The 101548-nt window shown below is 32.9% G+C and overlaps 6 protein-coding genes across 13 annotated transcripts; 4 read left to right on the top strand and 2 right to left on the bottom strand.

Moving 5' to 3' along the window:
- Positions 1 to 3374: 3374 nt before the first annotated feature.
- Positions 3375 to 4781, top strand: LOC139489913 (neuronal acetylcholine receptor subunit alpha-5-like). The gene has a single exon (XM_071276759.1). It carries the CDS (start codon positions 3375 to 3377, stop codon positions 4779 to 4781), a length of 1407 nt encoding a protein of 468 aa, XP_071132860.1.
- A 6877-nt stretch (positions 4782 to 11658) lies between these two features.
- Positions 11659 to 13864, top strand: LOC139488093 (acetylcholine receptor subunit beta-type unc-29-like). The gene is made up of 2 exons (XM_071273475.1): positions 11659 to 12274; positions 13081 to 13864. The coding sequence occupies exons 1-2, from the start codon at positions 11726 to 11728 to the stop codon at positions 13807 to 13809; spliced, it is 1278 nt and encodes a 425-aa protein (XP_071129576.1). The 5' UTR covers positions 11659 to 11725; the 3' UTR covers positions 13810 to 13864.
- Positions 13865 to 15060: 1196 nt separating this feature from the next.
- Positions 15061 to 17993, top strand: LOC139488092 (neuronal acetylcholine receptor subunit alpha-7-like). The gene is made up of 2 exons (XM_071273473.1): positions 15061 to 15685; positions 16760 to 17993. Exons 1-2 carry the CDS (start codon positions 15149 to 15151, stop codon positions 17462 to 17464), a joined length of 1242 nt encoding a protein of 413 aa, XP_071129574.1. The 5' UTR covers positions 15061 to 15148; the 3' UTR covers positions 17465 to 17993.
- Positions 17994 to 27584: 9591 nt separating this feature from the next.
- Positions 27585 to 28742, bottom strand: LOC139489912 (acetylcholine receptor subunit beta-type unc-29-like). Its single transcript, XM_071276758.1, has one exon. The coding sequence runs from the start codon at positions 28740 to 28742 to the stop codon at positions 27591 to 27593; it is 1152 nt and encodes a 383-aa protein (XP_071132859.1). The 3' UTR covers positions 27585 to 27590.
- Positions 28743 to 34458: 5716 nt separating this feature from the next.
- Positions 34459 to 83194, bottom strand: LOC139488088 (lethal(2) giant larvae protein homolog 1-like). 8 transcript variants are annotated; one of them, XM_071273454.1, is made up of 26 exons: positions 82848 to 83194; positions 70808 to 70909; positions 68768 to 68865; positions 66046 to 66127; positions 64259 to 64374; positions 62575 to 62721; positions 61495 to 61567; positions 60854 to 60937; positions 59746 to 59872; positions 59217 to 59268; positions 58560 to 58729; positions 57996 to 58213; positions 57522 to 57589; positions 56925 to 57078; positions 56156 to 56484; positions 55813 to 55901; positions 55233 to 55365; positions 54781 to 54959; positions 52849 to 53132; positions 45887 to 45992; positions 44180 to 44300; positions 43489 to 43695; positions 42839 to 42970; positions 40143 to 40261; positions 39349 to 39410; positions 34459 to 36164 (listed from the first exon to the last, which is right to left on the bottom strand). In XM_071273454.1, exons 1-26 carry the CDS (start codon positions 82893 to 82895, stop codon positions 36030 to 36032), a joined length of 3435 nt encoding a protein of 1144 aa, XP_071129555.1. In that variant the 5' UTR covers positions 82896 to 83194; the 3' UTR covers positions 34459 to 36029. The 8 variants fall into 8 exon arrangements, with proteins under 8 accessions (XP_071129555.1, XP_071129556.1, XP_071129558.1 ...); XM_071273455.1 differs by lacking the exon at positions 82848 to 83194 and adding an exon at positions 71042 to 71495; XM_071273457.1 differs by lacking the exon at positions 39349 to 39410.
- A 4925-nt stretch (positions 83195 to 88119) lies between these two features.
- LOC139488087 (serine/threonine-protein phosphatase 6 regulatory ankyrin repeat subunit C-like) lies at positions 88120 to 95440 on the top strand. The gene is made up of 2 exons (XM_071273452.1): positions 88120 to 88217; positions 94269 to 95440. The coding sequence occupies exon 2, from the start codon at positions 94291 to 94293 to the stop codon at positions 95416 to 95418; it is 1128 nt and encodes a 375-aa protein (XP_071129553.1). The 5' UTR covers positions 88120 to 88217; positions 94269 to 94290; the 3' UTR covers positions 95419 to 95440.
- The last annotated feature ends 6108 nt before the right edge of the window (positions 95441 to 101548 follow it).

Here is a 101548-nt window from a genome sequence, read left to right as displayed (position 1 = left end):
TTATTCTTACAACATTTGTATAAACTTCAAGATTATAAAAAAAACGGTTTTTTTCTAAAGTGAACATTGATTGGTTAAATATTTCTCAGTCATGTCCTGTGTTTGAATTTGTTTGTTAGCTTTTTGGTCATGAATGTTTGTCTCTAATATTTAATTAACTGTGCATTTGTATTCAGATATCGCAGATCAAATTTATTCGTTCATTGTTTAATCATACGTTTTTTGATTGAGTTAAGTCTGCCAATTGATATTTTATCGTATGTTTTTCTTTGTTGTGATGTTATGCTATTGTTTCAGAAAAAGGGAGAAGGTTTGGATCCATTAAAACGTTTAATCCCGCTGCAAATGTTTGCACCTGTCCTAAGTCAGGAATCTGATGTACAGTAGTTGTCGTTTGTTTATGTAATATATACGTGTTTCTCGTTTCTCGTTTTGTTTATATAGATTAGACCGTTGGTTTTCCCGTTTGAATGGTTTTACACTAGTAATTTTGGGGCCCTTTATAGCTTGTTGTTCGGTGTGAGCCAAGGCTCCGTGTTGAAGGCCGTACTTTAACCTATAATGGTTTACTTTTTAAATTGTTATTTGTATGGAGAGTTGTCTCATTGGCACTCACACCACATCTTCCTATATCTATTTAATTAAAATTTGTTAAACAAATAATTTAATCACGACAACAATCAGATATTGTTCAGGATGCGTCGATATTCAACCGTTTCCAAGCGAATTTATCCCGATAATCCCGTTTTCATTCCGATTCTAATCCAATTTGTATATTTCGCCTGGTAAAATTCTACCGAGTCTGTCACGACTGCGTCCCGATTCTATCGAATGTAATCCGACAGAGATCCGACAGTGACCAGACAGTGAACCGACGCTGACGGAAGTTATTCGTTTGAAAACTGTCGGCATACTCGGGATGATTAGGTACTGTCAGAACGAAATCCTATCACGGTCCGCTCTATCGCATTGCAAACGGCTTTGTCTGGTCTCAGTCGTATTGTATTCTGTAATTGTCGGGATACTGACGTGGGTATCATTGTCGAATTTCGTATTAATAACGGGGACTGTTCCGGAACGGTTTCGGCAAAAACGGTTTGCAATCGACAAGATCTAAATGCAATCTGGACTCAATCGGCAGAAAACAGCAATGAAAAATTTCACCAGATCATTCCCGTTCCACAGGACACCGTCCAGAATACACAGAACATTATTAGGATTTTGATCCGATACAGCAGAATCTGTCACGGCATAGACGCGATTGTAATCCGACTAGACAAAATCGGCTGAGTTTCCCCGAATGTTACGGGACGCACCTAACTGTCGGGGTGCTTCGCCGAACTATTCGGACCCTTCCCGACCCGTAGGAATCTGTTACGAACTTAAACGACTGCTTTCAGACAATGATAGGACATTTCAGATAATTGAGGATAGTAATCCGACTTTTTCACTTTTGGAGTCGTATCGCTGTCTGATCTCAAACGGGAGCAATAATCGGCAATGTGTGAACCCCGCATTACGATATGGCTATGACTTGTGAGGTAACCTCATTCAAAATTCTCTGTTCATGGGAGGACTACACTAATATGTTTGCAAAGTATTAAAGGTTGTAAACCTTATTTTGACAAAATCATCATTTATTAATTGGTTGGTATCTTCCTTATAAGTTATATCAGACTGGACTATGCTTGTCATTTTCAGTATTAAAAAAACTCAGCGGGAAAATCCGGCACCTAGAGGCAGGCTTCAACTTAAACCTGTGCATCATGTATGAGGGTTTAAAAAAAGACTAGTTTGATTGTTTGCTGATTTGCTTGTTCGTCTGTACACCATTCTATGTTTTTCTTAGATGTCTAGTGGTTTATTTCCCTGCAGCAGTCTATGTAATGCAAAGTTGGCCCTGAAAATTCTTTCTTATTGTGCGCATGGCAATGTTATATTACCTGCTTTTCACTCTCGATACTTTGAAGGATCTTTTATTCATAGAATTAACTTAGATAAAATATGAAATTGATCAAAAGATTTTGCCTTGAATCGCTAAACTAATTAAACATGCAACATTAAAATCATTAGTAACTGTGCCAACAATCTGTAACACACTAAGTGACACTCGCCACAGTGTGGCTAGGTTTGAATCATGCAGATATATCTACCTATTTGTGAATCTTATCTTACTGATCATAAAAGCTGTTTACAATTTCTCTATATCTATTATAGTTTACGATAAAGAGCTTACATCGCTAATATAATTAAATTTAATTTTTCGAGAATCTCATGTAGCTGCTCCGTTTTGCATGACTTTCTTTCTTTCTGCTTTGCTGTCTAAGAGTTCGTTTCTATGGATATTGCATTGTCGTTTGTTTATTTTGCACTTCAGTGTGTCTGTTGTTTCGTTGTTTTCCTCTTATAGTTGATATGTTTCCCTCGGTTTAAGTTTGTAACCCGGGTTTGTTTTCTCAAGTCTTTATGACTTTTGAACAGTGGTATACTACTGTTGCCTTTATTGGAATGAAAATTTCAGATTTATTCGTTGATCTAATTTTTCAGTTTCCCTATTACTGTTTCTCTCGATTGTCAATTTTGATCAAATTAACTTGGTTGTAGATTTATTTTGCTTATCAACTTTTAGGAGTCGACTGAGGATTTTTTTGTAGATATTCATATTTTATATTTATAGTCTACCATTTGCCTCATATAGGATTGAAACGACAAGGTTTATCAGAAGTAAATTACCGCCACTGCGAATTTTGTTGCAGTGTAACTTGTTGTTCTTTTAACAATGTATTTTTTTACTTGAAACAATTGACCCTATAGGATTGTAAGATAATTTGCTACTTGTGCCAGCAACAATCGTAAAATTGTTATCGTCAATAAATCGACTCCAAATTAACTGTTAAGGCTACATTACGTTAATTTCTAGTTGTTTTGGCTCATACCATGAAACAAAACTTGATGCCCATTTGGTAACTTTTGACCTTTCAGTGTGTGAACAACCAAATGTGGATTTTACGCTGCAAGTCATAGAAGGTTTGAGGCACATTGTTTTCCTTCTTTGAAATGACATTTTTACCTTAAAAATTAAGAACAAGATTTTAAAGATTAATAATTTATCTTGAATGTTGAACCATTTCACCTTGTTATGTAGCAAAAAGACACGATCGTGATTTCATTATTTTACGCATCCATTCCTTTTAACAGAATTTTATCACAATCTTTTCAGTTGAATCTTAATTAATCTTCAAGGAGTTAATGTTATATTGACATTTAATAAATGGTTCTATTTAAATGAAGTGTGATTTCTATCAAAATAGTGTATGTTATACATATCATTCTATAAGTACAGTTAATTCAGTTAAGGCTAAAACAAAAACAACATGGCTGCTTTACCGACATGTCTACTTTTACTAGCACTGATACACAGTTCTATCCAGTTAGACTGCACTAACTGTTCTTCACAAACAATACCAACTGCTTCACACGTGAGAAAGTTGATGAGTGCTTTATTTCTAAAATCTTACGACAAAAATGTGCTTCCTATGCTTTGGAATAATGAAACATTGTATGTGGACTTGCAGTTCAGCTTGATACAACTTCCGGAGTTTGACGAAGTGGCGGGAACATTATTATTAATTATGAAAATGAAAGTAAGATGGTTGGACGAGTATATAGTTCTTAATTATCTTCCTAAAACTCATCTTCTGATGGAGATTGATCTTCAGTCAGATGATATATGGCTACCACCGGTCACCGTGTTTAATTCAGTGTCCAGCCTAACACCACTTATAAAAGGAGGGTATGATGCAACATTGACTCTAACTAATGGTCAAGTGGACTTAAATATTGGTATCGTTACCAAAACTGGATGCACGGTTGATACCACTGACTTTCCGTTCGACGAGCAGACGTGCGAAATATTGTTCACACCTTGGGGATATCAGAGTCACGAGATAGAGTTCCTACCGACGACGACATATGCTCGTACGGACCAATTCGTTGAAAATCAGGAATGGGAGCTGTTGTCTTCGACCATAAACACAACAAGTCTATCAAATCGATCCATCCTCTCACTATCTATAACTGTGAAAAGACGGCCTATTTATTTCATGATAAACATGATAATTCCGATTGTACTTCTGGGTGTTCTTAACTCTTTATCATTTGTACTTCCACCGACAGCAGGAGAAAGAATGGGATTTGCAACGAATATTTTTCTCACGTTTGCTGTTTATTTGACAATCGTATCGCAAAGTCTCCCAGAAACATCCAAACCTATGTCTAATATGGTATATTATCTTGTGATTATGCTATCCATCAGCAGTTTAACAACATTCGTAACAATTTTGTCCCTAAGAATTTATGCAAAGGAAGAGGACAATACCCCAGTGCCATGGATTTTAGTTTACATATTTGGTTTGTTGACATGTCGCTTGTGTCGCAAATCAAAGTTCATGCCCCCTAAACGTAGAAAGCGTTCTGAAAGTAAACAGACATTGACCAAAGAAATGACGGAGAACGATATTACGGAGGTCAAACGCGATTTATCTAGTGGCGCTTCTGTCGTCACCGATGATGAGTCGATGGTGCAACCAATGGAATATGTCGATGAAGTATCCGACGACGATGAAGAGGAAGAGGAATGCCGATATGGGATAACATGGTCAGTTGTCGGGAGAACTGTAGATAAAACATTGTTTCTTATTTTCATGTCCGGAACACTTATAATTTCGGGCTATTACATTTTACCCCTCTTGTTGGGAACAACCGGTGTTACAACAGAATAATGATCGGTTACTTGATTTTTAAACATTCTTTCTCTCAGAACAATTATCTTTGGCAAAGCTGATTTCTACTATATATATCTTCTTCTTTTTGTTCATTTTATCAGGAGTCGAAAATTAAAGGAGCATCGTTGGCCCAAAATACGACGGTTTTGTGAATTGTTCAAAAAGGTAAATTTTACAGACAACATATATGTGGAGAGTCGAAAATATCAAAATATGCATTATTTCCAAATTATCAAATCACAATAATATCTTTATATACACTATCAATCATATCATACTAAATGATAAAATATCGAATGTGTTACAATTACTATATTTATCGGTGATAAAATATCGTTCACGGTCCGGAAACTCAAAAATGTCATTTTTGCCACAAATAAAAAAAAAAATTATTGTGTTATTGTGTTCAAATTATCTTACGGTCATTGCTTACTTTGAAAATGCTTTGAACTAGGTTTACACCTTCACAAATTGACGCACCTGTTCTTAGTCAAGAACCTTGTTTGTTGTTGCCATTCCTATCTGTAGAATAGACACTTTTATATTGTTTAGTATAAAAAAGAAGATGTGGTATGATTGCCAATGAGACAACTTTCCACAAGAGACCAAAATGACACAGAAATTAACAACTTAGATAAGATGATTAGATTCAAATTAGAACCATATGGTTACCTCTGATGGCATTTATTTTCATTTTCGTTTTTCTTACTTATCCTTTTATTTACCATTTTTAACACTTAAAGAGGAGCTACGGTAAGAAACTGTTTCACCTTGAAAATTCAAGCTAACAAAAATATTTTGATAAGTGTTTTCTTCTTACTTTAGAGACAATTAATGGTCAATTTGTATTTGGTCCGAGACCACAATTGTCGTCCCTTGATTTTCGTTGTTACAATTGTTGTCCCTTGATTTTAGTCCCTAGTGTTGACAGTGGGTTACTTGCCAATGTTTTTATACCCCTTCCAAATTTATTTCTCCATTTTGTATGCCTCAAATTGCAAGAAGGGGGGTGAAATTACACTGTAAAAAAAATTGTGTCCAGAATTTGAAAGGAAAGGAGTGATTTGGTCCAGATGAAAAAGGCTAAAAATTAGCACTTCGGAAGCTGTCAAAAGATTTCAAGACGCCCTAAACATAAATTTGACCATATTTTGAGTTAGAGCCGATGAAGTTTTCTATAATTTTGATGTAATTTGTCCCAAAAGTAGTATAACACACTGTAAAAAAATCATTGAGAAAGCGCAGGTTGGATTTTTTTTAATTTTCATTTATGTTCTAAAAGAAATGCACTACGAAATAATTGTGGTCTCGGACCATTTGGTACAGTTGAACGTTGTTTTATATTTTACTACTATTATATGGGTTAATTGTTTTAAATAATTGCGGTCAATTCTTTTGACACAAAGCTGTGTTCCATATTTGATCGCTCTGATTATTTTCTCATAATTATTTACTCTTACTTTTGTTTATTAATATAACCTTATGTCAGTTCTCCTTTCAACCAATTATTCTATTTCAAATACTTAAGTAGGTAAGTGTCACATTTTGATTTGTTCAACAGGTTTACTGGCTCAAAAACTGTCTATTGTTTTGACTTTATTATCATTCGCTTGATCGAAACTCTTAATTTAATAAGGGAAAAGAAATATGGCTACGGTTAAAACAGTGTTGATTTTAACTTTGATTTTATACTTTTATCCAGTTGCAGGAGCGCCATCATATCAGGATATTTTAAATTTTTATACAAATGCAATAACTTGTACAACTTGTTTTGTCGATGAAATCTTTCCCAAAAAAGAACAAAGTGACCAGATAACTGTGGATGTGAATTTCACACTTGTGAGTATCGGAGAATTTAATGAAGCAGATGGATATCTAGAGGTAAATGGACTCATGGATATTACATGGGATGATGACTTAATATCCGCTGTGTCCGGTCCGCCTTTTGTTACTGAAATTTCTGTGCCACGAGACGTTGTGTGGGTACCAACCATCAGCATTTTTAATTCACATTCAAATATTTCAATGATTGGAGATGCCAATACAGATGTAAGGATCTCGATGCCAACCAAAGATGAATCTGCAGTAATGAAATGGTCGCCTTCTATTGTATCCAAAACAAACTGTCAAGTAGATTCAACTTATTTCCCCTTTGATACTCAAAAATGTAACATAACTTTTACGCCTTGGGGTTACATGGATTCAGAAGTTAATATTTCAATTACCAACGAAAGTTTAGACACTTCATACTATAACGAGCATGAATTATGGCGCCTTAAATCCCATGATCCTTACACGGAAACCAAAGAGAGCACATCTTTTGCACACTTCGAGCTAACGCTGCAGAGAAATCCAAAATACTTTTTGCTGACTCATTTTTTACCCTTTCTGATGTTAGTATTCTTGAGTAACCTCATATTCCTTGTACCGTCAGGTTCTGGAGAAAGGGTCGGATTCGCCATGTTTGTTTTTCTTTCAATATCAATTCTGATGGCTATGGTCACCGGATCATTGCCAAAGTCGTCGACACAGATGTCTATTTTGTCATTTTATTTTACAACGATGATTCTTGTCGTTTCTGTTCTTACGTACCTAGCCATTTTATCATTGACTATTCACAGTAAAGACCCCCGAAATATGGTTCCGCAAAGAATAGTCCGTTTTATTGCATGTTGTGGTTGCTATGAGAACAAACACAAGGATGATCTTTCGCGCCAAAACAAGGTTACTCCTCTGACTTTATCGGAGTATGACGACAACGACGATAACTTCTTTTCCCATCCGAAATTTCAAACCGAATACGAAGAAGACTTTGCCCCTATTGTTATCCGGAAAGATGATAAAGTATACAAGAACGATTATGAAATTACATGGAAACATGTAGCAAGGACCTTTGATAAAATATGTTTTGTTGTATTTATTATTGTCAATTTCCTTTTGACTATGATTTTCATGACGCCATTGATTGCACATTATTACCAGTAGAATGGCTTAAATAAGTTATGTTTTTATTTTCTTGTTTATTTATACATTTTGTTTCAAGTCAATTATTTGAAAATTATCGGGCATTATCAGTTTCAGTTACTTAGGTCTTTTAATGACCAAAATATATGCAGTTTGTTTGTTAGAATTTCTGTGCCACAATTTGCTTTGAACGGGTGTAAGTAAAAGCTTTTCGTTACGAAAATAGTTTCCACATGTTCCTGTAAATAAAAAAAAAAGTAAAAAAAACTTGTTTCTTAATTACAAAACCATATACATGTACTTGAAGATAAGTAATCTTTGTAAATTTTGTGTAGGTAGGGATATAAGAAACTTTTCAACTATGTTATCTGTATATACTGTTTTATTCATATTAATATTTTGTTCATATTATATGTTTTAAATGATGTTTTATCATTAACAAAAGTTAGTATTAGAAATATTTAGAAAATATGTTCACTTTTTTTTTTATCTTAACGAAAAGTATACCAAAAGAAAAAGTAAGTGTTGTAAATATTACTTGCCCATGTTTGGTTTTATGCAAGGACTTGTGGTCTGAGTATATTTAATATAAAAATAAGAAGATGTGGTATGATTGTCAATAAGTTCAAAAGAAGTGGATATACGAATTAGGGGCCATCGTACGTTCCTTCAACAAAAAATTAAAAAATGTGGCGGGTTAATTATATGTATGTAGGCGCTCAACCCTCCCCAAACCGGGACATTCAACTGAAGGGCAAATCATAAAAATCAGTTCCAATTTTGCTTTACTCACATAATCAGTACGAGGAAAAACAACTAACAAAAAAACAAGACACAAAACACCGATACTCGCAGTCACGGAAAACTTTAAAGCCAATATAAACTAATAAATAAATAATGGTATTCCAGACTAAAATGTTTATATGTACATATCTAACGGAGTTTTTGTAAAAAAGTGTTTTTCAAATATTTGGAGATATTTTATGTCACTCTTTGCCTTTTAAAAAATAATGCCTCAATTTTTTTTTGGTCATTTCTCATTATGATTAAAAAGAGAACAGCGTAACAACAAAAAAATACAAAACGGTATCTTAAATGGGACAGTAATACGGCCTGTTGTAACAACAAAAAAATACAAAACGGTATCTAAAGTGGGACAGTAATACGGCCTGTTGTAACAAAAAAAAAAAAAAACGGTATCTAAAGTGGGACAGTAATACGGCCTGTTGTAACAACAACAAAATACAAAACGGCATCTAAAGTGGGACAGCAATACGGCCTGTTTTAACAACAAAAAAATACAAAACGGTATCTAAAGTGGGACAGTAATATGGCCTGTTGTAACAACAAAAAAATACAAAACGGTATCTAAAGTGGGACAGTAATATGGCCTGTTGTAACAACAAAAAAATACAAAACGGTATCTAAAGTGGGACAGTAATACGGCCTGTTGTAACAACAACAAAATACAAAACGGTATCTAAAGTGGGACAGTGATACGGTCTGTTGTAACAACAAAAACATACAAAACGGTATCTAAAGTGGGACAGTAATACGGCCGCCTGTTGTAACAACAACAAAATACAAAATGGTATCTAAAGTGGGACAGTAAAACGGCCTGTTGTAACAACAAAAAAATACAAAACGGTATCTAAAGTGGGACAGTAATACGGCCTGTTATAACAAGAAAAAAATACAAAACGGTATCTAAAGTGGGATAGTAATACGGCCTGTTGTAACAACAACAAAATACAAAACGGCATCTAAAATGGGACAGTAATACGGCCTGTTGTAACAACAACAAAATACAAAACGGCATCTAAAATGGGACAGTAATACGGCCTGTTGTAACAACAAAAAAATACAAAACGGTATCTAAAGTGGGACAGTAATACGTCCTGTTGTAACAACAACAAAAAACAAAACGGCATCTAAAGTGGGACAGAAATACGGCCTGTTGTAACAACAAAAAAATACAAAACGGCTTCTAAAATGGGACAGTAATACGGCCTGTTGTAACAAAAAAAAATACAAAACGGTATCTAAAGTGGGACAGTAATACGGCCTGTTGTAACAACAACAAAATACAAAACGGTATCTAAAGTGGGGCAGTAATACGGCCTGTTGTAACAACAACAAAATACAAAACGGGATCTAAAGTGGGGCAGTAATACGGCCTGTTGTAACAACAACAAAATACAAAACGTTATCTAAAGTGGGACAGTAATACGGCCTGTTGTAAAATAGACGTATATATAACATAGCCAAACTGTAACTTACACTTTTTGTTAATATGATGGTTAATAACTGTTAACAATTTTTGTTAATATGATGGTTAATAACTGTTAAAACTTTTTGTTAATATGATGGTTAATAACTGTTAACATTTTTTGTTAATATGATGGTATAATAACTGTTAACATTTTTTGTTAATATGATGGTTAATAACTGTTAACAATTTTTGTTAATATGATTGTTAATAACTGTTAACACTTTTTGTTAATATGATGGTTAATAACTGTTAACACTTTTTGAAAGATGCAGTTGTACAAGTGGAAGTAGACAAAAGTTTAAAAAAAAACATCGTCTACCTACCCGTTCAAGAAAATGTGTTTCAATCTTAAGTGACCACTTAAAATTGAGAATGGAAAACTTACTTGTCAGCATATGATAATAAAGAGTGGTTGCTGACTAGAACGTGAACGTCTATTCTTTTTTATTGGAGGAGCAATGAACATGGGAAATTAGGCTCGTATATCATTAGATATATACCTTTGCTGGTAAAATAGCAGTTCTTAATGTTACTGACCGCCCAGCAGCCGATTTTTCCAATAATGGCATGATTTAATTGGTACGTTTTCCAAATTTTTAAAGTAACTGAACTACAGGTACAACTACAAATTCCAGAACCTAGCTTACATTAAATGGTTTTGCCTTGGTTTTATTTTTGTTTGTTTGTTGAGGGTGGAATCAGGCTTTTATATTTTATCATGATGATGATGATTGTGGTTTTAACATTCAGTGACTTTTTTTACCAAAGTTGAATTTGGATATTCCTTGTAGGTCCTTGTTAGTTCTATAACATAAAACATGTCTACGTATTTTAACACACCTTGCTTTCAATTCTTTATGTCTGGACGTTCCTGATGAAGGTAAATCAAGAAAAGTGCTAGGGACCCATCAAATTGAAAAAGTGTAATTTTATAACAGTCGTATCAGAACGAGAATATTTCACAATTATACGAATATGAATCCTGCTTTGACCTTGTCTTGCATACAGTCAACGGGAAGATATGCGCCTACTCGGACATGTTCTGACTACTAGTCAATGAATCGAACGAATGGTGCTCGATGAACTTATCAAACCCTCGGACATTCAAACATTCATAATCATTCAGTATTTGAAGTGTAGTTATAATTTGCCAGTAAGATAAACGAAAATAAACCATTATTTTACATGAGCTATTTCATTGATTCTTTCTTGTTATGACACCCCCTTTTTTTCTTTTAATTGTAAGTTCTAATGTATAAGTGTTCGCAATACTTATTTGAAATTTTGTCATTTTCTAAAAACACTGCCCTTTTGTTACTAGTTCAAGCTGCCAGAAATTTGCTTTTTATCTAAATTGTTCATCATTTAAAAAAACCTCCCAATTTAATCCCTTGATCAACATTGCTTTTTCATTTTCATTTACACGTAAATCTCTTCATGTTCCTTTGATTCTTTATGAAGTTGTCAGTACAACTTAACTATCTGTGTACCAAAACATGGCTTTCAAACCAACAAATGACCATTATTCTTTTTTAAATATTTATTTTGTTTGGTGTTGTTTTCTCGCTATCCTTTATTCAAAATAAATAGCGCGAATCATGAAACAATGACAGTTTACTTTAACCCATCCGCTGAGGCGAAGAATTTATGAATTTTATTTACAAACGTTTTCTTACTTATATTTGTCTATAGTTTTGAAAACCAAATGAACCAAGAAATGAAAATGATTAGAACAATGTATATTGCTGTTATTTTGATAACTACGTTTTCCAGTACAGTACTATGTGCATCACATACAGATTTTCAAGGATTTCTATCAGGAACGGAATTCACAACTTACAATAAAAAGATTTTTCCAAAGGCAACACAATCCGATCAGATGATTGTTTCCATGAAATATTCACTAATTGCTATAAATAAGATGGACGAAGCACATGGACAAATGCATTTAGTTGGATTTATAGAAGCATCTTGGACCAATGATTTGTTGACGGCATGGACAGCCGGTATAGATGAAATGATGATTGCTCAAGACAACGTCTGGTTGCCACCAATTTCAATACACAATACAGTTGAAACACTTCAAACGTTAGGTTACAGGAGTAATAAAATCCGAGTAAATAAGGACGGTACGCACACATGGAAAGTAGGAATAGTATCAAAGACTAGCTGTAAAATTACGATGTCACATTATCCATTCGATACACATACATGCCAACTACAGTTTACACCGTTGGGTTATTTGGAAGATCAGGTAAATATCTTACATTTGCTTGCAACTATTTTTTCTTACTTGTATATAATGGACAGTTATCTGCTTCTAAATAATATAAAGTAGTCTACTTTTATATAATGAACAGTAGCCTTCACACCGTACAAGTGTAGGCAACAACTCACATCGAACAAGTGTAAGCTATAATTCACATTGTAAAACTGTTGTCTACATCTCACATCGTACAAGTGTAAGCCACAATTCACATCGTTACAGTGTAGACTGCAACTCACATCGCACAACTAAAGACCATATATCGCATCGTAAAACTGTAGGCTTCATTTCACAAAGTACAAGTGATGGCCACAATTCACACCGTAAAAATGTAGTCCACAATTCACACCGTACAAGTGTATGACACTATTCACACCGTACAAAGATAGGCCTCGATTCACACACCGTACAAGTGTAGGCGAGTATTTAGATCATACAAGTGAAGACTATATTATAGTTTACATTGCATTATACAGACATCGTACACTTGTAGGCTACACTACATTTTACATCATACAACTGTATAACTTACTACAGTTTACATCATATATACATCGTACAAGAGTAGACTACACTACAGTTTACATCGTACAGACATCGTACAAGTTTAGGATACACTACAGTTTGCATCGTACAGACATCGTACAAGTTTAGGATACACTACAGTTTGCATCGTATATCAACTTTAGATGTACTAAAACTAGTATATTTTTTTTTCTTTTATTGTCGATTGAAAATGGAAACGTTCATTATCATTTAAGCAAGATTACATTTTTTGCTTTTTTGCTTTAAAGGTTAAACTTGAGAACTCTACCTCTGCAATAGAGCTGACCTACTTTGCAGAAAACGTTCAGTGGTGGATTGACCAAACATCTATATCAATGAGTACAATTAATGGAGCATCATATTTAACATTTAATCTACAAATTTCCAGACGTCCCGGAAATGTTCTTATCAATTACGCCTTACCGGTCCTGATATTGTGTATTTTAAGCAGTCTTTCATACATGATGCCAGCAGAATCGGGAGAACGAATTGCCTACTCGGTCGTTACCTTCTTATCACTGGTTATTTATATTACAATGATAGCTGATAACATTCCACGTTCGTCAAGTCCAATCACAATTTTTAGCATATATCTGACATTAATGCTGGTTATGAGCTCTCTGTCGATGGCCATGGCGACCTTGACTTTGAGAGTATATTCTCAAGAAGAGGCTACAGAAATTCCACTTTGGCTGAAACATGTTACATCCTTTCTTAAATGCCAGAAGGGTAAAAATTGTTGTTCTAAAAAGAAACGAAAGAGCAAAATAGGTGACAGTTCTGATGAATGGGGAGATGACGAGTTTGATAAAGAGGAGGACGATGAGAGCGTGACAGAAGAATACACAGACTGGGATGAGATGCAGTGGAAAGATGTAGGGGGTGTTTTAGACTGGACATTTTTCCTTTTATTCCTGATTATGACAATTGTTGTGGCCATTTTCTTCTATTTTCCATTAGCTTTTGCAGAAACGTAAAATTGTGTCTGTTATTTATTTAGATATGACTTATCAGTGATAAATATTGACTCTAGTGTGTTGTTGTTTTTGCTGACTACCTACTAGTTAACCCAATTAAGACTCGTTAAAGTAATTCAAAATTCATTTGGTCTCAAATAACGATATAGTTTTGTACACACTAACTCGAAATCTAAATCATTCTTTTTTTTTCTTCGAAAAAAGCATAACAAAAATACCAAACTCCAAGGCAAATCAAAAAATGGGTAGATCATAAAAACTGACAGAATCAAACGCTATCAATTAAAGAACATATCAGTTGCCAATTAACGTTGAATTAAGTTTTTATTCGTATTAGTTGGTAGATATTCGCTTAATGCAACGTTTAAACATTATGAAATAAATGAAATGAATCTAAATGAAAAGACAAAAAAAAAAGAATCCCAGTAGGAAATGGCGATAACATAGCAACAACAAAAAAGACGTCAAAACAACACCGTAGCTAATAGACGCATGCCGAAAATAGACAAACCACAGAAGAAATTTAAGAAAAGGTCAACAAGACAATCAACAGTACAACATTAATACTAAATAAAAATTGGAAGTGAGCTGAGGTGCTTTGGAGGAAAAAACGGTTTCTGTAAAAATATCAAGGTGTTATTCTGGGTATAAGACACCACTATTCGTACCTAAGGTTTCTTTATATTTAGTTCAGTGGGTTAATATGGCAGATGCTAAAGACATGCACCACATGTGTTCAATAAAAAGGCATCATATCTAGAAGTAATAACTGGTAATGATTACATTAATGGTACCAATTTGAATGAATAAAACGCGCATTAAAAAATACTGACGCGCTGGGATTGATTATTTACGTGATAATGTAGCTATCCTAGCCAACCCGTCCTAGTTCCTATACCTATAAGCATGCGTTTAATGCCAAACTTAAAGACTGGTTCGATCTAGACATGGATTAAACCACATTTGTGTTGCCCTTGTTAGCAGATGGCCAGATTACAGGTTGTTCATAAATTCACATATTTAGTTATCAAATCTGTCATAATTAGTAGCATTTAAATCTCCATGCAGTTGAATGACCAAAGGTAATTCAGAACAAATCTTTCTTATTCGTGACCCTAACAGAAGATGGTGTCAACTTTGAAGTCTAGTGGTTATAACACGATTAATTAAAGTCTTTTATTTAATTCGGGTATCTGTACCTATTATCTTAATTAAACCTACGTCAAATAATTGGCATGCAAAACACGATTTTAAAACAATGATTTATAAAGTGATACTTGTACATCTATAATGTAAAGTAATATGTGTGAAGTTTAACCATTTGGAAAGTATTTCGAAGATGGCAAACAAGTATCTTTTGTTTTTATGTATGTTTTATACTTTCTTAGTGCCAATTTCATCACAGTCTTCAGACGACTTTAAGAATTTTCTTGACAGTTCTACATTCACAAGTTACAACAAAAAAATATTTCCCAAAGAGGCACAGACCGACAAATTAACGGTTTATATGAAGTTTTACCTAATAGCAATTACTAACTTTGACGAGATAGCAGGGCAATTGGAGCTCGTTGGCTTTATAGACGTAAACTGGACAAACGATTTGCTAACCTGGACAGCAGGTACTAACCCTATGACAGAGATTTTGTTACCGCAGGATAATTTTTGGAAACCGTCTCTGGTCTTGTCTAACTCTGTAGAATCTTTGGAAGAATTAGGACATACTAGTTATAAAATGAGGATAACGAGTACTGGTGTGCACTCCTGGACAGTTGGTGTTGTGTCCAAGACGGGATGTCCTGTAGATGTCTCATACTATCCGTTCGACACACAGTCGTGTAAGGTGAAGTTTACGCCATGGGGATATTACGACAATCAAGTACGTTACCATAGCATATAATATTGAAGATGATTTAATGTAAACATATTCCTGTTACCTCGTATCTTGTTCTCCCCCTTTTTTGTATTTTCGTGTGCTTTGGGTTGTTCAAAGGAATGATAATTAACGTAGGGTAAATCGATTTAAATAAATACAGTACAAAAATCACTTTTCATAATATATGATATTGATTTAAACATACTATAAATTGCTCTTTCGTCTTGATACTAATTGTACTGCTCACAGACTAAGTTCCAACAAATAATTGCAAAACTTTACTCAAGACGCTTACATCCACGATTGATGCCATATGAAGAATGCCATGCTCCTTGTGTATTTAAGACGTGAATATCGATGTCCAAAACGGGAGCACCAATTTATGCTACAATGTTTATACTCTTATATGGTTGGTTTGTTGTACTGTTTATGTTGATCCTTTGTTTTCATCTTATATATGATGTGTTTCCCTCGGTTTTGTTTCGTAACCCATATTTGTTTTTTCTCAATCGATTTATGACTTTTTAATACTGTTATACTATTGCGGCTTTTACTTGTAGTTTCAACAAGAAGTCGTTATTTTCCTCGGTGTTCAGTATTTTTGTGATTTTACTTTTTTTTCCAACCCTCTCATGTTCAACCAATTTTATATGTTGTTTATGTTATTAATACATTAATGTTATGCATTTAAAGAATGAAACAAAATTAACAGTTAATAAAAAGACTGGTTAATACATAGATTTCTGGAAAATTGTCGGTGCTTCACAGGTTCGTTTCTTTACTTCCTTCTTTTTTGTAGTCTTCACTGAGTTACCGAAGCTTTGACCACATCATTACCATAAATGTAAATCCGAATTAAACCAAATATGTTAGCATTCCTTAACAGTAACTAGCCTATCCGTCAGCAGTATATCGTCCGATTAAACGAGTTCCTTCTGAATTGTTACAATAGGTTGACACAAAAGAGCACTTCTTACAAAATAATTTTTAATCTAAATCGTGATTATCATTTGTAAAACTCAATATAATATATATACTAATTGTTATCATCAGTTTGTGAATTCTTATTTCTTGTAGGTGTTTCTAGAAAATACAACAAATGTCATAGACCTGACTTACTACCAAACAAATGTAGAATGGGATTTAGCAGCAACTACTGTGGACCAGGAAACATTTAATAGTGCAGCGTACCTAACCTACACATTAACAATGAAACGACGACCTGGTTATTTTCTAATCAATATGGTGATTCCAATCGTTATTCTAGGCCTTTTGAACGGCTTGGTATTTTTGTTACCAGCAGACTCCGGTGAAAGAGTTGGTTATGCCGTCACAGCATTCTTAACTTTTGCAGTTTTCCTCACTATGGTTTCTGAAAATTTACCACAAGCCTCCCAGCCAATGTCTCTTCTTTGTTACTTCCTTACACTAATGTTGGTTATGAGCGCTTTATCAACTATTATAACAATAATGACCCTGCGAGTTTACCATCAAGACGATTCAATAGAGATACCAAAATGGCTGAAACATCTGACATCGTTTCTCACTTGTCGGAAATGTAAAAAATGGCGTAACGATATGGATCCTCCAGAAATAGAACCTGATCCAACAGAAGAAATTGACATCGACACGCCACCTATGTACAATTATGACTATGATTTAGATGATATTCAGTGGAAGACAGTGGGAGAACTTTTGGACTGGTTTTTCTTTATCATGTTTCTCGTAGGAACACTAACTGTGTCAGTCTTTTTCCTAGTTCCCTTGGCGACTGCAGCTTAAAAAAAATCAAATATAAACCAGTCAACAATGATACGATTTGCACAATTCAAAGATTTGTCCTTAATTTCACTATAATTGCATTATAAAATATTGTGAACATCATTATCATTATATTATAAGAAATCGCACACAAACTGCGGTAAGATTAATTCTTCCAAATAAATATATTGATACGGTATCATTTTGATGTGTTGTCGTCTCTTACACATATATCATCTGACTAATTGATGTGTATGAAGGGGGAAAGTTTGTTATACTCATTTGTTCAGTAAATCTTTAAAACAAATAAATATCTATTCAATTATAGATGAGATTGATAACGTGGGTAAATTTGATGTATGTCTTGCATTTCCATAGTTATGCAGTATGCTGTTCCATTTATCAAAACATCCTGGTCACCTTTTTTTAATTAAGTTTTGTATTGTATTAAGTAATGTGTTATTTTGTCAATGTTCATGTATGTAATCAACCCAGTTGGTGTATAATAATGCATTATTTCAATAAACAGTAAATGAATATCCGTACTCACTGATTGCGTACTATCTATTTCTATAAGTCAATATTCTAGCAGCGCCTGCATATGTTGTATGATTGCGGAAGCAAATTTTGTTCTTCCCTCGCCGGGATTCTAACTCATGCTATTGAGATATCGAAACAACACTGCCTACCCTATGTCCGGCTCTCTGGACCACTTGGCCATCTTAACTGAACAAAATTCAGTTTTCTATGGCCTTGTGGTATATTTCTACCTTGTCAGTAGAATCTAGAACGAACGCAGTACATGATATATTAGGCATGAAGATGGAGTTGATTGTAGATTAGCTAAATTGTCTTTCGTAAAGGATCGTGAGATGCAGTCACGTCTAAACATGTGACAACTCTACGACAGATCCATCAATTGGATCACCAGTGAAGGTAATACACGGATGAAAACACATATTATATTCATAATTACTCCAAATATTAGCACAACAATATAGAAACTGAAAATTTGCGGTAGCAACATTTTGCTTTTCCCTATCCGGATTTGAACTCGTGCTATTGATAATCAAGACAACACCACATGTATTGTGTCCAGCTGTCTAGACCAATCGGCAACCTTTGTATACGATTTTCAACGAGAGAACAACGCTGTGGGGAAATGCACATAAAAATTACCAATTTAGTAATAAATAAAGGCGACAGTAGTATACTACTGCTCAAAAGTCATAGATCGATTGAGAGGAAACAAATCTGGGTTACAAACTAAAACCGAGGGAACTTCATCAACTATAAGAAGAAACAAAGGATCAACAGGAACACTTAAGTGCAACAAAAATAAACGCCAACATATATAAATATCAAATATAATTGCCATATTCTTGACTAGGTACAGGACATTTGAATAAAAAAAAATGTTTGATTGAACCTGGTTTTATTGTTAACTATACCTCCTACTTTTATGACAATGTTAAACAATATCGCAAAAAGTGACAACACTACGTGACGAAATACAGCACAAACACACGCAAGGAAAACACTCAGAGAAAAGCACAAACAAATAATATGATAGTCGACACAACATGCAAACCGCAGAACAACAACAAACATATGCCATCAACGACAAACACCACAGGACATCACAAACAGTGACTCACTTACGTAACAAACATGCAATCTCGAATTTTATACAGTTATATTCACAATACCAGTCCAAACAATGTTCATGTCAATGAACAATGGTATTGAAAAGCAATTTTATAATAATTTGGACTACAAACGATTTTACATTATCCAACCGAAACCATAACAGAAACATAAAAAGTAAATACATGAATCTTGGATGTACAAAATACCGAGACATGGGGTATAGCAATGCAAATTCATACTCGGTATAACAGTTAAATTCGAGAATAGGTCACGTTCGGTACCACATAGATGTTTAACCACAATCTAAGACATGGTAAGATGTCATAGTTAGTTTACATATAAATCTGTTGGAGCAGTTTCTGCGTAAGGAGCACACTCCTGTAGATAAAGTCGGTGAAGTGTGAATATGCAAGAGCCCAACGTATCAATTGAGATACATAAACATCATACGACGGAGAAGAGGGAATGTTACTGCTGTGAAATGGCAAATTGACAATTGGGAAGTTGAAACCATCCCATTTGTCATAGATTTTAGTATGGAATCGTCCACCTGTGTCAGTATTGAGGAAAACAATCACGGTATGGAGCAGTCAGTATATTTTCGACCTATCAGTTTGAAAGTCCCTTTGGTATCTTTCTATTTTCTTTTTCAACTGATTCAATCACGGCATATTCATATTTGCCTTTTGCCTATGTGCTTTTTTTCAACCCTGTCAAAGAATGCCTACGTTATATTTCGAACTATTTTCTGCAACTTTTGGTTTTTAATGCATGCTCTTCAACTACGTGTTGAATCCCCCCTCCCTTTTCACTCAAACTATTTTGAGTCGAGCGCCACTAATGAATCTTATGTAGACGAAACACAAGTCTATCATACCAAACTATAAACCTGATAGCTTTTCTGAACTTTTACAACCACCTAGTCGAGGTACAACTGGTGAACGTTTTGTTCCCGATGATAACCAAACATTCACCAGTATTGCATCGTAGTTAGTTATCAAAGGTACCAGGATTATAATTTAGTACGCCTGACGCGCGTTTCGTCTACATAAGAATCATCAGGGAGGCTCATATCGAAATATTTATAAAGCCAAACAAGTACAAAGTTGAAGAGCATTGAGGGAGGATCCAAAATTCCAAAAGGTTGTGCCAAATACGGCTAAGGTAATCTATGCCTGGGATACGAAATTCCTTAGTTTTTCGAAAAATAGTAGTCAGAAAAATGAAGAGGACAAAAGTCAAATACATATCATGGAATGGTATTTACAACCAGTGGCTCATTGCAACTTCTGGTGAATGTTTTGTTCCCGATTGTATCATACTCTCAGTAGTCAATACTTCTGTCATGATATGAAATATCATTGATACGATTTAATGAAAAATTACTGTTATTGAATTTTTAATTATTCACACTTAGCTCTTTTATAAACCAGGCAAAGAATGCTTACGCTACATTTTGAAAAATACTGTCTGTCACCTTTACTTTTTAATGCATGCTTCCATCTTGGTGTTGAATTTAGCCCCTAACCATTTTTATTGAAGCGCCAATAATGAATATTATGTAGACGAAACACACGTTTGTCGTACTAAACTATAAACCTGGTATCTTTGATGAGGTTTTTTTCAACCACTATGTCGAAACACTACTGGTGAACGTTTTGTTCCTATGGGTTTAAGTCAGAAAAAATACAGTAGAAAAGTCAATACATGTAATGATTACTTCTTGTGTCTTGTCTGGTAGATCTTATGTAGATGAAACGCGTGTCTGGCAAACAAACCTATAAACCTCATCTTTCATGAGTTATTACCATATTACATAATTTTTTTACTCTTTTTTACAACTTTTTAACACTATTTTACTATTACAATGTATACCATCAAATCAGCTGCTCAAACTCGGTAGCACTACTCTTTCAATATCTTTGAGCAAAGTGTGGCAAGCAAAAAGCAACTTATTTTTAAATATTACTGTTGATAAATGAACCTGTGAATATGTATTTATTCTCCCCTAAAAACGTGTTAGTTTTGTATCAGAATACTTGATGATTTTTTTACTTGGTATTTTTGTAATAGGTCCATTATCCATTTGATGATTTTATTTCAATTGGTACTTTTTGTAGCGTGGGATATTAAATGTGATCAATAACGAGAGAATACTAGGACAAATGCATTGGCAGTAGTTTATTTGCTTATGTATTATGCAGTGCATTGTTCAGAAATGAAACAAAAATAATGTTATTAATTGCTATAACAATACCCACTAGCATTCATTATAATTGGGCATGTTTTCAAATTTTAGTATTATTCTTTCAAAGCAACGATTTTTATTTTGGAATTAAACCAAGAACTAAACTGATACAATTTGTCACGACCGCTATCAAACAGCTCTAATTACTTTGATCATTGCACAAGTTTGTAAAACATAGCAAGTAAAACAATACATGGCATTTCAAGTTCATGTTCTGTTATAATTTCAATAAACATAAATTAGTCCAATATTGTCATAGTTTACAATTACAACGTGTGATACACACCATTAACACAGAACAATAAAATCGGTCTTACATTAAACCAATTTATTATGACGACTGCACTTCTTATAGTGTTAGATAAAACAATTAAACTTTGATAATAATCTCAAATTGATATAAACTTACAAGCACTAATTTGACTAAAATAATCCGATACATCAGAAAGATTTATTTTACCTTCACCGCATTTTTCACTTTAGTTGACACTTTTTTAAATTCATTGCTTTCAATAGGTGCCAATAGTGATTTGGGTCCTTTGGATTTTGTCCTATCAGAAATGTTTCCGATAGAATTGCGTCGTTGTGTTTGACCTTTGTTGCTGAATTCACCGGATGGGTTACTTATTGACTGACGTCGTTGTAAAGAATTTTGACTATTCTTGCTGAATTCACCGGAGGGGTTACTTACTGACTTGCGTCGTTGTAAAGACTTGCCGAATTCACCGGAAGGGTTACTGATTGACTTGCGTCGTTGTAAAGACTTGCCGAATTCACCGGAAGGGTTACTGATTGACTTGCGTCGTTGTAAAGACTTGCCGAATTCACCGGAAGGGTTACTTATTGACTTGCGTCGTTGTAAAGACTTGCCGAATTCACCGGAAGGGTTACTTATTGACGTGCGTCGTCCAGTTGGCATTTTTGTTGTCTGAGATGAAGGTCTTTTTGCTACATTGATATTTGAAACCGATTTACGTCTTTTATTTCTCACTTGTTTACTGTCTTTATCATATTGTGGCGGGTTAAGTTGTTGCAACCTTTCAAGTGCAATGTTAAGACGTATCTGGTCTTCCAAGTTCTTTTTAACCTCCACATCTAGAATTTGTTCATTGTTAGATTCCGTTTGAAGACAAGTATCAGACGTAGTATCGAAATCTAACTGAAAGTAAGTCTGTGCTTTTCTTTGATTGTCAATTGTCTTCTTTACTTCGTCACGAATACGTTTGATATCAACGTGAATTCCAAGAGAGGCCAGGCGATTTAGTCTGAGTTCATCCAGTTTATTTTTTCTATCGTTCATTTCTTGAAGTTTCACTTTCATAGCCATTGAACGTCTTTGACGTAAGCATGTCCTTTCTTCGACAGATTTCACAACTTCGTCTATTATTGTTTCTTCCACTGTCCTGTCTTCATTAAAAAGGTCATCTGTGGCTATAGAAGACATTATTACTTGTTAAGATATAGACGTGTTTCTTAAGTATATTTATATATTTTATAAATATCAACCTTCTTAAGTTTATTTTTGTTAATGCATTCAAGCCGTATTAACTTTTCCTTTCACGTTCATTCAAATAGAAACATTAACGTTTTTGATTCGAAACATTTATTCATAGATTGAATTCATGAGAATTACTATAATCAGTATTTTGAATAAATATTGCAACCAGTGTACTGATGATAGAAATTGTTACGTATTAGTCAAAATTGAGTGAAAGAATGTAAAAAGTTGTTTTAATATATTAAAGGTATAGTATAAGTTAAATTCATAAAGAAAGGTTTATCCGATTAGGATATGTTTGTAAGTTCATGCATTCGTCCTTTTTTGTAAAAATTTCGAGACTAAATTATCATATGACCCTGTCTGTCATCGGTCAAATATTATGTGAAATAAATGACAAAACATATCATATACAATTGTTGAAAGGTGCAGGGTATGTTTATCTTGATGTTGCGATATAAGGTTTAGGTTTATTACGAGTTCATGAAATCCCTTTTATCAGATAATGTCAAACTGAACCCTCTATTGGCTTTGTCATTGTGAATTCCCCACTATTATTTCTTTTGAAAGTGTGTTCTCCCCAACATCCTATAGCAACTTGACAGAAAAACACATCATTAGATTGTCGATTAACAAATCTACTGACCATGTTAACTTTTCATGTTAGGCTTTGTGTCACCTGTCTATTGTTTTCTTATAATTTCTTTTTACACAAATGTTTTGTTTGGTTATTTTCAATATTAATTTATTAAATGCCCATTAAGACTTTTATCTGTCATAGTTCATGTATAAAGTCTAGACTGCATACTGTAGAATTTAACAAACATACTAAATATGAATTGTTAGAGGATTAATATTATTTAGCTGCACAATTATTTCTGTTTGGACGGATTATTCTATTAGTATGAGTTCAATATGGTCAGCTCAGGACGGTAAATCGGACAAAAATTAAGAGTAATTAGATTATTTGGCGTCAAATGTCATGTTTCTTCATTTCGGGATTTGAAAGTTCAAAAACAGCACTAATATGTTTTCTTGTTGGCTGGGGGTTAATTAGTGTATTCCAAATATCATATTGTTTTTAGTTCTACTGGCTCCATAGTACTATTTCTTTGAAACATTGTCAGTTATTATACTAGTTTATCTTCATGGTTGCACGTATTTCTACTTCTAAACAAAATACCTACATATTCATAAAAATAAGGAGTTTATTGTATGACTGCTAATGACAGAATATCCAAAAGAAAAGTTTAAACAAAGTAAGAACGATATGAACAATTAAAAGTACGGCCACCTGAGAAAACTGAGAAAAATCCATACCGTATTAGTAAATAGTTATCAAAGGTGCCAGGATTATAATTTAGTACGACAGACACGCTATTTTAAATAATATTATAAGGTTGATTAAAATGTATGTCAAAATGTAAAACAATACAAAAGAGGGACGAAAGATTCCAGAGGGATAGTCAAAATCAAAGATCGAAAATAGACTGTCAACGCCATGACTAAAAATAAAAAGACAAACAGACAAATAATAGTACAGAAGACACAACACAGAAAACAGATCTCAAGTGCTCCGGAAGGGTAGGCAGATCCTGCTTCACATGTGGCACCCATCGTGTTGCTTATGTTATTACAAATCCGGTAAGTAGTCACATACTGTGGTCACATTCGTGAAAAGGGACTGGTTTTGAAGATACTACATATCCGATATCCTCTGTGAAACGGTTATTCCATAACGGTCAACCAACTCGTGATGGCGTCCGTAAAATTTACGAAGGGATGATTTCAAATTCACCTTTTGAAACTCTTGGTTTAATAGCTTCCTTGTTAGCAGCAATCCTCTATCAAGGAAATCATGATAGGAAATACAAGCCCGGGAAAGTACAAAATACAATACAAATGGCTTGATTTAAGTTACAAAGACAACGAGTTGGTTACAGGAATGTATACATAAACTGTACGATTTTCAACGAGAGAATAACGCTATGGGGAAATGTGCATAATAAGAATTGAATTACCGATTTAGTTATAGTTAAAGGCAACAGTAGTATACTACTGCTCAAAAGTCATAAATCGATTGAGAGATTACAAATCCGGGTTACATTCTAACCGAGGGGAACACATTAACTACTTATTAGAGGAAAACAACAGTACTACAGAAATACTGAACTGCAATAATAACAAACCCCAACATACATAAAACCGGACTATCATATAACAACTGCCGTATTCCTGATTTGGTACAAGACACTTTAAACCCATACTAGTTGGTTATCTTTCGCTTCGGGTTGTAAATGAAAGATACCAAAATTACATTTCTTGATTTAATGTTTTAATTCTACGCAATGTCAAAATATTGTACTAGAATACAAATTTAGAATTCGTAAGGTATTAACAGTTCCCAGAAGATATATCAACGAAACAAGACATATGTGCTGCTCAAGAAATAGTTATTATTGGCTTATTTTGCTTATAATATATATAGTGTTGAGTGTTAGACGTAAAGGATAGCATCAGTTTACGTGCTAATCTATTTCGAAGATACGAACCGTGAGACCAAAGTCTCGAAAAATAATATTATCTTCAACGTGGGCGAAATCTGGTGTGTTGAAATGGTTTATAGCGTCGCTTGCATTACATGCATGCAAAACAAGACAGTCGAAGTTGCTACGATTAGGGATAGAACACAAATAATAAATTTACCGACCAAACCGTTGATCGAACTCACAACCTACCACAATTGAGTCTTCAACCAAACATGTAATTACATAATTTTAACATCCTTCAGAAGAAAACAAATTAAATTTTCAGTATCTTCTGACACACTGACAGTTTAGTTTTAGATGCAGTTGATGCGTTGGAATGCGACCATGAAAAAAATCAACACGTGAATGGTTTGCTTTGTTCATTTTTCGCATAAAGTTATAAATAGATGCAACAGTAGTATACCGCTGATTAATAGTCATAGATCGATTTAACTGAAGCTAATCTGGGTCATAAACCTAAATTGAGGAGAACACATTAATTGTAAAAGGAAAACAACGGAACAACAGAAACACTTATCTGCTACAAAACATAAATGTGCGCATTTTGTGTTTTCAACAAAAGTACTGTATTTGACATTTCGTTACTGTGTTCACGGTATTATTGAGGAAATTTTCTAGTATTCATTTTGCACATTCAAAACAATTTTTGGATAACACAAAGTTTTTTTGTTTTTTTTGTAGTTGGATTGTCCTTGAATCACGATTCGAAATACTTGACAATCGTTACATATTGTTTCATGATTATTATTTCTAGATATATTGAATAACTGTCGTTTACTACAGAAGAATACGATCATTGACTCTGAGGGATGATGTTTTGTTTTCTACTAAAAAAAATCTGAAACTAATATTGAATTTTCATTAAGGAGAATGGGGATCGGATTGAAAGTTTTTGTCATTAAATTTATTGTTAAGTAAATCTTAATTGGTGTTCTGTCTGAATTTAATATTATCATAGCAGGATTAAAATAAGATATATACCTATACCAGATATTATAGCTATTTTGATTGTGGTTATACCGAATAACAGTAATCTGATTTTATAAATTGTTTACTAGAAACTAGAAAAAGGATTAGAAGAATAAAAAAGCTAATCCGTATGGAAATCCAATACACGTGCAACACTTTATTTGCGTAGATGTCTATAATAGTACATGATACAAAAAGATGACATGCAAATAAACCAGGCGTACTTATAACTGTATTATTTTATTTGTGCAAAAGGGTTTATTACCACGCCTATTGGCCTAGAAACAGACACGTGGAATTTATTTTTTTCAACAAATCGTTTTGTAGTTTAATTGATTTAATTTCATTTAAAAAGTATTATGTTAAAGAATTTGATATCACAAATCGGTCAAATTTTGCAACGGATATAGTGACTTGCTGAGATATGATGTCGTTTTCAAAGCGCATACAAATAAAAGTTGTTCATTGGATCTTTGCATTAGCTTGGTAAAATTAATGATAAGATTATAGTTTTGTTTCTTGTGTTTTATCTTTTGATAGATCTATTAGAAGTTTATCTGGATTTTTGTTATTTAACTCCATCAGACAAAGTTGACCTTAAAAAATGACTATTGTTTCAAGTTACGTATAGTCAATACATCTTCACGTGTTGGAGTCTGATAAAACATTCGTGACTTTCATAAGTTTCAATTTGAGCTTACATGATGAAGGTTGGTCCAGAAAGTGCTTGAGAGGAACGAAACTAATGAAGAGATTTGAGATACGGATTAAAACATAACAACCTTGACCAACGAACCATGCAAATGAGGTTAAAGTAAGATCAGACAAAAAAGCACACATTACAGTTATCATGCCATACACAAATCATAGTTGACCTATCGCTTACAGATACAGCTATCCTATTTTTCACAATAAGTGAAAAAAATCATATGGCAAAATAACTATAACTTTAAGCAGTTCATAACAATAAGGTCAAGGACGTTGGACATATGACAACTCCATAACATAAGGAATTTGTATACAAGGTATGGATCGTCCAAACAGGTTTTCTACCCTCTGAAATATAAAGCTTTCCGCAAGTAGTTGTAGCCCTATGGTTAGCCTTGTGTCCATCTGTGATAAATAAAAACTAAAATACGATGCAGAATAAATCTATATTAAAAGACTCAAGAAACAAATCATGCTAGTATACATTGCATTTCTACTTCAGTATCAAAACGTCTTCTTCATCTTTCATACAGCTGTAACGGTTAGATAAGCTATAAATATTATCAATATAGTTGTATAAAAGAAAAAAACATAAACTTTATCAAGAATTCGTACAAAATCCTTGGTTGTTGGTTTTCTTTTTTTGTCGCTCACATCTAAAATAGAGTTCTTCTGGCGATATTTGGAGCAAAAAGAGATCAAACATCCCTGAATCCCTGTAGCTTCCGACTCTTCAGACCAATATAACTTCATGTTAATTATATTACACATGGTTATGCATGCACTGGTCACGAACAATAGTATAATGTAAATAACCATGAAGGACATCGGATTTGATGTGGTTGGAAGTTTATCAGACACCAGTGTTAAAAACACCATGTATGATAACAGAATAGTCATCCCAAAAGACAACCGTTCGCCACATTCTATAGGTAACATAAATATCAGAGGATTAAGCAAAGCTAAGACAGCGGTGGGTGTGAACACCAAAACAGTGTAATAAACTGGTTTTCTCTTGAAATTTATAACTACCTCAAAAGAACTTTCATGTTCAAGATCATTTGCAACCGAAGTACTTTCCAACTCCCATAGTTGACTCAGAATAAGATGCGAGTTCTCGGTAGTTGCGCTGATTGGTTTAAGTCTGACAGTGTTGTGATACCCAAATCCAGAGAGAAGTAACTCACAAGAATGAGAATCAAATGGAAACTTTAGAACATCAACAGAGCACTTGGCATTTAACACCGATCCTGGTGTCCAGTGAAGTCTGCCATCGTTGGTAACCCGAACGTTAAACGATGAGTCAGACCCGATCCATGCTAGAGTATCAGCACTATTTACAAGAATCACTTTAGGGGTCCATACCTTTGACTGTGGTACAATTATTTGGTCGATTCCATCATACAATGTTTTGTTCCATGTTAGAGATTCATCTGTCCAGAAAAAAGTGATAGCGCCCACTACAGATAATACACCATCTACTTCGTTAAAGCTGTTGAAGGCAAACAAATGGAAAATTATACTTATGTTAAATTCCCCGTTGTCCGTAGGCATAGGTTGAATCTCTGCATCATAATCCTTAAATACTAAATTATGTAGGTCCCTATAGGTTGATATATTATCTCCTAACACACAGAAGATACAGCAAAAAAATAGTATATGCTGTATAATTCCCATGCTGTGTACGAGCATTTGCATTGTAAAACCAAAAAAATTGAAATGCAGTATTTGAATACAATTTCAAGAAAATGATTGATCGACCATTACATCATGGCTTTAGTATTTGCGTACCCGAAAGATTTAATGGGTTTGTATTATATGGATGCATTTGTAACGGATGTGATATCTCTAAAGGTAAATATTACTTTGTGTTTTAAAAGTTACACATTCATATAGATAATTTAGAAATATGGATTTACTGTTGAATTATAACCACTTTAATCGGTTTGGAGTTGGTTAAGCATAGATCAAGTGAATGCGTGTGTCATGATATATGTATTTACATATGAACAGCATGGCTATTATCACTAAATGCATCTAAGTTTGAGCAATATGTCACTTAAAAATCGCATCAGAGTCTGAATAACTCCAACGTTTGAAAAAAAAACCATATTTAATGAGCTACAGCAATGCACAAGGTTTAGAAAAATTGATGTAAAATTGCAGATTTTGGCAATCTCCTCTTGTCCTTAAAGATTATTTTAATTTTGTCTCTTATATCAGAATCAATATTTATATTTATTTATTTTTATTTTTTTTATAGAACTCTGGGTGTTTGTCCTACAAAATCTCCAACACTATTAAATATAATCAAATATGATTTTTAGGGCTAGAAGAAATTGTCTTTTTTTAAAACAAAATGTATATATTCATTTTATTCAAACTTACATAATTTATCTCAAAAAGCGAGGTAACTCAGATGATTAACGGACACAATCACGAATTGAATGAGCCATACGATGTGTCTTTGTCCAAACAAGCTTAGGACATTTTTACCACGTGTTAGATTGTGGTATGTCGTCTCACTCTGATCTTGTAATTACCGAACTTGACTTATTCCCGATTGCTGTTTTGCTGAGTGTTAATTCGCATTGTTATAAGACGTGTCACGGTACTTTTCTTTCCCAAATTCATGTATTTAGTTTTGATGTTATAATACTTGTTATTTTCATCGGATTTTGTCAAATGTCTTAACGTTTGTAGTTGTAAATCTTATTTTTTTTTCTGTTGTATTCGTGTGTCATGGTAAAGATAATTAATCACCCAGTTCATTTATTAAATTTTAGTTTGGGTCAACAAAATTTATACGATATATTGGGTTTACAGTTTGATTCAGAAGAAACACAGACAAAGCTAGATAATACAATTAATTATCTTATTACTACCACAATTTGATATTAATTAGTATTGTAATTTTCATTGTTATTAATAAATGTTATATCAGTATTAATTACAAATCTAATCTTGAACTCTATCCTAATTCTATCTTATTTTTGGGAATTTTTTTTAAGAAATTCAAATGTGACGTCACTTTGTGCGTTGATGGCTTTGGCTAACTCGGCTGTGAATTTTTATGTGCTGGTTTAGGTTGTTTTATGTCATGTATCCGTTTTTATTCTGTAGTTAGTCACCACTTCGGTTTTATCATGTATATCTATTATATAGTCATTTTATAAAACAAGAGTGCACACGCTGAAATGTCTCGCCTTCTTTACTAATCATTGATATTAAGTTGATAGTCCTAAGTATAAACAACTGTCACATAAACTTAACATTAACCAAGATAACTAAACAAAGACCAATGAACCATGAAAATGAGGTCAAGGTCAGATATACCATGACAGGCAGACATTTACAGCTAACAATGCTTCCATACAACAAATATGTTTGACCCATTACTGATAGTTTAAGAAAAATTGACCAAATTACAAAAACTTAACACTGTGCAATGACCCGTGAAAATGAGGTCACGCTCATATAAAATCTGTGCGACTGTGCGACTGACATACAGATGATAAAATATTTTCATACACCAAATATACTTGACCTATGGCATGTAGTATTAGATAAAAAGACCAAAACTAAAAAACTTAACTTTGACCACTGAACCATGAAAATGAGGTCAAGGTCAGATAACATCTGCCCGCTAGACATGTACACCTTACAATCATTCCATACATCAAATATAGTAGACCTATTGCATAAAGTATGAGAAAAACATACGAAAACACAAAAACTTAACTATAACCACTGAACCATGAAAATGAGGTCAAGGTCAGATGACACCTGCCAGTTGGACATGTACACCTTACAGTCCTTCCATACACCGAATATACAAGCCTTGTTGCTTATAGTATCTGAGATATGGACTTGACCACTAAAACTTAACCTTGTTCACTGATCCATGAAATGAGGTCGAGGTCAAGGGAAAACTATTTGACGGGCATGAGGACCTTGCAAGGTACGCACATACCAAATATAGTTATCCTATTACTTATAATAAGAGAGAATTCAACATAACAAAAAATCTGAACTTTTTTTTCAAGTGGTCACTGAACCATGAAAATGAGGTCAAGGACATTGGACATGTGACTGACGGAAACTTCGTAACATGAGGCATCTATATACAAAGTATAAAGCATCCAGGTCTACCACCTTCTAAAATATAAAGCTTTTAAGAAGTTAACTAACGCCGCCGCCGCTGCCGGATCACTATTCCTATGTCGAGCTTTCTGCAACAAAAGTTGCAGGCTCGACAAAAACAATACTGCAAAAGTATGAATTATTCTAAATAAGAAAGATGTTCTTATTCCAGGCAGAAAACCTCATCCGTATTGGGTACAACTTTTTGGAACTTTTGGTCCTCAGTGCTCTTTAACTTTTTACTTGTTTTGGCTTTCGAACTTTTTTTTATCTGAGCGTCACTGGTTAGTCTTGTGTGGACGCATCTGGCGTATTAAAGTTTAAACCTGGTACCTTCTGTTAGCTATTATTCATGTGTTAAGAGAGAGACTTATCTCTTGCACGTTAAAGGCACCATTGTAGATTTCGAAAAAAAAGCAGGATAATGTCGCTACAAGGCAGCACTCGCAAAGTGGAAAGGGATTAATATAAGTTGCAAAACTTGTTTCCCAATCCACTATCAATAAATATGTTTAAACTATTCGTGTGTTTCTCTGTCCTATATGTTCTCCCATTTATTTGTGTTGTAGTCCTGTCATTTTTATGTTATATTCAACATTGCCATAAAAGCGGGAGGTTTGGCATGCCATAAAACCAGGTTCAAACCACCATTTTTTTCTTAAAATTTCCTGTTCAAAGTCAGGAAAATGGCCATTGTTGTATTATAGTCCTTTTTTTTTTGCGTGTTACATTTTAATGTTGTGTCGTAGTTTTCCTCTTATATTTGATGCTTTTCCCTCAGTTTTATTTTGTAACCCGGATTTTTTTCTCAATCGATTTATGAATTACGAATAGTGGTATACTACTGTTGCCTTTATTTACATCGTATTCTACCATTTAAAATTTAGAGTGGTAACGGGGAGTGTGTAAAAAAAAACCCGAACTAAGAGCAGGAAACAGTTCAAGGCCACCATTGGGAGGAGGGCTTCAGCTGGCCCCTTATCAATTAGTGATTTATATCATCGAAAATGGACGCCACAATAAACTCGGAAACATATAAATGAAACAAAATAATTTAAAAAAAAGACATACATGCACAAGACTATCAAAAGCCAGAGAATCCCGATAGGTGCAAACATTCGGCAGGTTTCAACATGGTTAATGGGATATCAATCCTCCCCTATATCTCTAGCCAATGTATAATAAACAAAAACAAAGCAATACGCACAGTAAAACTCAGTTTAAAATATACGAGAACATAACCCTCCCATGCCAACAACTGGTTTTAGAATAAGTGTTTCATTTACGATGCAAAGACCCATCGTCACTATATCCATTCGGAATAAGTCTGATTAAAGGTTTGGTTAGCTTTTGATGTGAATGACGACATATTTGTGCTTTGCATAAAATATTACCATGTTTGGCATATTGTTTTGCTAGAAAGCAAGATTTGTGATCCCAATCTTGTTTGATTTCTTAGACCATTTTTTTAATATTCATAGGAATGGGTATCGCCAGCCCAGTACTCAGCACTTCTGTGTTGACTTGAGTAATCATTGATATGTTCATAATTATAAATTAACTGTTAACACAATTTTGAAATTTGAAATACTAAGGCAATTCTACCTCAGGTTAACTTAGCTGTATTTGGCAAAACTTTTAGGAATATTTTGTCATCAATGCTCTTCAATAAATACTAGTAATCAAATATTTCATGTTTGTTACTTTATTGATCAAATGTCTCGACTCTGATGCATTTTTTCACACGAAACCAGTAAAATCATAATAATAAACATTTGTTTCTTATCGATTGATTTATGTTAGGTGTTTCACTTTGACTTACTGTCACATTATCTTCACACAACACTTTCGGAGCAGAATAAGGAAATTTGTGTCAGTTCTCCAGTGTCAGTGATTTTTCTACCATTACTTGTGATGATAGTGAACAGTTGGAAAATATCCGAGATCAAAAGTTAGGTGGCAATATGTCAAATGCAGATTTTTTTTTTATTTGCTTCAACAAGTTGTCAAGAACAATTGACATATCAGACTGAAACTTCGTAACCAAGGGTATCTGCTTAGAAGGAATGAAGCATCCATTTCTTTTACCTATTTTAGCTAATCATTTTTTTGTAGTTTGCAATTTCTTCAAACTCTAATAAAGGGTGAATTGATATTGCCTTTAATAAACACTGGTTCAATGGTTAAAAAACCATAAAAATCTAGTAAGACCAGTATAATGAGAAGTCCACTGGACAAAACTGAGAAATTTTTGTTGTATGATAATATCTACATTTTACAGGAGTCTTATGTTGATTGAAACATCAAGAATCTTAGCTGCACTTTGCAAACAACACCCAATTGATCATTATGATTGGCTTTACTAATCCATGTTTCATGTGCAAGTTTGCTACTCATGAATTATTATTATTTTATTTTTCTAACTTTTGTCTTCCCCTTAAGCCAATGCCTTTGCTTTTTGTGTTTTTTTGTTGTTGTGGCTATACTGATTTAGTGTCATAGATATATACACCATATTCTTTGTAGATCTATATTATGTATGGTATTGTTCAATTACTAAGAAACAGATGACTTGAGCTGTATTTGGCAAAACCTTTCAGAATTGTAGGTCCTTAATGCTTTTCAACTTTGGACTTAATTTGGTCTTTTATTAACTCTTTTGATTCAAGCATTACTGATGAGTATTTTATAGAAAAAACACATGTTTGGTGTACTTAACTATAAAGTTTTTGTTATATGATAATATCTACATTTTACAGGAGTCAAATGTTGATTGAAACATCAAGAACCTTAGCAGCACTTTGCAATGCAAATAACACACAATCGATCATAATGATAGGCTTTACTATTCTATACTTCATGTGCAAGTTTGCTACTCATGAATTATTTTTTTCTTTTTTTAAATGCCTTCACCTCAAGCTGGTGCCTTTGCTTTTTGTGTTGTTGTTTTTTTTTTTTTAATTGTTGTACATGTACTGATTTAGTGTCATGAATAGATACTAATATTCTTTGTAGATCTATATTATGCATAGTATTGTTCAATTACTAAGGAACAGATGACTCGAGCTGTATTTGGCAAAACCTTTCAGAATATTAGGGACTTGATTTGGTCTTTTATTACCTCTTTTGATTCAAGCATTACTGATGAGTGTTTTATAGACAAAACATATGTTTGGTGTACTTTGTGTACTTAACAGTAGTATTATACTTTTGATAAGCTCTTTTAAAGGCACAAGAAATGAAAACTGAAACAATTTATACATTTTATTAGTAGTGAGATGTTTCTATACAATATCATGTACATGTTAAACATCATGAAAAAAGCTTTCTTATGAAAATAAAATGGATGGATCCTTAAAAGCTCTATAGCTTTCTTTGGTCTAAAATGATGGTCAACTTAATCTAATAATGTATCACAAAAATATTCATCATAATTTTTCTTCTGTTTTCATTTTCTTCTGAAATATGCATAAAATTTCAAAAACTTGTTCTTTGCACTACTTCAACAAGAAACAACCATATATTTAGACAGGCACATAAAACATGTAGTTTTCAACTTAACACACACAAAAAGCCATCATAAAATGCATAGGAAAAAACAGTACTGAAGCGATTTAAAAATATAAAATTCTTAATCACATGATTGTTTAAAAATCTAATTTTAACAAAGATTAAAATAACTATTCAATTGGTACACAACCTATTTCATCAAAAACACCAATATAAACATTTCACTAATGTAGAAATTATTCTTCATTTTTACAAAAGCTCTACATCCTACTAAATAAGAGGCAAAGGTTGTTAACAAATATTCAAATCTCATAACTCAATATTGTAGTCCTCCTTTATATGCTCTATAAATTTTCATTTTAATACTGAAAGTAAACTTTAACTGATGTAGAGCAGATTTATAAGCAAGGTATAATCATATAAATTATTGGAAGTACAACCTTTATTATAACTAAATAATTATATTGAATATTGAATATTCATTCAGTACGAATTCAATTTTGATAAATATCAAAGTAGCTTTCAAATTTAACTAAATAAATTTTATTATTTTTCAATACATAGTTTACAATCATAAAATAATTATTACACAAAATATATAATGCCTTTAAAGGTCAATTTATATTTTCTTCCTATTATTGTCCATGATAATGAAAGTAGCAATAATTTGCCAGCAATTTGTAATGCCTTTAAAATTTTGTATGTTTGTCTGAGAATACGCTTGGAATAAAAAAAATATGTTTAAAAATTCTATACTACATTGCACTAGTATGAAAAAAATTAAATGTATTGGTTCCAATTTCGACACAAAAAATACACCACAACCACAAGTCAATCCCTAACCCAATAAAATGTCTAAATAATGTAAAAATCTAAGATAACAAAATTTAAACATCTTTCTTTTCTACTTATTATGCAGTTGAACTTGGAAGACTGAAATATAAAATATTCTCTAAACCAAAAGGTCTTTTCTCCAAGCAGTACTTAGTACATGTAGGTGTTATCCTTTTCTATGTACACTTTTTAATAACACTGACACAAAAACCAGGCTAAGCATTTAACATGTTACAAGAAATCACACTGTTTCACATTACACAATAGCAGTTGCAGTTTCATAAATAAGTTTTATAATCTTGGAATGATTCTTAAAATAACTTGACAATAGTAAAAAATGTCCCTTTACAAAAGCTTAAGCACATCTTAAACATAGATAGTTAAATTTCTCTTCCTTTATTATTCATGATAAGAGTGTGAATTATTGCCATTTTATCTCTGGCCCCATGTTAACAGGCAAGTCTTAGCATTAACAGTCTAACTGACAACTGGAGCTTCGGTAGAAATTATCTGTTCTGCTTCTTGTAGATTTTTCTTAGCAAGAGCTGCATCATCTTCTGTTATCTTCAATTCAATTATTTTATCATGAACTTCATTCACATCAGTTGTTACCTGTAACAGAAAAAGTTTCTAAAGTAAAATATGTGCATTAAATATTATTCAATATATTACTCAAGCTATGTATCCAAGTCTGCATGCATTTTGTACAATGAAATGTATTTCCCCCTCCCCCCTCCTCATTTTGAAAATAAATCTGCAAGGTTATTCATTTATATGTATAACACTGTCATTGTTGTCAATGCAATATCAATAAAAACATTGCCACATAAAATCAACCTCTTAGACTGCATAATTGTTCCATTCTATACTACATAACATGCCACAAATATTAAGAGGTATGATGCAAAGTATAGATGGAACAGATATGAGAATTATAAAATAAGGGATTTGACATAAAATACAAATTTAAACAGAGAGGCATGTTTTGGTAAAGGAATACTGTGCATTATTCGTTGGATACCAATTTGAGTGGATTTTGTGGGTATAGGTGAACCATGAAATTATATGTTCAACGAATAACAAAATTTCTATAGGCGTGTAAGCAGACTTTGGTAAAACCAGGAATAAATATCCTTAAACATTTAAGTTTCCCTTTATTCACGTAAATTGGTACCCACAAAAATATATGAATCCACAGTAACAAAAGGTTAAATATATAAAATACATTATATAATGATAATATTTCTCTCAATTCTTAGCTGATTTATACTTTCTCTAACTAATTGATTTTTTTTTATAATTGACATGTGGTTCATTTGATTTTAGTTCCTTGTTGGTTATAAATCAATAATAACTTCAAATTTTCTTGCTTTCTTCTGAAATTTCTATTCTTAATTCACAAAAAAAGGTGACCATGCTTGACTAGTACACTCTTCAGGCAAAAGATGAAGATTATTTCCATATCTTTTAAAACTAATCAAAGAAACAATATCCAACACTGAATGTTATGCAATACAATATTTCTCCACCTTTGACAGTTTAAATTTCAACCCTTTCACCGATTGCTGCCCAGACAGAAGCTACTTGAGACGATGGCTTCCCTGGCTACTATATCTCAAGTGGGAGATCTTCATAATAAATGTCAATAAAAACTTGTTTGTAGTTATTTGTGTATTTATTTCATTCACTAACACCATGTTCATCGTTTTGTTCATGTTTTGATAATTTTTTCTTCATAAAATATTCAAATTTTCGGCATTATCTAGGTGAAATTCTCAAAATTCTGCTCTTTGACCGGAAATCATAATTTTTTTTAACCCAAAACGGCAAAATTTTGAAAAATTTTATGAGGCTGTACAAATTCCTCACACTGAACGATGTCCATTCCAAGTGTTTTGTACATAAAACGACATTTTATGTCAAAAAAGTATACTAGTTTGGCTTCAATTCTTCCATATTCTTTCAAAAAAAATGTTCCCTCATTTCAAATTCTCGTAAATTCCGTAAATTTCCTCTGATTTTGACAGTTTTCTACAAACGGAAACGCCATGTTTACACTTTCATCCGGGTATTCATCAAAGAAACATAACTCATGTTTGCACTGTTTTGAGCGGGAAATATAAAAGAGGTATTCCGATCCCGGTAAAACGGGACTCATCATCAGCTGTCTGAAGCGTGAATCCCGGTAAACCAGGACTCATCGGCGAAAGGGTTAATATCAAACTAATTATAACTGTCTCAAGTGAAAAATATTATTTCATACTTGCTGCAGTGAGAACATATAAACATTTTTATCTTACTTTGTGTGCATATATAATAATGTTCAAATAGTTTTAAGGCTATAATTTGTTTTTTACAATGAAATATGTGGTGGAAGAGTGACAAGCTCTCTTAAGACACTCCTTTCAGATTTGAAAGAACAACATGAATTATAATGAACAAAGCTTTCAAATAATCAAAAGCAAATCTTGTACAAAATTCAAACTCACTACAACATATCTCAGTTACATATTAAGAAAAAAATAATGAACTTGCTCAGGCCTAAATTAAAATATTGTTTGTTTGCCCTTTTCCGACCCTATGTTTTGAAACAGGGTAGGTAGGTAGGTAAAATATTTTATTTTTTTCCACAAAAAAATAACTTGGCTCGGTATATTATTTGTCATGGGTAGGCAGGTAGGTAAAATATTTTATTTTATAGATACAAAATCTGCATAATGTCATTTTTTTGTCCGTTTTGTTTTTGCAAATAAGTTTTCCGCTGGGACTATTAGTTTTGAAAAAAAATATATAAGAGATAACTTTGTACTGGTAAGATAATGTCCGGGCAGACATATATTACTAGTAGAAAAAGTCCCTAGTGTTACAAATTTCGTGTGTGCCTTTTTTCCCAATAAAAACGCTATAAGACTTAAAACTCAATTGTCACGTATTTTGCATCACATTTATAAATGATCTGTATGAAAAACTTGGCGATTTTACTGCCAGATATTCTCCACTTTACAGGGTTTTGTCACTTTTGGTTCATGTCAGATATAAATAATTTAGCGGCATCGTTAACATAATCATTCTGATATGCGGATCACAAAAGGCCATCCCTACATAGAATACAACGTCCGTTTACAAATTAGTTTGTACACACGTTAATACTTTTGTATCAAACAAACTTTTTTGTAAATGAACCCAAGGTACAGAGTAACGTACTTCATATCATGATTTCAGAAAGCGTTCAACATCGATTTCAAACAAATGCTTTGAAACTTCAAATGGAAGTGTTCATGTCAAACGCTCAGGTGATACCAAACGGACTGGACCTTATACGTAAAGATAAAACCCGAGGATTCCGGTAAAAAAAGTTTTGAGCGGGAAATACAAATATAAGATTTTTGGTAGGAACGAAAATATAAAATAAAATAAAATCTTGCTGGTAAATGCAAATAAAAGATTTTCAGGCGGAACGAATTGATAGGGTCGGTCGGTAAAGGGCAAACAAACAATATTTTAATTTAAGCCTCATGTGGTGGAAGAATTCCAGCGTATCCATATTTACATATATGATTAACAATAACTAGCTTACAATTTTTACATATGTAAGAATTTTGAGTTAATACTTGGGCAAAATGAAAACACACTAATAAAGCAAAAACTCACTGCAAACTAAACATGAAAATGAACAAAAGAAAAACCTGAGGACAATAAAAAGATGCATGAATAATGAGAGAATACAGCAGAATTTTAGTAATAAGGAAGTTCTACCACCAGAAAGGTTTGCCGTAAGAGTTGTCCCCCTTCTCACCTGTGTTGTTGTAGTAACGATCGGCTGTGTAGATTTCGTATCATCATCAACATTGACTGATTCTGTTGGGACAACATAAATAAAAAAACACAATTAACATAATGAAATAAGCTAAAGACTTGTTCTTGTGTAGACAAGTAGACCAAAGAAATTAAAATGATAATGAATTAGCAACAGCATAACATGCTCTATTTGAGCAGGCTTTAGTAAAGGGAGATGAATTTAACTATTTCTTAGCATGCTCTTCCTAGCAGGTATAGGACTCTTAGAGAATATTCCAACAGTTGCTAGCATGCTCTATAGAATAAAAAAAGTTCAACGAATACTCTGTTTTCCTTTTCTGAGAATTACTGACATGCAAATGTTCTGAATATATATAATATTTCACCGTAGCTGTATATCATTTAGAATTGAGTTGTTAATGTTTTCAGTACACCTGAAGACATAACTGTGCAATTAACCATGGCATACAGGGTCATGCTGTTGAAATTGTAAAGATGTAGTGTGATTTTGTAATGAAGTGGAGGCTTTAACATTTAGATGCAAAGAATGGTTTGAAAAAAAATCCTTTTCTAAAAACCGTGCAGTAAACATTATGTGTAAAAATTTGAAGATTTATTTTATTGATTATTCCAAAGTTTCAATGTTTAGTATATCAAAAATGATGGTATTTCCACAAATGCTTACAATTTAATAGCTACTGCAAGATATTTAGTTGAAAGCATATATAACCAAGGATATAAGGAAAGCTAATAATACCACATTGCCAACATGTTAAGTGATAATTTACCAACCTGGCCCGTCCCCACCAGCTGTTACTGTGTGTGTAACTGTCTCCTCTGTTGTGGTCACCACTGTTGTCTCAGATGAAGTGATTAATGTTGTTGATTCTACCACGGTACTATCTTGAAGTCTAAAAACAAACAAAATGATCTATTTAAAATTTTTTTTTTAACAAATGCTAATTTGATTGAAAACTTGTCACGGTGTATAATTATATAACAAACATCACACATGACAAAAAAAGTTTGGAAAACTGATTTCTAGGTCCAAGGACCATAACTCTTCACAAAATCTTCAGACCATAACAGAATTTGAATTTGATCTGTAACTTGTCATGATAAAACAGTGTACCAATTATTGAATCAATATCTTCAAGCATGATAAAAAAAAAAAAAAAGGTGCAGAAAACTAGATTTTTTAGTGATTTATTTTTTAAGACAAAAGACCATATAAACTGCACAAAATAATCAGACTCTGAACAAAATTTAAACTTATCCTGTATCTTGTCATGATAAACCAATGCACCAAATATCAAATCAATATCTTCAAGCAAGAAGAAAAAGAGTGTGGAAAACTGATTGTGGACTGACTGATGGAGTGCAAACCTCAAGTCTCCTTCGACAAGTCGGTAGTGGACTTATTATCATGTTTTATCTTTTTTCCTAGTTCATAGCCAAAACCCTCAAAAATTTAAAAACGACTAACAATAAATAATGTTTTTTTAAAATGATGTTGCATGTTATTTTCTATTTAATAAGCATAATAAGTGAAAAACCTTGTAAGTGCTGTTGTAAAATTGATTTTTATTCCTCACAAATTTTTAAAGAAAGTTGTTTTCAAAATCAACAAAACTTAAATGAAAAATTATCTATGCAAAGATTTTTTTTAGTTTTCAGATGCTGCATATGAAAAACATGCTTGGTCAGACAATTGTCTATTTGACACATTCCTCGTTTTCATTCACAATTTTATAACTTCAATTCAAACATGCATGATAAAAATTGTAAATATCATACAATAGGTAGATTATATATAATAATGTAACACAAAAAGCAATTAGTTATTGCAGAAGCGAATGAATCACACATGTTAGTACTACCACCACCATTTGGTATCAGTAAACCAATACAATATTCTATATTTATTTCATTTTGGAACTTTAGCGTATGTATTTGCTTAAGCTTTATTTTTTGGGTAAGTAGTTCGATCTACTCGACTATAAAAGGTTGTTCTCCCGCCTTTTTCATTGATCGAGAAAAATACACACTGAATAACCAGTTCGACAGGTATATTATTGAAACAGTTTGCCTGAAGCAACATGATATCAATTTTTCTGTCACACACACAACCAGTTTTAATTAATTAATATATGACATAAATTTCGATCGAGTCCAAAACAACTATACAGTAACATGCATCAGGCCAAATAAAAAAGTATGTGTGGTTCCAGTTACATCTGAAAAAAAGTTAGGGTAGGTAGGTAGGGATTTTTTTTTATTTTGTGTTTTTTTTTACATTGAGTCTATGGGATCAACATTCTGACTTTAACAGTGCTCAATGAAAAATGACAATAAAATCTTTAGGGTAGGCTATTTTCAAGCCGAAAAAGTAGGGACGGTAGGGTTACTGGAACCACACATATATTTATATTTGGCCTCAACAAAATAAAAGAATATTTTGTCTTTTATTTTGTAGATGCATGTTACTGTTCATTGAGGAAGTTGTTTTGGACTCTATCGAAATTTATGTCATATATTAATTAATTAAAACTGGTTGTGTGCCATCTCAATCCTTTATATTTTAGTTTGTTATTCATAATATAGAAATTAGAAATGTTTTATATTCGTATGAACGAAGTGAAGTAGAATATAAACATTGATACTCACAGGAGTCTACCAATTCATTTGAAATTTATATACTGTGAATTCCATATTATTCATTGGATACAAGTTTTTGTGGATTTTGTGGTAAACCAGGAATCATAAATACCTATGTCCAACGAATTACAAATTTTCTGCAGGTATCTAAGCAGATTTTGACAAAACCATGAAATAAATTATGCACTAAAATGGATATTTTCCTCAATCCACGAAAATAAATGTATCCACAGTATTTGCTAACATAAATTTTAGTATTGACTTCTTTGCAAATATTGGGTGTTACAAGCTAAGGTAATAATGCTTCCATCACCAAAATGTGGGAAGGGGAGTAATCCAATGATATATTCTCTAACAATTCCTTTCAAAATTGTACCGAAGTCAAAAATCCCAATACCCAATGCATAAAAAAGCATGCTATTAGCAAAAGTATCATAATAATGTTAGGTAAGTATCACAAGACTACATCTTAAAAGATTTCCACAAGCCAGACAAGTAAATTTATATTTCAGAAGTATCAAGCATTAAAAGAAATTGTTTCAATTTTTCAGCAAAGTATAAAATTTTGTAAAACTTTAATAAAAAATAACGTTTAAAATGATTAAATAATAGATTTGAAAAACTTGGTCAATTAAAAAAAAAATGCTTTAATTTTTGATTTAAAAATAAATTGATCGGTAGAACCTTCAAGCCATAAATGAAAGATGCATTGTCATTAACAATATTCCTTTTTTAATTTCCAATGATATGGATTTCCTTCTGAAGATAATTTACATATTGTCTGAGAATTTCTGCATTTAAACCTGTGCATTTAATGGTTTAATACTAACACTTGAATGCTGTCTTGTGTTACTTCCCCCTCAACGGTTGTGTTGGCTTGTGAGTCGTTCAACTGTGATTCATTCAAAGCTTCCGCAATATCTCCACTATTATACCGATCGTCTGGGGTAAGACCACCTTCTCTGTTAACAGAAAATATGCTGCTTTTTTTATTTCCTGGATTTTTATTTTTATTTCACTTTTATCAGTATTTTTCTTATAAAAAATGATTGATGTTTAAATGGATAAATAAAATGCATACATTATCTTACTATTAGCTAAAAAATGATGACTAAATTTTTTGCAATAAAGTGCTTTTCTATTAAGGCTATTCCATTAGAATGTATGTGGGAGGGTAGGAACCTACAACCAAGAACCATTTTATACATAATTTTGCATATTGGTAATAGACGCATACTGAAAAAAGACCCATGACCTACATTCATCAACTAAACTTTTCTTCCTACCCTCCCACATACATTCAAATGAAATAGCCCTCAAACATTTTTTTTTTTAAACAATAAATCTTTTATTGCACATTTCTCTGCTGTTCAAAAATTTTAGATTTACATGAATATATTGGTAAGCATTTATATTATTTCCAGATATTTATATTTCTTGTGTACTGAGCATGATAAAGCTCTATAAATTTTTCACATACTCTTTTTTCTCCTCTGCCTCTTCCTTCTGAGGTTCAACAACAACTACAGGTTCAGGTTCAGGCTCAGGTCGCATTCCTTCTTTTAGTTCTACCATACAGTTAGGCTCTGTAACATTCCGTGATGATAATGTCACTCTGGCATACTCTGATGATGATAATAAGTAAAATCCCTGACCATGCTTGGTAAAAATGAAGGATGAAATTCCTCTGAAATGCAAAATTAAATATCACCTATTAAATCACATCATTTTATAAACAGAAATTTCAAAATATGTTATACTACATGTTTCAAGGAGTTATGACTAGTAGCTGCTGAGTATAATGGGAATAAATTTCATACATATGGATGTCATTTTAAAAGATACAAGTTTTCAGCAAGTAGTATTAAGAACAAGGAGCTAAAAAATGTTAGAGCTAAACTAGATGAACTTGGTGCCATATATTATGAAGCTGTGACTTGTAGCTGCTGAAAAAATTACTAAACAAAATTACATTCATCCTTTTTCATTTGAGTGAGGATAAAAAAAATATTCAGACAGGAAATCATTAATATGAACCCCAACTTTCGAAGACCTTTCTTTATTTTGACCAGCATTTTGACGTTGTAAAGTGGTAAAATATCATTCAACTTTTCATGGTGAATTCTTATCACAATGACTTGAGTCAATTTATTATTTATAAATTTACTTACGTTATATCTTCTCTCTTGAGAGCTGATGCTACTAATTGCTGCCTTAATGAATTAACAGTATATACACTTAAATCTCCTAAATTGGTTAAACAGGCTATGTCAAATTCATTATAATTTTCATCTGAAACAAGAAAATAATACTATTGATATTTTTTTTTACATAGAGCTCATTAAAAAATCACATGTCCTTTAATCAGTCAGGGGACTTACTGAAATAAGTGATTTTTAAATCACTTATTTGAGTAGCAAATTCGAGGTTTTGTCACAAATTGGGATTTTGTAGTTTTTTTCAAAATTTTAAACACATAGGTTTAAATATCATCTTTTAATTAGTAAAATTAAAAAATATGAACTTTTTGCTTCTTTTAAGTAGCCAGGTTTATGCCTTTGATGCTATCATTTACCTGAAAATTCTATTAGAGTTGAAAAAATGCTATAATAATGGCTTTACATAATGAACTGATACTTTCTTAAAAGATTTTTCACAGCAGTGGGAGTATTTTTCCTGTGAAGTTCAAGGTTTCATCTTTCAGATTATGTAATAAAATTCTACTGTTCGCGATAAAAATTTCACTGTTCGGGGGTGTTGAAATTAGTGGGGGTTATTAAAAGAATTATACTTAAAGAAGTGATTTTTGGGAAGGAAATTGAGGTCTGATACTTAAACAAGTGATTTTTATGTCATTATCCTAGATTCAGTACAAGGTCATCACCTGAAATGACCTGGTCATCCTAGACAACACAGATGTTGGTTCTGATAAGTTTAGAAACATAATTAGTCCCTGGATCATTAGTATTCTATATTTAAAGCTACACTAATATTAAATCACTACTTCTAGTGATTAATTTGTACTACTTAAATAGGTGATTATTAAAGAAAGACAACTCTAACTTCCAACCTTTATGGAAATAATGTTACTTGAATCAGTGATTTAGAAAGTCACTTGTTTAAGTAAGTCCCCTGACTGTTAATATATCTACATATCCTAGATCACCTTATTTTAAAACTTTTAACAAGAATGTGTTCATAGTACATGGATGCCCTGTCCGCACTATCATTTTCTATGTTCAATGGACTGTGAAAATGGGGGAAATCTCTGACTTGGCATTAAAATTAAAAAGATCATATCATAAGGAACATGTGTACTAAGTTTCAAGTTGATTGGACTTCAACTTCACCAAAAACTACCTCGACCAAAAACTTGATGCAGGACGAAGGGACAGACGGACCCACAGACCAGAAAACATGATGCCCATTAATGGGGCATAATAAATGGGGCATAAAAATAATACATAATTCATTCAACCAATTGCAGAGGGAATCCATAGACTACAAATATCTCTGCAAGAATTTTATTTTCACTCTTTGACAATATGATTATGGATTGTGCTAAACATTTTAATACCAGAACAGCCAGACATCTTCTTTATTTGTTTTTATAGTGCGTCTTCATGGTCAAGAAATTCCAAGAAAATACTGTACAGTATCAATCAATATAGAAAGTGAGAATCATATGCAGTATATTCTTCACATTCACATAAAAAGGTAATGAAGTGTAATTAAAAAATTTATACACAAAGTTTCAGAAAATCCAGCAAATTCTTAAACTTTCTTCCAGATTTATATTACAGAGAGTATATCATTATGCTGACAAAAAACAATTGTCTTTTAATATCAACCTTCATATCACAGTCAAATAAACTTACCACTTTTACTCCTAAAATTAATAAAAGCTGCTTTTCTAATTCTAGAACCATCTAAAGCTGTTACTTTGTACTTTAACTTAGCCTTCAAATGTGGTAATGTAAATATCTGAAAAGAGAAAATAATGTCAATGTTAACTGATGACTGAGACTATCCAAAGTGGGGGTATGTATAAATCAGGAAAAGAGTGTTAATCATTATTGTTAAACTTTTTAAGGGCTAATCCAGAAAAAAATGTATGGTGGGGTTGGAAGGCACATTGTATTAATAATACATGGGTGGTGGGTATCAGAGCAACTTTTCACACTATAATGCACTATAATTCTCAATTACAATTGTCTGGGTGGTAGGTGCTGACAAAAACTGCCTTCCAACACCCCCATACATTTTTTTCTGGAATAGCCCTAATACCAATTCAAAGACAACAAATTACAAATTTCTATACGCTTTGTATGCAGTGGCAAAACCATGTAAATGCAAGTTTTCCTTAATCCCGAAAATAAATGAATCCCTAGTAACTAGTACACACCTTATGCCTTATTTTAACTGTGGAATTTTTATTGTTTGTATTGTCATTTAATAAAGACATTATAAGGTGCACAGTTTCCTCTGCTTTCAAAATATTTTTGTACAAACCCTTTCTGATTTCTTACAACTGAAACTAGAGGCTCTAAAGAGCCTGTGTCGCTCACCTTGGTCTATGTGAATATTAAAGGAAGCAGATGGATTCATGGTTTAGTCACGTTTCTCCAACATTTGATAATTAGACTAAAACAACATAAGGGATTAGGGGGTCCTCATAAGGACTGGCATCGTGATAATTACCTGTAATTCAACTATATCAGGTTTTAACTAAAATATTGTAAAGGTATTAAAAAGGGAAATTGTTTAAAAATATTTATATCAAAGCATTAACAAACCATATATTTTTGGTCGAGTATAACAAGAAACGGTTACGTAAGTATTTTCATCCGCCGTATTTGATTTACAAAATTGAAAAGGTTATTCAAAATTCCTTAAATAAACAAGGGAAATTCTAATCAAACTGAAAATTTCATAAAAAATTATGAAGAAATAATCTCGAAATTTTTTTTTTTAAAAGATTTTTTTTATTAAAAGTAACATGAAAAATCGAAATGTTCACCTACTGTACCTCATTTTAGTAATGTATTCTATTACTTGATATATTTTTGTATTTGTGTTACATGTAGATGTTAAAATCTAAACCGATGCAAAACAGCCAAGTTTTATTTATGTAAAAAGTCACCAAAAGCGATTGTCTTCTAGTGCGAAGAACCATATATCTACCTAGTCGTTCTGTCTGTATATCAGTAGAGCCGAACCCAGTTTTCGTGGTATGCTGTCTCAGCAGATGAAATAGTCAGTCGTATATCTGTCCACTTTTTCTACGAAAACGGAGCTGATCCAAATTGGGTTCATCACGTCACGTCGTGATCTATATAGTGTTTAACTGTGGGAACTGGCTTGGTGAATATTGTGCACTACTAGTATTTTCGATTTGTTACTTGAGTTTTGGACAATTAATGCAAGTTGACTAAGAATTTTGAATAAAGTCTCAAGATAAGGGGGAGTGTTGGAGCCTGTAATTCGGTGGTTGTCGTTACTGTGTTATATATTCGTTTTTCGTTCATTATATTGTACATAAATTAGGCCGTTAGTTTTCTCGTTTGAATTGTTTCAAACATTTGTTTTCTCGGGTCCTTTAAAGGCTGACTATGCGGTATGCCTTTGATCATTGTTGAAGGCCGTACGGTGATCTATATTTGTTAATGTCTGTGTCATTTGGTCTCTTGTGAATAGTTGTCTCATTGGCAATCATACCACATCTTCTTTTTTATGTATAATTGTTAACTTCTGTTTCATTTTGTCTCTTGTAGAGAGTTGTCTCATTGTCTATCATACCATGCACATCTTATTTTTTAATATAAAATAAAAAATTACATCACTGTGTTAGACTATATGGACTTTTACAATTTTGGGAGACTTTTAAAAAATATATATATATCTTTAAAACATAGGTTTCAAAAAAAATATATACCTTTTTAAGAATATTTTGGTCAAGAAAGGTGAATTACAGGTAGATATCAAGATCCAGTCCTTATGAGGACCCCATAATCCCTAATGTTGTTTTAGTCTAATTACCAAATGTTGGAGAAACGTGACCACACCGGATTCATGACAAAATTGTGTTTTGGTGATGGTGATGTGTTTGTACATCTTACTTTACTGAACATTCTTGCCGCTTAAAATTATCTCTATCTATAATGAACTTGGCCCATTGGTTTCAGTGGAAAATTTACAAATTTTATGAAAATTGTTAAAAATTGACTATAAAGAACAATAACTCCTAAGGGGGTCAATTGACCATTTCGGTCATGTTGACTTATTTGTAAATCTTACTTTGCTGAACATTATTGTTGTTTACATTTTATCTCTATCAATAATAATATTCAAGATAATGACCAAAAACAGCAAAATTTCCTTAAAACTAACAATTCAGGGTCAGCAACCCAACAACGGGTTGTCCGATTCATCTAAAAATTTCAGAGCAGATAAATGTTGACCTGATAAACAATTTTACCCCGTGTCAGATTTGCTCTAAATGCTTTGGGTTTTGAGTTATAAGCCAAAAACTGCATTTTACCCCATGTTCTATTTTTAGCCATGGCGGCCATCTTGGTTTGATGGCCGGGTCACCGGACACATTTTTAAACTACTAACCCAAAAGATGATTGTGGACAAGTTTGGATTAATTTGGCCCAGTAGTTTCAGAGGAGAAGATTTTTGTAAAAAATTACTAAGATTTACGAAAAATGGTTAAAAATTGACTATAAAGGGCAATAACTCCTAAAGGGGTCAACTGATCATTTCAGTCATGCTGACTTATTTGTAAATCTTACTTTGCTGAACATTATTGCTGTTTATAGTTTATCTCTATCAATAATAATATTCAAGATAATAACCAAAAACAGCAAAATTTCCTTAAAATTACTAATTCAGGGCCAGCAACCCAACAACGGGTTATCCGATTCATCTGAAAATTTCAGGGCAGATAGATCTTGAACTGATAAACAATTTTTCCCCCATGTCAGATTTGCTCTAAATGCTTTGGGTTTTGAGTTATAAGCCAATAACTGCATTTTACCCCATGTTCTATTTTTAGCCATGGCGGCCATCTTGGTTTGATGGCCGGGTCACCGGACACATTTTTCAAACTACTAACCCAAAAGATGATTGTGGCCAAGTTTGGATTAATTTGGCCAAGTAGTTTCAGAGGAGAAGATTTTTGTAAAATATTACTAAGATTTACGAACTAGAGGCTCTAAAGAGCCTGTGTCGCTCACCTTGGTCTATGTGCATATTAAACAAAGGACACAAATGGATTCATGACAAAATTGTATTTTGGTGATGGTGATGTGTTTGAAGTTCTTACTTTACGGAACGATTTTGCTTCTTACAATTATATCTATAATGAACTTTGCCCATTAGTAACAGAGAACTATATTTGGTAAAAATTTACATAAATTTACCAAATTAATGAAAATTGTTAAAAATTGACTATAAAGGGCAATAACTCCTTAAGGGGTCAATTGACCATTTAGGTCATGTTGACTTATTTGTAGATCTTACTTTGCTGAACATTATTGCTGTTTACAGTTTATCGCTATCTATAATAGTATTCAAGATAACCAAAAACGGCAAAATTTCTTTAAAAATTACCAATTGAAGGGCAGCAACCCAACAACCAGTTGTCCAATTCATCAGAAAAATTCAGGGCAGATAGATATTGACTTGATTAACAATTAAACTTCTTGTCAGATTTGCTCTAGATGCTTTGGTTTCATAGTTATAAGCCAAAAACTGCATTTTACCCCTATGTTCTATTTTTAGCCGTGGTGGCCATCTTGGTTGAATGGCCAGGTCATCGGACACATTTTTCAAACTAGATACCCCAAAGATGATTGTGGCCTAGTAGTTTCAGTGGAGATTTTGTAAAAGATTACTTAGATTTATGAAAAATGGTTAAAGATTGACTATAAAGGGCAATAACTCCTAAAGGGGTCAACTGACCATTTTGATCATGTTGACTTATTTGTAGATCTTTCTTTGCTGAACATTATTGCTGTTTACAATTCATCTCTATCTATAATAATATTCAAGATAATAACCAAAAACAGCAAAATTTCCTCAAAATTACCAATTCAGGGGCAGCAACCCAACCGATTGACCGATTCATCTGTAAATTTCAGGGCAGATAGATCTTGACCTGATAAACATTTGTATCCCTTGTCAGATTTTCTCAAAATGCTTTGGTTTTTGAGTTATAAGCCAAAAACTGCATTTTACCCCTATGTTCTATTTTTAGCGGTGGTGGCCATCTTGGTTGGTTGACCAGGTCACGCCACACATTTTTTAAACTAGATACCCCAAAGATGATTGTGGCCAAGTTTGGATTAATTTGGCCCAGTAGTTTCAGAGGAGAAGATTTTTGTAAAAGATTACTTTAATTTACGAAAAATGGTTAAAAATTGACTATAAAGGGCAATAACTCCTAAACGGGTCAACTGACCATTTTGGTCATGTTGACTTATTTGTAGATCTTACTTTGCTGAACATTATTGCTGTTTACAGTTTATCTCTATCTATAATAATATTCAAGATAATAACCAAAAACAGCAAAATTTCCTCAAAATTACCAATTCAGGGGCAGCAACCCAACAACCGATTGACCGATTCATCTGAAAATTTCAGGGCAGATAGATCTTGACCTGATAAACATTTTTATCCCACGTCAGATTTCCTCAAAATGCTTTGGTTTTTGAGTTATAAGCCAAAAACTGCATTTTACCCCTTTGTTCTATTTTTAGCCGTGGCGGCCATCTTGGTTGGTTGACCAGGTCACGCCACACATTTTTTAAACTAGATACCCCAAAGATGATTGTGGCCAAGTTTGGATTAATTTGGCCCAGTAGTTTCAGAGGAGAAGATTTTTGTAAAAGATTACTTTAATTAACGAAAAATGGTTAAAAATTGACTATAAAGGGCAATAACTCCTAAACGGGTCAACTGACCATTTTGGTCATGTTGACTTATTTGTAGATCTTACTTTGCTGAACATTATTGCTGTTTACAGTTTATCTCTATCTATAATAATATTCAAGATAATAACCAAAAACAGCAAAATTTCCTCAAAATTACCAATTCAGGGGCAGCAACCCAACAACCGATTGACCGATACATCTGAAAATTTCAGGGGAGATAGATCTTGACCTGATAAACATTTTTACCCCATGTCAGATTTGCTCTAAATGCTTTGGTTTTTGAGTTATAAGCCAAAAACTGCATTTTACCCCTATGTTCTATTTTTAGCCGTGGCGGCCATCTTGGTCGGTTGACCGGGTCCTGCCACACATTTTTTAAACTAGATACCCCAATGATGATTGTGGCCAAGTTTGGTTTGATTTGGCCCAGTAGTTTCAGAGGAGAAGATTTTTGTAAAAGTTAACGACGACGGACGACGACGCCGGACGCCAAGTGATGAGAAAAGCTCACTTGGCCCTTCGGGCCAGGTGAGCTAAAAATGGTTAAAAATTGACTATAAAGGGCAATAACTGCTAAAGGGGTCAACTGACCATTTCAGTCATGTTGACTTATTTGTAAATCTTACTTTGCTGAACATTATTGCTGTTTACTGTTTATCTCTATCTATAATAATATTCAAGATAATAACCAAAAACAGCAAAATTTCCTTAAAAGTACTAATTCAGGGGCAGCAACCCAACAACGGGTTATCCGATTCATCTGAAAATTTCAGGGCAGATAGATCTTCACCTGTTTAACAATTCTACCTCATGTCAGATTTGCTCTAAATGCTTTGGGTTTTGAGTTATAAGCCAAAAACTGCATTTTACCCCATGTTCTATTTTTAGCCATGGCGGCCATCTTGGTTTGATGGCCGGGTCACCGGACACATTTTTCAAACTACTAACCCAAAAGATGATTGTGGCCAAGTTTGGATTAATTTGGCCAAGTAGTTTCAGAGGCGAAGATTTTTGTAAAAAATTACTAAGATTTACGAAAAATGGTTAAAAATTGACTATAAAGGGCAATAACTGCTAAAGGGGTCAACTGACCATTTCAGTCATGTTGACTTATTTGTAAATCTTACTTTGCTGAACATTATTGCTGTTTACTGTTTATCTCTATCTATAATAATATTCAAGATAATAACCAAAAACAGCAAAATTTCCTTAAAAGTACTAATTCAGGGGCAGCAACCCAACAACGGGTTATCCGATTCATCTGAAAATTTCAGGGCAGATAGATCTTCACCTGTTTAACAATTCTACCTCATGTCAGATTTGCTCTAAATGCTTTGGTTTTTGAGTTATAAGCCAAAAACTGCATTTTACCCCTATGTTCTATTTTTAGCCATGGCGGCCATCTTGGATGGTTGGCCGGGTCACCGGACACATTTTTTAAACTAGATACCCCAATGATGATTGTGGCCAAGTTTAGTTTAATTTGGCCCCGTAGTTTCAGAGGAGAAGATTTTTGTAAAAGTTAACGACAACGACGGACGCCGGACGCCAAGTGATGAGAAAAGCTCACTTGGCCTTTTAGACCAGGTGAGCTAAAAAACTACATGTGACATATACTTCTGTTATCGCTTCGGACTCCACCCAGAATTTGTTGATTATTGGTCAAATTAACTAATTGGAAAATAAGGGCCTGGAATAATGTAATTTTTAATCAACACTTGTCCTATATCAATTATATAAAAAGTTTAAAAGTTTCTTTGTTTTCAGTTATGCAGGCAAACAAATTGTTATTTTAGGAGTATAGATAGCTACAAAAGGAGTAAATCATAAGCCTACAGAACTGCATTAGAACCATTGAGATGCAAATGTTGTTATAAGGCAATGTGTAATGAAAGCCTTACTTTTAGTTGTTCTTCAGAACAGATGACTACTGTATGATGTGATCCTGAGTAATCTGCAGCTTTAGCTCGTTCATTCTCTACTTCCAGTGCATCTGGTATGACACGTGATTTACCATCCACAACAGCTATGTGTATAACAGGTGCTTCATGTCTTAATTTAATTTCCTTAGCAATAATTGCTATCACATCTGATTCATTTCTTTTCTCTGTTGGAACTGTCATTGTATATATATAAACATGGCCGCCATTTGTTCCTACCCATAATGAGGGAGCACTATCTGTACCTGTTGATAAAATTTACAAAAGTTATCATATCGGCATAGAAATAATTCAACTCATGCAAAAATTTATTCATTACCAGCTCAAAATTTGTAACATTACAAGGATTACATCTTCAGGAACTGTTGGCTGCTAAATATCTTACAATTTGCTATCAGGTAGGCAATTATTTATTTCTTGACGATTTTTTGCAGTAAAATGCTGTTAAACCTTTCAAAGTACAATATTCTATAAAAGATTTAAACTATGTGACTCTGTTACTCATTTGCAATAAAACCACATCTTACAAAAATGTATTTTGTTGCTGTTGATCAACAGTAGTTTGGTGATAGAATGCTACTTTCAATATTTTTTCTTTCCCTTTTTTGAATACATATATCTAAAAGTTCCAATTGTTATCAAAAATCTGAAGACTTTAAACCCATTTTCCTACAATGTTTAACCCTTTCACCGATTGCTGCCCAGACAGAAGCTACTCTGAGACGATGGCTTCCCTGGCTACTATTACTCAAGTGGGAGATCTTCATAATAAATGTCAATAAAAACTTGTTTGTAGTTATTTGTGTATTTATTCCATTCACTAACACCATGTTCACAGTTTTATTCATGTTTTAATAATTTTTTCTTCTTAAAATATTCAAATTTTCAAATTTTCGTCATTTTCTTGGTGAAATTCTCAAAATTCTGCTCTTTGACCCCAAATCGTAATTTTTTAACCCAAAACGGCAAAATTTTGAAATTTTTTATGAGGCTGTACAAATTCCTCACACTGAACGATGTCCATTCCAAGTGTTTTGTACTTAAGGATGTCTGCTGCTATAATTTAAAATAACAAGGATTTCATGTGGTTGCTTAAAATGAAAACAACTTTGATATTTAAACAAAATAAAGTAATAAAATCATTAGTCTCGTGTGTAGTTTTCAAAATAACAGACATTTAGAAAATGGCGGGAAAAGGGTTTTCTTCAGACTTTACTATTTGTTAACATTGGAATTGTTTTTTACCCTTTAAACCAAGAAAAAATAACAAGGATTTCATGCCGCCGGATCACTAAATCTGAAATGATCTATTGAACAGATTTATGAAGACAAAAGTGGGGTGTCGTGTAAAAAAATTTTTAATACATTTGGATGGATAAAACCTGAGAAAATCGAAAATATGACAAGAATTCAAAAACATGACAAGCAGACATCCTTAAAACGACATTTTATGTCAAAAAAGTATACTAGTTTGGCTTCAATTCTTCCATATTCTTTCAAAAAAAAATGTTCCCTCATTTCAAATTCTCGTAAATTCCGTAAATTTCCTCTGATTTTGACACGGTTTTCAACAAACGGAAGCGTCATGTTTACACTTTCATCCGGGTATTCCATCAAAGAAAGATAACTCATGTTTGCACTGTTTTAAGCGGGAAACATAAAAGAGGTATTCCGATCCCGGTAAAACAGGACTCATCGTCAGCTGTCTGAAGCGTGAATCCCGGTAAACCGGGACTCATCGGCGAAAGGGTTAATGTGAAAAAGAACATTACTGATTTATCTGAGATTGACAATTTTGTCATTTTTCGACCTAAAAACCGAAGATTCTTTTCATGTCAACAAGTACAATGACAAAATCATATGCTGAACGAAATGCATTTAGTAAGTACTTACCATTTGTTACGAAAGTATTTGCGAAATATAAACACCTAACCATAGAACTTATGGTTTCCTCTGGATTTCTAGCCTCTATTTGTCTTTCTACAGGACGTGGTTCTGGTGAAGCTCCAGGAGAGGCTCTACTTTTAGATGGTGATGAACTTCCTTCATCTGATTTCTTTTCTTTTTCATCACTGAAATGTGAGAAATAGTTATATAATCTAGTTTCAACTTCACTTAAGTTTATTTGTATGGTTAAATAAACTGTAGGTAATAAATGAATCTTTCATGTTTGATTGGTTTAATTATAATCTCTTAAAAAATGGTTGCTACAACAATCAGATTTTTCAAAACAAGTCTATTGTTGAGAGTTGCATCATTTGCAATCATACCACATCTTCTTATTATTATTTTTACATTACAAAATTCAATTAAACTTATTTCTGCACAATTATTCCTAAGCTTACGTTTTTTGTTCAGGTTTAGCTTTATCTTGTCTTCTTTCTGATCTCCTCCTCCTCAATCTACGGAATGATTCTCGCAGTGATTTCTTTAAAGATTTCCTTCTAGACATTGGTGTTTCTGATGTTCCTGTCATGTCTGAATAAATTTATAGAACATATACAAATATTTTACTTTATAAATATGTAATATAATGGATTGTTCTTGCTTAATGCCACATATTATGATAACGTATCACTTAGATCACAAGAGACCTTAAAATAAAAACACCAAGATTTTGTCTATTAATATCATTGGTCTAGCCTCTCTGTTTTTTATTTCTATTAAAAAAATAAAAGTATTGCTATTATTTCTCTTATACAAACGTATTTTTTGAAATATTTTTGTGTCATTTCAATTCCATTTTTTGTATCAGAATTAAATGTTTAAATTTTATCATGGCAGACAAATTTGTGAAGTTGTACCCTGCTTTCTGTGATAATAGAAATATTTTTTTGCTGGTACCACATAAAATCTACTTCTGAAAAGACGATTGAGTGCTTGCCCATAAAAAAATTGATAATTTTTGTTAATCATTATACTCACCATCTGGATTTAGGGTACACCTGGTTGCTACTGGTTTCTTTTGAGCATAATCAAATAGTGCAAAGCCATGGGCTGTTCCAGCTGCCATTCTGTAAAGAAAACAAGAAAAAAAGTACCATTATAAAGTATGCAATATCAATCAGCACTTAAAAACTGCTAGATTTTTTTTTAATTAGGCCCGAAGTTGTTTATTCTGATCAAGTTTTCATAGTTTATATGGACAGAACTTTCAATTAAAATTTCTGAATGGAAACAGTTAAAACCATACCAATTAAAATCTACACTTCACTTTAAAAGGAAGACAATGAAAGACCTATAATATTTTAAGTGTTTAAAGACTTACAACTGCCATTCTGAATGGAAAGCCAGAGCTGTACAAGCTGCTGGTGGATATAATTGTATTATTGCTGTTGGCTGGAATCCTGCAGCGTACTTCACTTCTCCATCCCGTGGTTTCAATGCTTCATGTCCTTTCCATACAAAATTATCACGATCACTAACAATGTTCATAGTATTGCTCGATGTTTCATATTCACGTTCCTCTCTTTCCATCTGTAACACTAAAACTTGGCCAGCAGTTCCTGCTATCACACAAGTTTCACTCAGAGGGCACATGGAGATTTTCTGAATGCCTAATCTAGGATCATCACTGAATGGATCATATATTCCAACCTGTAAAGAATGATATATACTTTAGAATTTACATCCAACTTCCTTTGGATTTTCCCTGAATCTTTATTTCATGATGGAGATGAGAAAAACATGAACCATTCCCTTGCCTATCTACTGTTCTAAATGTCCAAACAAAAGTCTTATTTACAATCTAAAATTGTAATATACTACACTTTTATTTTAATGTCAGATCCTTAGTGAACAAAATTGGTATTCCAGTTTATACAGAGAAATATGTGGGAATAGATAGAATTACTTTAAATAAGTGTGCATAGATTGATGAGTGCAAAATATCTATAGGCATAATTTTGGAAAGATTTGAATATCTTTTACAGGGTCAAATATATTACCTACAAAATGTACAATTCTTCTGATTGACATTTAACCTTTTCTGTAAAGTTTCTTAATTCTTAATCAGATTTTTTGTTCATGTACCTTACCTTTCTGAATGGTGGCCATTCTTCTTCGACTTCAGGAGAGTTCTGTTCTCCAGGATGGAAGTCCACACTGAACATGGTAGCCGTTGATAACGAGTACAACAATTTCATAGATAATCCTGAAGCATCCCAAAACTTAACTGTACCATCTTCATGTCTGTCAAATAAATAAAAGACCATTTAAAAAATTAGTATTTTAAGGCATTGTCATGATTGAAAACATGATAATTTGATTCAAAGCAAAAAAATTAAATATACATTTTTCTTGACAACTATTCTAGAAAATCAATATATGAAAGAGTTCAAAGGCTAATTTTCCATAACATACCACCAATACAGTTTTTAAAACAAGTCCAATAACTCTCAACAAAAAAGTTAAATATCAAAATCTGAAAGGATATGATTTCTTAAGGAAACTTACAGCTAAGAATGTTCTATTCTTTATTCAGGATTCCAGTTTAGTGAAAATGCAACAATTATATGGCTGAGTGAAACTACATTCTTTTTGAAATGTTTTAGTACGAGAAATTTTATTTTAATAAGTTTTGTCATCACGTTTGCCATTGATTTCAGAATCTATTGAGACATCAATCTACCTACCCTGTGAGTAATAAATCTTTAGTTATTCCTTCAGCTCCTTTCAGTTTTCCTCCATTTATTGGCCATTCCTAAAAAGACATTAAAAATTGTTCAACCAAGGCTAGGTTTATAGTCACATCATGTAGAAAAAGACATCATTTAGACATGTAACTATTAATACATTTCATGCATCTTATGGCATATTTTTTCTTAACCATTAAGTGATTGTGAATATATAAGATAAAATGAAGACTTATTCAATGAGAAATGATCAAATATATCAACAGTGATAAAGTAATCAATTTCTTACATAAAAACATGATGGACATGATGTGTTAGGACTGTAAATGTGGCAACTATCACCAGAGAACAAATTAATATATAAGCTTACAATTTATAGGTCACCATAAGGCCTTAAACAATGAGCAAAACTCATATCGAAGATTCAGCTTTTATAGACAAATCTAAAGTAATTCAAAAGATATAAATACATACCCTTTTAGAATGGTTTTTAGCTTGAGAGTCTCCAACATCAATAATTTTCTGCCAGAGTTGATCAGGAACATTAGCGACATGATGTGAACAAGTGATTGGTGAAGAATGTAAGCTGTTGAGATATGGATTCTGGAAAGATGGCCATTGTGAAGAATCTAAATCTATTACAATCAGTTCTTCTTCCAGTAAAACTATCAAACAATGTGGATCATCGTGCTCTGTAAATAAATGAAGAGAAAGTAAATAATTATTGAAGATGTTAATGTTAGCTCAGTCTTAGTTTTCTATGTTGTGTTTCATGTATTGTTGTTTGTTTGTTTGTGTTTTCTTTTTTAGCCAGGATGTTGTCAGTTTATTTTTAAATTATGAGTTTGAATGTCCAATTATCATCATTTGTCTCTCTTTAATTAACATTCAACTATTTGAACAAGTTTTGTCTGTATTTCTATTCTGACATGACATTATTAAAGTTAATTATATTTTGTTTATTGCTCACTTATGATACACTGCTATAGGTATAGTTGATGAGCAATGGACATGATAACACATATGTATTACACTTACCACTTGTGTCCTCCTCATCAACACTATCAGCTCTACCTAGTGTGATGAAATCTATAACTTTAGATGTAAAATCAAACACAACATGGTTAGATCCTTCCATTACACTGATTGTATGTTTGTCTCCATAGCTAGCACGAGGCATTCCTCCCGAAAATATGATGAAAGGTTCCCTTTAAAATAAATTACATCTTTAAATTTACATAACAGAATAAAAATCACACTAAATCTTCTGTTTAAAGTCATAAATCTACATACAGCAAAAGACGACATTTTTAATGTTGCTTCTTAATATTTTAAGAGAATGAATTTTGACTTTCTATTTGTTATGTCAATAGCGGAGCAGCAACTTCATTAATACCCTTTAGGACCCCATTTATTTTTTTAGTCGGTTACGTTGCTCAATCTTTTTCAAATGTCACGATTTGTTATGACCCTTGAAATTTTTGTTTGAAAAGAAGGATAAGTGGTAGCCCCTATCTTTGTTGTTTTTAAAGGAAAGTGAAAGTAAGCACTAAGGTTATCTCTTTGGTTGTTGAGATTGATTGATAGTTGTATTTATTACCAGTGAGCTATATAACATATATTTAATTCTATGGCTATGTAATTTTGTTCTGTAAACAAGCAGACTTCAGAATCACAATTAGGATAAATACTCACGATTTAGATGTTTTCCATTCAACTTTGCTAATTGCCTTACAAGGGAATGGTCCTGTAGGTAAAAGTAGAAAAATCCTTCAGTTAGATGTGATTTTAATTTAAAGAAAATGTATACATCTGAATACGGTCACATTATGTAATTGGAGGGAAGTATAAAATATATATATTGTTGTTTAGCTTCATATTTGAAAAATTCTGTCACAAAATAACAAAATTAACATTCAACAGAAGTAGTAATAGTACATTGATGTGCTGAGCTACAATAAAAAGTCATCATGGTCATTATACCAACAGATTAGGTTCATTTCTTTTTCAGCTTATAGTGGTAGAATGTTACAAATTGAATATTTTGATGTAAACACTCTTATAAATCCAACAAGTAACTCACAATGACTTAACTTGAGTATAAGCTTTAAATTCATTCAGATTACAATCTGCTTTAAAGGGACATAATTTCATATTTTTTTATAAGCAGAATGTCATTTACAGAGAAAATCCACTTTCTGATTTACAGGATTAAGATCCTTACCATAAGGAGTTAAAGCTGATTCTTTGGGTGTAGTTGAATCAGATGCATTCCATACAATGTAACTGCCATCAATATGAGCACTCATAAACTCTTCACCATTTCTATGCCAACACAAGGACTCCAATTGCTAAATAAAACAAATTTTGTTCATCAGTGAAAAAAAAGGTATCTACACAATTTATACAAAAATAACAAGCTTGCAAAAATACAGTCATTTAAGTCATTTTGGAACATTCTTAACTTGGGTTGTCAAACTTTAACATCAAAATTAATGGTAACACTGAGACTATTCATTAGAAAACATTCACGGTTGGAAGTCAAAACTTAGTTCTTTAATAAAATCCTTATCATATACAAATGAAACCATGTATAACCAATGAATACTTTATGGGGGAATATAAGAAGTTATATATAATATACAAAGAAGTGGTGAGCCCTTCTTGAAACTTTTACTTGTTTAATGAACTAGTTTGGCATTTATCCTAAAATGTTCACATCATAATGAACAGGTGTGCGAAGTTTCAAGTTGATAATGATACACCCCAGTCATTTTAGTTCCATCTTAATGATTTGCTATGGTAAACTTCATAAATAATTCAAAGGAAACAATGTGGAAGGACCAGACTGACATTATCATGTTAGGAGTCTTGAGAACGTTTCAATAAATTCTTATAAAGGGTTTAGGATTTGATTTAGATTGTTTGTGTTTTAACGCCACTTTTAAGCGCCGCAATTAGGCTATAAAGGGTTTAGAAGTTCAAATACAAAATAAAACGTTGAGGATTAGCTATTGGTAACTGCAAAAAAATTGTTGTGGCTCAAACAAAATAGGCGATGCACAAAGGCATTATAAAGATTCTGAGAAAAAAAACAATAATTTCTGATATGGGGTTTAGCATTTATAAGCAAAGATAATGCGGTCAAGTTTACCCATACATTGTTTGAATGAATAAATAAAACAAGAAGTGTAACAATACATCATGCATGTCAGATTTTATGAAGGTTCACAAAGTTCAATCAAGTGGTTCATGAGAAGTAGCAGATACAAAAGATGTATACCCAGCATCACTATAACCTTAGCTTTAGAAAAAGCAGAGTTTTTATTTACCTGTGTAGAATTATATGTCTGATCAGTGTTGCTGTTTTTGTTATCCCACAGAACAATCAGACCTCTGTTATATCCTATCAGTACCTGAAAGTTAAAAATCAATCAAATTCAGGATCATAATTGAAAAGAATGTTTACATTGTAATTGTATTATTAAATTACACAATTTCCTATTGACCTAAATATATACTGACTTAACAAAAAGCAAAACATCTGTGCAATTTACTTTTACCTATTATGTCACTGTTAAACAGTCTTAGATTTTAAATGTTTTTGTCCAAAATATTATTGAAAAGCCAACTTTCAATTCTAAACATAATATATTCACCCATCCTTACTTCCGTTTTTGATTATTTTCATATTCCTAATATCAAATTTTTTTATTTTTTTTTCACATCAAATTCAAAATAGCCAGTTATAACTGCAAGTCTATTCTTATTGCCATATTGGTCTTCTTTCTTTTAACTTGAATTTAAGAGAACAAAAATTTTTGAAATCAATTGCATTAACCCTTTCAAAAATAATAATATTGCCACTAAGAAAGTGTATAGGTCTTAAAGCAATTCTAAAAATACTATATTGATATTATATAATGGTTTTAGTAGAAAGGATCTTAATTGCGGAGCTTCCTAAAATCAATACCTTATCTGGATTTGTAGGATGTACAGCTATTGCTTCAACTGCACCAGGATTTACTTTAAAATCGTCTGGAACACTACAACATAAATCACTCTATTAACATACTTTCTTACAACTAAATAACCTATGAGTGTTATCATGATTATAAGAAGTAGAAATAATATATGAATATTATCATTAAAATCATATAAACTGCAAAAATTCTTTAGTCTATACCACTAGTAATTAAGAATCTGTCAGCGATGCCTTACAAGTTAAAAATTATTCTTTTTCTAAACTATACAAATTAATGTATGGATGGAGACGATAAAAAAAAAATGAAATATCTTATATCTTATTTACAAAGAAATAATACATAAGAGATTGAGAAATTAAGAGTTCATTTTCTTGGTTGTTGAAATACTTACTTTTAAAGTCAATATTCAACAAAATTTAAACACTTATTTTATCAATAGCAAAAATACTTTATAAATTATCTTAAAATCTAACACTGATTTCAATATGATATTAGAATTTCTGAAATCATAAATTTTCTGACTGATTACAATCTAAGACAAGATGATTAGTCACCATGCATGGAAACAATGCAGTAAAATCAATACAATGACAAAGTGTTCTAATTCTTTACAGAATTCCCATATTACATAACAATACTGCAATGTGTGTAGGGTTATCCAAGCAAAATTAATTCCTATTTCCTAGCACCTCTAATTCTTTTTAATTGTATCTAAATCTATTTTGGAAAGAAACTCATTTGTCCTAATTGTTTTTAACATTATTCTTTAAATATGTTTTTATTGTTGTCTTATGCATCAAACTACTTATGCATCAAACTAATCACTCTCTATATAATCTGCTCTTTCTGAAATCAATTCAGTATCTCAATTTTTAAACTTCAAATTATGTTTGTAGCGATGCACTTATTTTGTTTCTATTTCTTAACTTTTCAGTCTGAAATTAGCTCTGGCCAAAAGACTAAAATATGCTAGTAGTAAAAGAAATTCAGATTTTAAGTATGATAAATAGACCACTTAAATTTAAAGTTATTTCAAACTACTGGTATCTGTGAAAATAGCAACTTACTTCTGCATAACAACATCTTGATAAATGATTTGATCCAGTAATTGGAATGTTTTTAAATCCAATATGAAGATGTTTCCTATTTCTGTTCCAATCAACAGGTGCTCTTTGTTCTTGGTTAAGCAACATACTGATATGTTCTTGAATTTACTGAAAAGAAAAGAAATTGATTGTCATTGTTAAATCTTTTTTTTTTCTACATCAATCACGTCAATCTTCTTAAAAAGTATGAAAATAGCATCAGATAAAATCAACATATGTTGGAAATCTTTTCTATAAAAATAGTGCCATTTTTAGTGGGAAGTGGTAAATTTGACTATCCATTCAACTCAAGACCCCAGGGCCCTAAAGGACTGCGGTACCCTGGTGCTCTCTTGGATGATTTTATAATAGAACGAATAGGGGCCAAGGTATTATATTTTTTGGGAAAACCAGTGCTATTTTAGTTTCTATATTGCCATTTGAAAATTCTGGGGAGAACACAGCAACTATCAAACAGAAACTTAAGAGTGTGAATGTTAGCAAGTGTAGGTAACTGCACAGCATTTAACAATGAGCAAAACCTATACCATATATTTAGCTTTGACAGGCATACAATGTAGGCTTAGTCTATTTCTTAACTGATCATAATAAATTGATATCACAATACATGATGAACTGCAGGTCTATAACTTATTGTCATCTATCACTTCTTAATGAGAGCAAGAAAATTCCCACAATCTACGATTTCTTTGTGTTATGACTAAGAAAAAAAGTTATTGTGTAACCACGAAAAGAAGCCAGGTAAGTTCATGTGATGAAACTTGGGAATACTCAAGTGTATTAAATAAAGGCAATGAAATAATACTCAGAAAATAAACCATGATCTCATGCTTGTGTAAATATTTTGATTAGTAATTTATTTACAATGATTTTTCACCAGTCACAACATTAAATGGTGATGTAGGTATGTTATTGTATAAGAAGAACTGTAAGATTTTGTATTTTGCCATTGATTATTCATGTCTAGACTCATGGTTGTAAACCATAATCAATATAGTTAGGAACCTTAACAAAGCCTAATCAATTCCAATAAAAACACATTTTAAATCTGTAAACCAATCAAGCTTCAGCAGCTACCTGGCAAAGAGGCTCCAAATAGGAATTAAGATCGTATGAAATAGATTTTAAGTCTTCCAGTAATTACCCCCATACTATTTTGCACAAAATCCCATATGAATTTGAAAAAAATAGTGCAATTGCCAAAATTTTAACAACTTTATAAAACATTTATCACAAGGCTACAACTTTATCTGTGAAAAACAAAGTTATCAGATAAAGATGACCAACAGATATATCATCCAAAATTAGATCAGTTAAACTTATAAAATGATTCAGTCGAGTGTAAAATAAAGCCATTTCTTGACTGTGACAGGATAATAACTTTGGATGGGATGACCTTTTTCAATAGGACACATAAGAAATACAATAGAAATAAAGTCAAATCATTGAACATTATTCATTTGAAATTTTCAGCAGGACAAAGGCCACCTGGGGGGAAAATCATCTTATCAAATTATCAATTATTTAAACCAATTACAGATAAGATAAGGATACAGTGTAACCAGATAAGCCAACATCCAAATACCTGTTGATCACACACAGAGTACAGTTTTTTTTACCTGCATACAGGTAGTGGTTTTTTTACCTTTCTTCAGCACTAAATTTAAATTCTTTTACATCTTCTAAAATTGTATTCTCTCCTTTATCATTAATCTCCCATAATGTGATAGTGTTGTCTCCACAGAGAGATATCAAGCGAGCCTAAAAATCAACATTAACAAAAGTTAAAATACATAAAAGAGGAAATATCAATAACACCTGCTCAAAAAGATCATGGTCAAAATACTTGTTTAAATTGAAGGTATTTAAGAAAATAATTACAGCTGCGGGTCACCAATAATTCTTTGATGTGGTCTGGATAAATATATGTTTAAACTAATTGAGGTAGAAGATTTGTAATTTGTCTGTAAAAGACAGACTCGTAATCAATCATCTTCATTTAAATACATGCTTTTAATTAAACAAATATTTGTTATTGAAGAGATTATAACTTTAAAATAAATATCTGATTTCTGGAGATTGAGATACAGCAACATAATTACTGATAGTATCTCTTTCTAGAGAGAATGTTTTTCAGTACTTTCAGTTCTTTTTTAGATAGCAATCATAAGATCATATTTAAGTCATCAAGCTTTCCGCCTTCCGTTTTGAAGCAGGATTTAAGAGTTTATTCACCTTTTACACAGCTCTGTACAGAAAATAATGGCATATGGGATTATTGTTCAGAGAACAGTAAAATTTATGAGCAAATTAAATCTAAATATGTCTTCAAATCGGGGTAACAAAATCTTTTCTGCTGCACAACATATAAATCTTTCAATGATTAGAAAACCACTACTGAATAATGAAATGAAAGTAATGAAACATTTCCATTTTTCTATAAAAAGAATCAAAAGTTTTTCTTCAGAATAAGAGTTATTGTTTATTTTAATCTCTTAAGTAAATAAAACTATCTTTTACTAAATTAAGTAATAAATTGTGTGAATTTTTTTCAGCTGTTGTAGCTAATCTTGTGATTAACAAAGGTCAGTTTATCCTGGACATATTTGTCACCTCTGGACAGCTTCAGGTCAAAGATTAACTGTAAATATTACTACAAACAATGTAATTGAACTAGAAAATTTATTGATTTCCACACTGAATGGTTTGACAGGAATGAATTGTACAAAGTTCAAGAGACACTTCATCATTTAGAACATTTTTGTTGTTGTTAAACTTTACACCTAAATCAGTGACTTTGCTTGATGTGTTACACTGACACATTAAACAAACCAAGCTATGCAGTTTAATGATCCTTGAAGTTTGGTTTTGTTTATGTGGTATAAATAAATATTTTTCATATAAAACTGAATAACCAGAATTTGAATCAAGTTTTTTTTCAACAGAACATATTTTGAACTCAGAACTTTTTAAACCAACTTTCTTTCACCAAATTTGAATCAAGTTTTTTTCTTCAACAGAACATATTTTGAACTCAGAACTTTTTAAACCAACCTTCTTTTACCAAATTTGAAATCCTGTGACAAAGCAGAAAGTTTCTGCTTGGCCTAATAATAATCATGATAATGACAATTTATTAATTAGAATTAATCAAGTGTCCAGTTTTATGAAAGATGGAATTATTGGAATTTCCATTTTTAAGACTTAAACATCAATATTTTAACTTGCATGTATTGCTAACACAGCAGTTTTCTCCAACAAGTTAGGATACAAGATGACATAGTGCAAGAAGATGAAAAGGTAATTTAATACATGCCATCATGTCTACCTGTTGTCATCAAATATTGAAATGTTTATTCATAAATGACATCAAACAAACATGTCTATGTAAAGGACATGCAATAATTAGGTACATAATGAATCTTTAATTACCTCTTCTGATAAGAAAAATAACTGGTTGACAGATGCTCCACTCTTTAGTTCACCACAGAATTCTACACCAGGTTGTCCGAGGCTGTTAAGTGTTAAGGAAGAAACATGTATTTGTACTATTAAAGTTGATACTAGGATGAAAATTGTAAATCATAGAATTAAATTTGGCCTTGCACTTTATAATCTAAGGAGTTTATTTTAGGGCAAACCCGTGTATTTAAAGTAACTGTTGCATAATAATACCTTCAGACATTCAATCCTTTAAACATTTTGTGAAATGGGAAAAAAAAAACTCTTTTTTTGTACCTTATGTTTGCAGAAATGACAAATAACAGAAATTGTCTATAGAATCTAGAGGGCATTAAGTCCTTGAATCAGTGAAATACAAGTCTAAAGATCAAAATTCCTGGCAGTGAAGTTTGCTGTGAAGATGTTATCACTCAACTTGACTGTGTATTTACTTTGAACTACAATTTCTTCAAATTTTATTTATTTCTCATGACAAGTAGATAAATCAACTTTTGATTTTTTTTTATTCAAAACCAAATTATATAATTTAGAAATTGGAAGTCTTTGTACAGCTGCATTTTTTCCCCTGTATCTGGGCCAAATATTTTATGATATATGAGAAGCAAGAGGTGTTTATTTGAACTGTCATAAACTGACTATGTGTTAGTGGGAGTTACGTTGACAGTACAAAACCATCCCAATTCAAATGTCTCTTTTTAATGTAAACAATTTTATGGAAATTTGTAAGCTACTATATTATACACATGACCTATTTTTTGGGGTGTAATAACCAACTTCCTGCATTGATTGTAAACATCTATAAATTTATGCATCAGCTATTGTTGAAATATGACTTTAAAACTCTCCCTTTAATCTAAATCATTAAGATGTGTAGTAAATCAATTAACTTTGTTGTACAAATGGAATAGACACTTATATTTTAATAGTACTGCAAAATTTATAAAATGCATATTTTTACCTAAATTGTCACAATAGCAAAAATTTCTAGACCACTTAGTGATCTTACCACCATAAAACAATAAAGGATGCTTTAAAAAGAAAAAAACACAAAATCTATCCTATTAACATTTTTGCATGCCTGACTGATGAAGATGGATACAATAAATTCTTCCTATTGTATATATTAACTGGGTTAGTATGCCCACACCTTTAACTGACAGTTATTAACCTTACAAAGATTTACTATATACTTTACTTATCTACATTAATTGTATGCCTCATTGACATCCACGACATTCCACACATACAATCATTCAATGTTTACAACAATCATTATACCATGTTTAATAATATTTATGTAACTAAAATTTTGAAGAAAATTTATAATTGCAAAATAAGCAAAATGCAAGTTGGTTTGTAATAGTTTTTTATGTGCAAGCATCTCATCTTGCAAATAAGCAGTTTAAGTTTATTAACAATGCCACGCCTATAATTATAAAAATCTACAATGCACAAGATTGACATTTGTGCACTTTTTCTACTTTCCATTAATTTCGCATTAGCTGTGATAAAATGAAGCCTTGATAGTTAACATTTATGTGAAGAATTTAAGAAATATGCAGACAGCTGCTCTGTAATTTTGTAATATTTTTTAGTATTTTACACAACTTTCATTTCATACTGTTTATTGAATTTTTGGCAACATGTGGTCTGGATATTGAATATTTGGTAACAGGTGGCGTATGAATATTTTGCTAGATAGGGTAAACAGTCCTGGAACCGTGCTTAGTCATTGCTACATCTTATAAACAAGGACTCTATTTCCCTCTTACCCTTTTATGACTATGTATCATATTGTGCAATAAAAAGAATGCCAATGGGATATAATAGCCCTTGCTTTTAAATATACTAGAATCAATCAAAGTACTAATTCCAATCAATTGAAGTCTGTGTTTTTGTTTATATACATCATGTCATTAGTTTCTTATGTTGAGAATTTGGTTATTTCCATATATAAACTGATACTACATAAGAATGAAGAAAGTGTCCCCAGCCCAATTTGACCGTTATTTGTGTTTGGTGGTAGCTTATTATAAGCATTGTGTTTAAGTTTCACAATATTTAGTTGAAGCAAACTTAAGTTAGAGAACAGAAAATCAGTGTCATGAATTGCGTACATCTGTAAAGGGGTAGACCAAATTACCCCTTTACCTTGAAGCCGGAGCATGAAAACTATTATTAACATTTAAACTGAATTGAAATTTTGGTACAACAGCAACAGTAAAATATTTACTGTCACATTTATACAATTTTAGAGATTGGATGACATTAAAATCAAGACCCTAACTTTCATCAAGCGATGAATTGGGTCTCCAACAAAAATAGTAGAAATGGCCTTTCTGTAAGTCGAATTACGATACAAAGAGAAAAATTATTTAAGGAGAAAAAAGCATGAACTTAAAAAATAGGAAAGCAGCGGAAAAATCTAATCAGTGTTTAATAATATCATACATGTGGCCAAGAGGTCTAAATAGTTGAATAGACTGTCAACACTTAAGTTTAAATCCTGCGAGTGGAAGGTGCGCTTGACTTTAATCTTAATTGACCAATAACAGGCAGTATCAAACACTACACAATCACTCAGATTCTGGCTACATGAAGAGACTATCTAACTACCGGTATATATATGTATAGAACTTAAACATGCATAAATACATAACCATTTAAAGGTCTTAATCTATGTAAAGGATACATTTTAATATAGCCTTGCTTGTTTCCAATGGCTAGCAATTGAAGTTTTGGATCATAGTCCATACAAGCTGGCTTGTTAATAAATCCATGTTCTGTGCACTGAAAAAAATAAAAGTTCTCATGTCATACAGAAACTCTCTATATCACAATAAAAATACCAACCTTTATCATACATTTAAGTTACATTTTTTTAAAGGGGTACATGTATATAATACTACATGTACATACATTTGTACTGCGATCTTTGATTGGTGGTAATAAGCATTGTGTTTAAGTTTCCCACACTTAACTAGGTCATTACAATATGTTTTGTCATTTTCTGGTGATGTTTTTAAAACACAAATAGTTGAAATGGCCCAAAAAAGTTGAAATGTTATGATTTAAATATCAAAAATAGCTGTAAGGTCAGTCAAGTCTGAAAATTTACCAGTTTAAAATATATGCAACTAAGTTGAACCAACAGTAACAGGTCATTTCTCTACATGTACATCCAAAATAATTTATCAGTCTGCACGGTTAGCCACTAGTTCGATGCCCCAGACTAGTAAAATTTCATTCAGACTAGTAAGTTTTTGCAAAACTTTGTTTGGACCAATAAGAAAAATGTCAGGATATTGGTCTTCGGACTATTAGTTGAAAAAGTTTTTGGTGCAGACTGAATTTAGCAATGCCACCCAAACTACAAAGTTATCTGTTTTGTGGTAATAAGCATAGTGTACAACATTGATACCATTTGTTGTCAAAAGCTTTGTCAAAGCAAATTGTGTACACTTTTCATATTAAAACATTTGGTTGAGGAAAATTTAGTTATATAATGGAGATGAAAAATGCAGCAATTTTCCATTTGTAAAGGGGCAAAACTCTAGAAAGGTAACCGTTACACCAACTTAGTCTAATGTAAAACTTGATCTAAGTCACTTGGTGTAATAAGCATTGTGTATAAAATTCATTACATTTGGTTAGAAAACAATTTCAGGATGTATAAACCGATGTACAGTCAGAGAAGGGTAAAACTTAAGGCCGCCTCCCCCTACAGCGGGCGTCTCATTGGAGGGTTCTGATCCTGGATCCCGCTTACACTATGTTCGTAAGCAATTCTCATTTTTTTGTAATTTCCTGTGTCCCACTAGACTTCATTTCCTGATTCACAGCACAATGAATAATTTGACTTTCACATGTCAAGCTTACAAAAAAAACATCAATACTGTGTCACGTTTAGACCTAAATGAGACCTACTACAGCCTGGGCATTAAAATATGGTCTGATTTTTTTAGAGATCCATCTAGATATCAGTGTCAAACTTTTCAAATTTTAGATAGATACATATAATACAAGTTTTCAAGGCTCTGTATAGGTATGGTCTAACTTGAACATTTACACAAATTGGTAGAAGTTTCACGAGGGCACATATGTAGTACATAATACCCTTTAATGTCAGATATAAACGGTCATTTTCGACAACTGTAAGAATCTAATTGTTTAAAATTTTACCATGATTCCTAAAAATGTCCTTAAAATGATTCATTAGAGGTCTCAAATTATTATCAAAATCATTCAATTTTTTCATCGTCTAAAAGAAAGTGCATATTTCCATTGTCTTCTTTCTAAGTAAGGAACTGAATTCATATTGAATTACTTTTTCGTCATGCACCAAAAGTTACTGTAAACTTCATTTGGAAAGAACTTTTAACATTATTTGTCATGAAGGTACCCCCATTACCACCCTCTCATGGGTATCAAAATGAAATGATGAAGTTATTGAAGTGTAGTGAAGATGAGATACATTCTAAAAATTGTAAATAACATGTTACAAGACAGCTGTTGCATTCTGTGTGGTATTGAAACCATTTCCAGACTGATTTAAACAGGTTTAATGCATGGATAAGTACCTGTCGTGAACAGATAACTTTAAAACCATAGGTCAATTAATAACCTTAAGAGGCCCCATATCTTGTTATCACTTATGAGTCATCTGTCATTCATTTTAACTTCATTCAATATGGCTGCAACAAAAGTATATTTACTACAATTTACTACTCACCCGTTTGAATCCAAACAACTCTTTCTTCAATTTCTCTCTCTCTTCGCTATCCTTAGAGGGATGCTTCTTCAAAAACTTAAACATGTCCTCGTCGAAATTTACCTGAAAGATGCAAATTACAAGTCAGTGAAAATGAAAATAGGTTACTTTTTTTTTTTTATAACATATGATCAGACACAATGAAAAACGAGAATTCGCACTTGCAATAAATTAATAAACATCTTTAAAACTTACAAATGGACTGATTTGATTTCAGTACTACTCCTGTTAATTAAATGTCATAAAATTTAATTAAATTGCCGGCATTCAAACCCGCGCCAAGCTTGGCGTAACCTAAATCGATTGACCTCAATTCAACTATAATGTGTATTACTCCGCAAACAAAACGAAATGACAGTAAATGTAGTTCCTATATATATAGCGTTATTTCACAAGTTTTTTTTTATTCAATCGATATCTAAAGTTATATAATATACATTAATTATGAAAAATGATAAACGTTATTTTTTAAATCCCAAATGACTATTTTTTTGATGGACTATTTAAAAACTGTTCCAAGTGTTGAACAGGGAACATGCAGAATTTTGAGTTCTCGTTCCTTATTTTCCCAAACTTTTATATAGATTCACTTTGAGTGTGTGAACGATACTCAAGACTTTCCTTTTTTTCTATCCGTGCTTTATGCTTTATTTTCTTTGTGTATAAATGAAATTTATACGAATTGTGAAAAGACTCCTGTCATAAATATCAAGGATTTGTATAGTACTATACAAATCCTTGTAAATATACTAGATAAACATGCACTTTTAAACTACAAGATATGCAACTATACTGTACCACTGCACTGCATCTTCGCTAGCCAAGGGTTACGATCCTTCTTCTTCCGCTGAAGAGAGTGGGAGTGGATCGTAACCCTCTGCTAGCGAAGATGCGCCTTCAAGGCCGTAACTACCCTTGAGGCAAGTCTAAAATTTCGACACCGTATTATTTTTTTTATACATATGATATATAAATATAATAGTCATTTGTTGTTCTGTCTCAACCTTAATTTCTATAAATTGTCATCATTGCTTTTAAACTATTCTTCCTGGATATAACTCAGCATCTTAATGGGTGATGTTTCTCGATTACATTAACCTAGTAACGATACTCATCGTGGATCTCTATAGTTAAAACAGGCTTCTGCAGAAAAAGGAAAAGCGACACTGAAGGTAAAGAATTAAAGGAATAATTCTTGTAAACTAGTTTTTTTGGTGAACAGAGTGTGAGTATTGCAAAAAAAAAACTTCATTAGAACAATCCAAAAACGATAAGTAGACTGACAAATCAAATACTGGTCTTCGGAAGGGGGCAATCCTGTCTGCGTATTCATTTCACGAACTTTAATCTTTCTCTTTACAGATAAATAAAATATAAATAATATGAAACATGCATGGATTAGTTTTTATCCATATTTCTTTAACCTTAAAAATTGAAAGAATATCCCATATTCCAATTTGATATTATTGAGGAATGGTAGAACCTTTAACACAGGATTTTGTCTTTTCTTATTCAGGACTACGGAATTTAGTTTCTTTATATTCGGGGTTTCGGAATCGGACACCCCAACCCCTAACCTCTAAATTTATAGATTCTGGAACTAAAATACCACAAACTATTTCCAGAAATAATTTGAAATTACGGACCTACATATAGACGTCAGAAACTCCATTCCAACTCCCCTGTACCCATCATATATACTTACTCTATAGATAGAATCATATGCATGTACACAATGTATCTTATCTCATTCTATCTCATTCTATCCCTAGTTTGTCTACTTTTTGTCAGCATAAAAGCGAGTTTAATATTTTGTATGATGTTGCTTACAGGAAAGCTTGATTCCCTTTTGCAAACAAAACTGTTACTATGGATGCTGCTACCGAATTGCTGATGGAGAAGAAATTGGAAGAAGACATTGATCATTGTGTTGATGATAATGTGCTACCTTTAGAAACACAGACTGCCCTGAAACGACTGAAAACTTGGAAAAGAGCATGCATGAGTGGCGAGAGATTGTGCGGTCTTGCCATGCTCCCTGTTCATCGCGCTAAGGATATCAGCAGACCAAATTATGATTCTGAAACAATTTGACTGAACCGGCCAAAGAAAAATTTGGCAAACTCTACTGAATCGTTGTTTGGTCTATGTTCTGACAGCAGAGACTCAAATCAGTGATATTTGGATGATTATCTTACATATAAATTTAAATAAAGTTGTTAAAAATTTGGTGTTAGTAAAAGTCTTAAAATATGAAAAATTTATATAAAAAGTGTCCAAATTCAAAACATTATCAAACTCTCTAAAAATGCCTAGAATGCAGGACCAATCATTTCATACCCTCCAAAAAAAAAATTCGCCTGGCTTCGCACGGCTCAATTATTTTGCCTCACTAAAATAAGATGCCTAGTTACGGCCTTGGCCTTCTCTAACAATTAAAGAGCTTCGATTCTTTGTTCTATTTCAACTGAGTTTCCGCCTGATATGGTATCTGTGAACTAACATAATATAATTGATGTGACAGGTGAAAATATGGTGTTTTCTAAGTGATGCAGGAGATAAGTTCACTTTTTATTCAACATCAATTTGATGCAAATTCTTGGGCTTAGACTGATCAAGACTGTCAAATGAAATAAAGGGTTATTCCCCAGGGGTCACCCCACCCCTGCCATTTGAGAAAGTTCAAATATCTAAGTAGTCAAGATCCCCTCCCCCTAAACCATATATATTCTGGTTTGTCATGCTAAGATGATTTGAATGATATACAGGGTAAGACCAAAGCGGTCATCCCAATCCCCTTTCATTTGAATATGTCCAAATATCTTGTAAATGGTCGAGATCCCTATCCCTAAACAATATATATATTCCTGTTTGTCATGTCACGAAGAATTGAATGATATATAGGGTGAGTCCCCAGGGCCCCCACCCCAATGTTCATATATCTTGTAAATGATCCGAGATCCCCATCCCTAAACTTTATATCCTAGGCAAAAAAAGAAACGTTACATGCTTATAAGATCATTTAAATTTTTTTATAACAAAAAATTGATAACAAAAATTTAATGGAATAGTTAGCTAACATGATTTTGAAGAGAACAATAACAAGTTTTCTTTATTGAAAACAATATTGCACATTTTCGGACAATTTTAACAGAACGAGTACAGAATTCGGGTTAACATGTCAATACCTTGTATGACCACCTCTTGCATTAATGACCGCCTGACACCTCCGTCGCATGGAATCAATAAGACGTCGAATAAAATCTTGAGGGACGATGATGATGATGTATGGGTGTTTAGAGTCCGACTATCCTGTCTGGATATCGCGGACTGTAGCAACCTATTCTATAGACTGGAGTCTGTCGGTCTTTTTGCCTTCATTTTACTCCGACTGCGTTGGTGTTGCTGGTACGGAGTATCAGGTCGTGCTGCTTGTATAGCTGATTGTATTGCCTCTTTGGATTGTTCAGTGACGACGGGCGATGTGTGCGGTGGTGTGCGCAGTAGGTCTGGGTGGTCGATGTCAAACTCATCTTCAAAGTAGTTCCTACTGCGATTGCCTCTGTCATTGGTGGAGGTGTAAAATACCAGGCGGTGGCAGGCCTTGTTGGGGTTGTAGAGACTGGTGACAATATCCCTATTGACTACAACCCCAACTGGTTCCCCTTTGTACTTAGTTGGTGTTAGTACATGTCCAACTACGCTGTCTCTTGCCTCTGTTTGTGTGTTGGTAGTTTGTTGGACTTGGTCAGCAGGTATCACGGCTGTTTTTGTTGCCTTCCACTGGTCAAAGCGCTTTGCGTCTCTTCTCCTGGTGGAGGGTGGCTTGCTCTTCAGGGCCGGCTTGGATTTACTAGAGGATGCCTCTGGTTCCTTAGCCTTTGTCTTGGTCCATGTCAGTTGTACTGACACCTGGCCGTCAGAACTTGCGGAGAACTTCCAGGCAGGTTATTTTCCAGTTAACTTCATGGCTGCTAGTAAGGCATTCAATTCATCTGGAATTTCCATTATGATTGTCCAAAAAGTTGAATGGGATGTTCACGGTAGGTATAATAAATAGTGTCCGGCTAGGATCGTGGTTTTTCGAGTGATTTGATCGGGCTTTTTCGAGTGTGACCACTTTTTTTTCGAGTGAATATGATCAAAAATGTAAACAAACAGACTTCTTTTCTAACAAGACGTGATATAGAAGCTTGAGTTTGATAAACAAGGTTGTACATGATATGTTGGAATTTGAGATATAAAGATAGAATCATTCTGACATTGCTTTTCGTTTAAAAAGTTAAATTTAGCCTTAAAATGCTTTTATTCAAAATACAGAATAAAGCCATTTTCTTTCACATTCCAATGCAAATGTCAACGGAAATGCATACATGGAATCTATATATCCTTAGAGGTACATACACTTTCCAAAAAAGTACCGTTATTGCATTGAAAACGACATTTTGAAATAAAATTCAGTTTTTCATGTCCGGGTTTTTTCGCGGAGAGCAGTCCGGGCTTTTTCGAGTGTGTCCTTTTTTTATCGAGTGATTATACACATTTCTTATAGCTAAACTTGAATGTTATGTGTTTATTTTTAAAAGCTATAAAATAAAGGCTCAAATTAAGTACTTCCAAGGCACATGGTGTATCAACACTTGCATTTTATCATGAAAAAAGTATCTTTCATTTGTATATATTCTTTTTCTCACATCTTATAAATTGCATGTACAGTATATATCCGTGATGTCAACAATCTAATGTGAGTGTTCCGGACCATATAAGTATTTGGACCTCATGAGATGACTATTACTGGACAGCAAAATGTTGACTTGGAAGATAACTTCCAAAAATGTCTTAATGAACTGTTAAGGAAGCTGGCTGGTCATGTTTTGGATTTTTTGTCAGATTTTCGAAATCCTCTGGTTTTGTCCATTTGAACGCCTTGAAAAAAATCGCCGGTGACCCCCATTTTTCTTTTTTAAATTCTTTAACATGTATAATGATAAGCCATCTGTAAAAGTCTTATATAAAATTTTAATTATTTTTAAACAGTTTTTGAGAACTTTAACTTGTCAATTATAAAGCTATGAAAAGTCAAGAGAGAATATTTTCCCGCCAAAATTTCAATGGCTCATATCTCTAAAACAAGCACGGTGACCTATATATTTTGTTTGCTCTTTGGATTCCTTAATTAATTTCTTATTAATATAAACTAGTGTTTTGAAAAGTTAATTACTTTGAAACTGAGAAGCGAACTCCCTCAGTCAAGAGTTCAATTGTTTTACCAACTGAGAAAAAAATCGATATGATAAAAAGTCTTATAATTGATACTAAAGACGGACAGAAAACAGATACACCCAACATAGACAACTAATTGAAAGAAAAAGGGTTTCAACTTGTAACTTGTGCTGTTTTGGGTAGCCTTTGAACTATTTAATTAATACATTTCATGTAACCGTCATTGTTATAAGTTTATTGTATTATTGAATCGTTTCTAATGTATAAATTGAGAATGGAAATGGGAAATGTGTCAAAAAGACAGCAACCCGACCATAGAACAGACAACAGCAGAAGGTAACCAATAGGTCTTCAATGCAGCGAGAAATTCCCGCACCCGGAGGCGTCCTTCAGCTGGCCCCTTTACAAATATATATACTAGTTCAGTGATAATGAACGCCATACTAAACTCCAAATTGTACACAAGAAACTAAAATTAAAGATAATACAAGACTAACAAAGGCCAGAGGCTCCTGACTTGGGACAGGCGCAAAAATGCGGCGGGGTTAAACATGTTTATGAGATCTCAACCCTCCTCCTATACCTCTAGCCAATGTAGAAAAGTAAACGCATAACAATACGCACATTAAAATTCAGTTCAAGAGAAGTCCGAGTCTGATGTCAGAAGATGTAACCAAAGAAAATAAACAAAATGACAATAATACATAAATTACAACAGACTACTAGTAGTTAACGGACATGCCAGCTTCAGACTTCAATTAAACTGATTGAAAGATTATGTCTTCATCATATGAATATCAGGCACAATCCTTCCCGTTAGGGGTTAAGTAGCATACCACCATAACATATATGAGAAGATATACCTATATGGTTCCAAATTGGGTTTCCCCCATCTTCGCTAGCCAAGGGTTACGATCCACTCCCGCTCTCTTCAAGCTTCTCTTGGCTAGCGAAGATGGGTTTCCCCTTGGGCACTTATTTTTTCGCCATCTCTTTCGTCAAAACAATATGTTTTTCGCCACATTATTACTTTTTTCGCCAAGTAACATAACTATATCTTTCGTTTATTTTTTTTCTACCCCACCTCACTCCTAAACCGTTAGTTTTCCCTTTTGAATGGTTTTGAACTAGTTATTTTAGGGGCCCTTCATAGCTTGTTGTTCAGTGTGAACACAGGCCCCGTGTTGAAGGTCGTACCTTGGCCTATAATGGTTTACCTTTATAAATTGTTTTTTGGATGGAGAGTTGTCTCATCGGCACTCATACCACATCTTCCTATATCTATTCTATGGTCCGACCATACGCGTACAGTTTGACCATATGAAAATACGCATATAGTCGTGGCCATACGCGTATGGTCCTAATACTCATATGGTCCGGAACATAAGCATGGACAATTCGAATTGAGACGTACACACATATATTGTATAAGATGAGATGTATGTTCTTAAAAGAGTATACATCTTAGATATTTCATGATCTTTTTGTCTTGTATCTTGTATTATTTATTTTATGGAAACCGAAAATGACTAAATGCTACAACTGTGAGGAGGAGTCTGATTACACAAATATAATACATACAGCAACTAAACACCATGATAACTTCCTTTCAATATAAGAAAAGTGTCTAATAAGTGGAAAACATTAATATTAATCAAGACATTAAAATGTTGTTCCTGGTGTCGTTCGAAGCACTGGACGATCTAGCTGGTACATTTTGTATTTGTCTATCATTGCTAAAGGATCATATTTAGGCTAATGAACTATTCATTTCATTGTTGATTTTATCTGAAATTTTATCAAAATTTTGTGTCCAATGGCAATTAAAATGGGATGGATTAAGTGTGTGTGTATTTTAGGTTTTTTTTTATTAATAGGCTTCTTTTATTAATCTCCGGAGTTCATCACAAGAAATTTTATTAGCTGTAAAATCAAAAGTAGCATAAAATGAATTTAATAAGAATATGAGATCCCTGCATAATGTTCTAGACACCGTTTTGTTAAGGATCAAGTTATTTCTAAATGAACACTGGAACTGAGTAGTTGTATAACGCTCTACAAACAGAATATTTACATTAAATTGAAAAAAGATTCATTTTGATATGTTTTTGGGAATATACGATATTGTCCTTCACTTAATTACAGTTATAAACTAGAAAAATAGTTATTTTTAAAGCCTAGAATACTTCAAATTTTCTGTAAAAAACCCGGACCATTTGTCTAACTGAAACCCGAACGAATTCACAGTTGCTCTCGAAAAAACCCGGACAATAACAAACACTGATGTATTTATAAATACAAGGAAATTGAGCTTCTTTGTTGATCAAAACATATAAAGTATTCAATATAAGATGGGTAGTAATGTTAAAAACTGTTATAATTACGAAATATCCGTTAATTGAACTTATCGCATGTTTTATCACTTGAAAAAGCCCGAACTGCAATCGAAAAAAATAGACCAAATCACTCTAAAAAACACGATCCTAGCCGGACACTCTACCTACCGTGGATGTTGTTCCATTCCCTGAAAAGTGCTGTTCGGAGCTGGGCTAGCGTTTCCGGTGGATTTTGACTATTTCTGATACGCGTCGTCCAAGTTGTCCCAAAGATGTTCAATTGGTGATAAATCTGGAGACATTGCTGGCCAAAGCAACACACGAATATGGCTATTCTCCAAAAAGGTCATCGAAATGTGTGCCACGTGACAACGGGCGTTGTCCTGCTGAAAAAACGTGGTTAAAACGATGTCTTCAGAGAAACACGGGAGAACAACTGGAGCCAGAATTCCGTCCCTATACCTTGTTGCATTTAGGTTACCAACGATGATTTTGAGCTCGGTGCGTTCCTGGCAATTCCGCCCCATACCATGATTCCGCCACCACCAAACCGATCTGTTTCCTGCACGCACGCATCAGAAAATCGTTCATTGCGTCTCCGGTAGACCCTGGCTCTGCATTCGCTTAATTTCAAGTTGAATTTGGATTCATCGGTAAAAAGAATCTGTCTCCATGTTTGCCTATTCCATCGAATCCGTACCCGTGTCCATTGAAGTCGCGCCATCCTGTGACGCTGCGTAAGGATAGGTCCCTTCAACGGACGACGCGCTCTTAGACGCAATCGGTTACGAACTGTTTGAGCAGATATTCTGTTGTTATGTCTTCCGTGGGTTTTTCGTGCAGTTTGTGTTTACAAATCGATTCCGGAGATGAATGATGCGGATGTGGCCTGCCACTACGGGGGCGATCATTTTTGTGCCAGTATCTCTATTAAAAACGAGTCTTAAGCCTTGCAATATTCATTCTAGAGACATTCAAATGATTTGCAACCTGCACTTGAGTCATTCCTGTTGCCAACATCGCAATAGCTCGTTCTCTCTCATTTTGGCGTAGACGGGCACTGTTTTACGTGTAACTTTTTTAAATTTTCTAATGCGACCTTTTGTTAACAATCGTGTTCGACACAATAAATGACAAAAAGGACAACTCGATTCCAACTCTATACAGGTAAATTTTTGAACAAATGGTTATTTGTTTGAAATCAGAAAATGACGTCAAGTCATTTCCGATATTTTTATAAATGAGTAAATCATTCAGGTTACTAGTTTTCATCATGAAAATATTTGAAATTAATATATGTGATAATTATTTTCAAATTAAAAACCAATGTAACGTTTCATTTTTGGCCTAGTATATATGAGGGGGAGGACAGGGGGGTACCCTTCTCCCTTCTCCCACCCCTTGTCTCCTTTCTCCTACCCCCGTTCTCCTTTCTCCCATTAGAATAAAAAATCTCCTTTTGAGATATTTTTTCTTGAAATATTAGAAAAAATTTTAAAAGGAGAGATATTTTATTTTTTCTCCTTTCTCAAACTTTTTCTCCTTTCTCCCAGCCTTCCTCTCCTTTCTCCTACCCCCTTTCTCCTTTCTCCCACCCCCTTTCTCCTTTCTCCTACCCCCTTTCTCCCTGTCTCCCTTACCCCTGTCCTCCCCCTCATATATTCTGCCATGTCAGGATGATTTTAATAATATATATGGGGTCGAGATCCCTACCCCTAAACCATATATATTCCTATTTTTCATGTACATAAGATAAGATAAGAATTATATTAATCTAATCAAGAACCCATAAAGGGAATCATTTTACAACAATTTTATGATAATATGATATATATGGAAGTTTTTACGACCTTGACTGGCTATACAGCCCTTGCACTTGTCATGTCACGAGGAATTGAATGATATATATGGTGAGTCCCCAGGGGGTCCCCACCCCAATGATCTAATATATTGTAAACGGTCGAGATCCCCACCCCTAGACCATATATATTCCTGTTCGTCATGTCACGAATATTTGATTGATAAAAAGGGTCAGTCCCTAGGGGTCCCGCCACCCCCAATGTTCATATATCTTGTAAATGGTCCAGATCCCAACCCCTAAACCATATATATTCTGATTTATCATTCCAAAATAATTTGAATGATATACAGGGTAAGACCAAAGCGGTCAGGCTCAAGTAGGATATACGGTACTATAGTTCCGGCTTTTGCAATAAATTCATACGCGTATGTATTCATGAGTAATAAAGTTAAAACTGTTTAAATTTTACATTAAACTGAAATAAATGAGTGATTTACAGGTTGACAAGTCGACAGGTTGACAATTTTAAAAACGTTATGGTTGGAATAAGTGGTTGACAAGTCGACAGGTTGACAATTTAAAAAATGTTATGGTTGAAATAAGTGGTTGACAGATTGACAAGTCGACAAGTTGACAGGTTGACAGGTTGGTAAGTTGATAATTTGATATAATAACAAGTAAGTTCTGGTTGACAAGTCGACAGGTTGACAAGTTGACAAAATGACTGATTGAAAAAAAAGATATAAAAGTTATAACTCAATACTTGTAAAAAAGGTTAAAAACTGAAGTTAATTTTATTTTATTTAATGGATGATGTACTTTTATTTACTTGTTTAATTGTAAAATTAAACCCTTCAACCTGTCAACCTGTCGACCTTAACATTTGTCAACCTGTCAACTTGTCGACCTTAACATTTGTCAACCTGTCGACCTTAACACTTATCAAACTGTCAACCTGTCGACAATAACACTTGTCAACCTGTCAACCGTAACACTTGTCAACCTGTCAACCTTAACACTTGTCAACCTGTCAACTTTTAAACTTGTCGACCTATATAGTGTCAACCTGTCGACTTGTCAGTCTGTAAATTTATGTTCATATACACCGATTTACTTCTTAAGTTAAACCGATTTATTACTCTGTTCTTCCGAAGGAACTACAGTACTGAAGTTAATTTTATTTTATTTAATGGATGATGTACTTTTATTTACTTGTTTAATTGTAAAATTAAACCCTTCAACCTGTCAACCTGTCGACCTTAACATTTGTCAACCTGTCAACTTGTCGACCTTAACATTTGTCAACCTGTCGACCTTAACACTTATCAAACTGTCAACCTGTCGACAATAACACTTGTCAACCTGTCAACCGTAACACTTGTCAACCTGTCAACCTTAACACTTGTCAACCTGTCAACTTTTAAACTTGTCGACCTATATAGTGTCAACCTGTCGACTTGTCAGTCTGTAAATTTATGTTCATATACACCGATTTACTTCTTAAGTTAAACCGATTTATTACTCTGTTCTTCCGAAGGAACTACAGTACTGAAGTTAATTTTATTTTATTTAATGGATGATGTACTTTTATTTACTTGTTTAATTGTAAAATTAAACCCTTCAACCTGTCAACCTGTCGACCTTAACATTTGTCAACCTGTCAACTTGTCGACCTTAACATTTGTCAACCTGTCGACCTTAACACTTATCAAACTGTCAACCTGTCGACAATAACACTTGTCAACCTGTCAACCGTAACACTTGTCAACCTGTCAACCTTAACACTTGTCAACCTGTCAACTTTTAAACTTGTCGACCTATATAGTGTCAACCTGTCGACTTGTCAGTCTGTAAATTTATGTTCATATACACCGATTTACTTCTTAAGTTAAACCGATTTATTACTCTGTTCTTCCGAAGGAACTACAGTACTGAAGTTAATTTTATTTTATTTAATGGATGATGTACTTTTATTTACTTGTTTAATTGTAAAATTAAACCCTTCAACCTGTCAACCTGTCGACCTTAACATTTGTCAACCTGTCAACTTGTCGACCTTAACATTTGTCAACCTGTCGACCTTAACACTTATCAAACTGTCAACCTGTCGACAATAACACTTGTCAACCTGTCAACCGTAACACTTGTCAACCTGTCAACCTTAACACTTGTCAACCTGTCAACTTTTAAACTTGTCGACCTATATAGTGTCAACCTGTCGACTTGTCAGTCTGTAAATTTATGTTCATATACACCGATTTACTTCTTAAGTTAAACCGATTTATTACTCTGTTCTTCCGAAGGAACTACAGTACCGTTTATCCTACTTGACCCAGCGGTCATCCCCATCCCCTGTCATTTGAATATGTTCAAATATCTTGTAAAATGTCGGATGTATAAGTACCGAGCCACCCCAAAAGTATATTACCAAAAATTGACTAAACAGAAAAGATTTAAAAAATTTAATGTACAAGGAAAAATAAAGAGACAAGTGTCCACTATAACACGTACATGTAGTTATTAACGTCAGTACCCAGAATCTATTCTTCCAAGACCATCATGTATTATGTGTGAAGTTGACATGCAGAGACTGCTTGTTATATACAACCCTAATGAATAGCACTGCGCGATTAGAACTCACCTTTTTCTTTGTTCCAATTTGGTACCATATATACACATAGTCAGACATATCTCATTATAAATCCATGGTGATTCAATGCTTCTAAAAATAGAATAGCATCCCGTCTGAGGCTGTAATGAGTAGATGATCATGTCTGTACACTTGGAGAACAGTCATTATTTATCAGCGGAGGGGGTCTGTGCATTTTAGGGGGCGGCAGGGGGTCATTATAATTTAATAATTTCTGTCATTATTAAATGTTCGATCGTGTACAACACTAGCAAGATTTCCGTTTAATCTTTCAATGGTAGTGATTACTCCTTAACATGTAAAGTCATCTGTTATGGTTCATTATTTCCTGTCAATCTGATACTTAGAACGTGAACATTTACAATCCGACTTAACAACTGCATGAGTTTTGACCACAGGAAACAATGAGTTAGAAAAGTTCTGAACGTGTGTATTTCAACTTTCTCAAGTGTTAAAATCATTTTGATAGGATTTCTTGGGATAGATGTAGGATTGTAAAAGAGGTGTACACATTCTAAAATCATTTGTTAATAGGTATACCTATTTGATGAAATTATTACAAAGATATCGAATAAGAAAAGGAATATTTAATGTTACAATTATGACATCCACACACACAAAACAATAAACTCGGATTTCGTAAAACATTTTCACACGGAAATGAAATATTGAATGTTCATATAATTATAAACCTACATATACTTTTCTTTGTTTCAAATAAATCATGTACATATTTGATCTAGGAAGGACCAGAACCATAAAATCAGTGATATTTGTAATGTGTTACTTTCAGTTGCACTTCCTAGAGTGGAATTGAAACAAAAAATAACTATATGATGAAAATATTTAAATCAACGGAACATTGATAGAACATCAAAATTTTAATAAAGGCATTAAAAGAATTGCCAAAATATGTTTCCTCTTTTTAATATTTTTTTTTCATTCACAAATAAATCTATGACAGACAGACAGATAATATAGAGTAAATATCATTACTGAAAGGTTTTGTATAACATTTGTAGAATTTTGGGTTGCAGTCAAATAAATTGAAACACATCTTTTTATTTTTTTATTTTTACGTCATTCCATTCATTTATAACAGCACATGCTCGTGTATATCAACAAAATTTGGCTTCATACCTTTAAAAGCTTTACTTTTTAAGGATTAGCAGTTTCAAAATTAGGGACAATCTGTATAGGTATGTACTGGAAGTCTCTTCTTAAAGGGACCCCACTGGAAATAAGTTTCAATAACTGTTGTGGGTCATCCTAAGGTATCAGGTTGTCTTTCGAAATTTTCACTCATTATAATCTAGTCTATTAATATTATCAAAATGTCATGACAATTTTCATAATTTTATTTTCATATTATAATTTTTAGAAAACATGTAAATCATGTTAGTGTCTGTAACTATTTATGTCTTGTGCTATATCCATGTGTCATTTTAATTTATATAGACTATATAGTGCTTGTCATATTCATGCCTTTTATCTTCAATATATAAATAGATCTAACAGTGTTGGGTTGATGTTTAGACGATAAACGAGTCTAAATTTAAAACTACGTTCAAACCTATGATTGCGTTGGATAAAAACAGCAATTTTTATACGTGTGCATGTAAAACAAATTTCGTTGTAGAAGGGTCTAAATACAACACAAACAACATTTTCCAAACGACCAAAAAAGTGAAAAAGTATATTTAAACAAAACGCATTTGCCTAACAGGTCGAACAATTTCCGTGTTGATACAATTTGTATTGCATTTTTATACGGTATATTGGTATGACGTTGGCGTCGTCGTCGTCCTCGTCGTCGTCCGAAGACACATTGGTTTACGCACTATAACTTTAGTTTAAGTGAATGGATCTCTCTCACATTGTACCACAAGATTCCATATCACAAAGGGACAGCTGGAATTGAGATTGGGAGTAAATGCCCGAAACGTTTAGGAATTAGGGGCCAAAAATAAGCATTTTTCTAGTTTCCAGACCATAACTTGTGTTCAAGTGTATGGACCTCTCTGAAATTGTACTGCAAGGTACCATACCACAAAGGGAAGGCTGGGATTGATTTTGGGGGTAATTGCCCCAAATTTTAGGAATTAGGGGCCAAAAAAGGACAAAAAACAAGCATTTTTCTAGTTTCAGGACTATAACTTGTGTGTAAGTGTACAAATCTTTGTGAAATTGTTTTACAAGGTTCCATATCACAATTAAAGGGAAAGCTGGGTTTGAGTTTAGGGGTAATTGCCCTTAATGTTAAGAATTAGGACCAAAAAGGGGCAAAAAAAAAACCTAAGCATTTTTCTAGTTTCCAGACAATAACTTGTGTTCAAGTGTATGGATCTCTCTGAAATTGTTCTGCAAGATACCATACTACAAAGGGAAAGCTGGTATTGAGTTTGGGGGTGATGAATCATAAGAGGGTTAAAAAAAATTGGGGGGGGGGGGTTTCCCTTTTTTTTCTTAAAATTTTCCACTTTAAGTTGGTTATTTCTGATTTATATATAAAAGCAAATAATAATATGGCAGGAGATATACACCAAACAGGATGTGTAAATTATTATATTAAGTATTGTGCAATAGCAAGAAAGATTTAATTGCACAGTATTGCGCAATAGCAAGAAATATCCAATAGCACAATATTGCGTAATAGCAAGAAATCTTCAGTTTCACAGTGTTGCGCAATAGCAAGAAATATTTAGTGTATTTAGATTCATAATTTTTGGTCCCGTTTACAAATTGGTCTACATGAAGGTCCAAAGGGTCCAAAATTAAACTTAGTTTGATTTTAGCAAAAATTTAATTATTGGGGTTCTTTGATCATGTAATTAGATTTTTGACTGTGGGTCCAGTTTTCAAGTTGGTCCAAGTCGGGGTCCAAAATTAAACTTTGTTTGATTTCGACAAAAATTGAATATATGGGGTTCTTCGATATGCTGAATCTAACTATGTATTTATATTTTTGATATTTGGGCCCCATTATCAAATTAGTCCACATTGAGGTCTAAAGGGTCCAAAATTGAACTTTTTTTTATTCTTGGGGTTCTTTGATATGCTAAATCTAACCATGTATTTAGATTTGGATATTGGACCATAATTGGTAAATGTCCAATTTAAAATTTTTAAGTTCTTAGACCACATTCATTCTGTGTCAGAAACCTATGCTGTGTCAACTATTTAATCACAACACAAATTCAGAGCTGTATCAAGCTTGAATGTTGTGTCCATACTTGCCCCAACTGTTCAGGGTTCGACCTCTGCGGTCGTATCAAGCTGTGCCCTGCGGAGCATTTTATTTTTCCTGTAAGTGGTTTTAATACACTTGTCATTTTTGGGGCCCTTTATAGCTTGCTGTTCGGTGTGAGACAAGGCTCCGTGTTGAAGGCCGTACTTGACCTATAATGGTTTACTTTTACAAATTGTGACTTGGATGGAGAGTTGTCTCATGGCACTCATACCATAAATAAATCAGCTGTCAATTTAGCAGTACTAGCTGAACTTGGTATGTATCCAGTTTTTATAGAAGCTTTAAAACTGTCAATTGGCTTTTTGTTGCATGTGATCAAATCTGATAACAATTGTTTACTAAAAGATGTATATTGTTCCAACCTGCAATTAACCAATGGATTTGCTAAAAAGATTGAACAGTTACTTGCTACATTAAATTTTTCACGTGTTTGGAAAAATCATGATACTATTTCAAAAAGGCGTTTATTATATGCAATTCATACCAAACTTAATGATAGATATCTTAATTATTGGAAAGAAAATATATTTTGTGATAATAAATCAGTACATGGTAATAAGCTGAGAACATATAGACAGCTTAAAGAAAATTATAAATTGGAAACCTATTTATTGTTAAATATAGACAGAAAAGTAATAGGGAATTTTGCTAAAATTCGTATTAATAATAGTGTTCTTAGAATTGAACAAGGGCGTCACACTAAATCCCCTGTAGAAGAAAGAATTTGTCCTTTGTGCCTCTTAGAAGTAGAAGATGAATTTCATTTTACTTTAAAATGTACAAAACTAAATATAATTAGAGACCAACTGTTTTCCAAAATTAGTGAAATAGTTCCCTCTTTTTTAAATATGATTAGAATTATTGTTAAATTTATAAGCGACATTTACATTTCTAGAAATGCTTTATTAAGCACTAAATAACTTTGTGGTACCACCTCCTCATATAATGTTTATGAAATTGGTATGATATATATATGTTTGTATGTTTGTGTATAACAAATTTGTATTGTCTTGGTATCAATCCTGTAATTTTGGATTTTAAACCAATAAAAATTACTTACTTACTTACTTACTTACTTTACCACATCTTTTTGTCGAGCCTTCGACTTTAGTCGAAAAAGCGAGACTAAGCGATCCTAAACTCCGTCGTCGTCGGCGACGGCGTCCACAAATATTCACTCTGTGGTTAAAGTTTTTTAATTTTTAATAACTTTCTAAAACTATCCTGGATTTCTACCAAACTTGGACAGAAGCTTTGTTTATGATCATAAGATAGTATCCAGAAGTTACATTTTTTTCCGTATTTTACTTAAAAATGGACTTAGATTTCTGTATACATAAAGGGCATAAACTTTAAAGGTGTTTTCATATCTTTTATCAAGCTATAATCTAGATTTCGTAATTCATTAGTTGACCATATCTATTGAATTTTTCAACATGTCAAGGTAAAGAATCTCAAATGTAATCAAAATAATTAAGCATGTATTCTTCTTTTTGTGGTTTAAAGTTTCTTAAGTTAAGTATCGTGTTGCTGAAAAAATATAATATACAGATATAAACAATACCAAATTTTCACATTATTTTCTCAAAATGGTCACAATTATAAAGCTTCAAATTTGCAATTTCTTGAATGAAAAATGCATGAAAAAAATAAAACTACCCATTACACTTCGGTTTTGTACATTTCATGAGCAGAAGATTATATAATTTAGTCAAATACAAACTTATAACCCCATCAACGTATCATACTTAACATAAATTTCAAGAAAAACAACAAAAAAATGACCAAAAAAAGACTCATTTTTGCAAGAGTCAATATTAATTTCCATAGGAAATTAAAAATGCTGATTTTGAGTTTTCCTCAAGTTAGATTTTATTTGACTTTTATCTGTGTATATATAGGGCATAGTGCTATAGATTAAAAATAAAATATTTTCTTTTGCAATTAGTTTGAGGTTAAATCTTAGTTTGACTGGGCTATTAGAGCTATCAAGCCCTTTGATTTATTAACGCACTTGTTGTTTTATGGTAGTTAGCGTGACCATGTAAACGGAAGTAAATCGGGCGATAAACACCAACAGAGGAAAACACGAAAAAACTGTTATCGTTCAGGTAGTAGATAAGAAGCCATTATTTTGTTCTCATTTCACTTCTTTCAAGGATTTGTAACTATACCATTCCTTATACAATTTCTTGCTTCTTTGCAATGGTATTTTACTCGTTTAGCCCTCAACTCCTCAAGCTGGCACATAAAAATTTTATATTAATTCAGAGCTCCAGATAAGCTGCGTATTTGCGTGATCACTGAATAAAAATAATAAAAAACCCAATGCAATTGCCCATTGCAGGGTTCAATAACTCAATTATTTCAAAGGAAAACACAATTATTTGCCCAAACCATGAGTTCTCAACCCTTTAATTGGCTACTGTTTGCGTTATTTACCCTTATCTGTTTACAGTCGTCGCATAAATCTATGTTTATAATAGTTATAATTGGAAATCTCCTTTCGTTCTAAAAATAGATCCCTGCATCTCTGTTGGAGTTTTCCCGTTGCTCAATAGGTACACATGTTTTTTGAAAACATTTCGGTCTTCTCTGCGTTTATCCAATTAGGGTGTGTCATTTAGTCATATTTTGTTTGCATTGCTCGAGATTTACCATAACATACATTGAATTAAAACGAAAGTGAATGTCCGGTAAAAATATTAAATAGAAGCATGTTTTCTGCTTCTTTTGAAAAGCTGAGGGAAAGTTATGATAACAAGACTCAGCCAGTGTTTTAGGAAGCGTCAATAGAAAGCACGGGCGTGTGTGCGTACCTTCTAACGAGAACATTGCTAATAAACACGGGGTTTCGTCAAAAACGAAATCAGTTGGAAAAAGTGAAAGGCCAAATCAATTATGACATGATTTTTTAAGCATGAGAAACCAAAAGTTCTAATAAAACACAACTAAACCCAGATTTATATAAATTGAATAAACCAAAATCATTCAAGTATAATTAGAGTTTATGTAGTATTTTTTTTCATTTTACGGTTAATTAATGAATACACACACAGGCACTGGTCTCAGAATTTATTATATAAAGGTGTAAGACGAGTGCCTGTGAAAATCATCCACCATCATCCATTCAGTCACGTCTCAGTCATTACAGCTGAACGGACGTGCTGGGCCAGCTCTCCTTTACCCGCTATCTTCGATGAGGGTTTATTGTTAGATGATCAACGACTTACTTCTTAAGATGACAGAAACCAATCCATGCCGTACAGATAGACGCAGGAGTTGGTGTACCCGCGTTAACATGCACTCCAAAACCATTGTATCATGGGGAGTGTTATGCCGATTAACGTCCGAGGGCTGTATCCTAGGCTGTTGGGTGATACGACCTTCATTTCACTGCCTCACGGCTTTGGTCCTGATAACACTTCCTGTCATCTTTAAAACTACGTCCACGATTCATCTACCAGTACTCCATCATCGAGGTTAGCGGGCTGCCAAGCAGACCAAATTGGCCCTGAAAGCAGCCGTTGTTAAGAATAACACCAAAATAGTAAAAAAACAAAATCAACTCACCAAAACCAAGATGGCGGCCTCCATTCGGCGTCCTTACTACCTGTTCCTGACCCACGGCAGAAAATATTTAAATGCTCATCAATCGCCTTCGGGCACCGAGCCGACCGTGCGAGGGCTGTATAGCCAGTCAAGGTCGTTAAACACTTCCATTTGTTGTCCTGTGAATACACATATCCGTTTTTGTGAGAAAATACAAAACTGGCAGAAGGTTTGGAACGGGACACAAATTAAACCTACAATTGCTCCTCAGTGAATAAACCAAATAAAACAGCTAGCAAATAACCCTAACCCTAACCATAAACCAAATAAAACAGCTAAACAAAGAAAGAAACATATTTAAGATGGAAAAAAATCTGGGGTTGATATTTCCTAAATATTCAATATTGTGTTGATGAAAAAACCCAATACATTCAGGAGCTTGGTGGTGAAAAACCCAATTTGATATTAACATGAGGGGTGAATTGGAATTTGGAATTGATAATGCAATTAAAAAACTTTATCACCCAATTATATAAGAAAATGGTGGGTAAAAAACCCAATTTGAGAATTCTTATCTGGAGCTCTGTTAATTATGTTTTAATGTACAACCGACTTATATCCTACAATGTATGTACAGTCAGAGACTCTGTTACAGTGTACTGCTTAGTCTGCTACTAACTTTAGATTTTATATATACCGGATGGGTGTGTTATACTCCATGGAACGAAGTTGTGGAGGATATAATGTGTATAACCCTTCTGTCCATTACTAAATAACTTCTGGTATTTTTCTTTAATATTTATGATTTTATTTCTCATGCTTTGTTTTTCCCGATTTTTATTTCCGGTGTTTCCGTGTTCAGTAACCCTCATCATCACTTTGTTGTCATGAGCCTAGGTCAGATCATCTTCAAAATCAAAAAGTGGGAGGTTATGAAGAGATGATAATTATTAAAAAAGTAGTCAATAGACATATTTACACTTGTATGCAAAATTGTCTGTCAAACAAGTTTCCGTAAAATATTGCCTCAAAATTTAAAATATTTGTCGTCATAAATAAAAAGTGATTGTTGCATGACACCAGAAAGTTATTCTGAGACAGATCGTGGGTCATTGGAAGCAAATTCAGCTAAATATCCAAATGTGTAAATATATCTCTTTGTTCATTCCTTATTGCAATGATCCCTCTAATCATTTGTCATTTGATAATTTGTGGTTTAATAGATTTACCTAAAGTTAACACAAAATACAAAAAAAAATGCCCCAAAACATACAAAATATAGTGAAAGTCACACCGATACATGATCTTCCATTTGCTGCTTTTTCCCAGAAAAAAGTGACGTCACAAAGCAAATATCTTTACGTCACAATTTTCTTTTTTTAAATACATTATACAGTTGTATGGTTCATAAAAATTGCGGCTGTGATAAACAATCTTTTCCAAGTATCATTTCCTTACACATTTGTTAAACATGACAAACTATGACTATTTTTGTCAATGTTACCTAAATGATTCTCTTCAACTAGATGTAGTTCACATCCCTAAATTAGATACTTTACACAGTGTTTGGCTATAAGAACACCTACCTCTCTTACAAATATGTACATTATTCTTGTATGCACTTAATATATCCAACTCACAAATATACATATCAGAACAAAACAATTGTTGTCATAAAATATTTATATAAAAAGTAAAATAGCAAAATTACAAAAACTCCAAGGAAAATTCAAAACAGAAAGTCCCTTAACAAATGGCAAAATCAAAACAGAAAGTCCCTTAACAAATGGCAAAATTCAAAACAGAAAGTCCCTTAACAAATGGCAAAATCAAAACAGAAAGTCCCTTAACAAATGGCAAAATCAAAACAGAAAGTCCCTTAACAAATGGCAAAATTCAAAACAGAAAGTCCCTTAACAAATGGCAAAATTCAAAACAGAAAGTCCCTTAACAAATGGCAAAATCAAAACAGAAAGTCCCTTAACAAATGGCAAAATTCAAAACAGAAAGTCCCTTAACAAATGGCAAAATTCAAAACAGAAAGTCCCTTAACAAATGGCAAAATCAAAACAGAAAGTCCCTTAACAAATGGCAAAATCAAAACAGAAAGTCCCTTAACAAATGGCAAAATCAAAAGCCCATACACATCAAAGGAATGGAAAACAACTGTCATTTTCCTGATTTGGTACATATAATTTTAGGTTCTTTGGTACATAAATTTTGTATGTCATATCTTTTGACATCAAAGTAACCATGAATATTAGAAGGATCTTTGTATAAGGCTTGTCCAAGGTTGGCAAAAAAGCGGTCAATACTAGTATTGACCATGCCAGTGGTAAATACCGGTAATTACCGGGAAATACTGGCAAATACCGGCAAATACCGGCAAATACTGGTCGATTGAAATTTTGAGTGGTCATTACTATAAAAACCATTCTTTACCTGGTCAATTATAATTACTATTAATAATTAAATATAGAAAGTGTTCAAATCATTTTTAATGCTTTCAATTCTATTTCTATAGTAAATTCAAACAGAGATCTATATTGATTAATGTGTACATAATATTATAGTAAAAGATAAAAACTTTTTTTCCCTACTAAAAAATTTCTATTTCCAGCATGAAGAAGGTTTTGTCCACAAGACAGGAAATAATTTATTGTTTAAGGGAGTCTTCATATATCACTTTTATTACTTTCAACCCATGTACTGTCAACTTTTATTGGGGGCTGTTGTTTTTGTAATTAAATTTTCACACCTAGCAATGCCAGGTGATAGGTAAAAAGACACATGTAACTTCATTTACCTGTAGTTTTAATTACCTGTAAAATCATACATTTTGAATAAAAAATATACTGATTTATAAATGTTGAAATAATAAGTAAATTTTTATATATATCTCAAGTCTACAATATCATAATTCATAATAACTAAATTTTAAATCAGTAGGAATAAGTGTTATAAATGAATAAAACATATCAAATTCATTAAATTTATAAGCTGACCCATGCATAAAAATTCAAGTATAAGTATATTTGACTTTTTATCAAGTTTTTACTTCAATTAATAGTAAAAACAACTATGAAAATTTCAATTGACCAGTATTTGCCAGTATTGACCACTTGGGGAGTATTGTCCGGGGCGGTAAATACCGGTAAATACCACTGGTAAATACCGGGGGTGGTATTTACCGCCCAACCTTGGGCTTGTCACATTCCTATCATTTATTTTAACCCATATGATACTAGTACTTCATTTTTTAATAGGTTCTTTAAAACTCACCTCATCCTTTACCTTATAACTTCATGAACTTGATTAAATGTGATTTCACAACGGTTTGATATCAAAAGTAGCAATGTTTCAATGAATATAACTATGATCAGTTATTTTATGCGAGAATCAAAACATTAAACATTTAATTTTGCTAAATTGGAGTAATTTTGAAATACATATGATATTTTTTCAGGTGTAAGTTTTGTCTTAAATGTTTCTCATTTCTAGTTAAGATAAGTTTTTGTTTTAGTATGCAACATGAAAAACACAAAAGTTATACATACAATGACATATGCACTTTAATTATTTTACATATATGACATAAGAGGAATCTAGAATAAGATATAAAGGTTTTTGACTATCTGTATTCTGATCATACGAATTTAACAAGGTCACACATTTTTAGCTCACCTGGCCCACAGGGCCAAGTGAGCTTTTCTCATCACTTGGCGTCCGGCGTCGTCCGTCGTTAACTTTTACAAAAATCTTCTCCTCTGAAACTACTTGGCCAAATTAAACCAAACTTGGCCACAATCATCATTGGGGTATCTAGTTTGAAAATTGTGTCCGGTGACTCGGTCAACCAACCAAGATGGCCGCCATGGCTAAAAATAGATAATAGGGGTAAATTGAAGTTTTTGGCTTATAACTAAAAAGTTAAAGCATTTAGAGAAAGTCTGAAATGGGGTTCAATTGTTTATCAGGTCAAGATCTATCTGCCCTAAAAATTTGAGATGAATCGAACAACCAGTTGTTGGGTTGCTGCCTCTGAATTGGTAATTTTAAGGAAATTTTGCTGTTTTTGGTTATAATCTTGAATAATATTATAGATAGAGATAAACAGTGAACAGCAATAATGTTCAGCAAAGTAAGATTTACAAATAAGTCAACACGACCGATATGGTCAGTTGACCCCTTTAGGAGTTATTGCACTTTATAGTAAATTTTTTACATTTTTCATAAATTTTTGTAGATTTTTAGAAAATATTTTCCCCTGTAATTACTGGGCCAAGTTCATCATAGATAGAGATAATTGTAGCAACAAGAATGTTCGGTAAAGTAAGATCTATAAACACATCACCATCATCAAAACACAATTTTGTTATGAATTTATCTGTGTCCATTGTTTAATATGCACATAGACCAAGGTGAGCGACACAGGCTCTTGAGAGCCTCTAGTTATTATAGGAAAGATTTAGGTATTCGGTTTTATTATTCTTATTAAACATTTGTTAAATAATATATTATCAATGATTATGAAATAGAATAGGTTTTAGATTGTGAATATTTCATTTTCAATATACAAATTTTAACAATAAAATATTTTTTACTTACAGATGTTAGAAGATTTAAGCCATAATGCCCAATGATCAACTGTCTCTCCTTGATGCAATAGCAAGAAATGATGTAGAAACTGTTAAATTGTTTATTTTTGGACATCAGATCTGTCCTGACTTTATTTGTAATGGCCGTAGTCCAGTAGTTGTAGCGGCAACTAATGGCAGAGAAGAAATACTTGATATTTTAATACAAAGTAAATGTGATTTAAACTTACCTGATTTTACTGATGAAACTTGGAAAAAACATCCAATACACATTGCTGCAGGAAAAGGCTTCCTAGGATTTGTGAAAAAGTTAGTAAACAATGGTGTCAATGCTAATAGTTTGGATTTAGAAGAGAAAACAGCCCTGCACTGGGCAGCATCATTTGGTCATGTCAGTGTTATAGATTACTTGATCTCAGCCGGTGCCTCTGTCAATGCCACTCAGGTAGATGGATTTACTCCATTACATTGTGCTGCAGCACTAGATCATGATGAGGCTTGTAAAATTATCATAGAGAATGATGCACAACTGAATGCTATAGATGATGATGGATGGACTCCAGTACACCATGCAGCAGCATATGGACATTTCTCTGTCGTCAAAACTTTACATGAAGCTGGAGCTTCATTATTATTGAAAACACCTATAAATGACAATACTTTACATATATCATCGTACACGGCTACAAAATATAAAGTTGACATTTTGAGATATCTAGTTCAATGCAAAGTTCCATTGAATGATAGAGATGGTTATGGCAATACAGCGTTACATATAGCATGTACACATAACCTTTATGACAATGCTAAATGTTTAATAGAATTAGGGGCCGAGTTGGACACATGTGATGACTATGATGATTCTCCTCTTTTAAGTGCTGCATGTGCCTATGACAATCACAATATTGTATCTCTGTTGATAAAATCTGGGTACAACTGTAGTAAAGAAATGTGGATACATGAAGAACGATTTCCACTAGCTCTGGCAAATGATTTATCTCTGGTATCAACACTGAAATATTATGCATCATTTCCAAGAACACTTCAGGAACTGTGTTGTTATTGTGTATTAAGACATATGGGCCAGCAGTCCAACTCTAAAATAAACAGTTTACCTATCCCTGAATCTTTAAAATTGCAGTTAAAGGATATAATAAAATAATTTCAAATGTTTCTTCATAAAACTTTTATTCATTTTAGAACATGCCATAATAAAGATATCTCTACAAAGAGAATTTAAGAAAGGAAGCTTTATGCAGTTGATCAGATTCCATATAGAATGTTATTTTCACGGGTGTAAAATTTTCATGATTTTCATTTAAAAAGGTATACAAAATATTTTGGCGGTTATTATTTTGGCAGATTCAAAACTTCTATCAATACCTTTGCATGAACACTTTTAAAATTGGCATAATTTATTTTGGCGAGTTTGTTCTATCCGCGAAAATAAGCGAAAATTTACACCATGCGAAAACAACCCACCATACTGTAATATGAAATTTTATACTAAATATACATTACAGACACCAAATATGCTTTGAATATAGTTGACCTATTGCACATGAGAGAAACAAACTTAACCATTGATCAATGAACCAAAAAAATAAGGACAAGGTCAGATGATCCTTGCCAGACAGACATGTACACCCAGGGCCGTAACTAACCTCTTTTTATAGTGAGGCAAAATATGTTTGCCGAGCAAAGCGAGGTGAAAAAGTTTTGGCAAGGGGTCTTGGGGGCGCTCAAGGCGCCCAGAAGCTCTGAGAAAAATAACGCAAAATCGTGCATTCTGAGCGTTTCAAAGACTTATTTTTTACTTTGAAACCTAATTGATTTTAGCTTTTTTTTTCGACATTATTCTGGTCTCAAAGCGAAATCATAGATTCATTGTAATTTAAGACTTGAAGGTTGTAGGGCCAACATTAATAGACCGATATGTCGGATAAAGCAAAAATCGTTATTCTCATAATCATTAAAACCGGATATGTATGTCTGTTCTTGTCTTGTATTGTGCTTAGACTTTGATGATTTTTTTATGACTAGATTTTAATATATAGACAGTGCAGTATTATACTTTAAGTACTAGTACTGCTTAAGTCGACACTAAGGACCATCTTGACTTTGCTTTACGGCATTAATGATTCTTTTACTGTTGAAAACCCTCCAGCAAGAATAAAAACTTTGACCATTGATCATTTGTATTTTTTCTATACATTGACTTTGTTTGCGATTAGGTCCCGTGCATGTTTACTCCATATTCCTTTATTTTCTGTTAAAGGGTCTGAACACGACTTAATACAAGTTTATTTTTCTCGTTTTTTATATAGATTAGACCGTTGGTTTTCCCGTTAGAATGGTTTTACACTAGTTATTTTGGGGCCTTTTATAGCTTTTTGTTCGGTGTGAGCCAAGGCTCCGTATTGAAGTCCGTACATTGACCTATAATGGTTTACTTTTATAAATTGTCATTTGGATGGAGAGTTGTCTCATTGGCACTCACACCACATTTTCCTATATCTATTAACCCTTCAATGTAAAAGATCATATGGCAATACATTGATTTTTTTTTAATGATTTAATACCGGGAAATTGAAGGTCTTACTTTAATTTAAACCATGTCAGCTATCTAGTTTTATCTGCAAGAAAAAAGAGCCAGTTTTGTATTCTTTGATCTCAAAGTTCAATTCACCATGCAGAAACGACCATTTTTTTCTTTGTCCAGTAGCATTGTTTATTCTTAAAATATTTTCTCGCACAATGTCTGGACATGGTTAACATGCAACATTGCAAAACCACACATTTACAAATGAAAATCAACACTTTTACTATAGACATAAAATAGGACATTAAATGAACAAAAGACAAACCCGGGACACTGAAGTACAAACAATAGACCATCAACTCTGAAAACTAAAAGTAAAACAGAAACATGGAATACGAAAACATGCCAGGGCGACATCAGAGAGTGAAAAAACTTGCTTATTGCAAGACCCTTTCCATGAAAACAATTTGATATGAAGACAATCTTTTGTTTCATTTTTTTTTTTTTTTTTTTTTTTGAAATTTCCAACATGAGGCATTTGCCTCATTTGCCTCAATGTAGTTACGGCCCTGACACCTTACAATCATTACATGCTTTAGATATTGATTGACTTTTGAACCATGAAAATGAGGTCATGGTTTGATGATAATTGCCATACAGACATATACACATTACAATCATTCCATACACCAAATATAGTCCACCTATTGCTAATAGTATTAGAAAAAACAGACCAAAAAACAAAAATAATTAAATTTAACATTGAGAAATAAACCATAAAAATGAGGTCAAGGTCAAATAAATCATGCAAGACTGAAATGTAAATCATTAAAAAAATTTCATACACCAAAAAAAGATGATCTATTACATACAGTATTAGAACAACAAACCAAAACATAAAAACTTGACTATAACCTCTGAACCCTGAAAATGAGGTCATGGTCAGATGATACCTGTCAGTTGGACATATTAACCTACAATCATTCCATAAAATATAGTAAACTTAGGGAGCTACCATTTGATTTTTATGGGGGGGGGGCTAGGATGAAATTTGAAAAAAATAGGCAGGACAGGAGTTCTGAGTAAAAAAAAAGGCAGGATGAGACACTTTGCAAAAAAAAAAGGCAGGATGACAATTTATGAAAAAAAGTCAGGACAAACTAATAACAAAAAAGGCAGGACCGAATAGAGTGAAAAATAAAAAGGCAGGACAGAGATTACAACTTAAAAAAAATGCAGGACAAAATTTTTCATCCTAGCCCCCCCCATAAAAATCAAATGGTAGCTCCCTTATTGCTTATAGTTTCTGAGATATGGACTTAACCACAAAAACTTAACCTTGTTCACTGATCTTTGAAATGAGGTCATGGTCATCTGAAAACTATCTGACAGGCATGTGGACCTTGCAAGGTATGCACACATAAAATATACTTATTTTATTTGTCATAATGAGAGAGAAATTATGAATACTAAAAATCTTAACTTTTTTTTCAAGTTGTCACTGAATCATGAAAATGAGGTCAAGGACATTGTACATATGACTGACTCACACTTCATAACATAAAGCATCTATATACTAAGAATAAAGGATTATGGTCTTCTACCTTCATAATAATTCAGCTTTTTAAAGGTGAGCTAACGCTGTTGACTTTCCCGATGTCAAGCTTTCTGTGACAAAAGTCATCTTGTATGTATCAGGTTACCAAAAGTAACTATATAAAATATTGCAGATTTTTTTTAAATATATTATTCCTATAGGAAACAATATTTTAATTTACAGTGCATAGCCTAAATGATTGGTATGCCATTATCCCATAGATTGCAAAAAATGACCAAGGACAATCTAAACCTTATCTCCCAAGATTTGTTCTGATTTGCACAGTAATTTTATAATGATGATGGAGTAGTATTTTAATGTCCAATTGCAAATATAACACACATGTAAGGGAGATAACTTGTTTTATATGATATGAATATGAATCTTAGTTTATACTAAACCTAAATGCTCATTGTATTATTAACATGCTTGTTCATAAGGTACAATAGTCCCCAGGAAGTCATGGTACCTTTACACATTATTCTAACTAGTATGTGCTCTTAGTCCTAAAGTAAATGGTGAGTGCTTAGAAGAGAAACCAATTACCAATATTTAAAGCTTTTCTTTTGACTCGGCCAGAGATTGAATCAACAACCTAGCTCCAAAACTCTTTGGTAGTGTACAAATCATCCCAGAGTAAATTGAACTTACAGATTACAGAAATGAATTTAAATGATTTATTTGATCATGGTTATCAAAAGAATCAATTTGCAACAAAGCAAAATAAATAAAGTGCTTGTGAGCACTAAAGGGTCAAGATTGTATACATATGGAGGGGGAACTAAAATCCAAATTTATGAATTGGTTAACCACAGTTATGGACAAAGGAAGATAACTCCAGTTTTAAATATGACTGACAATGAATGCATTGGTATTTTAGAACCTCAGATTCCAGCAAACAAAGTATGGTTATATGAATACACAAGCACATCAATTTGAAACTAAAATATCCAAGTATAGATTTCATTTATACATTTCTTGAAGTATTCATGGATATGATGAAGATGTATAAAATAGTCATGTGGTGTGCTCCGGGCACTATGTTGTGTTAATCTAAAAAGAAGAATTAAGACTCAAAACAGTAACTATCAACCCAGCCACATATGTGATAAGGTTTTTCTTTGCATGAATCCATTTTTTACCCCAAATTGATTGATATCTAAATAAATTTCACCTTTTTTTCATAACACAAGAATCAAAGAAACTTGTATCTATAACGAGGTATCAACTCACAGTTTAAGATTCTATTACACTGTAAATTCAGAAATTATTGGGTGCATTTAATATTGCGATTTTGTTAGTTAAGACTAAAATGCAATTTAAATTTTTGCGTTATTAAAAACAAGAGTGCACACGCTGAAATGTCTCGCCTTCTATGCTAATCATTGATATTATGTTGATAGTCCTAAGTATAAAGCTAAGCTTTATAACAACTGTCACATAAACTTAACATTAACCAAGATAACTAAACATAGACCAATGAACCTTGAAAATGAGGTCAAGGTCAGATAAACCATGCCAGGCAGACATGTACAGCTAACAATGCTTCTATACAACATATATAGTTGACCTATTACTTATAGTTTAAGATAAAGAGACCAAAACACAAAAACTTAACACTGTGCAATGAACCGTGAAAATGAGTTCACGGTCAAATAAAACCTGTGCGACTGACATAAAGATCATAAAATATTTCCATACACCAAATATAGTTGACCTATGGCATATAGTATTAGATAAAAAGACCAAAACTCAAAAATTTAACTTTGACCACTGAACCATGAAAATGAGGTCAAGGTCACATGATATCTGCCCGCTAGACATGTACACCTTACAATCGTTCCATACAACAAATATAGTAGACCTATTGCATATAGTATGAGAAAAACAGACCAAAACACAAAAATTTAACTATAACCACCGAACCATGAAAATGAGGTCAAGGTCAGATGACACCTGCCAGTTGGACATGTACACCTTACAGTCCTTCCATACACTGAATATACTAGCCCTATTGCTTATAGTATCTGAGATATGGACTTGACCACCAAAACTTAACCTTGTTCACTGATCCATGAAATGAGGTCGAGGTCAAGTGAAAACTATCTGACAGACATGAGGACCTTGCAAGGTACGCACATATCAAATATAGTTATCCTATTACTTATAATAAGAGAGAATTCAACATTCCAAAAAATTTGAACTTTTTTTTCAAGTGGTCACTGAACCATGAAAATGAGGTCAAGGACATTGGACATGTGACTGACGGAAACTTCGTAACATGAGGCATCTATATACAAAGTATGAAGCATCCAGGTCTTCCACCTTCTAAAATATAAAGCTTTTAAGAAGTTAGCTAACACCGCCGCCGCCGCCGTAGCCGCCGCAGGATCACTATCTCTATGTCGAGCTTTCTGCAACAAAAGTTGCAGGCTCGACAAAAATGATGTTTGATTTATAAAAAAAAATTGAAAATGCCGGTTTTAATTATTGCGATTATAACCCTGTTGCATGATTTGCAATTATAAAAAACATTGCAATTATTTCTGAATTAACAGTATTACACTCTTGGTCATATTCTTTTAAGGGAATACCAATAAGTTCTGATTGCTTAATGCATCCCATTATGGATATTAAACCAATGGTCTAACAACTTTTTAATTTGGTGTGGGAACAATGAAATTAACTGTAAACAGATTCTCAAATTGCCAACTATGAAATATTGCATAACATATTTGATATTTTCAGTATAAAACAACATAAAAGTTTTGAACTTGATGGGAATCAAGCATTTTTATATGGCCAGGATTTTTAGCCTGTTTTAAACAAACTACAGAACACTTAATTTCAGTAAAACTACAAAGTCAAAATAAAGGACTGCTTTTGATATCCAAGGTTTTCATCCGTTTAAATTAAATCATCATTACTTCATGAATGATTCTTCTATAGACTATCACAAGTTTAATAATTCATAATTAAGCTAAGCAAATTAAGAGAAGAAGAAAAACTCACTCCCTACAAGGATAAGTGTTTCAAAGGATCATAGAATCACAACAATTCAATTCATGCATTAACAACATTCCTTTGAATTGTTTTTACATTTGTTATTTTTGGACCTTTTATAGCTGACTATGCAGTATGGTTTTTGCTTGT

The sequence above is a fragment of the Mytilus edulis genome, chromosome 9 (assembly GCF_963676685.1).
Source record: "Mytilus edulis chromosome 9, xbMytEdul2.2, whole genome shotgun sequence".
In the NCBI taxonomy this organism is placed as follows: Eukaryota; Metazoa; Mollusca; class Bivalvia; order Mytilida; family Mytilidae; genus Mytilus; species Mytilus edulis.
The sequence above is the reverse complement of the archived record's forward strand: the minus strand, read 5'-3'. Positions and strand labels throughout refer to the sequence as shown.

Bases quoted from the DNA above. Each gene is read 5' to 3' on its own strand.
- LOC139488093 (XM_071273475.1), top strand. From the start codon at position 11,726: ATGAACCAAGAAATGAAAATGATTAGAACAATGTATATTGCTGTTATT. The intron at 12,275-13,080 runs GTAAATATCTTA...TTTGCTTTAAAG, and splicing joins TGGGTTATTTGGAAGATCAG to GTTAAACTTGAGAACTCTAC.
- LOC139488087 (XM_071273452.1), top strand. From the start codon at position 94,291: ATGCCCAATGATCAACTGTCTCTCCTTGATGCAATAGCAAGAAATGAT.
- LOC139488092 (XM_071273473.1), top strand. From the start codon at position 15,149: ATGGCAAACAAGTATCTTTTGTTTTTATGTATGTTTTATACTTTCTTA. The intron at 15,686-16,759 runs GTACGTTACCAT...TATTTCTTGTAG, and splicing joins GGGGATATTACGACAATCAA to GTGTTTCTAGAAAATACAAC.
- LOC139489913 (XM_071276759.1), top strand. From the start codon at position 3,375: ATGGCTGCTTTACCGACATGTCTACTTTTACTAGCACTGATACACAGT.
- LOC139488088 (XM_071273454.1), bottom strand. From the start codon at position 82,895: ATGTCTGACTATGTGTATATATGGTACCAAATTGGAACAAAGAAAAAG. The intron at 56,485-56,924 runs GTAAGGTACATG...CATTCTTTACAG, and splicing joins AATGGCCACCATTCAGAAAG to GTTGGAATATATGATCCATT. The intron at 55,902-56,155 runs GTAAGTCTTTAA...TTTTCTTTACAG, and splicing joins TTCCATTCAGAATGGCAGTT to AATGGCAGCTGGAACAGCCC.
- LOC139489912 (XM_071276758.1), bottom strand. From the start codon at position 28,742: ATGGGAATTATACAGCATATACTATTTTTTTGCTGTATCTTCTGTGTG.